We start from the raw sequence: 114099 nt of genomic DNA, 5'->3' as shown, positions 1-114099 counted from the left end.
TTTCAGGAGAACTTCCATTCCCCCTCACTACTTTGAGCTGAATAAAGAGCATGAAATCCACACTCAGAGTATATTTCAATCATCCCTGACCACTGGTCCTGCTAGCTAGGGATCATGGGAGTTGTAGGCCAAAAACATCTGGAGGGCTGAGGTTGAGGAAGCCAGGATTAGGAGGCAAGACCTGGGTGGTGAATCATGCATCTTGTGCAGAGATGCAACGGGCACCTGAGGCTCATAGGAGATTTTATTTTAAAGTTATCCCTCATGGCACATTAAGATTATACTAGTGTATCCAGACACACAGTATGGAAATTACTGAGATAATCTTCTGTTTACGTCCTGCTAATATGGTATATAGCTCTTCTATGCTACAACTTTGCTTTCCCTGAAAATACAGCACCACCTGCTGTCCAGATGTGATTAGTTCACTTTCGCAGTGCCCTGGGTAGGGGACTGATGATCAAATTTATAGAGCACAGTTCTATAAAGACTATATGGGTGTCGCAGTTGAGCCCTGTCTGGACTCAGAAGTGCCAATTCTAATTAGGCCAGCCTGCAGCTAACTCATCAGACAATGAAGAGTTAGGAAAACTGCTTAACAATTATATGCACATGTCACATGCTGAACAAGGTAGTTCATTTAGCAGTTCATTTAGTGCGGCATTTATTTTTTTAAAAGTTACGAAAATAATGAAATATTAACACCCACCTTAAAATACACAAGGAAGCAGTCCAAATAAAACAATGCAGAATGGGCCTTTTCTGTGGTGACCCCTCGCTTGTGGAGTGTTCTCCCCAGGCAAGTTTGTTGGGTGCCTGTTAGTTATCTTTAAGACACCAGGTAAAAACCATTCCTCTTATCTCAGACCTTTGGTGAAATATTGGGAAATTTTTAATGTCCAATGTTTTACGTGCTATAAGCCCCCCAGAGTGGCTGGGGAAACCCAGCCAGATGGGCGGGGTATAAATAATAAAATTATTATTATTATCAATCATTTAAACTTTGGGGGGGGTACCATGGGCGTGGCCAAGAGGGGGGGCAACTGCCCCCCAAATCCTCTAAAGGTACTGAAAGACAAAAAATACTCAATTAACTGTGGTTCTGCCCCTCCCCCAACAAAAGCCTGCCCCCCGTAATGTCCTCTTTTGGGGGGGATTTTTACCTGTGATCTCCCCCCAAAAACAACTTTTTGGGTGATCTATGGGGGTGCAATACTTTTGTCATTACTATGTTATGTATTTTTGTGCTTTTATATTGTAAACCACCCTGTGATCTTCAGATGAAGGGCAGTATAGAAATTTTAATAATAATAATAATAATAATAATAATAGTAATAAACAACTATTCCAAGATGCAGCCACCTTAGGCCACTCCCACATGTGCTCATGTTGTTTGTTGTCTTTTAGTCGTGTCCGACTCTTTGTGACCCCCTGGACCAGAGCACGCCACGTCTTCCACTGCCTCCCGCAGTTTGGTCAAACACATGCTGGTAGCTTCGAGAACACTGTCCCACCATCTCGTCCTCCGTCATCCCCTTCTCCTTGTGCCCTCCATCTTTCCCAACATCAGGGTCTTTTCCAGGGAGTCTTCTCTTCTCATGAGGTGGCCAAAGTCTTGGAGCCTCAGCTTCAGGATCTGTCCTTCCAGTGAGCACTCAGGGCTGATTTCCTTCAGAATGGATAGGTTGGATCTTCTTGCAGTCCATGGGACTCTCAAGAGTCTCCTCCAGTGCCATAATTCAAAAGCATCAATTATTCAGCGATCAGCCTTCTTTATGGTCCAGCTCTCACTTCCATACATCACTACTGGGAAAACCATAGCTTTAACTATAGGGACCTTTGTCGGCAAGGTGATGTCTCTGCTTTTTAAGATGCTGTCTAGGTTTGTCTTTGCTTTTCTCCCAAGAAGCAGGCGTCTTTTAATTTTGTGGCTGATTTGCTTATTTGGAAAGGGCTGGTGCAATTCCTCTCCAGGTACCAAGGCTAAGCTCTGCCGCGCCTGGATGTCGTCTTCCTCCTCCGCCTCGACTTGAAACATCCACCGAAGTCTCTCCATCACTCTTGCACGACCTACCAAGGACCAGCGCACCTTAAAGAGCTGCGCGTGCGCAGCTGGGCGACGGAGGCGATAAGAAGAGACGAACCTATCACGACACGCATGCGCAGCCCTCGGAAGCTCCTTTCTCCCTCGGCCGGGAAAAGACCTCGAGGGGGCGGGGTCCGCAAGCGGGGAGAGCGCATGCGTGGCGAGCTCCGCAAGCTACCCGCGAAGCCCCGCCCCCTTTCACACAAACGCCTCAGAAAAGGCGCCAAAATCTCTTATTTTAAAAAATTTCTGACCGGTTTCCTGAACAGTCTGACTTGTTAGCGTACTCCCTCATACTTATACAGTACCTCTTTTACATTCTTTTCCCGACTCCTCATATTCGCCTCACTTAAAACCCGCCTTTAAAAAAAAAAAACCACCTCAAGTCCGGAAGCGGCAGCCCCCTCAGCGCCGACACGTGTAGGGAAAAGAAACACGCGACGGGAGACTCACACGAGACCCGCTCGCCCTCGAGGGGAGGCGGGTGTTTCCCTTCCGGACTCAGCCATGATAGGAATCTAGGACTTGGGGGAAAGGGCGGGCTTTTTCCCTTCACGGGTTAAGGAAAGGTTGGATGGCCTTAAGGGGTCCCTTCCAAATCAGCGACTCAATAATAATAATGAGGAGAAATAAATGCTGACATTAACCTGCAACGTGGGGTCCACGGTTAATCATGAGCTCCCCAAACCCTCCTCCTTCCACTCCTTTCTATTGAGCCCATAATAATAATAATAATAATAATAATTTCCTTCTCCTCAGGGGCCTTAACAAGCCTCCCAATCTCCCGCAGCTCCTCCTCCTCACGCCACTTCTGTGGTAATTGAACGCAGCCGTCTCCATTTCCTCTCTTAAAGCAGCCTCACTCCGAATCAAGGCTGCCCCCTCCGTGTGCACGTGCCTTGCTGCCCCTTTGCTTCGGACCCGGGCCTCTCTCTCTCTCTCAGTTCGTGTTCGAATTCACTTGGGAAGGTTGGTTGGAAACCGCTTGGAGGTTTTAAAGCAGAAGAGGATTCTTCCCCTGCGATTCCCGCATCGCAGCGGCGGGTTGGGATGGATGACCTTCGGGGGTCCCTCGCAGTTTCTGCCATTCTGATCATACAGCCGGGGAAAGGTCCTCTGGCGCCTTGTGTCCATTCATGGGAAGCGAGGTCTCCCTGGAAGCATTTTTGAACCAGTGCTTTTATTCTAAAAAAGTTTAAATTCTCATTTTGACTCTAGAAAATCACCATTTTATAGCTGGAATCGGGAAAAATGAATGCAGTAAATGGATACAAAGATTCACAAAATGTTTAGGGGGGTGCGCAGGGCGGGATTTAGGCTGGATGAGGCCCTAAGCTACTGAAGGTAATGGGGCCCTTTATATATCCAGCTGTCCTTTGTCAACAAATTGTCGCTGGTTTTTGTGTTGAATATATGCTATATGGTAATTGATGGACCTAGTAGGTATCTAAAGCCATTTGCACATAACTTACTTTTTCTGTCTTTTATTTTGGAAAAATCCAGGTTTTTCCCCCCTTTAATTTTTTGGGGGGGACCCCCAATAGAGTGGGACCCTAGGTTGTTTAGCTTATACGTAAATCTGTCACTGGTATACGTACACCCATAAAAAAAGCACCAAACTGTTGGCTTCTAACCTAATATTGCCATTTCTATGCAGGCGCAGAATTGCCTTCTTTGCAGTTCTTCCCTTAATGGTGATTTGTGGTGGCCAGTATGAATTGTGCTCTGTACCTTTAAAACACATGGCTTCCCCCACAATGAACCTGGGGATCTGTAGATGCAGGAAGCTGACCCTTCCAATTTAGTAAATTGTTCTTTTTTTCATTCGTTCTCGCTCTCTTCCGTGTTTTGCCCTAATCATTTTTGTTCTACTATAGCACAAGAACTTCTGGTACGTACTCTAGTACTTCTCAGAAAAGCATACGGTGTTTTTGTTTTTCTGTTTCATTTCTTCTGCTAAAATAAAAAAAAATCCTTCCAGTAGCACCTTTAAGACCAACTAAGTTAGTTCTTGGTATGAGCTTTCGTGTGCAAGCACACTTCTTCAGATACCTTAGAGAAAGTGTTGCATAGTTTTCTTGCATATTCAGTGGGATACGTGGATTGTAGAGGGTTCTTAATTCTAAGACCCTTGGGTATAATGTCCAGGTTCTTGCATTTAGTTCTGCTGTTCTGGGTTTTTAGTTTTTTCTTTGTGATTCCTAAAAACAAAACACTGAGCCCAAAACTACATCTGTTTTTGTTTGTGTGTGTGTAGGAAGCCAGCCAGAGTGGCTGGGGTATAAATAATAAAATTATTACTTTATTTTGCAGGAATGTCCCAAGCTTCAGCTACAATCTTAGACACTTCACCTGCAAGTTAATCTCTCCGGACTTACTTTTGAGTAGGTGCATATAGGCTTGTTCAGTGCTTCAACTTCCAGGTGAAAATGCTTAGAAATATTGTAGCCTTGGCAAATGGCACACAGTTTATTGATTTACATTCTATAAATCTCACGTTTTATTGTTTTCAAATAGCATAAAAATTGTTTGCCGTCATGCTCTTAAGTAGACCCACTGAATTTAATGGACCTGGGTAACTTTTCTGTTGATTTAAATGGGTCTATTGTGAGTATGCTTTTGTTGGATACCAACCTTGATGTTTCAGAATTTCACATATGTGTTTTTCTGATGTACTGTAGTCATTTTGTTTTGGGTGGTTATTTGTTGCAATTGTTATGAGTTTGAGGCTGCCTGACTCCTCTAACTTCCTGGCTCCAGTGTTAGAATATAATCAAGGCTTGGGGGTGTTAAACTGGGTGCCAGACCCATTCTAACCCCTGGACCCAACAAGTGTTAAAATACAAGCCAGGCTGTAGTCCTGTGTTCAGGTGATGAGCCATTAAGCGAACAAAGGAGAAGGGGGCTGTGTGTCAGATGGCAAATGGGTGGGAGCCCTTCTCCAGCTCTTAGTTAGGACAAAGCTGGAGTTTGATGTGGCCCAGAACTCCAGCTTCAGGCTGGAAAGCCAGAGATGCAGAGCACAATGTTTTATTTCTGCTGAATCCAAGGCTGTGGCTGAGATTTAAAAAAGACTCTTTTGTAATGTTGACGCTCTGGAGCTCAGGTTGTAAATATGTGTAAAGGAACCATATATCACAGCGGCACCATAGTCTCTGCTGTGCCTCATTCCCAAAAGGAAGCCTAAACCCTGGTTTAAGTGCCTGGAACCCCTGGAATCTCTCATCGCTCAGAGATTGAGGTGGCGTGCAACAGTCTTGCATGGAGATTGATACGAAATATGTACAAATGATATTATGTACAGAAGTAGCTAATCAACCTTCTTTGTTTTTGTTATAAAGCTACCTAGCTTTTGTACGCAGCCATTTGTTTAAAACAATTTGCAAGCCTGCAGAGCTTGGAAATCTTAAACAAAAACAGCGTCCCTCCCTTCCAAATCATTCACTGCAGATCAAGGTTGTTGGGGGGTTTTGTTTTGTTTTTGCTTAATAGCTTTGAAAATGATACAAAAATGCCACATTCAGCATTTAATATACCGTATGTTGTTCTGTTTCCCCCCCTTCAGCTCATCAAGTTAAAGAACACAGTCTTGGCAAAATGTTCTACACGCAGCTGCTTATGAATAACCGTGGGCCTTTGGCCAAGATATGGTTGGCTGCTCACTGGGATAAGAAACTCAAAAAATCTCATATATTTGAATGCAATTTAGAGAAGACTATTGAAAATATTCTCTGCCCAAAGGTTTGATCCTCACTGAGATGTCTCATAAAAATCTGCTGTAGAAATGTCCCTAAGGTTTTACCCATCGTTATGGGGCATATGTCACTGCACCCTTTGTTGATTACTAAAATATAAAAAGAACAATAAAAAGGGTAGGAAAACAGTTACTTCTTGGGACACCTCAGAAGGTGAAATTTTCTCGTTACCTGGGAGTTACCTGGTTTGCAGCATTCTAAAGGAGTACATTTCGAATCCCCGCAACGGGGTGAGCTCCCGTTGCTCAGTCCCTGCTCCTGCCAACCTAGCAGTTCGAAAGCACGTCAAAGTGCAAGTAGATAAATAGGTACCGCTCCGGTGGGAAGGTAAACGGCGTTTCCGTGTGCTGTTCTGGTTCTCCAGAAGCGGCTTAGTCATTCTGGCCACATGACCCGGAAGCTGTACGCCGGCTCCCTCAGCTAATAAAGTGAGATGAGTGCCGCAACCCCAGAGTCGTCTGCGACTGGACTTAATGGTCAGGGGTCCCTTTACCTTTTAAAGGAGTACCATCAGCCAGATGCACATTTATTATATTAAGATGTTTGCTCCTCTTTGTAGCAGTCCAAATAGAAGATAGTGCCTTTCACCTGTGGTGAGGTGTGCAAATATTCTTGGACCACATCTTCCTTCATCCCTGAACATTGGCAGTACTTATAGGAGTTGTAGTTCAAAACAACTAGAGGGCATAATGTTGGCATCCTGTTGGCTGCCTCTATCATTCCTATCAACTTGTCACATCTCTTTACTTATTACATCTGTTTACTGTTTTACTGTTGTTGTTTTTTAAATAGCTACAAGACTTATCTAACTAGTTAGTTATTGAGATGCAACAGAAGCTTAAAGTATTTAGGGCTTGTTGAGAAAACGGACAACAAAGAGCAGACATAATAGCAGTTCATAAAATTAAGCATGGTGAGGGAAAAATAAAGATAATTTTTCCTCCTATCCCATGATTCTTGAACCCAGGGGAATCCAATGCTACTGATTGGCAGTGGATTCAGGATAGACAAAAGAAGAGGGTAATCCATATTGCAAAGCATAATTCATTTATCGAAATTATAGCCACAGAATATAATCATGGCCACTAGCTTAAAAAGGTAAAGAGACCCCTGACCATTAGGTCCAGTCGTGGCCGACTCTGGGGTTGCAGCGCTCATCTCGCTTTATCGGCCGAGGGAGCCAGCGTACAGCTTCCGGGTCATGTGGCCAGCATGACTAAGCCGCTTCTGGAGAACCAGATCAGCACACAGAAACGCTGTCTACCTTCCCACTGGAGCGGTACCTATTTATCTACTTGCACTTTGACATGCTTTCGAACTGCTAGGTTGGCAGGAGCAGGGACCGAGCAATGGGAGCTCACCCTTTCATGGGGATTCAAACCGCTGACGTAGGCAAGTCCTAGGCTCTGTGGTTAAACCCACAGCGCCATCCACGTCCCTGGCCACTAGCTTAGATGGCTTTAAAAGTGGGGTGGGGGGAGAGAGTAGTGAAATTCATGGTGGATAGGTCTGTCAGTGACTGAACCAAGGTGGTTCAGAAGCAATATGTCATTGAATACCAGTTTCTGGGGGTCGGGTGGGAGAACTATTCCTCTTCATGTCCTGTTTTATGGGCTTCCCAGAAGCATCTGGGGGACCCCTGTAAGAAGCAAGATGCTGAACTAAATTAACTTTGGTCAGATTCAGCAGGTCTCTTGCGTTCTCATTTATCGTGTTCTTTCCCACAAACATCAGTATTAAATAATGTAAACATTTCTTCCAAGTTTAAACTTGCCCTGCGAACCTCAGGACACCTCTTGTTAGGAGTGGTGCGGATCTACCACAGGAAAACCAAGTACCTCTTGTCCGACTGCAATGAAGCTCTACTTAAAATGCAGTCAGCTTTTCGTCCAGGTATGCTTGCATCCACTGTTCACCTGGGGTTTCTTATACATTACTACATACCGGGGGAGCAGTTAGATTTCTTTGCGTCCTCTAGCAAATATCTTTTTGTGGACTCCCAAAGTAACATGGCTATTCATAGCTGTTCTCTTTCAGAACAAGGAATGGTCTGCAGAACCCATTATCCGTGGGTCTTGCAGTTCAAGTAAGACTAGAGGATTAGAAAGAATTTTAATATTGATGATGCAGGTTACAGTCCCATACTCAGTTACTTGACAGTAAGCCCCATTGAACTGAAAGGGACTTACCTCTGAGTGGACAGGTATAAGATTGTTCTCTAAGTGGCCACTTGTCCACTGAAAACCACTGGAGAGCTTGCTGAAGATTATTGACATGAATAATGGTTAAGTTTCATCCCAGTCTGGTGGTTCCTTGTACGACTGGTGCTTTCAGTGTTCACCTGCATTTTCATATTCAGTAGAATAGGTTGTTCCTCTTATGCTTTTGCTTAATTAATGCTTATCAATCCTTTGCAATCTTGAATAGGAAATGACACACAAATGTGAATGACACTGCCCCAGCTTTGTTTTTAGCATATTTTATGCCCTTGGACATTTACTTGTACCTTTATATCCTGCAGGATACATATATAATAAATACAATTTCAGCATACGACAATTAATCCTGTGCTGTATCTCTCTTTAGGACTTGTTGATCTCCCAGAAGGGAACTCAGAATTGAATTATGATGCCATCACGTTGCCTGAAGTATTTGATGATTTTGACACACAACTCCCTGAGGTGAAGTACGTGCTTTTCAGTTTGCTTATTTTTTGAGGTTTCCTTGGGATGCATCTATGGTTGGCAGTATTTCACATGGATGACTCATCCTCATGTGAGAAAGATGTGGGTCCATGATATCTGTTTCCAAATATCTGTCACTTTGTGCATTTTGCATGATTTATCTGGACAGAAGAATTTACCGTATTTTTCGTTCTATAAGACACACCAGACCACAAGACGCACCTAGTTTTTTGAGGAGGAAAACAAGAAAAAAAATATTCTGGATCTCAGAAGCCAGAACAGCAAGGGGGATCGCTGCGCAGTGAAAGCAGTGACCCCTCTTGCTGTTCTGGCTTCTGGGATAGCCGCGCAGCCTGCATTCGCTCCATAAGACGCACACACATTTCCCCTTACTTTTTAGGAGGGAAAAAGTGAGTCTTATAGAGCAAAAAATACGGTAATTATTTTTTTTAAGTAAGCATGATTATTACTGCCAGAGCAATACACTGCAGCAGTCCAATGTCACTATGTTCATAATATGTGTATTATAGAAACCCCCAGTGGATGAAAATAGTAATAAAAGCAGTGCTGCGTTTACTGAGTGTTTTTTCTCCTGGAGTGCTTTGACAGAAAGTCAGTGTTACGTTTATGATTGCCAGTGTTATGTTTATGATTGCAAATTGTAGTTCATAACAGCTGGAGGGCACTAGGTTGGCAAAGTCTGTGTTAAGGATACAAACAGGGGTGTCTTACCCATAGAGGCTAGTGATGCGGGGCACCGGGGCACCGCCCTCGCCCGCCTCTGCCATACTGCGCTGAAGCAGCGCCGCTCCCGGAGCCTCTGTCTGCCGTGGCCCAAAGCTGCCAGCTGAGCCGGGAGGCACCATGTCCAGCCCCCACCTCTTCCCTGCCGGAGGAGCCGCCCTCCAGCCGCTGCCCCGCCAGCAGCGCCGTCCTCCCTAAAAAAAAGTTGGCAACTCTGGGAAACGGGCTTTGCACCACGGTGCCGGATATGCTTAAGACGGCCCTGCATATGAATAATACAATATATAAAATCTTAGTTCATTGGATGTTAGGAGTTGTAAGCAAAATATGCCCCTGTTATATAACACATACAAGCACACTTTTTCAGTTGAATCCCTTCTTTCCAGATAAAGTCACATTTTTCTCCTCAGTGCCATTGATGTTGCTGAACATTTTACTCTGAACCAGAGCAGAGCTGAGGACATCACTTTGCTGGAAGAGGATTATAGACGGGATCTACTTCTCCATGGTGGTAGTTTTGGTGAGGCGGCTGTTCTTTCTTCAAAAGTCAGAATATGAATGCTCACTTGGTTGGGGCGTAGTACTGATAACGCCAAGGTTGCAGGTTCGATCCCCGTATGGGACAGCTGTATATCCCTGCATTGCAGGGGGTTGGACTAGATGATCCTCAGGGTCCCCTCTGTACAATTCTATGATTCTGTGTTAGGTTCTAATTGGCCCATTTTCAATATAAAGGCCTCATCTAGAATCACCATTGCTGATGACTGAAAATTATGAACTGAGTACCACACCAAAGAATGGATCTGTTTTTTAATCAGGCAGCCTGCATGCCTTTTGCACTAAAGAATTATATCAGCTTAAGCAGGAGGCAAATTTCTGCTTGGCTGATTTTAACCTTTGATATTGATGAAAATCCCACTCAGATGTTGTACACCTTCAGAGAGAAGATGCCACTGTCACTAATGGCAGCATCCCATCCAGAGCAAATAGTGATTTTCATTGGAACCGCAGCACAGGGGAGAATCTTCCTCTGCCTTTACTGTAGTCCTAATTTCACCAGACCCATGCCTGGTACACGGGCATAGCCAGGATTTTTGTTAGCAGGGGCAGGACTTTGTTGGGGGGGGGCAGAACCAATGTGATTTATTGGTCAGTTAAGTATTTCTATTGTTTTACTTGATCTGGGGGGGGGGGCAGCTGCCCCCCTGCCTCCCTCTTGGCAATGCCCATGCCTTGGTATTTTTAAAATGAAAATAGAAAGTCAGATATGTGATTGTGCATTTCACATCTTGTTAGGCCTTCAATGTGTTTAATATATGATGACTGCCAAGGAGTGTGGTGGAGTCTCCTCCTTTGGAGGTCTTTAAGCAGAGGCTTGACAACCATATGTCAGGAGTGCTCTGATGGTGTTTCCTGCTTGGCAGGGGGTTGGACTCAATGGCCCTTGTGGTCTCTTCCAACTCTATGATTCTATGATTCTATGATTCAGTCTTAACTTTCAGAGGTTACATGTAGGTTTAATTCTTTTTTTCTTTTTTTGCATTTGATTGATTTTCAAAACTGTTTTATTTTTTAAAAGACGTTTTAAAGAAAATTATAGTGAAATTAAAGGTCAATATTAACCTTAAAATGTTGCTTTTTATCCATCCTGCTATATGCCATATGTCTTGTGTGTATCTGTATCCGTATTTATATACACTTGAAACCACACACTCACTTGCAGGGGAGAGGGAGAGGGAGAAGTTACCACTAGCCCTTCATATGTCCTTTTTCAGGTGAAGAAATTGAAATGCCGAGGCAGCAAAGCTTTCTCAATGACAGCATATTGGCTAGTTCTGGTGGCCTCTTGACTGATCACAGTTTTTTGAGCTTCACTGAAGACAAAACTGCATTTGCTGAAGATGCCAATTCATTCAAGTATGATGGGTTTGGAGATGAAGGAACTGCAGGCGATATGATTGGTACGTATGAACAAAATCCAATAGGCACAAGTAAGTGGGAGCCTTTCCTGAATTTCCCACCCTGAAAGGAAATTAACGTGACTTAAGCATGAGACACTGTCCAGTCCTGCACTTCAGAAATTATGATCTGACATTTCTACACTACCTCCTAAATATGGGGCAGTTAACAATATAAAGGCAAACCCCACCCCCCCATAAAATTATACATTATAAACAATTTTTAATAATAATAATAATAATAATAATAATAATAATAATAATAATATCTTTATTGTCATTACCCCCTTCGGGGACAACGAAATTACTTGACTGCTCCATAAAAACTCTAATTAATCAATACAGTATAATACAGCAAGGGAGATTAGATGACTTTCAAAGTCCGGGCTTCCCATTCAGGGCCGAGATCGCTCTGGAGAAGAAGCTGTTCTTAAGACGGCTCGTTCTTGTCTTCATCGTCCTGTATCTCCGTCCCGACGGCAAGAGCTCGAAGAGACAGTGACCAGGATGCGATGGATCTTTTACTATGTCCAGTGCCTTCCTATGGCACCTTGTGGCATAAATCTGCTCTAAGGTGGAGAGTGGGCAGCCAACAATGCTCTCTGCTGCCTTAACAACCCTGCACAACCCCATCCTGTCCTGGGTAGTACAGCTTCCGTACCACACACGTAAGCCATAAGTGAGCACGCTCTCAATGGCACAGTGATAGAAGGCAAGCAGCAGTTTCTGCGGAAGATGGTTTTTCCTTAGTATTCTCAAAAAGTACAGTCTCTGCTGCGCCTTCTTCACATACAGGTATGTACTTAGTAAAATACAGAATGGACTTATGATTGTGTGGGTTTAGGGTATAGTGAACACATCTTTGTGTAAGGGGGTGATACCTGCTGCCTTGAATTAGGTAATAGTGAGGCTAGGGTGGGGTGGGGGGTGGCTAATGCCTTGTTTGCCCGCCTTCCCTGCTTTGTTGAAATCTTTTTCCAGGGCAGCTAGTGGTAGATTAGTCTGTAGGAGGAGGAACCATTCTAGCTGGAATAGGAGTTGGTGCCTGGTGTTAGCCTGTTAGCCAGCCAGCCTGCTTGCCTGCCTGCCTTGCTTTCCTGGAATCTTTCTCCCAGATAAGCCCTAACACAGCTGTCTGGTAAATCCCCACACCCATCCCAATGTATAAAGTAATAGTATCTTGTAAACCAATTGTTAAGTTCATTTTTCCTTAAGATGCTGTTCTTGGAGCTGAGCCGAATGACTACGTTCTTACGGACCTCAACATGGAGGAAGAATTTTCTTTACTCCAAGAGCTTCCGACTGATAATACAGCAGGTGAGTTATTTCCAGAGATGGCTCTGTGAGTCCAACAGCAAAAACAACAACGTGGTTGTTGGATGAACAGGTTTTTTGTGGCATCTTCTTCTTTGGCGATCACTTGTAGCTGAGTAAGATTGTCTCCCGTGAATATGGTCTTAACAGTGAGTCCATAAGTGAGTCTGTTATTATGGCATAAGCTCTCATTGACTAGAGTCTTCTTCACCAGATGCATGAAGTGTTGTCATGTGTACATGGATATAGAGGGAGTAAAAACTGTAAAGAGTGAGATGAAATAGAAATGAAATGCAATGCAATAAAATAAAATAAACCAGAGTCTGACAATTTTGTGGAGTACTTGAGAAGCAAAGAGACCATTCACTGTGGCAGTAATGGATGATAACACACCCTATCACTGCTAAGTTAATAAACAGCAGTGGTGGGAGAGGAAATCATGAACTTGATTCAGGCCAAAATGGATAGAATTGCAGTTCTTGATAAGTTCCAATTCAGCAGCCTCTTTTGTAGGCGATGTAAACTTATTTATTTATGCTTATAGACTGCTTTTCAAAGCGTCTTGCAGTAAAAACAATATCCAAAATCACTGCAACATTAAAACACCAGATAATAAAATGTTAACAATTAATTATGAAAATTCATCTGAAAATCACAAGGATCACTTAGAGCAGAAGAGTGTTTCAGGCAAAAGTAGAGTGTTTTGGCCAAACAAGTAGAGTAGCAGACCAATAAAAGAAAGCAAGAACAACAGAAAACTACGCAAGACAGAAAGTCTGGGTAAATACAGTGGTACCTCAGGTAAAAAACTTAATTGGTTCCGGAGGTCCGTTCTTAACCTGAACTGTTCTTAACCTGAAGCACCACTTTAGCTAATGGGGCCTCCCGCTGCCGCTGCTGCATGATTTCTGTTCTCATCCTGAAGCAAAGTTCCTAACCCGAGGTACTATTTCTGGGTTAGCGGAGTCTGTAACCTGAAGCGTCTGTAACCCGAGGTACCTCTGTAAAGCCATCTTTTACATCCTGATGAAAAACCTGTTTTCTGTAGGCAGTATGAATTTGTTCTACATCCTAGATGCTGCTACTGAAAAGGACCTGTTTGCAGTCGCACAGGTTTGAGAAATTGAATTCCATGCAGCAGAATGGTTTCCTGTTAATATCTGTTGCAGCTTTTGTGAATGGTCACTTGGTTTATGTTGTAATATCTGCCTTTAAGCTGCCACAAGCTTCTTTGTTGTTTTAGAAATTAAACTTGTGCAAGTGAAGTCAGAAAGTCCCTCTGGTCCCCTCTTGCCCTGTTTGAGCCAATTGTAAAAGATAATGCAGGAGCATAACATATACCGTATTTTCTGCTCTATAAGACTCACTTTTTCCCTCCTAAAAAGGGGGGGGGGATGTGTGTGCGTCTTATGGAGCGAATGCAGGCTGCGCAGCTATCACAGAAGCCAGAACAGCAAGAGGGATCACTGCTTTCACTGCGCAGCGATCCCTCTTTTTTTTTTAAAGCAATTTATTAGGTTTTACAATAAAGATAAACATAATAAGCAATATAACATTGATCTTAACATATTTTCACATTTTCTTTGGACTTCCTCACATCTCCCGCTCCCACTTTCATCGTTGTAACGTTTTGTCAGCAATTTATCATCTTATTTAAATTCTTATATCCCTTCTATATTTCATAATCTTATAATTCTCAGAAGGAGCTAAGTTTCACAGTCTTACTTATTTTCTTAAAAACTTCTAAATTTAGTGGTGCTCAGTTATTTTGATCTAGCATCTTATTTAGCATTCACTCAAATTACAATACTTTTGTAAATAGTTCTTAAATTTCTTCCAGTCCTCCTCAGTCCTCTCTTCTCCCAGGTCACGGATTCTGCCGGTCATTTCAGCCAGTTCCATATAGTCTATCAGTTGTATCTGCCATTCTTCCAGTGTGGGTAGATCTTGAGTTTTCCAATGTTTTGCGAGAAGTATCCTTGCTGCTGTTGTTGCATACATAAAAAATGTCTGGTCCTTCTTTGCCACCCCTTGGCCGACAATACCCAGAAGGAAAGCCTCTGGTTTCTTAGTGAAGGTATATTTAAATACCTTTTTCAGTTCATTATAAATCATTTCCCAGAACGCCTTCACTTTAGGGCAAGTCCACCAGAGGTGGAAGAACGTTCCCTCACACTCTTTGCATTTCCAACACTTATTATCAGACAGGTGGTAAATTTTGGCAAGTTTGACTGGGGTCATATACCATCTATAAATCATTTTCATTACATTTTCTTTCAGAGCGTTACATGCAGTAAATTTCAATCCATTACTCCACAACCTCTCCCAGTCCTCAAACATGATATTGTGCCCAATGTCCTGTGCCCACCTTATCATAGCCGATTTAACCGTTTCGTCTTGTGTATTCCATTTCAACAGCAAGTTATACATCCTTGAAAGTACCTTAGTCTTTGGTTCTAACAATTCTGTTTCTAATTTCGATTTCTCCACCTGGAACCCTAGTTTCTTATCATTTTTAAAAACTTCTTTAATCTGAGCGTAATGTAACCAATCTCGCACTTTGTCTTTCATTTTCTCCAAACTCTGCAATTTCCAATTGTCTCCATCCTTTTCTAGTATTTCCCAATATTTTGGCCATTTAGCCTCCATATTGGGTCTTTTTCGGGCCTTAGCTTCCAAAGGTGAAAGCCACCTTGGTGTTTTATTTTCCAGCAAGTCTTTATATTTTGTCCAGACATTAAACAATGATTTTCTGACAATATGGTTCTTAAAGGCCTTATTTGCTTTAACCTTGTCATACCATAAATATGCATGCCATCCAAAGGCATTGTTAAACCCTTCCAAATCTAACACATCAGTATCTTCAAGAAGTAGCCAGTCTTTTAGCCAGCAGAACGCTGCGGCTTCATAATACAACTTTAAGTCCGGCAGGGCAAAGCCCCCTCTTTGTTTTGCATCGGTTAAAATCTTAAACTTAATTCTGGGCTTTTTGCCCTGCCAGACAAACTTAGAAATGTCTCTCTGCCACTTCTGGAAGCACTCCGTTTTGTCCAAAACCTGAAGTGTTTGAAATAAAAACAACATCCTTGGCAATACATTCATCTTGATAGCAGCAATTCGGCCTAACAAAGAAAGTTTCAATTTTGACCAACTATCTAAGTCTCTCTTAATTTCTGTCCAGCATTTTTCATAATTGTCCTTAAATAGACTTAGATTTTTTACTGTTATGTTTACCCCTAGGTATTTTACTTTTTTAACCACATTAAGTTCCGTCTCATTCTGAAACCGTTCTGACTCTGTATCAGTCAAATTTTTCCCCAAAACCTTAGTTTTCTGTTTATTTAGTTTGAATCCAGCCACCCGACCAAAGTCATTAATCAGTTGTAATACTCTTTTCGTACTGGGCTCTGGCTTCTGCAAGGTCAAAACCAGGTCATCTGCAAAGGCTTTTAATTTATATTGTTTCTGACCGACCTGAATTCCTTCCACCAACCGATCCCCTCTAATCATGTTCAATAGCACTTCCAGAACCGAAATGAATAACAAAGGGGAAATAGGGCAACCTTGTCGTGTCCCTTTTTCAATTTTAAACTCTTCTGTAACCACATTATTAACTATCAGTTTAGCTTTCTGTTCTGAATATATCGCCTCAATCCCATTCTCAAAACCCCGTCCCACTCCCATCTCTTTTAAATTTCCCATCATAAATTTCCAGGAGATATTGTCAAAGGCCTTCTCCGCGTCTATAAAAATTAAAACTGCTTTTGTATTTATATCTGTTTGCAAAAGTTCCAAAATGTCAATAATGTTCCTTGTATTAGCAAACAGATGTCTACCTGGGAGAAAGCCGGCCTGGTCCTTATGAATTACTTCATTTAAAACTTTTTTAAATCTATTTGCCAAAATGTCTGCAAATATTTTGTAATCCACGTTTAAAAGAGAGATGGGACGGTAGTTCTTAAGTTGTGTCTTTTCAGCTTCCGACTTTGGTATTAATGTGATGAACGCTTCCTTCCAAGACTCCGGTGCCCTCTTCCCCTCCATAATTTCATTGCTGACCTCCATCAAAGGTTGTATCAAATAGTCTTTTAATGTCTTATAGTACTTGGAGGTCAGCCCATCTGGTCCTGGAGACTTGCCAAGTTGCATGTTCTGGATGGCTTGTTCGATCTCCTGTCGTGTTATTTTAGAATTCAGGATTGTCCTATTTTCTTGTGACAATTTAGATAGTCCGTTTTTTGCCAAAAATTGTTTAATCTCATCATCGTCTTGCGGCCCTTGGGTGTATAATTTTTTGAAGTATCTCTGGAAACACTTTCTAATATCCACTGGATTCTGGATGTTTTTTCCATCAACCTCTAAGTTTGTAACAGTATTTAATCTTTGTCTTCTCTTCAACTGCCAAGCTAGCAGTTTTCCACATTTATTCGCCGACTCAAACGTTTTTTGTTTCATTAATTTAACCTTCCATTCAATTTCCTGATTTATCAATTTAGAATATTGTGTTTGATAAAGTTTAATTTCTCTCAGAGTTGGCTGTGACTTCGGATTCACTCTTAATTTCTTCTCTAATTCTTTTATTTTATCCAAGATCTTATCTTTTTTCTCATTTTGTGTTCTTTTCTTTACTGCATTCTGTTGTATCAAGAATCCCCTCATTACAGCTTTGCTTGCGTCCCAGATTATTCTTTTTTCCACCATATTATTCATGTTTATCTCAAAGTAGTCCTTCAAAACTTTTTGGGCCTTCTTGGTAATTTCCTGATCTCTAAACAAATTGTCATTCATCTTCCATCTAAAGGATCCAGTTGGTAATAGTGTCATATCCATCTTTACTGCATTATGGTCGGAGCAGGTTTTTGGGCAGATTTCCACTTTTCTGACCTTAGGTGCCAGGCCTCTAGAAATCCATATTTGGTCGATTCTTGTCCAGGTCAGTTGGGCTTCAGAAAAGAATGTTCCCTCTCTTCCTAGTGGGTTCTTTGTCCTCCAAATGTCAATCAAATCCATATTGTCAGTCATTTCAAAAAAGGTTTTAGGTAGTCTGCCGTCTTTTGTAACATTTTGACTTTGTGACTTGTCCATGTTAGTTGATACGACCCCATTCATATCTCCCATCATTATGATGTTGTTGTAGTCTAGATAGTCCAGCATTGTCTCCTGCAGCTTCTTGTAAAATTCCGATTTCCCTTCATTAGGTGCATAGATTCCTAATATCAGCAGTTTCTCTCCTTGATATTGTATCTCAATAGCCAAAATTCTTCCATGTTCATCTTTAAATAGGAATTTAGGTGACAGGCTCTCTTTTGCATATATCACCACACCTCTCTTCTTAACTTTGTCCGACGATACAAATTCCTGGCCCAATCTTTTATTTATTAACACTTTTCTGTGGAGCCTCGTCACATGTGTTTCTTGTAAACAAATAATGTCCAATTGTTCTTTTTTTAATATATGAAATATTTTCTTCCTTTTTTCCGGAATGTTACAACCATTAATATTCCAGCTCAACAGTTGCAGAGACATCCTGAACTATCTGGTTATTTTTCAAGGGATGGTATCTTGTTCTCAGGATCTTCAGGTTCCACAGGTGCTGGTGTTGGTACTGGCGTTGCCTCAGGCCCAGAAGGTAGTTCAATTCCTTTTTGAAGGTCCTCTCCGTATGTAGACAGGAATTTGTCTCTCTCTTCCGGTGTTCTTACTTTAACCTTTCTCCCTCTAAAGGTAAAAGATATTCCTTGGGGAAATTCCCACCTGAATGGAATTGCGTTGCTCCTTAGTAGTTTAGCAAGTTCAGAATAGGCGGCTCTAAGATCCAGCAGTAGTCTTGGGATATCTTTATAGATTTCAATTCTTCTATCCCAAACCTCCAGTGATTTTACGAAATGTAGGCCCAAGATCTTATCCCTTTCTTCCTTTGATCTCAATGTTATCAAACAGTCTCTGGGCCTCTCCTTCTTTATGAATCTTCCAAGTCTGAAAGCTGACACGATTTTAAAGTCCTTTTCTTCCAAATTCCAGAACTTGGAGAATTCTTTGGTCAAAAACTCAGTTAGATGTCCTTCTTCTGCCTCTTGTAATGATCTAATCCTCAAGTTATTCTCACGATTTCGCAGTTCTATCATGGAGAGATAAATCTGATGTTCCCCGACTTGTTTAGTGAGTGGTCTTACCTCTTGCTCTAAATTTTCTAATTTTTGTCTGGTGTCCTCAGCCAATTTCCGATTTTCTGCTGAGGCCTCCGTTAACTGTCCAATTGCTTGTGCATTCTGTACCACTTGTGTAGTTAATTTATTTAGACATTCTGTATTTTTGTCAATCTTTGCTGATTGCGCATCTACTTTCTTGTCCAAAGCTTCCAATTTTTCAAAAATTTTGTCTAGAACAGAGACAGATACTCCTGAGGCCATATCTTCCAATTGTAGCTGCTCTGCTTCGCCCTCTCCCTCCACTTCTGAGGGCAAAGTAGGTACAGATGATCTACGTGTCTGCGAGGCTGAGGTTAGAGTTGTTAAAGTTGTTTGTTTAGCTCTCCCTCTTTTTCTTGTGCCACTCATTCCAACGTTATCTATCAGTCAAGGTCACACTGAGTTATTCCCATGGGAATGGAAAGGTCCAGAGCAAGCAAACAACAAGGGAATCGAAAGTAAAATGTGCATGTAAAGTCACTGTTTTAATCCAATCCTCTAGAGGGAGCTTAAAATGTCTTTCAGAGTCTAATTTAATGTCCAAGAACCTTCAAATACAAATGTTTAGCAGAGTTTATAAATGGTCACTTTGTTACAGACAGTGCTTATTTATCTCCAAAAAGAGTGTTTCAAATTTGAAAGGTCTCAATACCCTCAGATTGTTTCAAGTTCCAATATACAGTATCCAAATCTGCAGTACTGACAGCTCCCTTAGTGCTCAGGCAGCTCCTGACTCTGGGTTTCACCTTCTAATTTGTAATCCAATAAAAGGAGGAAAGTCAAGTGCAAGTAATAATCCCAAATCTTTAGCTTAAAGTCTTTACTTTAAGATGCAAGTTCAGTAGATGCTTAGATCTGTAAAGCTTAGGATCTCTTTCTTTCAGCCTCCACTCCTCCAGCTGATTGCTTTTTTCAAGTTCAATGGCTGCGGAAGACGGACTTCCTGCTTCCACGTCTCTCCGCTTTCAGCCAAGTTCAAGCCAATTTAGATTTTCCCTTTAAAGTCTCTAATTTCAAGTGACTCAGTCTTTTACTCACAAGTTAGTTGCTTTTCGTCCGAATCCGTAATTTAGCAGGAAAAGGGATCAGCGCTCATCGGCAGCAGCAGCGCGGCTTCGCTCCTCAGGCTGTGAAGCAGCTCTCAGCGCCGCAACCCCCCTCCGCGCTCCGGAGCCCCTTACGGGGTTCCTTTTGCGCTTGGAGGGTCGCTCAAGGCGCCCACCGAGCCTCAAGACCCCAGGCTCTTGCCGCCTGGGGTTTTCCAGAATGGGTCTCCGCTTCGCCGTAGCGGACGACCCGTTGCCTGCGGAGCCTCCTCTCCCGTTCAGAAGAGGACCGCCATTGCCGTTCGCGCCGCCCCCGGAAGTCCCGCAGCGATCCCTCTTGCTGTTCTGGCTTCTGAGATTCAGAATATTTTTTTTACTTGTTTTCCTCCTCCAAAAACTAGGTGCGTCTTGTGGTCTGGTGCGTCTTATAGAGCACAAAATACGGTATATTGAACGCACATTTTAATTAGCACGGTTTCTGCCCTTAAAAAACAACACCACCACTAGTGTAGGTTTTAAATTTCCTTTATAGGGTAAGGCTGCAGTTGTATACACACTTACCTGGGAGTAATTTCCCATTGAATTGTTGATTACATGCAATAAAATACAAGAATGCTATACAGTATGCAAAACATTAAGTGGCAATACATTCCTCAGGCACATGTACAAAAATAACTAATTTAAAAATGGAATCCTTCCGTATAATGTACCATTCAGCCTTTCATTATTTACCATTGTGGAATAATTCTATACTGGTTATGGATTGGTGTTTTGCAGGTGATCCTAAATCTGAGCAGGAAGCAAGAAGTTGCCCAGTTAATGAAACCACCTTGTTGCTCAGTGAGGAAGAAGAATTTGTACTTGAAACACTTGACAATTCAGGTTAGATTGGTCGCATTTTGCTCTTGAATGAAAACATAAAACTTGGGAGTCCTCAATACCACCTCCAATGCCAGCTCTGTCAGCTCAGGCAAGGAGACTTCTGGGCAACTAGGCGGGCAGTAAACTAGCAGAATCCCTAATCTGTCCCGATTACCCAGGAACCCCCACACTAGATCCCCACACAACTGGACAGAGAGCCTGAGAAGAGAGAGATGGGTTTTCTATAGACCACAACAACTGCCCCTCCCTAACCCCATAGTCTGCCCCCAGGTAGGGACAGCTGGGTAAGACCAACTCCAGCCTGCTCTCTCACACACCAAAGTCTTAGTGAAGCAAACCAGATCAGCCTCCTCATCCACAATCAGATCATGGATGAGGAAGATGTTATTCAGAGTTGTCCTGGTATTAAACAGCAGCAGCCGCAGACTAAGGGTTGAGCGATAGGAGAAACACAATTCCCCAGGTTGGGGGGGGGGGCTGGCACACAAAACAGATACTAACTGCCTTTACTGTGTGCCCCTTACCTGGCCTGCCTCACATCCCACACCATCCCTTCTCTTACCCAGAACCACTGAGTTTCCCGCTCTCCCGAGCTCCTCTCCTCCTAGACCAGGGGTCGGCAAGGTTTACCTTGCCTGGGCTGGTTCACTCCAGCAGAGATCCCTCCGTGGGCCGGATCGTGCCCCCCCCCCCACGATTTCCAGCTTCTGTGTCTGTGCAGATGCGATTTTCGGCACCGCAAAAGCAAGTCCCTGCGCCATGCTGCACCGGTTTACTGCAGCATGCAGGGACTCGCCAAGCGGGCAGCTCATGGGCCAGTTAAACGACCCCTGTGGGCTGCTTGTGGCACATGGTCCTTAGGTTGCCGACCCCTGTCCTAGGCCACTGTTTCCCAAAATCCCTTGCTAGCTACAAATGATGGGAGTGGTAGTCGAAAAACAGCTGGAGACCCAAGTTTGGGCAACACCATCTTCTCTCCCTTCCACTCAACAATTAAAATAAACACAAAAACAATTGGGACAAGGCCAGTCCCACAGCAGATGATGTTAAGGGGGGTCGTCTTGCACTTGCTCCGAAGTTACCCCCAAACTAAGGTTGCCATACATGCAGAATTTCCCGGTCATATCCGGAATACTGCTGTGTCTAGCAGTGTCAGGGCAGAAATCAGTAAATGTCCAGGAAAATCCGGATGTATGGCAGTCCATGTCGGCAGTACCGTTTTTCCATTTAAAAAAACTCCAAAATGGCTTTTTATGATTTTGTCAAACAACTTTTCTATCTGGATTTTCTCCATTTGAAATATGGCAACGCTACCCAAAGGCAAAAAACTGATCCTTTGCTACCCTATTCATTGGATTGACTTGCAATATTTCACTTGTGAATGTGCCTTTTATCTAGTTCTCACAAGGAAACAAAGAAGGAAGAAGAAAAGAAAGTTACTTGTTGATTATGTGAATCAGCTAAGCAGAAAAGCTATGCAAAACCAGCTTATGGACTATGAAGACACATTAACTGCATTAGATATTGCACCCCCTACAAGAAGGCTGATGATTTTACAGGACTTGGGGAGTGCGGATAAACTTCTGGGCAGACCTACCCAGACTACAATTAGTGAAGATTTGCAAAAGGTAACAGTTTGTTATTTTAGGGGCTTCCAGACAGCCTATTTGTTGAGTAGTTTTTGTGATTTCTTTGCAGGGAGCTAAGATGATGTTGACTATTTAGTGTGCATTCATTCTGATGTGTTTGTGGGGAGTTTCCTATGCTTTCCAGGATATTTTCCAATCACTTTCCTTCTTGCAAAAAGTCTGATCTTTGGGGGAAGTGTGTTTGTTGCACAAGACCTCCCAGCAACAATCAAGTGTAATTTTGCAACCTGAATTTGGCAATTTGTAATTGAATCCCACCTGAAAATCACAACAGTCTGGAAGAACACCATATATGCTTCTGCATTGTTGCCATATTTGTGTATATATCTTGAAATATTGTGTGTTCAGAACGGCTCCATCCAATATATTTTCACAGACTTTAATGTCTGGGGTATTGCAAAGATCACAAAGCAAGTACGAGATTATCAGAATTATCCATATGTTCTGCAGATCCAATAGTCAGCTATTAAAGCTGCTTCTGTTGCTAAGCATTTAAAAACAACAATAAATACCTACTACAACGATACAAATAAAAATAGCTAAACAAAATGGCAGGACTACAGGTCCTGCCCCACTAAAGGAGGAAATATCGCTCTTCAAATTAAGAGCCAGAAGCTTAGGGAAAAGGGGGGGAAATGGTTCCTAAAACTGGCTAAAGGTAGCACTTGGCATCCATCCCTCTTAGATGTTTGTTAGGTTTCTTTAGTGTGTTCCCAAGTAATCTGATTTGTTCCTGAATTATCTGGTCTTGGAAAGGAAGGTCTCTTGGAAGGTCTGCTAGGTGTACTACAGCTAATGGAGATTTCCCAGGGGAAGAGGTGGCTTAGGGATCAAGTTTGCCTACATCCCAAGGGAATATATTTAATAGTGAGTTAGGCATTTCTAAATATCTACAGAAGCTTTCTTTATCAATGAAAAGGTTAAGCAAGTCAAGAGCTGTCATATTAGTTGTCACTTACTAAGTTTTTGATTCATTAATATGAAAGTCATATTCCAGAATTGCAGAGAAAAAATATATATGAATTCTGTTTTTACAGCTCTTTGCTAAAAGTCTCAGGTATGGAAGAAAAAGGTTGCAAGAGCTTGCAGTTGAAAGAAGCAAAAAACAAGATGTCCAAGGCAAGATTTTAGAATTATGTCTATTTTCAGCTAGTTGTTATAACTCCTCCATCTGTAGTTTTGGGGGGAATGCACCACATTCAGCAAGTGTACCCTAAAGAAGAGCATGCTTAAATTCAGAAGGTGCAGATCTGTGTTTGCACATATTCCAGTAATGGAAAAGTCATTTATCAACTGAGCCATGAAATAGCTGTATGACTGGGCCCTGTCGCTCAGTGGTGGTGTGGTTAGACTGGTGCAGTAGTCAAGAAGTTAAGTGTGATTATCTTATTGCTATTTTGTTGTCAATTCAGAATTGCCAACAGCAGAGATTCCAAAAGCTATGCAAGACACAACTTATCAGTTTGTGTCACAAAGTAGCAGAGAAGAAATGGGAAATAAAGAAATTGTTGAACCTATGGTAAGTACTTTCAGTGTAAAGTCATATTACTGTGCACTTAAGTTTTCCATGGCGCCATGAAAAGCCTGAAACTACTTCCCTTCCATCTAGGGGGTGGGGGAGAGGAGAGAGATTGGGGTCTGTGCTCTACACATCACTTCTTCCCTTTCCCGGAGTAGTCTGGAAAATATTTTAGCCCTCTTAAAGTCTGTCAGCATCATGCAGCTCCACCAGACACTAGGAATCTGGAAGCTCAGCCTTGCTCAATGCACTACTGTCAGACAGCCATACTTTTGTAAGGGTCTTGTCTTGGTTCCTTACTGCTTAACAAAATGAGTTTGGGTAGGTTCCTCTGGGGTTTTTCCTGAAGTCTGAGAAATTAATGATACACCATAACTGGGTGCTTTAGCTGAAATAGCAGTTCATACTATAAAAGAAGTAGTCTTTGGCGATCCCTCGTAGCCGAGTAAGATTGTCTTCCATAAACACGGTTTTAACAATGAGTCCGTAAGTGACTGTGGAGGCCAATTCTAGATCCACACGTCCTTCCACAGTGGGGACATTGGTTTCCCAGTGGGAATTGATCACGGTGTGGATTTGCCAATTGTGCCTTCCTCTTAGCATGTTTCTCCCTTGCGTCCTGAGTTTGAGTGTCTTCAAAGCCCATGACACCTTTGGTAAAGGCTGTTCTCCAGCTGGAGCGCTCGCAGGCAAGTGTTTCCCAGTTGTCGGTGTTTATACTACATTTTTTTAGATTTGCCTTGAGAGTGTCTTTAAACCTCTTTTGTTGACCACCAGCATTCCGCTTTCCATTTTTAAGTTCGGAATAGAGTAGTTGCTTTGGAAGACTATCATCAGGCATCCACACAACATGACCAGTCCAACGAAGTTAATGTTGAAGAACCATTGTAGTGTCATCCTGCACACTATAATTCCATTGGGAGCTTATTTTCCTCTTTTCAGTTTTCTTCTCTTCTCATTCCCTTATTAATGTTTCTTTTTTTGAGTTGTCCTTTTAGGACAGGAAGCCTCCTCATCATCCCAATACCTTAGCCATGCTGTCATATCCATATTCTGATATAAGTGGAGTTTAGTGACAGTCCCCTCTCTGTAAGACTAGCGTCATAGGTACACTTGGCTTAGAATCATAGAATTGTAGAGTTGGAAGGGACCCTGAGGTTCATTGAGTCAACCACAGCAATGCAGGAATATGCAGCTGTCCCATACAGAGATAAAGCCTGCAACCTTGGTGTTTTCAGAACCATGCTCTAACCAGCTGAGCTAGTAAGTGAACTTAGTGGAGCTGACTTCTGAGTCAACATGTGTGAGATTGCAGTGTAAAAAACAGTCTTGGAGTAGAGCAAAGAAAGACTACACATCCAGTTATATTATGGAAAAAACTATGCTTTCAACAGAATTGGGGCCTTGTTCTTAGGTGAAATTCCAATAGATCCAGCTATTTAGCTTCTACATCTCACATTTAGTCCAAAAAAGGAACCATAAAATTCAACACAGAAGCTCTGTCTAGCCTGAAATATTCATCTGCTACTGAGTAATGAACATATGCTCAAAAAGAACATTACTGAGAATTAAATTTTGTTTGCTAAGAGACTGATCACTCCCCCCTCCCAAACTTGTAATATCAGGAAAGTGATGGTGGAGTGCCTGCTGCGTCTGATGGCTCTACCCAAGAGACTTCTGTAAGACTAGAGGTTGAGGGTAAGCAGGTTGCAGTGGAAAAGGTATGTTTTATGATTTGTTCCAAGTTTTATCTGTCACCCAATAAATAAGAATGGTTATGTCTAGTATAACTGGATCCAATGTTATCCACGGACTTTTAGGGTCATTCTTGAGGATATGATTAAGAGCTGCTTTCAGATTTCACATTTGTTGTGATTTTGGCAACTAGCAGCCATGCAGAGGATTTCGCCCCTACCCCGTGCTGTTTTCCCAGTGAAACAAAACAATAACACACCACCATCACAAACACATTTAAAAAGCTGTAGAATATTAACCAGCCCCAGGCCTGCTGCCTAAAAGAATACCCTCCACAAGAAGGCCAATCTTAGCTCCTATCCTGAGATCCTTCAAGGACCAAATTAAAAAACCTGACTCTTCAGAAAGGCTAGTGAGAAGAGTATCGATCTCCAGCAATTTCAGGGCTAGAAGATAAACCTGTAATCCTGGAGAGCTGTCCCAAGTCAGTTTAGAAAATACTGATCTAGATGGACCAGTGGTCTGAGTTTGTGGAAGGCGGATTTCTGTGTGCTTGCTTCTGTTCCTGCTGCTATGTTTTATGAGTTTTCATCTGAAAATGTAATATGGATTATAATTGTATTTGCACTGTTGGTTGTTGGTTGATTTTTGCATGTTTAGTGTCTTTGTTTTTGTTGAAAACTTATTTGGTTTAAGCTGGGGTGGTGGCCAACTTGTGGCCCGACTCCAACTCCCATCAACCCTGCGGTCAATGGTCATGGAAGATGGGAGCTGTAGTCCAACAACATCTTGAGGGCCACAAGTTGGCCACCCTGGTTTAAACCTTTAAGCCTTAAAGAAAAATAGGATAAAAAAAATACTTCAAAAATAAATGTGTAAGTAAAAACTGAGACAGCTTTGTAACTTTAAGTGTACAGTTGTACTGACACTTTTCGGTAGCAGTACTAAGATACTAGTCTAACCATATGACCATGTTTGCAAAATGAACTTGACTGAGTAGTTCCTTGGTAAATTTCTGTGAGACCACAAATGTGCAGCAGAATTCTGGGGAAATCTGTGAATTTTTTCACACTTTTAAGGAGCATAATCATTCATCATTTACCCTTTGAGTGGCTGTTATAAGTCCTTGCGTTGCTTTATAATGTAGGGAAATGAAGACAATGCTCCAGATAATGAAGAAGAAAAAGAAAAGGATAAAAGAGCTGTAGATTTGCTAAATACTTTCCGGGTAAGTTGCTTTTTAAACACATTCAAATATAATGCTGAACCATGGTTTAGTTAGTGCTACATGAATGGGCCTAAGTTCATATGCTGCTTCTTCCTCTCCTCTTCCCAAACAGCTGCTAGGAGTGTTTGAGAAGCTTTTGCTTTCCTTCGGCTTAACCATGACCTGTTATTTTGTCCAAATTTAAAACCGTAGATTAGCACAGTGTTAAGTTTCAACAAGGCCACTTCATAACTCATGGTTCAAAGGTGGCACTTTGCTTTTATAAAACACATTGTAAGTGTTAAGCTAGTTTGGAAGAAACAAGCTGTGGTTAAGAGAAAGCAAAAGCTTCCTGAATCCTTCTGAACGAACAGGTAGTGTCTGAGCCTAGGAAAAGGCTAGGCTAATGTAGCGCTAAACCATGGTTCACAATTACATATTAACATGGCCACAATATTTGCCAACAAGTTAATAAAAAGAATGCCTGCCAAGTCTATGTGAGTTGTTGTGCCCTGATTATAATAAAATAGCTGCACATAAAAATAAATGAAATCAAATGCAAGTATGTCTTTACTATGAGGAAAAATTATCAAAATGTCCCTAAGTCTAAACTCTGTAACTCTTAGAGCAGGCTTCCTCAAACATGGCTACAATTTTGAGACTACAATTCCCATCATCCCTAACCACTGGTCCTGCTAGCTAGGGATCATGGGAGTTGCAGGCCAAAAACATCTGGAGAGCTGAGTTTGAGGAAGCCTGTCTTAGAGGTATATCCTGTATATCAATGGCAATTTGTGGCCTCTTTTTTTGGCTGTGCTGTCTTCTCGATGCACAGAGCCTTACTCTTTCCTGAGAGGTGTATGCAATCTTGAAATAAAAGCCAAGAGAAGCACGCTGTCCAAAATCCCCGTCAGCAACGCCACTGCCACAAGCTAACAAAGCAAAGTTATTGGTGGGGGCAAAGGATGCTTCCTTCCCTTAATGTGGCTCAGCCTCTGTCTCCTGTGAGAGCTGTTTGCAAAGAACTGCAGGCTGTGAACCCGTCGTGAGTCATTCACACATGACTTGGGTGCAAAGCCTATAGCCCCCTTGCATTGTTCCCCTGCAACTGATGTTAAGAGGCATGCTGCCTCTGATTCTAGAGGGACCAATACCCGTCATGACTAGAAGCCATGTGTACCCTTGTCCTCCATTAATTTGTCAACTTCATTCCCCTTTCAACAATATCTTCTTGACCATACCTTGTGATAGTGAATTCAAGTAGCCCTGCGTTTCCTTTGGAACTTCCTTTTGCTTGTCCTAAATCTCCCACCCTCAGCTTCATTGGATGGAAATGCTGTGCTAGATAGGCCTTTGCTCTGTTTTTGCAGGGCTCTTTTGATAGTCCTCTGCTATGGGTAGGCAAACTAAGGCCCGGGGGCCGAATCTGGCCCAATCTCCTTCTCAATCCAGCCCGCGGACAGTCCGGGAATCAGCATGTTTTTACATGAGTAGAATGTGCCCTTTTATTCAAAATGCATCTCTGGGTTATTTGTGGGGCCTGCCTGGTGTTTTTACATGAGTAGAATGTGTGCTTTTATTTAAAATGCATCTCTGGGTTATGTGTGGGGCATAGAAATTAGTTCATTTTCCCCAAAAAAATACAGTGGTACCTCAGGTTATAGACGCTTCAGGTTACAGACTCCACCAACACAGAAATAGTACCTCGGGTTAAGAACTTTGCTTCAGGATGAGAACAGAAATCGTGCTCCGGCAGCACAGCAGCAGCGGGAGGCACCATTAGCTAAAGTGGTCTTCAGGTTAAGAACAGTTTCAGGTTAAGAACGGACCTCCGGAATGAATTAAGTACTTAACCCGAGGTACCACTGTATAGTCCAGCCCCCACAAGGTCTGAGGGACAGTGGACCGGCCTTCTGAAAAGGTTTGCTGACCCCTGTCTATGCTCTGACAAGCAGCGGGCTTGAATGCTTCCTGATGCAGGGCTGGGGAATCTGTTCGACTACAGTTTATTTCATCCCTAATCATTGGCCACTGTGGCTGAAGCTGACAGGAAGTCCAATGACTTCTAGAGAGCTGCAGGTTTCTCAGCGATGACATACAACATAGTGTGTATGTGAGAGTAACATGGGAATAGCCAAGGTGGGGCAGGAAGAGGCAGCTGCCCCTCCCCCAGATCAATAAAAATATAAAATCAAAAATACATTGGTAACTGAGGTTCTGCCCCCCCCCCCAAAGTCCTGGCTATGCCCACGGAGAGTAGTGAATGGTTATGTCTTTATATATGAAGTGAGAAATATGGGGATAAATAGGAAGTAGAAGGGCAATCTGTAAGACCCTTTCACCAAAGCCCGATTCCTTCCATCAACAAACGTTGTGATGAATATAATACTGAATAGTGCAGCATCTATCACACAGCTGCTCACCAATCATTTTCATGTGTAAAACTGAACATCACCTCGTTGGTTTATTCCTTTGTTTTGTTCCCTATGCAGGACATGTACCAGACAGGAGCAAAGTCTTTCAGTTTTCTGGCCCTCTGTAAAAACAAGACAAAGAAAGAAGTTGCAGAGAAATTCTTTAGCTTGCTTGTTCTAAAGAAAGAACGAGCTATTGAGGTGAGCCAGGCTGCTCCCTATGCTGACATTGTGGTGACGGTGGGTCCAAACTTCCATACTCTCTGAAGGGTAGAGTGGTCTCCTTTGGACCATTAGTTGCTATGGTTGAAAACTGTGCTCTGCATTCTATGAAAGTTGTAAAGAGACACCTTACAGCATACCTAGATCTTTGGATTAGACAGTGTCCTCCACTGCATAGATGTGCACATGCACTTAAGAACAAGAGCTAATAGACTATGTGCGGAAATATTATATTGTTAAAAAGAAAAAACACAATGCCTTTGTTTAATTAGCACATCCAGAGTTCAAGCTGTATGTTAGGAGGAACACTGCTCCTGTTGTTGGTTTTAAAAAATGTTAAAGTATAATTTACATAGGCTACCTGTTTTTCTGTTTTCCATATGAAGTAAAAACAGGGTTAGCTATGTTTGATTCTGTATGCAAAACTGGCTGATGGTTAGCTATCAAAATGTGGATATTGGCACGTAGCAATAATGGGAATTCTGTACAGCTGTGGTCTTCTTGACCGACATTTGTATTATTTAACATTTTTAGTTACTGCGCACTGTATGGAACATTGTAATAATTTCATTAAGGCAAACGTGATGCTTGTTCTGTATGTTGCCCTATTTCAGGAACTGGATGCATTTCTGATGTGCACCCAAGTCCCCACAGACACCACACACTGGGTATTTGAGTTTGCACTTCGCAGACGCTTGAAGTATAGTGGCAATGGTGGCTTTGGATTGGTGACACAGGAGTGTTCCAAAAGGAGTGCTACCTGCCTCCTCATCCTACTCCTTGCTTTGCAGTATTGAATCTTGAGTACCATCCAGGGACACCCTTAGGCTGCAGAAAGGGACCCCCGCCCCAGAAAGTGATGAGACAGACCAATTGCTCACTATGGTTTAGCCCCAAAATATGGATGCTGGAACTCTTATAAAATAGTTGTATATATGTATGTGTTCTCCTATATAACCTGTGTCGTTAATAATAATAATAATAAAAAATTTTATTTATATCCCGCCCTCCCCAGCCGAAGCCGGGCTCAGGGCGGCTAACAACAATAAAACAGTACAAAAGTACAGCATAAACAACAGTCTAAAATCATTCGTTATAAAATTAATTAATTCAAGCCGCTGGCAACTATTGAGCCAGAGCTCCGCGAAGATTGCCGAGGGAGGGAGTCAGGCTGTGCCCTGGCCAAAGGCCTGGTGGAACAGCTCTGTCTTGTTAAATACAGTGTTTTGATTTTTTCCCCCTTCTATCTCCTGAAACTTTTGACTCATTAAGTAAATGCATTTTTGAACCTGAAATTGTATAATTTGATGCACTGTGTACCGGGGCGGGAAGCTTAGCAAAAATGTCGTCAAACTTAAACAGTGCCAAGAGCCAAACTAGACTTGATGGCCACACGGTAGTTTGCTTAAACCTTCAGCCAGTTACTCAAACCTTAAACCATACACAAACCAGGGGGACAAGGGGTCTGATTCCTGGTGCAGAAGCAGCATGGAGATGCTAAATCCTTCCTTGTCCACAGCTGATCTGCTTCGTAGTCTGTGTCCACCAACAATTGAAGTGAAATGGTCCTCAAAAAAGCTTGAGGGGGTGGATATAGGGAAATAAGCTGTGGATATATGAGGAGGGTTTTACCCCTCATATTTGTGTCCCTATTAGGAATATTATTTGATATATTATACCTGTTCATGGTTCACTGGCTCTTCATTGGATCTGTCTGTAGCTGTTTGGATTCTTGGCTTTGCAGCGACTTCATTCCAGTTTGGAAAACTCTGCAGCCTTAGAGAGCTGATTTGCCCATGTTGGAGGATTCCGACAGGCCTCTTCTCTCTCTGCCCTCCCCAGTGCCACAGAAGATGCAACTGGAGAGTAGTATGGAACCCAGTCACCCATGGAGGCAAACGTGATTTTTTGGGGGAAGGTTTTAAGCTTACTTTTGGGAACTTTGACATCATTGCTAGTCCCTGTTCTCTAAAAACTGTACACACACAACACACATACACAACCTTCATGTGTGATTTGGACATACAAGTCTTGGCCCATGCAGCTGGTGCAGACACATTGAGTTGTATCAGAAAGCCCCACCACCCCACACAATTGGCGCTGGGGGTTTCCCTAAGCCATGGGTAGGCAAACTAAGGCCTGGGGGCCTGAACTGGCCCAATTGCTTTCTAAATCCGGCCCACAGACAGTCCGGGAATCAGCGTGTTTCTACATGAGTAGAATGTGTCCCTTTTATTTAAAATGCATCTCTGGGTTATTTGTGGGACATAGGTATTCGTTCATATTTTTTTTTCTTCCAAAATATAGTCTGGCCCCCCACAAGGTCTGAGGGACAGTGGACCGGCCCCTTGCTGAAAAGCTTTGCTGACCCCTGCCCTAAGGTTGGTAGGAGTGTAGTGGAGTATGGAGGGAGAAGAGAGAGAAGTTCCACTGCATGAGTAGAAGTTTTTACATTTGCACAATGACTTCAATTAGCTTCAACCCTTCATGTTCGTTTGTTTTGTTTTTAAGAAAGGCAAAGAAACAGCCTGCACATACATACATACATACATGCATGCGTGCATGCACACAGATAGACACACGCACAGGGAGCACAGCTATTACCCACTGCAACAAGGCTCTTACCACTCAGCCCCACCAGTTGCATAGAGATTGGCAGAATATTTGGGACTGACACTCAATAGACTTCTGCTCAGGAATGTGTGAAAACTGTCTGCCATCTCATCATCTAGCTATGGTTTGCTGCTGAAACATCTTGGTGTATGGCTCTTTAGAGACTGCATCTGGCAGGAGGATGTAAGCTTTTCTTCCCATTACTTACCTGGCCACCTTATGTATTGGAACAGATAATAATAATAATAATAATAAATAATAATAAAAACCATAATTATTATTTATACCCCGCCCATCTGGCTAGGTTTCCCCAGCCACTCTGGGAGGCTTCCAACAAAATATTAAAATACAATAACCTGTTAAACATTAACAGCTTCCCTAAACAGGGCTGCCTTCAGATGTCTTCTAAAAGTTTGGTAGTTATTTTTCTCTTTAACATCTGGTGGGAGGGCGTTCCACAGGGAGGGTGCCACTACCGAGAAGGCCCTCTCCTGGTTCCCTGTAACTTGGCTTCTCGCAGTGAGGGAACCGCCAGAAGGCCCTTGGTGCTGGACCTCAGTGTCCGGGCAGAACGATGGGGGTGGAGACGCTCCTTCTACTGAGTCACACCAGTGGCCCATCTAGCTTGATACTGTCTACATCTACTGGCAGTGGATTTCCAAGGTTTCAGACCTCTGAGCTGTCTGTGAAATATCAACTAAAAATATAGGTGGTGATACAGCAGTACCCACTACAAAGGCTTTAGTGAATGTGTGCTGAGCTGGACTAAGTTTGCCTGCCTGATTTTCATGGCTCATGTCAAGAGTAGCACTAAGGGCATCTACATTGCACTTACACTCCTCCTCTGTTCTTCTGAAAAGTCTGAGAAAAGGGAGACAAACCACAGGGAAATGCAGAATGACAATGATTTGTTGACAGCATTGTATAGAAGCCCCTATAAAAAGTGAGTGAATGAAACATGGTAATTGATTCATCCAGACAGGAAGGATCTACAGGGATAATGAGGTTGCAGAATTAGTGCCTTCATTCTTTCTTGGAATGAAGACTTCATTGCTTGCCAGCTATATACAGCACGCAAAAGCATACCTAACAGCCAATTTACATAATCTGAGATGCACTGTAGAATATGGGCTGACTGTTTCAGTTTGTGAAAAAAAATATCGGCTCACAAAGTGTTGAGGGCAAGGCATATTTGGCAAACATTTAGGGTTGTAGGAATTGGACACAAATTTGAAACACATCAGCAAAAATGAGTATGTAGCATACTCAACTTTTTACAAATCAAGCAAACAAAATAATCTCTTGCTTAGGCTCTTCATTAATGCTTTTTACAAATTGTAATTTGCACTTCTGGTAGCTCCAGCCTGGTTTGTTATTGCCCTTATGTCATTTCACTCTGGAAGCAAGAGGGTTCTTCTGTTCTAACAGGTTACTTTTCTATTCACTTCAAGAGTCTTCATGAAATTGCTGGTAAGTATTCCTCAGTCTTGACTGGAACCCAATTTCATATGCCTCTGAGAGTGAACTGTAGTTACTGGGTGAATCGTGAGTGTATGAGGAAAAATGTGGGGGAATTTATGGAAAGCAACCCAAAATTAAATCTTCTGTGTTTCACCCTTTCCCACTAATAGGTAGAGAATGATGATGTTGTATGTGAACAATTGGGTTGCACTTGGTATTTTCCTGGGAGGCTGGTGCTAATAGGATGTGTTGCTGATTTGTGGAGGATGTGTCTGCAGAATGGAGGTAAGAATCATAGAATTGTAGAGTTGGAAGGGACCAGAGAGTCATCTAGTCCAACCCCTCTGCAATGAAGGAAGATGCAGGTGGCCCACATGGGGTTCAAACCCGTAACGGTACGATACGATAATCTTTATTGTCATTGTCCCATACAGAACAACGAAATTGGGGGGGCGGGGCGGAATCTACGTAAGACATTCAAAACCAACAAGCCTGCTATCCCAGCTATCCCCATCTGGTTAGCCCCCTAAAAACTCTGATACCCCATTTTTAAAATACAATATACTCCCATAGAGACTCCTTACACTGCGTTTAAAACCAAAATCGCATTTGGATAGAAACTGTTTCTCAGGCTGCTAGTCCTAGTCTTTATAACCCTGTACCTTCTTCCAGAAGGCAGAAGCTGAAAGAGATCATTTCCGGGGTGCGCACTAACCTTGGCGTTATCAACGCCCCACTCTAACCAGCTGAGCGAAGAGTATAGAAGTCCACAAAATGGACAAGGAAAGTCCAAAAACTTGGATAAGGAACTCTTTTAAGTAGGCAATAGAACTTTTTTTTTCAGCGTTAGAATAGAGCAGGCACGCCCAACAGGTTGATTGCGATCTACTGGTCGATCGCGGGGTGTTCCTGGTTGATCTCTGCCCCCCAAAAAAAGCTCAACAACTCTGGCTCCTTCAATGACAATGGGTTGATCACTGCCAGTTTTTATACTGTGAGTAGATCGTAGTCTCTTGGGAGCTGGACATGCCTGGGATAGAGCAAATGCAGTGGTTAAAATAATTGTGTGTTTGGTAGTATGGTGTAGCTAGGGCTGCCATATGTCCAGATTTTCCTGGACATTCCCGGGATTCCAAAGGTGGAACTGTATACCGCCCTTTACCTGTAGATCCCAGGGCAGTTTTTTTGGGAGGAAATGTGGACTAGAGATAACAACAATAACAACCACACTTGGCTACCATTATTTGAGTGTCCTTTGTCCCCCCCCCCCCCGCCAGTGTGGTAGCAGAGCTGAAAGGCTGCTCAAAGAGATCAGAACAGTGCAGGAGAGGATAGCACAGTATGGGATGCACACAGTGTGAGTGTCATCAGTGTTAGGAGATGAAGACCAGCAGGGGGCTTGCCCGCAAGGGGAAGGAAAATGCCCTTGAACTCTGCAGTAGCTGGAGCAATACAGTAGCATAGAATGAAACACTGGCAGGTTGTACTGCTGGAAACTGCACAAAACGAAAAATAAGCGTGCAGGCTGATTTGTTGCTTTCATAACGCCGTTGCGTTTTGCTCTCTCTCTTGTAGGGTTTCCCATTTGATCCTTAGCTACAAATTATCCTGAGTTCTCACAGTGTGATGCTGGCTCGCTGAAAAACCACAGGCAGCTTCAGGCGGATGTGTTAGGTGATGGTTTTCTGAAAGTGCCGGGTGGGTGGGAGGAGACGGGATACTATTCTGTTGCATCACAAGGGGGTGTCATACACCAGAGAATGAGGATAAACACATTTGAAAAGGGAGGGGGACACCTGGTGGGTTGCAGTTTTGAGCAGAGAAATGGCTGGCAGGCGGAGGAAACATTCACTGCTGCCTCCTCCGCTTCTCTTTTCCAAGTCTCTCCTTCTGCCTACAGCTTTTCTTCCTCCCCAAAAAAGCCATTTAGTTACCATGGAACACTTTTGCATGTAACATGTAGTCTGTCACATCAGTTGGCACCTTTGGGATAATCTTACCTTGTGGGGCTGGAGATAAAAGGAGGAAATGCAACAATAACCTTTACAGAGCAAGGAAATCAGAGAGTCCTCTAGCCTCCCAAAAACTTAGGCTATCGGAAATAAGTTTTTAAAAAAATTATTAACAATTTCAACATAACAAATTATCAAAACAAATCATCTTCATTATTTCCCCCCCTTTTTTCCCTCCCCCCAAGACTTCCCTCAGCTCCTCTCTCTGATTTCTCAACTCATGTTATTCTCTGCATACTGTAAAATTGTATATATCCTTTTATTATCTGTCTACTATATTAACCCTCAATAAATTTGTGTATGTTTATTCAAAACCTGCCAAGGAGTCCAGTTCATTTTGTTGTCTTTTTAAATAATTTGTAAAAAGTTCCCATTCTTCTTTAAAGTCACAGTTGTCCTTATCTCGCAATTTGCATGTTAATTTCGCCAGTTCTGCATAGTTCATCAATTTCTCTTGCCACTGTTCTTTTGTCAGGGTTTCCTCATTCTTCCATCCTTGTGCTATCAAGACTCTTGCCGCTGTTGTCGCATACATAAATAAGTTCTTTATTTTCCTTGGTAGGTCTTGTCCTACAATCCCTAACAAAAATAAGTTTTTAATCCACCACAGGATCCTGCTCCTCTTCCTACTCAGCTAATCTTTTGCAGTTACTAATAAAAATAAAATAGGACTTGCAACAAATTATTGAAGTGCCACTCATGCCCTCTTCCAAGATAAATGCACTATACATCCCAGATGATTTCCCATCCTATCCCAATTTTCCCCAATGTCAGCATTCAGTGTCCACAGTAGACACTGGAGATTATTTTCCCCTCTAAAGATTTTTTTGTAGTACTAAAAAATTGGGGATTCTGCTGATGGTGGTGTTTTGTCCACATAGGAATCCACACTTTGGTAATGGGTTCGTGATTGGTGTATAGGACACATTGTGCTACTAATTGCCAAAGCTGGAGATAATAGCCAAGAAATTAAATAATTGATACCCATAATTTAGTACGTGGGATCCCCCAAGTAGAAATTTGTCTTTTGCTTTACTGCATGCAACACTGAGGACACTGTAGAAATATGGAGTTTTCTTGGACATCACCTTGCCAACAAAGGTCCGTATAGTCAAAGCTATGGTTTTCCCAGTAGTGATGTATGGAAGTGAGAGCTGGACCATCAAGAAGGCTGATCGCCGAAGAATTGACGCTTTTGAATTCTGGTGCTGGAGGAGACTCTTGAGAGTCCCATGGACTGCAAGAAGATCAAACCTCTCCATTCTGAAGGGAATCAGCCCTGAGTGCTCACTGGAAGGACAGATCCTGAAGCTGAGGCTCCAATACTTTGGCCACCTCATGAGAAGAGAAGACTCCCTGGAAAAGACCCTGATGTTGGGAAAGATGGAGGGCGCAAGGAGAAGGGGACAACAGAGGATGAGATGGTGGGACAGTGTTCTCAAAGCTACCAGCATGAGTTTGACCAAACTGCAGGAGGCAGTGGAAGACAGGAGTGCCTGGCGTGGTCTGGTCCACGGAGTCATGAAGAGTCGGACACGACTAAACGACTAAACAACAACAACATCTATCTATCTATCTATCATCTATCTATCATCTATCTATCTATCTATCTATCTATCTATCTATCATCTATCTATCTATCATCTCTACACACACACACACACACACACACACCACATTTCGTTAGTGTGAGATAACAAAACCAGAATCTTAATAACACAAAATAACATCATACTGCATAAAACCACAAATGTGTTCAAATTACAGGATATGCCTGACTGGAAATGAAGCAGTAAGGCTGCCCCCAAACCTTTGCAGGTGCAAAGTGGTATTGCATACAATTGCCCTGCTGGCATCATGTGCACAAATAATCACGGATGCACAATTTTAAAAAGGATCTCTGGAGGGGTCTGAATGCTGGGGGTGGGGTGGGGTCTCTAACTTCTGTTCCACTATAGTTCCTCCAGACAGTAGTACTGTGGTAGAATTGGGGAAGCAACACAGAATAATGAATGGAAGAAAATAAACCCATCACTAATACACCAGTCTTGTGCCAACAACATGCTGCAGAATATTCCCAGTACAAAAGACCAGCCTGGAGAGGCCCTGAGAGAATGCCAGTGATATGGCTATTAAGAGCAGGGGTTGGGTATTGGGCAGCCTTCCCTCTGCCCGGGGTTCACTTCTACTTGGAGAAATGCAAACTTTAGCAAAACACGATTAGCCCACATATCTGACAATAGCATGTAACTACCGTATTTTTTGCTCTATAAGACTCACTTTTCCCCTCCTAAAAAGTAAGGGGAAATGTGTGTGCGTCTTATGGAGCGAATGCAGCTATCCCAAAAGCCAGAACAGCAAGAAGGATCGCTGCTTTCACTGCACAGCGATCCCTCTTGCTGTTCTGGCTTCTGAGATTCAGAATTTATTTTTTTTTCTTGTTTTCCTCCTCCAAAAACTAGGTGCGTCTTGTGGTCTGGTGCATCTTATAGAGCGAAAAATACGGTAATTAATGCCAAAGAATCATCAGGTCTACTGAATTCAGTTTTTGTAGCTACCTGGCCCAGAAATGCATACAATTTTTTTTAAAAAAATTTAAAAATCTGTTACTACTTTTGGGGGCTTGTGGTATTAATTGTGGACTACATAAAAGATTGAAAAATGGTGTGAGGGTCTGAGAGGAGAATGGTGTGTGCTTATTGGTTCCAACGAACAGTATATAAATAATAAAATTATTATTATTGAAGGCAGCCCTGTTCAGGGAAGTTTTTAAAGGCTGATGTTTTACTGTGTTTTTAATATTTTGTTGGGAGCTGCCCAGAGTGGCTGGGGAAACCCAGTCAGATTGGCGGCATATAAATAATAAAATTGCCTACTTAAAGTAACATCCACTGAGTTCAATGGGGCTTACAGCTAGGCAGGTAAGTATAAGATTGCAACCGACCAAATATGTTATCAATGATTAGGCACCATTATCGTCTCAGACCTAATCAAACACATTTTTAAAAAGTACAGTGGTGCCTCGCAAGACGAAAAGAATCCGTTCCAAGAGTCTCTTCGTCTTGCGGGTTTTTTCGTCTTGCGAAGCAAGCCCATTAGAGGTTTAGCGGCTTAGCGCAACAGTATTAGCGGCTTAGCCAGCTTAAAGATCAGCTGATAAGCGGCTTAACGATCAGCTGATAAGCGGCTTAGCATCAGCTGTTAAGCGGCTTAAAGATCAGCTGATAAGCGGCTTAGCAGCAGCTGTTAAGCGGCTTAAAGATCAGCTGATAAGCGGCTTAGCCATCAGCTGATAAGCGGTTTAGCGGCTTGGGGAAAAGGGGGGGGAAGGGAAAAAACCCCGCAGGAACTCGCAAGACATTTTCGTCTTGCGAAGCAAGCACATAGGAAATTCGTTTTGCGAAGCACCTCCAAAACGGAAAACCCTTTCGTCTAGCGGGTTTTCCGTCTTGCGAGGCATTCGTCTTGCGGGGCACCACTGTATCCTTAGCTGTTTTTTCTAATGCTCATTGTGACATGTATTTTCGACAAATACTCAGACAGCTGCAGTATATGCAGTGAGGGAATCATGGCTATAGCCAGGGGGGGCAGCTGCCCCCATCAAGTAAAACAATAGCAATAACTAACTGACCAATCGCAGAAGTTCTGCCCCCCTAACAAAAGTCCTGCCCCCCTCCACAAAAATCCTGGCTATGCCCATGGCGGGACTTCAAACACAATTGTATGCTGTCCTTTTATAAGTGAGTTCATTGTGTTGCTGCATCTTTTCCTTAGCAAATAAAATATAATTGACCTTCTGCCTTATACATATTGCATTATAAATATCACCATCAATTTCATTTACATGGCTCCCTGACTTTCTGGCATAATGGAGCAGCTATTAAATGATAACAAAGCCACATTAACATGTACGTTAAAACCATTTAACAGAGAAAATGAGAAAGGAAGGGTGGGGAAAAGTTATATTCCCCTGCCCTGCCCTGCCCTTGTCTCTCTCTCATATATTGAGAGAGAGAGAGTTGTAGATCACTCTTCATCCCAAAGGATTCCCAGATGGTGTACAAGAGGCAATATATATATATATGTATATATTCTTACTAAATACAATAAAATAGCATTCATTAGCAAATGAGAGGCAGCAATAAACCTAATATAAAAACTGTAGGGCACACTGAGGCAGCCAACCCTTGGGGACATAAATAATAGATCATTTAATTTAAAATTTCCTGAATCCATTTGTTTGAACAATCAAAATATGACAAAATAGCTTGCAGGTTTTAAAGTTCTTTAGAGCACAGGGAAGAATTTTCTCTTTGAAATCTTCAAAGATGTGTCCTGTCAAGAGGCTTTTCTATATGGCTCGACCACCTAATCCTAGCCAGAGTTGACCATGCCTAAACCCATTGATTTCAGTGGCCTTGTGCCAGCCTATCTCTGTATAGGATCTGCTTGCCAGACTTTACAGAAGTTCTGTGCTTTGTGCACTAACTGTGGTTAGTGCAAATACACCAGTGTTCAGAAAAGTGTTTCCAGGAATTGTGAAGGATGGTTTAAAAACCTGTGTGCGCACACGTGTGTTTCTGAGCCCTTATTGGACAAAGCTCCCAGGGCACATGTACACAAGCGTTTAAGGATGTGGTGGTGTCTGTTGTTCGCGATGAGAAACACTGATGATGTTCTGGTGTTGCTGTATGCATTATAGTTGTTGCACAAAGTGTGGTGGCACCACTCTTGTCCAGAAAACCAGAATAGGGTTGCCATTGTTTAAAATTTTGCAAAACAACAACAGCAACAAACCTATGGTTACGTGGAACAACCTCAATAAACACACAAAACGTAACCGGCTGTACTTTTGAATAAATAAGGTATACTATTCATTGTATCAGGGATGCGGGTGGTGCTGTGGGTTAAACCACAGAGCCTAGGACTTGCTGATCAGAAGGCTGGCGGTTCGAATCCCCGCAACGGGGTGAGCTCCCGTTGCTCTGTCCCTGCTCCTGCCAACCTAGCAGTTCGAAAGCATACCAGTGCAAGTAGATAAATAGGTACCACTCCAGCGGGAAGGTAAAAGGCGTTTCCGTGCGCTGCTCTGGTTTGCCAGAAGTGGCTTAGTCATGCTGGCCACATGACCCAGAAGCTGTACGCCGGCTCCCTCGACCAGTAAAGCGAGATGAGCGCCGCAACCCCAGAGTCGTCCGTGACTGGACTTAACGGTCAGGGGTCCCTTTACCTTCATTCATTGTATCAATTTGTAGATTTCAACAGAAGTCTCATAAAGTTCAACGAAAAAAGCAGAAGACCCAGTGGATCAGTTCATTCTCTAGTCAGTTCATGCATAAGGTCCATACACGTATAAGTATCTATTCCACTTGTCTGTTCAAAGAGTCCAATAATCCACATTAAGGGTTGTTACAGTTCCACAGAATCCTTTCACAGAGTCTCATACAGGATAGTAACCCTTCATGTGGATTATTGGACTCTTTGAATAGACAACTTATACATGTATGGACCTTATGCATGAATTGACTAGAGATTGAACTGATCCACTGGGTCTTCTGCTTTTTTCGTTGAACTTTATGAGACTTCCGTTGAAATCTACAAATTGATACAATGAATAGCATACCTTATTTATTCAAAAGTACAGCCGGTTACGTTTTGTGTGTTTATTGCTTTAAATTTGCCTCTGCTATTGTGGCTCTAACAGCAGCCTCTTGACCTGCAGAAATTACACACGTGAAGCTTTTTTAATTTTTCCTGGCATGCAGATGAAGTTATGGAAAAGCACTCTCGCTTGATTGATTGCGCCCAAGAGCAAGACCTGGTGACAATTCTTCCGAGCCAGCCCTGCGCGCCTCCAGCCGGTTTTTCACGATGCTGTCTCTTTAAGGAGGAAGTGCGGAGACAACCGCAAAGTACGCAGCTGCCTGGGCAGATCAGGCGCCCTCCCCTCCCGTCGGCCCCAGCCGGAGAGAACAGCTCAGCCCAGCCGCCTCTCCCACAAGCCCTGCAAGGGAGAGCATCAAGCATGGAAGAAGAAATACGCACAGGTGATGATGCAGGGAGTTGCAGACGTTATCCTTTGGTTGTGGATACTCTTTTATTTATTTTATTTTTGCAAAGGGTAGGGGGCATATTTAGGGTCTGGGAGGAATCTAAGGGCATCTAATCTCCTTGGGACCAAAGATCCAGCTGGAACGCTTGGCTCTTATCTGCTCCCTGTTTTCTATTTTCCTTGGCCGGTGGCAGGTTGCTGATCCAGCCAGCTAGCTGGCTTCCTCATGCAAGTACCGCATTGGGGCTGCGCCCTCATCCAGCCTCCCCTCCCCAAGGTGTCACCAAGAAGAGGTTTGCTTTTGGAAATTACCCCGACTGCCCCACCCCACGACTGAACTGTCTCGGGTAAGTACCACGGAGAGAGAAAAATTTTGCATCCTTCCTGGGAGGGATGGAGTGCGGAGCTGTTGGTTCTTGCAAATGTGCAAGGCATGGGCAGCAAGTCTGTGAATTTAGGGCATTCAGCCGCCACACATGTGCACCTCTTGTGCATGGAAAGGGGTTGAGCATGCCTTCCCCACCCCCACCCCTTTTTTGCTGAAAACTTAAAAATTTGATCCATGAAGATGCTTTGCAAAGAGAGCGGCTGAGCCGGAAGGTGCTTCTCTGTGTCTGTCATTCTCCTCTTTCCCCCTTTTCTCCTCCCCCTCCATTAAGGGCAGGTAGGGAGAGTCTGCTCTGGATCAGACACACCCGTTGGCAAATGCATCTGTTCAGACAGACCCTGGCACCTCTCGCAGCACAGTGTAAATCTATTGTAGTTTTTTTTAAAAAAATAATAAAAATGTTTTCCATCGTCATTGTTGCAGTCTCTTTGAGGTGACAGTGAAACACATGAATTGGGCTGGCCCTGCAGGGTGTGTGGTGCCTTTTTGGTTTCTGTGTCCCCCCCTCCATTCAAGGTCATTGCTAGAACTCCTCCCTCACGAAATCATCCTGTTTCTTTTTGATGGAAGATTTCCCCCCTTAAAAAAAGATAGAATAGCACATGCCTGAAGGTTTTTCTCAGATCCCCAAGCTTCTCCATCTTGAACTAAAAAGAGACTTACCTTTGCAGCCTGGGCCTGTACCAAATCAAGGGCTCTGTACTAGGTAACATGCCTCTCTGCTTCCTCCCCCCCCCTTTTTTTTATTTTGTGGCTCCATAGTGCTAGAATAAGGATGTACTTGTGATCTCTACAAAGCATTATGCATCTTGATTTATGATATCTGATCTCCTGGGATCTCTCCCCCACCCCCATTATTCGGTTTGGAAATGTAATTTCATCTGGCCAGCGTGCTAGCCTTTGTTTCAAAGGCGTATGTCTTCCTTTCTCCCATGTAATGTGGCATTTTTCCTTCTGTAAACAGCAGTTTTCCACTGCCTGTTATCTCTGAGCCACCAGCTCTCCTTGGACCTCCCTTAAGAGGCTAGGTCCTTTAAAACACCCCGGTAATTAATATTGCAGGTGCACAGAGGATTCCCTTCCTACACATCTGCCAAAGAATAAACCCTTCAGCAAATCAGTGTTTTATGATAGCAATAGCAAGGGTGAGTTTTTATATGACAGGAGCACCAAGCTTGAGGCAGCCTAGTAGCCACCTACGGCTAGCCCAGAGGAGCTCGCTTCTTGTTGTTTAGTCGTTTATTCGTGTCCGACTCTTCGTGACCCCCTGGACCAGAGCACGCCAGGCACTCCTGTCTTCTACTGCCTCCCACAGTTTGGTCAAACTCATGCTGGTAGCTTTGAGAACACCATCCAGTCATCTCGTACTCTGTCGTCCCCTTCTCCTTGTGCCCTCCATCTTTCCCAACATCAGGGTCTCACTTTATTTTTTTGGATAGCAAAGACGGGGGTTTGGTTGTCCCATGGCAGGCCACAACACAAACTATTGAGTTGTACTTTGCTTGCAGGGTCTCAAGTTGTCCTAAATCACTGATAAAAAAAATTTTCAAAGAAGGATTGGTGCAGTTGTGCTACATTTAGACGATATGGGAAGTGCTACACTTCCCATATCTTCCTAATCCATTACCCCCAAATCCTGCCTCAGTTTTCACTAGAAGGAGGTGCAGCTGCAGTTATTATTTATTACTGTGTTCCTATCATCTCCTTATTTCAATCATTCTATTTTTTATTTTTTTTGCAATGGCATAAGTTCACAAAATAAATGGAATTTACTAAAGAGACCAGAGCACTTGTCTGACTGCTGTTAGAATTTTGCAGGGAACAAAACTGGATAGCTTGAAAGACACCTGAAATGTTGTAGTTCAGCTCTTATACTGTCCCTCTCTTTTATGATTTGTGAGTTAGCTGCACCAAACAGCTGTGCAAACACGTCCTGAAAGAAGTAACTGAGAAAAAATTCAGCAGAGATGGGGGGGGGGGACCTAAGGCCCAAGATCTGAATGCAGCCCCCCCAGGCCATTCTCTCTGGCCATTGGAAGTATGCCTTTTGCCACCTTCCTCTGTGCCCTCCTCAGTAACGGACTGTGATAATTCAGAGACATTCAACCTTTGTGTGGCTGGTGTGTAGTCTGCTGTGTGAAGGTAAGAGTCATATCTCTTGCTTCATGTGGTTTTGCTTCTTGCCCTGCCCGTCTGTTTCCCCTTCTGTCACAACCTTGGGTCCCAAGGTTGCTTTTGGCCTACAACTCCCATCATCCCTGACCACTTGTCCTGTGAGCTAGGGATCATGGGAGTTGTAGGCCAAAACCATCTGGGGACCCAAGGTTGAGAACCACTGCACTAGATGATGACTATGTTTTGGAGCAGACAGCTTGAAAAATGCTGTATGCCTTCCCATAGCACAGCACACTCTTATACCTCCCCTTATTTGGAAGTCATCAGAGCTGTGCAATATCAGAACAAAACTAATGAAAGGAATGGATTGTCTGGGTTGATGGGTGAAGATGTAGACCTGCATGCATCCAGGGAGCAAATAACTTTCTAAAATGTTCCACAGAGATGGTGGGATGGCAGGATCTTGGCTAGGATGGGAAACACTGCAAGAGCTGTTGTTGTTGTTTAGTCGTTTAGTTGTGTCTGCCTCTTCGTTACCCAATGGACCAGAGCATGCCAGGCACTCCTGTCTTCCACTGCTTCCCGCAGTTTGGTCAAACTCATGCTGGTAGCTTCGAGAACACTGTCCAACCATCTCATCCTCTGTCGTCCCCTTCTCCTTGTGCCCTCCATCTTTCCCAACATCAGGGTCTTTTCCAGGGAGTCTTCTCTTCTCATGAGGTGGCCAAAGTATTGGAGCCTCAGCTTCAGGATCTGTCCTTCCAGTGAGCACTCAGGGCTGATTTCCTTAAGAATGGATAGGTTTGATCTTCTTGCAGTCCATGGGACTCTCAAGAGTCTCCTCCAGCACCAGAATTCAAAAGCATAAATTCTTCGGCGACCAGCCTTCTTGATGGTCCAGTTCTCACTTCCATACGTCACTGTTGGGAAAACCAGAGCTTTAACTATACGGACCTTTGTTGGCAAGGTGATGTCTCTGCTAGGGACGTTGCATGGTTTCCACTCAACCAAGCAAAGTGGAAATTGCATAAAGGTTGGAAACATAAACTCAGTGCTTATCAAGGGAAGAGGGCAAAAGCTGAAGGATTGGAAGGAAGGGGTGGCCTTAAGGGAAGAAAGGGAAGTAGAAAAGCTGTGAGGGGAAGGAAGAGAGCATGGGAAGAGATTGGAGGTGTGTATCACCCATCTACAATGCTGTCACTCCTAGTTGGGGTTCATATATTGCTTTGAAATAACCAACCAGACCTTTGGCATCATCAGATCTTCATAATTGTCACGGTGGGTGGCTCAGAAGTTGTGGCACACTCCGAAACCCCTGTTTCAAGCAAACTCTGGTCCAAAATTCCCTCCAAATAGAAATCTGAGGACACAGTGGTCACATTAGGTGCTTCAGTGATGTCAGCCTTTCTCTTAAAAGGGCCCTGTTGAAAAGTTGGCCCAGAATGGATCTTTCTGAGCTCTCCATTAGCTATGTTGGCTTCTGTTAAGCAGTTTCCTGCCCTCAAATTGTCCAGGGAACTGCTCTTCAGCTGACATCTGTGAATAAGTCTGGTGCACAACAGCTAAGGAAGAAAACAGAAAGCTGGTGTTGGGCCTTCACAGAGGAAAAGCCCAGGCTTGAGCCAGCTTAAATGGGCCATGCTTAAAACCATAGACCTGGATTGCTGTCCTTATTGAAATGTCATAAAGTAAGAACAGGCTATATAAATGTCATTGATCCAATAACAGCTCTCTTACATAGAGTCAGATCATTGATCTATCTAGCTATGTGTTGTCTATTCTGAACAGAAGCGATTCTCCAAAGCTCAGTCCTGGTATCTGACACCCATATTTAACTGGAAATGTCAGGGATTGATTTTGGGACCGCTTTGCATTCACAACATGCTGAACTGGTACGATGTAATTATTCTGAAACTAAATTTCCCTGTTCACTAATTTTTTAAAATAGAACTATAGAATGTCAAGAAATGTCTTGACTTTTGTGCTTAACGATGCCTGTTGTTAAACTATACAATAATGACATTTCATACCTGTACAAAAATACATTTAAAGCTTAAAATACAATAAGATGTTTGTGATTTGTGCATAAATTGTATTGTTTTATATTGATAGTAGATGCATTATCTTTCATATGATAGAATCATAAAATTAGCTTACCTAGTTTAGCTTCTGTTTTAAGATTGGAATTTGGACCTAACGTGTTTTAGGAGATGCCTGAGCAAACTTTTTTTAAAAAGAAGATTTGAGCAGCATCTGAAGAAACCATTTTTCAGTAGATCTGACACCCTGCGTAAGCAGATTACTCTGATACTGGTCATCTCTTACAATAATTAGGATGTTTTTCTTAATCCTAAATCTGTTGCTAGCAGTTCAGGCCCATTGCTCCCTGGTCTGAACTGGTCTGAGCACTGGTGGCATTATAATAGCTTCTGTTATTATCACTCCATGGGTGGGTTCAGGGTGCCATCCTGTGTTTGAACAGCAGCAATTTAGCATCCTTAAACTGAGGGGATCGACCTGTTTTTCCCCAAGCTATTCAGGATATATGTGGGACGCGGGTGGCGCTGTGGTCTAAACCACAGAGCCTAGGGCTTGCTGTTTGGAAGGTCGGCAGTTCGAATCCCCGCGATGGGGTGAGCTCCCGTTGCTCGGTCCCTGCTCCTGCCAACCTAGCAGTTCGAAAGCATGTCAAAGTGCAAGTAGATAAATAGGTACCGCTCCAGCAGGAAGGTAAACGGCGTTTCCGTGCGCTGCTCTGGTTCGCCAGAAGCGGCTTAGTCATGCTGGCCACATGACCCGGAAGCTGTACGCCGGCTCCCTCGGCCAGTAAAGCGAGATGAGCGCCGCAACCCCAGAGTCGGCCATGACTGGACCTAACGGTCAGGGGTCCCTTTACCTTTACCTTATTCAGGATATAGCTGAAGAGCCTATGGGGTGGGTGGAATTTTCCCCTCTCATAATTCTGGACTCTGGGATAATCTAATGCATCATTGGATTACAGAGTTAGAAGGGACCTTGGAGGTTATTTAGTTCAACCCCCTGTCCCATTCAGGATCTGCAATGCAGGGTGCAACTATAGCCACTGAGTCTCTGCTTAAATACCTGAGGTGAATGAGAGACCACGTCTCCCAAGGCAGCCTGTTCCCTGTCAAATAGATTTTGCAGTCGGAAAAAGCCCAAGTCTGCTTCCCAGCAGTTTCCATCCATTGGTTCTGGTTCTGTCCTCTGTGACAACAAAGTTTATCCCATCTTTTGCATGCCCGCCCTTCATATATATGTGAAGATCACTATCTCCTCCGCCCCCATTAACTCTTTGTCAGGCTAAATGTACTTAGTTCTTTCAACTGATCCTCCTACGACTTGGTTTCAAGACCTCTGATTGATGAGACATTTAGGGCCCCTCCAGACAACCTATTTAATTGAGCATTCATCCTGTTTTGCTTGTACATGGTAATATTATCTCTAGCCTTTATTGAGCATTCATTCTGATCTGTTTATGGGCCAGTTATGTGACAATTAGCAATCATTCTGATTCGCTTGCAGGATGTTTACACATCTTCCCTTTAGTCATTCATTCATCCCTCCCACAAGTGCATTACCACAGCACTTTTCAAACTACAAAAGTCATTTTCTAGTGGATTTTTTGCACTAGGGGAAGCAGGGGGACCAGACTCTGAGGTGTTTGGGGTTGTTTTAAGTCTAAAAATGAAGCAAAAGCCTCCAAACTTGACTCCTGGGTTCTCTAGAAGAGAAGAAGGGAGCAGGGAGTGTGAGAGTCTGAGACTCACATGTGAACAAGGCCTGCGTAAAGCTCTAAAAGTTTGGTTTTGCTTGGCTCGGGACTCTCTTTAGTGCAGTATCTACTATTTTGTTTGTTTACTATGCATTTAATCATATTATTATTTACTTATACCCATCCCATCTGACTGGGTTGCCGCAGCCGCTCTGGGCATATTAAAAACAGAAACAAACATTAAACAACTTCCCTAAACAGGGCTTCCTTAAGATGTCTTCTAAAAGTTGTGTTGTTCTTTATCTTCTTGACATCTGATGGGAGGGTGTTCCACAGGGCAGGCGCCACCACCAAGAAGGCCCTCTGCCTGCTTCCCTGTAACCTCATGGTGAGGGAACCACCAGAAGGCCCTCGGTGCTGGACCTCAGAGTCCGGGCTGAAGAGTCCAGGATGGAGCTCCTTCAGGTGGACTGGGCCAAGGCCATTTAAGGCTTTAAAGGTCAGCACTAACACTTTGAATTCTGCTCAGAAATGTAATGGGAGCCAATGAAGATCTTTCAGGACCGGTGTGATATGGTCTCAGCAACTGCTCCCAGTCACCAGTCTAGCCATCGCATTCTGGAGTAATTGTAGTTTCCAAGTCACCTTCAAAGGTAGCCCCATGTAGAGCACATTGCAGTAGTCCAAGCGGGAGATAACCAGAGCATGTATCATCACCCTAGCGAGACAGTGTGCAGGCAGGTAGAGTCTCAGCTAGCGTACTAAATGGAGCTGGTAGACAGCTGCCCTGGACACAGAATTACCTGTGCCTCCATGGACAGCTGTGAGTCCACAATGACTCCCAAGCTGTTTACCTGCTCCTTCATATTTACCCCATTGAGAACCAGGGAGTCCCCCACACCTGCCCGCCCCCTGTCCCCTAGAAACAGTATTTCTGTCTCGTCGGAATTCAACTTCAATCCATTAGCTGCCATCCATCCTCCAACTGTCCTCGCACAGAACATTCACCACCTTCACTGGTTCTGATGTAAAAGAGATGTAGTGCTGTGTAACACCCAGCCCAACCCCACTGATGATTTTTCCCAGCGGCTTCATATTGATGTTAAAAAGCATGGGGGAGAGGACGGAGCCCTGAGGCACCCCACAAGTGAGAGCCCATGGGTCTGAACACTCATCCCTCACCACCACTTTCTGGGCACCTCTTAAGATATAACCAAATTTGCTTGATTGTTCCTGAGATTAAGGAACATCTGTCTTTGGATACTGTTGGCTGCCATTTTGAATCAAGGTCATCCACATCATTTTATCTGTATGCTGCCTTTCCATAGTTGAAACCGTGCCGAAAGGGGAATGAACCTTCCAAAACTGTACTTTAATCACTGATTTCAAAACTGCACTGATTTTTGTTTTGTTTTGTTTATTTCTTAGCATTCCCTAGCAGTGCTGGGCACGAAACTGCTATTATGTTTATAAAGGACAAATTCACTACAGTCTTCTTTCTTGTGAAAATTGTGGCAGCAGTACAGTGGTACCTCGGGTTAAGAACTTAATTCATTCCGGAGGTCCGTTCTTAACCTGAAACTGTTCTTAACCTGAGGCATCACTTTAGCTAATGGGGCCTCCCGCCGCCGCCGTGCGATTTCTGTTCTCACCCTGAAGCAAAGTTCCTAACCCGAGTTACTATTTCTGGGTTAGCAAAGTCTGTAACCTGAAACATCTGTAACCCAAGATACCACTGTACAAGCAAAATGTCCTGCCTTTATGTCTTCTTTCAGAGGCATTAATCCATCAGGTTTTACACTGTCTTCATTCATATATAATCCATCAGTTTGCTTTTGCTGGAACTGCCTTAATATTATCCTGCTGCTTGAACCTTAGAGAACAATGTCGAACAAGAGGTTCTGCTTGTATTCCACACCAGCCCATTCCACCAGTAAAAGCGACAACGTTTCCAGGGCCTTGGACATTTGAGGATTGAGTCTGGGACCTGCAGCGTGCAGCCCTTCCCTGGTTATCTGCTTATTCCTGCCTTTAATTGGGTTTCAGGCAAGAAGGGTCCTGCACCCATAAACACGCTAAGCTGCTCCTCTTTGTTGTCGTCATCATCACTGTTCTGGTGAGGGAAGAACCCGGCTCAGATACAGTCGCCACCCCCAGGCCTGGAAGCTGGGAATTGCTACTCATTGCTTAACTCCCTGCAGGTTCCTTCTGCCAGGGAGAGCTCCACTGCTCCCTGACTCACGCCTCATCAAGCCAGACAGGCCTGCAATGGGAGCATCTGCTCCCAAATTAACGGTGCAGCAGCAGTTCCTCTGGATCCACGTGATTCTGGATGCATCCGCAAAGATTCTCCCACGCTGCCCTTGGCTGCAATGTCGGTGTGCCCTAGCCTACACTTCCCTGCTCGTTCATCCTCCTCTGTTTCAAACCATCCTTGTTCCCCAAATACTGACTTGATTTAGAAACAAAGATTCTGCTATTAATAAATGTGTCTTCAGCTACAGCTGTGTTTCCCATATGGAAGGAATATCAACTTTTAAACAACCTTATTATGTATTTTACTATTTGGATTCGCTGGTCAGAATATCTGAACGGATTTTTTTAACCTGTTATGTACTGAGTTGAATAGGATCCAAAATGCAGCAGTCTGATTGGTCCTAGAACAATAGGATTCAGAATGCAGCAGTCTGATTGGTCCTAGAACAATAGGACCCAGAATGCAGCAGTCCGATTGCTCCACAGGAGCCACCCAATCCAGCTCCAGGTGGAAGTGAATCCGCAACCTGATTGGCCTACAGGAGAATCCCGGAATTAGCCAATCATGTGGGGCCCATTGTGTAAATAATGTATATAACGCAGACGTTCCGGGAGAACTTCCATTCCTCCTCACCACTAGGAGCTGAATAAAGAGCATGCAATCCACTCTGACCTCCGAGTATATTTCAAACCTTTTCTGTGAAATGTGATCCTAAGTGTTTTGATGCAGATGGGAGAAGAAATAAGATGTTTGGTAGGGTGATCATATGTCCTACTTTACAGAGGGCACACTTCTTTTGAAAGGGCTGTTGTCGTCTTCTTCTTCTTCTTCTTCTTCTTCTTCTTCTTTCTTTCATTCTTTCATTCTTTCATTCTTTCATTCTTTCATTCTTTCATTCTTTCATTCTTTCATTCTTTCATTCTTTCATTCTTTCATTTTATATACCGCCCTTTATCAGAAGATTCCAGGATGATGGCAACATCCAACTGGAAGATAAATAACTATAAGACTGGGGAGAGGGGAGCTTGAAGTTGCCCACCCACAGTTATCAGCACCTGGAGAGGAGACTGAGCAGGCATACAGGTCACCTTGTCAGTCTACCTAGAGATATTTAAACAGATGCATTTCTGTTTAAACAATAGTAATTGTTTTAAAACGTGCGTCTAGACATACTCGTTAGGAAATGCCAATCTTTTCCCTCTTTTGCCTTATTTTTGGCCGTGAGTGGCCAACATTCAGATCATATAACTGCTTGATCTCTGCACCTCTGATTATTCTCCCCCCCCCCCCCCAAAAAAATATACACCTCTCAGATTTTGAACCTGGCAGTGTTTTTTTGTGCAATCGTCTCAGTGTGCCTTAGCCAAACCAAGCAACCAAGTCGTCTCCAACTGGAGACTCTGCATGTTACTTTAAGTCTTAGCCCAAAGTCTGTAAGGGCACTATTCATTCTGTGCCTGCATCTCCCCTCCCTACAGCCCCACTGCTGCAGAATGCAGTCATAATCCTGCATATGAGAATGTGCGAGAGAGAAAGGAGAGCTAAGAAACTGCTGAGAGACAGGTGGGAAGGCATTGCAGTTATACTGTTATGTACTGAAGTTCTCACCCTGGGCCAGCAGGGGGATACTGTAGATAGTTATAAATAAGGGATCGAAAGTGACGTTCAGTGATTGGATAGTTACAGAAAGTGGTTACTGTTGTGTTGTACTGGAGCCTCTATATAAGCAGGCTGACTGAACCCTTCAGTTCAGTTCTGTTCTGGCCTGTGAATAAACAAGAGCTGTTTGAAGAATCGCTGTGTCGTCTGATATGTTCACCCACAACTTATCATATACCGGTCCATTCTGCCATGGTGTCTGAACTCTTTTTTAAAAAAAATAGTTTTTATTAAGTTTCATAGAAATATAACACATACTACGACAAAAAAGAAAGAAACAAAGTCACAAATATAAACCAAAAAGAAAATAGGAAAAAGAAAAAAGAAAAAGAAAGAAAGAAAAAATACATGTCAACAAACACCTAGACAATACAAATTAATTGGTTATTTAAACTTCTAACATCATAAACATGTTTTGGACTTCCTCTGAGCCTCCCATCTGAATTTCCTTGTATTTAAATGTAGCAGTTTTCTAATATCATTATTAAAACACAGTATTCAAATTAAAATAAAATTTCTTAACTTTTCTTAAGGTTCTAAATCTCAATTATTTAACTATTAATTTCATCCTAGGCCTATTTAGTACTTTCAAGTAATTTCTAATTTTTAATGTTGCGGTATTTATTCAAATAGTCTTTAAATTTCTTCCACTCTTCTTGATATTCCTCTTCTTTCTGGTCGCAGATTCTTCCAGTAAGGTCAGCCAACTCCATATAGTCCATCATTTTCACCTGCCATTCTTCCTCAGTTGGTAGTTCTTGTGTTTTCCATTTCTTGGCTATAAGAATTCGAGCAGCAGTTGTGGCATACAAAAATAACTTTACATCTTGCTTGGGTAATTCAGAACCTATTATTCCAAGGAGAAAGGCCTCTGGTTTCTTAATAAATGTATATTTCATCATTTTTTTTAATTCATTATAAATCTTTTCCCAGAAGTCTCTCACATGGTGTCTGAACTCTTAAGCTGAGTCTTTGGACTGGGAAAGGGCAATGTTAGAAACAATATGAAGTTAATATCTTGACAAATCAGGGATGAAGCCATAGATGCCTGCAATATGTGATGTTGCAAACATCAGACTCCAAAGAGCTTCTATACCTTTAAGGATTGCATGGAATGGAGAATTCTGCCAGGTGTAGCTTGGGAGCAGTGTCTCAGCTGTGTTCTGCGCAATTAACTTTTGCTGCAGAGAAATCTTCAATGGATGCCCTTTGGTCAGAATTTCCTATTAGCTCCCATCCACAATTTCCCCCTCTTTCTCATTTAATGCAATCTCCTGAGAATTAAAGCCTGTGTGTTTAGATTTCCCCATGGTCCATTGTGAGCTGTCTTCTGCTTCAAGGCATGGATTACGGTCTCATTCTGAAATATATTCGTTTTCAAAAATGCCGGTGAGTGTGTTGGCCACTTCACAGTATCTAAAATCCCTCTTGTGTAAAGCGGGACTTAGTCTGGAACTGGAACTCAGGCCAGTCAGACAAGTTCACCAAAGGCTGGACCATTCTACTTCAAATGTATGTATTAAGAGAACCTGGCAAGCAATTTCCCCAAAGGCTCCCAGGCAGAATGCAAGGGACTGAACTTTGGACCTTCAGCATGTGACCCCTCTGTCTTTAGCCACCCACCCTGCTTCTGAAGACAAGGAAGGGTCTGCAGCCATGCGCATGCACACAGCTATCTCTCCTTGTTAAGTTGTGGGTGAACTTATCAGACGACACAGCGATTCTTCAAACAGCTCTTGTTTATTCGCAGGCCAGAACAGAACTGAAGGGTTCAGCAAACCTGCTTATATAGAGCTCAACTACAAAGCAACAGTAACAACTTTCTGTAACTGTCCAATCACTGAACGTCACTTTCAATTCCTTATTTGCATATGTGGACCTGAGTGAAAACTATCTACAGTATCCCCCTGCTGGCCCAGGGTGAGAACTTCAGTACTCCTTGTAGTCATCATTGGGAGGAAGGTAAAATTCCAATACCCCCAGCATCCCCAGGCCTGGAAGCGGTACATTGCCAGAAATTGCATAACTTCCTGCAAATTCTCATCATGACTGAAACAGAGGCTGAACTCTGATTCCCAAGGTGTCTTCTGCATTCTGTCTACCAAACCATGCTACGCTCTCTTTCTGTTCCACCTCTCTCAGCTCCCTTTTGTTTTAATATTGCAAAGTACACCATGAATTGATATACGACACAGATATATGATATTTTGTAGCGGTGCACACCAACTGCATGATTCTGTTCAGACTCAGACTAGCCACTTTGTTGTTGTTGAGTCGTTTAGTCGTGTCCAACTCTTCATGACCCAATGGACCAGAGCACGCCAGGCACTCCTGTCTTCCACTGCCTCCCACAGTTTGGTCAAACTCATGCTGGTAGCTTCGGGAACACTGTCCAACCATCTCGTCCTCTGTCGTCCCCTTCTCCTTGCGCACTCCATCTTTCCCAACATCAGGGTCTTTTCCAGGGAGTCTTCTCTTCTCATGAGGTGGCCAAAGTCTTGGAGCCTCAGCTTCAGGATCTGTCCTTCCAGTGAGCACTCAGGGCTGATTTCCTTAAGAATGGATAGGTTTGATCTTCTTGCAGTCCATGGGACTCTCAAGAGTCTCCTCCAGCACCAGTATTCAAAAGCATCAATTCTTCAGCGATCAGCCTTCTTTATGGTCCAGCTCTCACTTCCAGACCCTTCCATACTAGCCACTAGCTCAATTTATATCAGACCGAGTTGTAGACTGCCCAGTTGTAGGCAGCTCAGGGTTCCAGCTCTGTTTTGTGGCATTGCCCCCTTTGAACAGAAGTAAATACAATTGGCATGCATAGTAACCCCACAAAGAGGATAAAGTCTGTTAAATTACAGGCATAAAGGTCTGCAGGCTTTTGTGCCAGCCACCTCTAAAATGCTTTCTCCCCCAAAAAGGGAACCTCTCTCTTTATTTTTATTTGGGGGTGGAATTGGATGAAATTTTCAGGTGACGTCATCCCTTCTGAAGGCATGAATCATGCCAAATTTCAGAAGGATAGCCAGAGTGGATTTCTCACAATGGAAGCGGTTCCCATTTTATAGTGGCAATCACTTAATCTCCTCGTGTGGTTTCTGGGCAGCTGGTCTGAGAAACTGAGATACAACAAGGGTGTCCATGGGCAAGCAAACTGCAGACAAACATGTCCAGGGGCTTTTGTGTTAGCCACCTTTAAAATTGCTTTTGCAGTGGAAAGAATGAAGTGATTTGCTTTCTGGCTAAAGCAATTCTGCATCACAGAGATCCTCTTTTGCCTCTGACCAATCCAAATCACTCCAAGGTGTCTCCTGTCACCTCTGGATTCAGGATTTGTCTGAGTCCACTGCATACTCCTAAGCATTTCATGCTGAATATGCTTATTAATGGTGTGATGTGGCTTTTGGTCAGTTTAATAAAATGTAGGCATTGGCCTTGTGTCAAAACCCACTAGTTGGAATCCTTGAATTTATTAAGGTAATTGATACAGAACTGCCAGTTCAACACATCTAAGCTTTGCTTCATGGGAAAAGGGAGGGGAGAGTAGGTAGAAATGTCTAAGACAAGTACGTAGCAAGCCAAAGGCAATAAAGCAAACTTCAGTACAACAGCATTTGCCTGTAAGGCAAAGGGACCCCTGACTATTAGGCCCAGTCGCGACCGACTCTGGGGTTGAGGCGCTCATCTCGCTTTATTGGCCGAGGGAGCCAGCGTACAGCTTCCGGGTCATGTAGCCAGCATGACTAAGCCGCTTCTGGCAAACCAGAGCAGCGCACGGAAACACCGTTTACCTTCCCCCCGGAGCGGTACCTATTTATCTACTTGCACTTTGACGTGCTTTTGAACTGCTAGGTGGGCAGGAGCAGGGACCAAGCAACAGGAGCTCACCCCGTCGCAGGGATTCGATCCGCCAACCTTCTGATCGGCAAGTCCTAGGCTCTGTGGTTTAACCCACAGTGCCACCCGCATTTGCCTGACCTACAGTTAAAATCTTTGCTTGCTTACTCTCTTGATATAGGCTCTGAGGGTGAGAAAGGAGAGGGCCTTTTCAGTTGTAGCGCCTCACTTGTAGAACGTCCTCCCTAGGGAAGGCTGCCAGTGACGTTCACTGACATTTTTTCAGTGTCAAGAAAAAGCTTACCTCTTATTACAAGCCTTTGATGGACTATGATGGTGTTGTCTGCTGTTAATGTGCTGCCAGAACTGTCTACGGCTTCCCATGATGATGGGGAAAAGCAGGGTTTTGTGTGTATTTTTTAGTATTACATGCATTTTCATTTGAAAGATTTTATGTAAATGTGTTTATATTATACTGTGTTTTCATTTACGCTCTAAATACATTGCCAGTCACTTGAAGACCTTCTGGGTAACGATTGACTAACAAGTTGAACTGCTGAGTTCAGTCATACTTGGTCCCAAGCAAGTGTGAATAAGGCTGCAGTGTCAGCAATTAAAATAAAGATCTTGCTTCCATTAATGTAAATGTCACTTAAGCACACTTTCTAGGGCTGCTAAGCACGACACTCTTCGTCTGCTTCTTTTGCTTGGGATGAATTGGTTGTTTAGCATGCAGATAAGTCCAAGAATCCCTGCGACGGGGTGAGCTCCCATTGCTCGGTCCCAGCTTCTGCCAACCTAGCAGTTCGAAAGCACGTCAAAAGTGCAAGTAGATAAATAGGTACCACTCCGGTGGGAAGGTAAACGGCGTTTCCGTGCGCTGCTCTGGTTCTCCAGAAGCAGCTTCGTCATGCTGGCCACATGACCCGGAAGCTGTATGCCGGCTTCCTCGGCCAGTAAAGCGAGATGAGCGCCTCAACCCCAGAGTCGGCCACGACTGGACCTAATGGTCAGCTAAACTGGTTCCCTGCTGCTGCTACTGCTGCTGCTGATGATGATGATGATGATGACTTTATCTTCTTCTTCTTCTTTGGTGATCATTCGTAGCCAAGTAAGATTGTCTTCCATAAACACGGTTTTAACAATGAGTCCGTAAGTGACTGTGGAGGCCAATTCTGGATCCACACATCCTTCCACAGTGGGGACATTGGTTTCCAGGTGGGAGTTGATCACGGTGTGGATTTGCCAAGCATGCCTTCCTCTTAGCACGTTTCTCCCTTGTGTCCTGAGTTCAAGTGTCTTCAAAGGCCATGACACCTTTGGTAAAGGCTGTTCTCCAACTGGAGCGCTCGCAGGCCAGTGTTTCCCAGTTGTCAGTGCTTATACTACATTTTTTTAGATTTGCCTTGAGACAGTCTTTCAACCTCTTTTGTTGACCACCAGCATTACGCTTTCCATTTTTAAGTTCGGAATAGAGTAGTTGCTTTGGAAGACGATCATCAGGCATCTGCACAACATGACCAGTCCAACGAAGTTGACGTTGAAGAATCGTTGCTTCAACACTGGTGATCTTTGCTTCTTCCAGTACTCTGGCATTAGTTTGCCTGTCTTCCCAAGTGATGTGTAAAAAAATTTGGAGACACCGTTGATGGAATCTTTCAAGGAGTTGGAGATGGCGTTTATAAGTGGTCCATTTTTCAGAAGGATATAGTAAGGTTGGTAGTACAATAGCTTTGTAAACAAGCATTTTGGTTTCCCTGCAAATGTTGCAGTCCTCAAACACTCTGTGCTTCATTTGGGAGAAAGCTGCACTCGCAGAGCTCAGGCGATGCTGGATTTTGGCATCAATGTTGGCCCTTGTGCACCAAAGTCCTTTCCACAAAGGACTTTATATACTAATAGTAATACACTGACATTACCAGTCCCTATACAGTGGTACCTCGGGTTAAGTACTTAATTCGTTCCGGAGGTCTGTTCTTAACCTGAAACTGTTCTTAACCTGAAGCACCACTTTAGCTAATGGGGCCTCCTGCTGCTGCTGTGCCGCCAGAGCAAGATTTCTGTTCTTATCCTAAAGCAAAGTTCTTAACCTGAAGCACTATTTCTGGGTTAGCAGAGTCTGTAACCTGAAGTGTATGTAACCTGAAGTGTATGTAACCCGAGGTACCACTGTCTCCAGAAACATCCTTTCTCTAACTCCACCACCTTTCACTGTCCATAAGTCTCCTGCCCCCTTTCCTCTCTTTCTGCCGCCTTCCTTTCCTTGGAACTGCCTCACATAGTCCACCTTCATGCTCAGATATGTAGTTTTTATTATGTTGCATTTATGTTTTTATTTGCAAGCTAGTACAAAAATGCTTTGAGGCATGGTTGAAATACATTTCCTGCTGTTTTCAGCTTTCATCTGAGCTGGAAACAGCTGGCCATTTTCTGGGGGGTTGAACATACTTTTTTGTCCCTTTATAACATACAGTTTCCATTGGGGTAGCCACGTTAATACGTTGCAGAGAAAAGAAAGAGTCCTGTGGCTGACTATGCTATTGTGACCTGAGCTTCCGTGGGCTAGAACTATCTCCATACAGCTGAAGAAGTTGGTTGTATTCCATGAAAGCTGCTGCCACAATAAAAATTGTTAGTTTTTAGGGTGCCACAAGTCTCTTTGTTATAAAATCAACTTAAAAGGAACACTCGTCCCATAGTGATAGCTGGCGTTTTCTTCCTGTAGCACCATGGTTACAAAAAGATATCTTTTTCAGAGCATCCACAAAAACATCTGATAAGACTTCAATGTGAAACTGATTAATTGAAATATCAGGTTTCTGCTCAATTGACTGTTTTAGTCCAGCCCTGTGTCATTTTGCACGGGAATTTCACTGCTGAGAAAGCATTTAGTACAATGAAACTGGTGTCCGAAGGGTGGGGGGGAAACGGTGGGGGACTGCAAGGGGGAAAGGGCATGCGTGTGACAAGTTAATCCCCCAACCCCTCCTGCCACTTCATTGGCCGTCACCCACTCCTGACTTTATTCAGCTAACACATCCCATCAGCATAAGGATTTTTGCTTGCACAATGGGGCTTCCTCCCATCTCTCCTCCGCCCCCCATGTTCCAGAGGATTCATTGAACTCTTAGAACAGATGTAGGGGATGCACGGGGGGGGGGGGGAGGAGAGGGGGTAGTTTCATGGCGCAAAAAGAAATCCTTGCACTGATGAAATGAGTCATTTAATGTTACTTTGGACACAACCTTTTGGACACACAAAGTAGAAGCAGCAGCTTTCAAACTGAAATGCTTCTGCTGAAAATTGACATTCAGCTGTTAACATGTGCCACATCACTCACTGTGGACCATAACACATAATATTTTTCAGGCACTGGCAGTAGGAGCAGGCATGCATTCTGTAAAGGGACCCCTGACCGTTAGATCCAGTCGTGGACAACTCTGGGGTTGCGGCGCTCATCTCGCTTTATTGGCCGAGGGAGCCGGCGTACAGCTTCCGGATCATGTGGCCAGCATGACTAAGCCGCTTCTGGCAAACCAGAGCAGTGCACAGAAATGCCGTTTACCTTCCCACTGGAGCGGTACCTATTTATCTACTTGCACTTTGACGTGCTTTCGAACTGCTAGGTTGGCAGGAGCAGGGACCAAGCAACGGGAGCTCACTCCGTCGCGGGGATTCGAACCGCCGACCTTCTGATCAACAAGTCCTAGGCTCTGTGGTTTAACCCACAGCGCCACCCGCGTCCCATATGCATTCTGTAACTTGTGCTTAATGCAAGCATGCCTCTTTAGACACCTTGATGGCCCAATGCCAGTCCCGCTGTAAATTGTCACTTGGTTTTAAACTGTTTCTTAAATAATAGAATTCCTTGCTACCCTTCCCCCATTCCTTATTTTCACTGTCCTATAAATAGATAAACACTTCATTGCCCTAAGGTTGCAGTCTGAGCATACCGCAATGTTGGGTGTTTCTTAAATGTGATGGGTTGTGAATAAATGCTTCCTGTCTGCCCATAGCCCAGCCAGCACTCGCTGTGGCAGATAATTATTCATTGTTGAACCCAAAGCTGAGCATCAGCTGAGGAGCATGGCGGCTGGAGTTTGGGTTTTTGTCCTGTCCACGGCAGCATCCAGTGATCTCCTAAGCCCTGCCCCTGTTGCCATGACAACTCTTTGCATGGGTTGAAACAATCAGGGATGCCTCATCACAGTTCTGTGTAGTGCTAGGAAGCTGGGGGGGGGGGTGTGCTGGGGGTCAGGGAAGGAGATCAAGGATGTGCTTGTGCACCAAATCTGCAGCTCGGGTGGTTGTGCTGAGCAAACGACTTATGGAAAGATTCTTGCATTTGCTCATTGAATTTTTGCTAAGAAGCTTCTCATGTTTGGAAAATGTTATGTCTGAACCAGCTCAGTGACATGCCAGGAATCCCCTGTACTTTTGAAGTGAGAGATGAACCCAGGGCTTCCAAAAATACATACTGAATTATTTGATTGTAATCTAAGGAATAGTGGGGCTTCCTAACTTTCCAGAAATCTGAAATTAAAAGGATTCAGCAGAATCTGTGAATTGCATCCTCTATGCATTGGGAAGATCTTAAAGTACCCGGATTTGAAACCAGTGTCATTCCCATGTGGTCTTCTGTAATCGTGCATTCATGCCACTAGCATAGCAGCATATTCTCAGGGTTGCCATCAAAGTGTGGCATTGCAACTTAGTGCAAAATCTTAACATTTTTTAATTTCTATTTTTGACACGTTTCTGGTCCTTAAGTCTGGAAAGCAGATTTGAAAATGCGCTCACGGTGCCTTGTGATATCACAAAAGTTGTGCTGAGGAGCAGAGGAAGTCTGAACAGGGAATCCACTGGCCAGCAGCTGCCTCTTAAATGCCCTTCTGCATAATAGAGAAGGAAAATAAGTTATGCAAAATATGTAAAGTGTGTGTTGATTTTTAGGCACAGGATTGTGATAAAGTTTTTCAGTGGCTTTTCTAGATTGGCGGTTGTGGTAATAAATAACAGTCAGCCAACACTGTCATCCTCTGTGCCTTCAGTTCTGCAAATCCTGAAATTACTTTTTCCCTCCTTCCTTGCAGCTGCAGTGTTGATGGCTTCACACTGCTGAGTCACTCACTGCTCTGCCAGAGATCTCTTATAATTCCCCTGCCTTTCATAGCAGTCAAAATGCTTGGAGTGTCATTAGCAGTTTATTCTCTCCACCCCTTTTCCTCACTCCCACATTTGTCCATTTTTATTTCCCTAGGCAGAATTAGTGATACGTTTGCGTCTGGTAGATCAGTGCAGGCTCAAAATGCTGGAACAGAGAAGGGCTTTTGAACTTCTTAAATTCTTATTATCAGGCAAGTGGCAGAGGAAAGCCTGTATGTTGCAGACCTCTAGCCTCAGGGTCTGGAGGCCAGAAACGATTCTCACATACATACATACCCACAACTGTGTCCCAAATCACTGCCAAATTAACCTTCTCCCATAGTATTTAATGGGAGCCGTTGAGAACTGAGCCCAGTTTTGCATGGCCTGACCTGGATTCACTTCCTTTGCCATCTTAGAGCAGGGATAGTCAATTGGTTCTCTCCAGCCATTGCTGAACTACAACTTCCATCACCCATGACCACTGGCTGTGCCATCTGGGGCGCATGGGAATGGAGGTTCAGCGACATCTGGATAGCATCATACTGGCTACACACAGGAGCCAGTCAGGCGCAGAGAAAAAATGGCAAGGACAGAGAAGGAAAGGGGACAGAGCTCACTCTCTGGTGAACCGGGTTCAATTCCCTGCTCTTCCACATGCAGCTGCTGGGTGACCTTGGGCTAGTCACACTTCTCTGAAGTCTCTCAGCCTCACTCGCCTCACAGAGTATTTGTTGTGGGGGAGGAAGGGAAAGGAGATTGTGAGCCGCTTTGAGACTCCTTCGGGTAGTGATAAAGTGGGATATCAAATCCAAACTCCTCCTCCTCTTCTTCTCTTCTTCTTCTTCTTCTTCTTCTTCTTCTTCTTCTTCTTCTTCTTCTCTCTTATGCCTTCACCTGAGCCAGACCATTGGTCCGCCTAGTTCACGAGTAGGCGAACTAAGGCCCGGGGGCCAGATCCGGCCCAGTCGCCTTCTAAATCCGGCCTGCGGACGGTCCAGGAATCAGCGTGTTTTTACACAACTAGAATGTGTGCTTTCATTTAAAACGCATCTCTGGGTTCTTTGTGGGGCATAGGAATTCGTTCATTCCTCCCCTCCCCCCCCCCAAAAAAAAATATAGTCGGGCGCCCCACAAGGTCTGAGGGAGAGTGGGCCAGCCCCCTGCTGAAAAAGTTTGCTAATCCCTGGCCTAGTTAGTAGCTCATTACTCGGGCAGGAACTCTCCATGGTCCTAGGAAGAGATTATGAAATGTACAGCCCTAGGTCTATGTGATGTGATCTGTGGGGGCTCCCCATTTGTGGAATGCTCTCCCCCAAGTAGGCCCGCCTTCATTACATATCTTTAGGCACTAGGCAAAAAACATTCCTCTGCTCCCAGGCCTTTGGCTAATTAAACAATTTATGGCCTTTTAAACTGTGGGCGGGGTGTTGTTTGTTAATATGATATGTATTTTTTGTGTTCACGTATTGTAAACTGACCTGTGATCCTCAAATGAAGGGTGGTATGGAAACTTAATAAATAGAATAAATGAATATTCTGCAGTGTGTCTGCTCTTAAGAGACACCCATGAATTCAGCATTTGAACATACCGGTTTGCTTTGCAGAGGGAAGTATGTAGGTGTTTTTACGTCGGAGCTGCCCTGCCCCTCTTCCTCTGCGCAGTTCCTTCGTCATTGCTTTAACCTTGACATGACAATTTCATGTTCCAAGTTTTCTGTGGCTTCGTTCCCCAATCCTCCCACACCATTCGTCACCATGGAGAACCGAACTCTTCCAGAAGCCTTTATTCTTTTCTTGCTACTTTTTAAAAGGAGCAATTAGTAGGTTGGAAGGACTATTTTTTGTTGGCGGGGGAGTTCTGCCTCCCCCACTCCTCTAGAACTCTTGTCTGAGCAGTGAATTCAGGGTGATGCCCCACATATATGTTCATTGCTTCAGAATGGCCAAATGGGTTCAGCTGTGTATCTTGGATAGAATCATAGAATCATAGAATCATAGAGTTGGAAGAGACCACAAGGGCCATCGAGTCCAACCCCCTGCCAAGCAGGAAACACCATCAGAGCACTCCTGACATATGGTTGTCAAGCCTCTGCTTAAAGACCTCCAAAGAAGGAGACTCCACCACACTCCTTGGCAGCAAATTCCACTGTCGAACAGCTCTTACTGTCAGGAAGTTCTTCCTAATGTTTAGGTGGAATCTTCTTTCTTGTAGTTTGGATCCATTGCTCCGTGTCCGCTTCTCTGGAGCAGCAGAAAACAACCTTTCTCCCTCCTCTATGTGACATCCTTTTATATATTTGAACATGGCTATCATATCACCCCTTAACCTCCTCTTCTCCAGGCTAAACATGCCCAGCTCTCTTAGCTGTTCCTCATAAGGCATTGTTTCCAGGCCTTTGACCATTTTGGTTGCCCTCCTCTGGACACGTTCCAGTTTGTCAGTGTCCTTCTTGAACTGTGGTGCCCAGAACTGGACACAGTACTCCAGGTGAGGTCTGACCAGAGCAGAATACAGTGGCACTATTACTTCCCTTGATCTAGATGCTATACTCCTATTGATGCAGCCCAGAATTGCATTGGCTTTTTTAGCTACCGCGTCACAATGTTGGCTCATGTCAAGTTTGTGGTCAACCAAGACTCCTAGATCCTTTTCACATGTACTGCTCTCAAGCCAGGTGTCCCCCATCTTGTATTTGTGCCTCTCATTTTTTTTGCCCAAGTGCAATACTTTACATTTCTCCCTGTTAAAATTCATCTTGTTTGTTTTGGCCCAGTTCTCTAATCTGTCAAGGTCGTTTTGAAGTGTGATCCTGTCCTCTGGGGTGTTAGCCACCCCTCCCAATTTGGTGTCATCTGCAAATTTGATCAGGATGCCCTTGAGTCCATCATCCAAGTCGTTGATAAAGATGTTGAATAAGACCGGGCCCAACACAGAAACCTGTGGCACCCCACTAGTCACTCTTCTCCAGGATGAAGAGGAACCATTGATGAGCACCCTTTGGCTTCGGTCAGTCAGCCAGTTACAAATCCACTGAGTGGTAGCATAGTCAAGACCACATTTTACCAGCTTCTTTACAAGAATATCATGAGGCACCTTGTCAAATGCCTTGCTGAAATCAAGGTAGGCTACATCCACTGCGTTCCCTTCATCTACCAGGCTTGTAATTCTGTCAAAAAACGAGATCAGGTTAGTCTGACATGACTTATTTTTCAAAAATCCATGCTGACTATTGGTGATCACAGCATTCCTTTCTAGGTGCTCAGACTGTTTGCTTAATGATCTGCTCCAGAATCTTCCCTGGTATTGATGTCAGACTGACTGGGCGGTAATTATTTGGGTCCTCTCTTTCCCCCTTTTTGAAAATAGGGACAACATTTGCCCTCCTCCAGTCTGCCGGGACTTCGCCTGTTCTCCAGGAATTCTCAAAGATGACTGCCAGTGGTTCTGAGATCACATCTGCCAGTTCTTTTAATACTCTTGGATGCAGTTCATCTGGCCCTGGAGACTTGAATACATCTAAACTAGCCAAGTATTCTTGTACTATCTCCTTAGTTATTCTGGGCTGTGTTTCCTCTGCTGAATCATTTGCTCCAAATTCTTCAGGTCGGGCATTGTTTTCTTTATCGGAGAAGACTGAGGCAAAGAAGGCATTGAGGAGTTCAGCCCTTTCTGTGTCCCCTGTTTGCATTTCACCATCTTCTCCTCTGAGTGACCCCACTGTTTCTTTGTTCTTCCTTTTGCTACGGAAATACCCATAAAAGCCTTTTTTGTTGCTTTTAACCTCTCTAGCAAGCCTGAGTTCATTCTGTGCTTTAGCTTTTCTGACTTTGTGTCTACACGTGCTGGCTATTTGTTTGAATTCCTCTTTGGTGGTTTCCCCCCTTTTCCATTTTTTGTACACATCCTTTTTTAATCTTAACTCAGTTAAAAGTTCTTTAGATAGCCACCCTGGCTTCTTTAGGCACCTTCCATGTTTCTGTCTCATTGGTATTGCCTGACGTTGTGCTTTTAGTATCTCCCTCTTAACAAACTCCCAGCCATCATGAACTCCCTTTCCTTTTAGTATTACTGTCCATGGGATCTCACCCAGCACTTCCCTAAGTTTTATGAAGTCAGCTTTCTTAAAGTCAAGAAATTGAGTCCTAGTATGCTTGGCTGCTCCTTTCCGCTGTATAGTAAACTTCAGAAGAGCATGATCACTCGCGCCTAATGATCCTTCCACTTCTACCCCACTAACCAGGTCATCAACATTGGTTAGGACCAGATCTAAAATGGCTGTTCCTCTTGTTGCTTCTCCCACTTTCTGGATAGCATTGCACCAAGAAGAAGAAGAGTTTGGATTTGATATTCCGCCTTTCACTCCCTTTAAGGAGTCTCATAGCGGCTAACATTCTCCTTTCCCTTCCTCCCCCACAACAAACACTCTGTGAGGTGAGGGGGGCTGAGAAACTTCAAAGAAGTGTGACTGGCCCAAGGTCACCCAGCAGCTGCAGGTGGAGGAGCGGAGACGCGAACCCGGTTCCCCAGATTACGGGACTACTGCTCCTAACCACTACACCACACTGCCCAAAAAGTTGGCTTTGGGTGATATGCCAAGGTCTTTCTGCAGTAATCATATTGTTATGAGTTTAGGGGAGAGGAAATAGGATGTGTGCGATACCTGTCCAACCCATGAATCCAGCAATTAAAATATAATTAAAATATAAGCCAGGCTAGCTTCTTGTGTGGAGGTGACCATCTGGGTGATGTGCCACTAAGAGACGAAAGGAAAGGGGGCTCTATGTGAGACAACAGATGGATCTCTCTCAACTCAGAGATACTGTAGTTAGAAGGACAAAGCCTGAGTTTAGAGTTGAAAGTGGCAGCGGTTTGTCCCAGCTCCTGCCAACCTAATAAAGGTCCACATTTAACATTATTCTTTTTTTTTAAAAAAAATTCCTTAAATAGCAGCCATGGGGTATGATCAGGGCTGAGCCTGTAGTGAAAAGGGAGGATTTGTAGTTTGGCTCTGTATATAAGAATTTGTTCATGCAAACAACTTTCTTGATGTTACAGTGATGAACAAGTATGTGTGGAATGATGCTTAGCTGCAGGTCTCGCAGGTACCCTAAACCAGTGTATAAGCCTTTAAATGTGCTTTGTAAAGCTGCCTTCTGGCTGTGTCCTCAGACAACTCCAAAAGTGATGTTGGTTCGGTGTATTTTTATTTATTTATTTAAGTATTTATAGACTATGCTTCCATAAAAATACAGCGTGGCAGTATGCAGCCCATAAAGTTGCAATAAGGTCAATAAAAAACATCAATAAAACGTTCATAAAAGCATCAGTAAAAACAAAAAGAGATCCTAGTTTGTAAAATCAGACTCACGTGGCAAATGGCTGTCTGAATTAACAATAGGTTTTAGGGCACAGCTTTTGTCCATTCCCAAGAGCCACCAGAGAGGCTAAAGTGCAAAAACGTTCTTGTAGCCTAGTCCTATAAATGTTTGCTTAGACGAAGGGTCCATCAAGTTTAGGGGAGCTTTCTCCTGAGTAACTGCACCTAGCACGAAAGCTTTGGGGTTGCTTGTGGGATCAGCCTGTTTTATGTCTATACTGTTTCACAAGCACAGCCCCTGCTGTTTTCTGCTTCCCAGCCCCTCTAAGCTTTTGTCTAGCCAAAATGCCCTCCCTAAATTCCTTTCCTTTGCCACTCTCTGGTGCAGCCAGGGTGATGGGTTTTTCCCGGCTCAGTGCTGCAGTCAGCAGGCTTTGCTTAGGCTGCGTCTCTTCCCTCACGGCATGCAAGCAAGCCGGGTGATGACTAATCGTGGCGCATTAGCAAAAACCCCTGCAGCTTTGCATCTTGGGGAGGAAGACTCCATCGATTGGGGAGCTTTTATCCAGAAAGGCAGCCTGTGTTGCACACAGCTGGAGACTCCCGCCCCCCAGCATCTCCCCACTTCCCTTCCTCTCGGGAGTGAAGGGATAAAACACAGATTTCAAAGTTTAGTGGAACCCACTGTCTAACTCCCCCTTTGTGAAACTCAGGACAGTTTCTTCTGAAGATTTGTGGTGTCTTTGTGTAAAATCAAAACTGGTTGTTTACAGAATAAAAGAGTTCTTGGGACCTAAATGATTAAGGCCCAAAATATCTTAAAAGACAACAATATGTTAAGACAAACACCATCCTGTGTGTTAAGATCAGCAAAGATGTTCAGGTGGTAGTGGCGTGTAAGAGGACATTCTCTGCAGCAGCCCCACAAGTGTGGGGTTCTCTTCCTAAAGAGGTGCATCTGATGTCCTCGTTGTAGGGCTATTCCTGTATGCTGACGACCTAACTCTTTACCCATCCTTTGATGGCTGAGTTACATATTTTAGAGATTACCTTTATTCTCTGCTTCTAAATTGTATTTCAGGTGTTGTGTTATACGTTACCTTTATCTGCTCTTCAGTTGTAGCATCTCGGAGCTGTTCTAACCTGCCCTGGGATCTTATGGTGAAGAGTGGATAACATATCCTACAAATAAATAAACAAACACAGTTCAGGGACACATTCCAACCAGGCAAAGGTGCTCAATGAAAGCCTGGAGCAGGGCCAGTGACCTGTGGAAGAGACAGGACCGAAGGAAAATCCCAGGGGCCAGATAGAGATCTGGAGGGCCGCATTTGACTCTTGAGAAGTAGTGGACCATTAGAAGAGCAGCCTGGATCAGGCCAGATGACCATCTAGTCCAGCATCCTATAATAATGATGATAATAATAATAATAATAATAATAATAATAATAATAATAATAATTTATTATTTATACCCCACCCATCTGGCTGGGCTTCGCCAGCCACTCTAGGCGGCTTCCAACAAAATATTAAAATACAGTAATACATCAAACATTAAAAGCTTCCCTAAACAGGGTTGCCTTCAGATGTCTTCTAAAAGTTTGGTAGTTGTTGTTCTTTGACATCTGGTGGGAGGGCGTTCCACAGGGCGGGCGCCACTACTGAGAAGGCCCTCTGCCTGGTTCCCTGTAGCTTTGCTTCTCACAATGAGGGAACTGCCAGAAGGCCCTCGGAGCTGGAACTCAGTGTCCGGACAGAACGATGGGGCTGGAGATGCTCCTTCAGGTATACAGGACCGAGGCCGTTCAGGGCTTTAAAGGTCAGCACCAACACTTTGAATTGTGCTTGGAAATGTACTGGGAGCCAATGTATGTGGTCTCGGCGACCACCCCCAGTCACCAGTCTAGCTGCCGCATTCTGGATTAGTTGTAGTTTCCGGGTCACCTTCAAAGGTAGCCTCACATAGAGTGCATTGCAGTAGTCCAAGCGAGAGATAACCAGAGCATGCACCACTCTGTTGAGACAGTCTGCGGGCTGGACCCAAGCACAAGAGCCTTCTCCCCACTTCTGATTCCCAGCACCTGGTATTCAGAAGCACACTGCCTCTAACTGTGTAGGAAAGAGCATAGCCACTGATAGACTTAGCCTCCCTGAATTTGCCCAGTCCTCTTTTAAAGCTATCTAAGTTGATGGTCATTACTGCGTCCAGCAGGAGCCAGTTCCACAGGTTAACTCTGCAGCACTGCATGTAGAAGTACTTGCTCCTGTGCCAATTGTAGAAACTTGGCGCAAAGCTGCAGAGGCATCCTGGGGCAATTTGCCTGCCACATGGTTCCATTTCCTCTGCTCCCTTTCGCCCCTTCTCCTTGCTCATTCTCATCCCTGAGCGCAATTCAGAATTATCATCTGATTGTTCATTGATTTGTTAATGGCCGTGACAATTGTTCCCTGTCTCTCTGAATAGGGCTGGGAGGAGATTTCGGTGTATCCATTTTGTATGTGGAATTTGTCATTCTCCAAAAGATGACCAGCTGCTATAAGCCAAAGTCTAGTTCAGGCCCAAAAACAGGACCAGGCTGGAGAGAGGGAGATGAGTTTTATGGGGCTGTGGGGATGAAGGCCAGCCAGCTGGGACAAAAGAAAGCATTTTTTAAAAATCTGTTCCTTTTTAAGATGTATAAACCGTGCTTTCGTCCACATATGGATTCCAGGGTGGCCTACATAAAAATAGAAATATCCCTACATAGAAATATTTCACATTCCTGAACAGGAAGATGAAATCCATCAGCCCTAAATAAAAGGGGGGAGTCATGTTCTGATCCTGCCATACATACCCCATTGTTAGAAGGACCTTGTTATCCATTGTGTTCACACCACACCTTGTCCTTTATGGACTCACCCAAGGAACAAGTTAGGAGCCCATCTTTGAAGGAGGCTGTGCCTGCAGGAAGAACTGTGAGGAAAGAGACTCCATCTGGCAAGGCCTCCTTCCTCCTGCCTTGCTCCACCCTCTAGTCTCTGCTTCTCAATTTGTATTTTATTATTTCATGTACTGTGGCTTGCCGTTGTTTTACAGATTATAGTTTAGAAATTATTTATTGTAACTGTTAAGGGTGAATTTCTGTAACTTTTATATGCTGTTATTATTTCATACTACTCTAATGATTGTTGAATGCTACTTTTTGATGTAGATTGCTTGTTTTAAAGTTTTGTATTATTATCACATTTTTGTATTGCATTAGATTGTTATAAGATGTACATTTTTTGTTTCTTCAGCTTGTAAACCGCCTTGAGTATTGTAAGATAGAAAGACGGTATACAATTTTTTTAAAAAAATGTTGATGCAATATTAAATCCAAATATTGAAAATAATGAATTATTGAATATTAAACCAGAGGCTGTACAAGCACCTGAAACAAGTCTCTGCAAATAAAAGCATCTTACCAAATAGGAAAAGCTTTATGGTTTGAAATCTAGGCATCCCCAAATGCACCTTGCTATAACCCATGTTTGTGCTAACCCCAAAATCCTTTCCCTCCCCCTTTTTATATCTCTCGCTCTTTCCCCAGCTGGAGTGACAGCCAACGTCACCGCCAAGACCTGCGGTTCCATGGCTATGTCCCTGCCAGGAAGCAGAAGACCCTCAACGGGATCCCGGAGGTGAATATCACGAACCCTTCCTCTCTACATGGCGGAATGGGACTTCCGGCAGCATCCCTGCTGGTTCACAGCAAAGGAACCGTTCTCACCCCCCACCCCCAGCCTTGCCCATGCTGCTTTCCTAGAGCGAAGAGAGAGCCTGGGTGCTCTCCAGAGATATGGAAGGAGCCTCTTCTCCTTCCATGTGCTTCGCAAATGTACAGGATTATGAATGCCGCACAGTGCCTTGTGGGGACTGCAGAGCTGCTAGGAAGGAGGGACAGGTTGTTTCTTGTGGCTGCCGTAATCCAAAATTGCATGCCTGTTGACCACACCTTGGCACAACATTTGCATGCCTCCTCGCCTGTTGTGCATGTGTGAACCGCTCCATCACAATAACTGGACCTGGAATCCCACACTTCAGTTCTGGGTAGCCAAAGGCAGTCTTTGGGGCGACTGCTTCCTCAGCAGCAGGGGGGTGGTCTGTTGGCCCTGGCGGCTTGCCCTTTGCTGCGTTTCTTCCTGTCCCTTAGTGTGTTTTCATACATCTGAGGTCCCTGCCATTCCCATTTGCGAAGGCACCTCCTGAGAACAGGGCTGCCGGGCTCTTCGATAGGCTCTGCTCCTGCGCCTTTAAGGCAAGCCTGTGCAGCTTGCGGTGAGCCAAGCCAAGCGCAGCTCTCCTGTCACGCTCAGTGACCTGTCAGGTCCTGCCAGCCACAAGAGCAACGCTTGTTTTTGTTTGAAAATGCCAGCCCTGTCCGGGGAGAGCAGAGCAATGCTGAGGTGTTGTCAGACGCCTGAGTTCCTGGGTTCTTTCTCAGGAACGGAAGCATGTGTGTTAATATGGATGGGAGTGAGGAGAGGCTGTGCCGACCATTTTCACTTGCTGAAAAGGACTAGGAATTGTCCACCCCTGGGCAAGATGCCATGGATCTAAAGTACAAGGAGACAGGTTTAGGCGAAACGTGCTAGCAAGCTGCCTGTGGTGCTGTGGAATGTCAAAACAGAGACATGTCAAGCACTTTCAAGAAGGACACTGACAAACTGGAAGGTGTCCAGAGGAGGGCAACCAAAATGGTCAAAGGCCTGGAAACGATGCCTTATGAGGAACGGCTAAGGGAGCTGGGCATGTTTAGCCTGGAGAAGAGGAGGTTAAGGGGTGATATGATAGCCATGTTCAAATATATAAAAGGATGTCACATAGAGGAGGGAGAAAGGTTGTTTTCTGCTGCTCCAGAGAAGCGGACACGCAGCAATGGATCCAAACTACAAGAAAGAAGATTCCACCTAAACATTAGGAAGAACTTCCTGACAGTAAGAGCTGTTTGACAGTGGAATTTGCTGCCAAGGAGTGTGGTGGAGTCTCCTTCTTTGGAGGTCTTTAAGCAGAGGCTTGACAACCATATGTCAGGAGTGCTCTGATGGTGTTTCCTGCTTGGCAGGGGGTTGGACTCGATGGCCCTTGTGGTCTCTCCCAACTCTATGATTCTATGATTCTATGACTTAGTACCTAGTGCACTCAGATAGGAGTGTCCTTTCCAACCCTTTGATTATATGACTCCTTATCATAGTTTAAATTTTTATTTACAGTGTTTCTATACAGTGGACGCTCGGGTTGCGAACGTGATCTGTGCCGGATGCACGTTCGCAACCCGCAGCGACACATCTGTGCTTCTGCGCATGTGCAAAGTTCGATTTAGCGCTTCTGTGCATGTGCGACCTCCGAAACCCGGAAGTAACCTGTTCCGGTACTTCCGGGTTTCGGAGCGTCCGTAACCTGAAAAAACGCAGCCTGAAGTGTCTGTAACCTGAGGTATGACTGTACTATCCATGAGCAATAAGTTCCCTGGGCAGATTACAACTTTAAAGATGTAGAATCATGAGATTGTAGATTTGGAAGGGGTCCCAGGGGTCATCTGGCCTAACCCCCTGCAATGCACGAATAGATGTACAGGTGCAGATGTAGAAATACAGCACGAGGGCAAAGTCAAAAGCAAATTAAGACAACATTATTATATATACAATGGAATCTCGGTTATCGAACGTAATCCGTTCTGAAAGTCCATTCGACTTCCGAAATGTTCGGAAACCGAGGACCAAAGGTCTGTCAGTAAGTTCAATGGGGAAAATTGAGAAACGCACCTCGGAAGCCGTTCAACTTCTGAGGTGCATTCGAAAACAGAAGCATTCCCTTCCGAAACGTTTGGCAGCCGAGACATTCAAAAACCAAGGTTTGACTGTGTGTGTATAGTCAATTAATACATGTTCCCTTGCAAGCATCTCTCCTACCTTTTCCTATCCATCTATCTAGAATGTTGCTTAAAGGTCTCTGCCGCCTCTCGTCACCCCAAAGGCAGCCTGGACCTAAGGATGATACTGTATTTTTCCGTGTATAAGACTAGGTTTTTTTCCTTTTAAAAATGTCAGAAATTGGGGGGCGTCTTATACACGGATAGTGCCAAGGGTGGGTTGGCAATTGGTGAGTCCCCCAAAATAGGTGGCGTCTTATACATGGAGGCGTCTTATAGACGGAAAAATACGGTACTTTCCAGCACTTCCCCTCTAGTGCTTATGACCAGATGCTTTTTCCTGGGCTCTGAGTTCCATGAAAGTGACGGGGTGCTCCTGCTGGGGGCTTGCAGCCTTTGCTATTGCTTCACTAACCTGTTTGCAGAGAGAGCTTTTGCCACGTTCCATTTTGAACCCCGCCTGTTTGTTCTTGTCGTTTGTTTTGTTCTGTTCTGTCCTGTTTTGTTTTTTTCTTCTTCCTGTATTCGTGTTTTCCTTTGGTGGTGTTTTTTTTCTTTCTTTGTTTTAAGCCGTGAGTTTTACGGAAGGAGTGGCTTTGCCTCGTTCTTTAAGTCTGCAACGGCCCCTGCCACTCCGACTGAGAAACAGCCTCTTCTTCCTGCCTCCAGGCGTCCCTCTCCGCCAGTGAGCATGCGGGACACATATGGCACCTCCTCGCTCAGCAGCAGCAGCAACTCCGGCTCCTGTAAGGGCAGCGACAGCAGCCCCACCCCAAGGTAACCCTTGGCTCCTGGAAGGGCAGCAGCAGCACACACACACACACACACACACACACACACACACACACCACAAGCATCCAACATAAGAGAGAGAATTGCCTTGCCAACCCAGCAGTGGCCTGCTAAATATTATTATTATTATTATTATTATTATTATACCCTGCCCATTGGCTGGGTTTCCCCAGCCACTCTGGGTGGCTTCCAACAAATTATTAAAAGACAGTAATGCATCAAACATTAAAAGCTTCCCTAAACAGGACTGCCTTCAGATGTCTTCTAAAAGTCTGGTAGTTATATTTCTCTTTGACATCTGGTGGGAGGGTGTTCCACAGGGCGGGTGCCACCACCAAGAAGGCCCTCTGCCTGGTTCCCTGTAACTTGGCTTCTCGCAGTGAGGGAACCGCCAGAAGCCCCCTGGCGCTGGACCTCAGTGTCTGGGCTGAATGATGGGGGTGGAGATGCTCCTTCAGGTATACTGAACTGAGGCCATTTAGGGCTTTAAAGGTCAGCACCAATACTTTGATTTGCACTCGGAAACGTACTGGGAGCCAGTGTAGGTCTTTCAAGACCGGTGTTATGTGGTCTTGGCAGCCGCCCCCAGTCACCAGTCTAGCTGCCGCATTCTGGATTAGTTGTAGTTTCCGGGTCACCTTCAAAGGTAGCCCCACATAGAGCGCATTGCAGTAGTCCAAGTGAGAGATAACCAGAGCATGCACCACTCTGATGAGACAGTCCACGGGCAGGTAGGGTCTCAGCCTGTCTACCAGATGGAGCTGGTAGACAGCCGCCCTGGACACAGAATTGACCTGCGCCTCCATGGACAGCTGTGAGTCCAAAATGACTCCCAGGCTGCACACCTGGTCCTTCTGGGGCACAGTTACCCCATTCAGGACCAGGGAGTCCCCCACACCTACCCACTCCCTGTCCCCCCAAAACAGTACTTCTGTTTTTAATAATAATAATAATTTTTTATTTATACCCCACCCTTCCCGGTTCAGAAAACCAGGCTCAGGGCGGCTAACAACAAATTTAAAACACTTAATTGTGATACAACAAAAAACAGCATAAAATACAGTATAAAAGCATGAATAACAATAAATTCAAAGTTCTAAAATCAATTTAGTGGAAAATCCACGCAATAAACATTAGATGATCACCAGGCCTAGCTGGCTAAATTAGTCCTCTTTGGACCAGAAAGGAGGGCAGGGGAGAATTAGCCTCTAGGATAGCTGCAAGCTGAGCAAGATAGAGACATCATTGTTGCACATTAGTCCACAGCACCTGGTAGTCCGGGAGTATACCGCCTCTGAATATGGAGGGTTCTGCTCAGCTTGGTCTTTGCCAACCTGGCAGCCTCCACATGTTTTGAACTACAACTCCCATCAGCCTAGGCTGATGGGAGTTGTAGTCCCAAAGGATGATCAAGGGTCTGGAAACCAAGCCGTATGACGAATGGTTGAAGGATCTGGATATGCCTAGCCTGGAAAAGAGGAGAGATGTGATGGCCATCTCCAAACACCTGTGAAGGTCTGTCACGTGGAAGCTGGAGCAAGCATGTTTTCTCCCGCTCTGGAGGGTAGGACTCCAACCAATGGATTCAAGTTGCAAGAAAGGAGATTCTGACTCAACATCAGGAAGGTAGATAGATAAGATAAAACTTCATTCGCATTAGCCAATGGCCATAGCAACAGTAAAACATTACAGTATATGCAGAAAAGGAAATTTGATATAAAAGCGCAATTTAAAGTCCTGAATCAGCAGACAGTTAGTGGCCCTTATTCTGATTGCCCCTGCTATGAACCTAGCAACCTTTGCTGTTATCTGCTCATTTTGATCTGATAGAAGGAAGCACATTGCGGCAGTGGTTGAGTGCCCTGGGATGGTTAGTACGAGTGGGGTGATGATCTTTTTCCTCAGGTCTTTGTAGAGAGTACAGGACAGGAGGACGTGTGCCGCGGTTTCAGTGCTGCCATCTCCACAGGGGCAAAGACGTTTCTCAGGCGGGATCTTTTGGAATCGACCCTCAAGTACCGCAGATGGCAAAAACATCCAGTCTTGCAAGTGTAGAAGCACGTCTGCATTTTGGGATAATAGGTTTGTGCAGATATGGGGCCAGAGAATCAAAATGGAGAGGTGGAAAATGAACATACCAAGGGCAGAATTTCCTTAGAGTAGCCAGGTTTTTCTGAAACATCAAGAAGAACTTTCTGGCAGTAAGAGCTGTTCAACAGTGGAATGGAGTCCTTCAGAAGGTTCATTGGAGGTTTTCAAGCAGAGGTTGTATTGCAGGGGGTTGGACTAGATGGCCCTTGGGGTCCCTTCCAACTGTGATTCCATGAAAACATTTGAAGGGCACCCTTCTGGCAAAGGCTAATTTAGCCGTTCTGGCTAATAGGTAAAGGTAAAGGTACCCCTGCCCGTTCGGGCCAGTCTTGCCAGACTCTAGGGTTGTGCGCTCATCTCACTCTAGAGGCCGAGAGCCAGCGCTGTCCGCAGACATTTCCGGGTCACGTGGCCAGCGTGACAAGCTGCATCTGGCGAGCCAGCGCAGCACACGGAAAGCCGTTTACCTTCCCACTGGTAAGCGGTCCCTATTTATCTACTTGCACCCGGGGGTGCTTTCGAACTGCTAGGTGGGCAGGCGCTGGGACCGAACGACGGGAGCGCACCCCGCCGCGGGGATTCGAACCGCCGACCATACGATCGGCAAGTCCTAGGCGCTGAGGTTTTACCCACAGCGCCACCCGCGTCCCTGTGGCTAATAGCCATCACCTAACCTCAAGATGTCCAATATAACTGGGGAAATGTAATTGATTAGTCCAATCCTAACCTGGCACCAGTGATCCAGGTGGGCTGCTAAATAATGGCAGATTTAACTCCTAATGCAGGTTAACTAAGGCTGTTCTGCAGCACAGAAGAGTGGCTAGGAAGCAACTGGAGGGTAGTCTGCCTGTACTCTTTTATTGCGTGCTTATGAGTGGAAGGAACTACCATATTTTTCGCTCTATAAGACGCACCAGACCACAAGATGCACCTAGTTTTTGGAGGAGGAAAACAAGGAAGAAAAAAAAATTCTCAGAAGCCAGAACAGCAAGAGGGATCGCTATGCAGTGAAAGCAGCAATCCCTCTTGCTGTTCTGGCTTCTGGGATAGGTGCACAGCCTGCATTCACTCCATAAGACGCACACACATTTCCCCTTACTTTTTAGGAGGGAAAAAGTGAGTCTTATAGAGCAAAAAATACGGTACATGTCTAACTATATTTGTAAGCAACTGTGAATATGAATTCAGCTGCTGATAATAAGGCTGGACCTGTGAATGAACCCCAAATAAATAAATAAACCCCATAAAAAGGGGTTGGATTCTGTCTTTAAAAGTAGCTGTTTCAAAAGAGCAGTACTGCAGTATGTGCAGACTAATTCTGAACTCAGTTGAAATGAGGGCAGTTACACACTGCTAAAACTGGGGCATAACGTATGTCCCTTGATACAGGGTTTCAGAAGTGATCAAATTCACCATTAGTGTGGAAGGGCAAGAAAGTTGCCAACAGATTTCATAGATAGATAGATAGATAGATAGATAGATAGATAGATAGATATCGCAATTGCCCTTATGCACCTGTCCTTTGCATACAACCTATGTATTGACCTGGGATTAAAATATAAATAAATACGGATTGTATTTCAGGAACCTTAAAAATTAAGTCCAATGTTGCAATAGTAAAAAGGAAAGGAAAGGAAAGGAAAAGGATCCATTCAACAGAAACTTTGTGAAGGTCACCAGTTATTGCAGCTGCAAATGGAATAGTGCTCTAAGGATGTACTTTCACGTTATACATTTTTGGCAGTGTCCTGTCCTTAGCTCCTGCTTCTCCCATCTATAACATTCAGCCCAGCCTACCTGACGTCATGATGATGTGTGTCCTCCCTGCCATCACATTCCCTGCTCCGCATCATTGGCAGGACCAGGGAGCCACGCATAAGCATATATATCGTATTTTTAGCTCTGTAGGACGCACTTTTCCCCCTCCAAAAATTAAGGGGAAATGTGTGTGTGTCTTATGGAGCGAATGCAGGCTCCTTGGCTTCAGCGATAGCAACGCAAAGCCTCCAAAGCGCAGAGGGACTGCTCCCTCTGCGCTCCGGAGGCTTCGCGTTGCTTTCGCTGAAGCCAGGAGAGTCTATCCCTGAAGCCTGGAGAGTGAGAGGGGTCGGTGCGCACTGACCCCTCTCGTTTTCCAGGCTTCAGCGAAAAGAACCTGAACCCTGCGGCTTCGGGTTCCTTTTGCTGAAACCAGGAGAGCAAGACTCTCCTGGCTTCAGCAGAGAGGGAGAGCTGCGCAGCGCCCCTTCAGCGAAGCGGGAGGAGAAATGGAAGGGGCTCCATTTCTCCTGCCACTTCACTGAAGGGGTGCTGAGCAGAGAGGGGGAGAATATTTTTTTTCTTGTTCTCCCCCTCTAAAACAAGGTGCGTCCTATGGTCGGGTGCATCCTATAGAGCGAAAAATACGTTATATGTTTTTATAAGCCTGCAATCTTTGTAACATATATTTCCACTGCAAGTTCGTAACATTGGACTTGATCCCATTTAATAATAATAATAATAACCTATAATATTGAATCAGATTCAGTAGTACTGGGGCCATCCTTCTTGGGAGTCCGGGCCTCATTCCCAGTACAGTTCTGAAAGGCTAAACTCTCATCTTACCAAAAGGGTCCTCTGCTGCCATTACGTTTGAAGGCAATCCTTTTGAGCTCTCTGGGAAGGAAGGAGGAGGTGTGAACTGGCACAGAGATGGACCAAATTAAGGAAGATAGGCCAGGTCCCAGATTCCTAACTCTACACTCAGGATTACACATAGACTTCTCCAGGTTTTGTAGTGGGAAGAGGATGGCAAAGACTTGTGCTGCTTTCCTAATTTCTCTTTCTTTATCAATGTAGACACTGAGCATTTAGGAAGCAAGTATAAATGTGGACAGGAAATCTAGAGACAGCATCAGTCCCGCACTCCAATGTTCTTGAAAGCTGCCGATCAGCCGGGAAACTTTTAGCCACCTGTTCAAACCAGGCTTAAACTCATCCTCTGCCCTTTCACTGGCTGTATTCAAAACTGCCAGGACACTGCCAGGCAGGCAAGACACTGGCTTCAACCCTGACAGTAGCAGATAGATGAGGTCCACATTCCAACATCCCTATTAAGCAAGCCCTTTTGAATAATTAAGGGATGCGGGTGGCGCTGTGGGTTAAACCACAGAGCCTAGGACTTGCCCATCAGAAGGTCGGCGGTTTGAATCCCCACAACGGGGTGAGCTCCTGTTGCTCAGTCCCAGCTCCTGCCAACCTAGCAGTTCGAAAGCACGTCAACATGCAAGTAGATAAATAGGTACCACTCCGGCGAGAAGGGAAACGGCATTTCCGTGCGCTGCTCTGGTTCGCCAGAGGCGGCTTAGTCATGCTGGCCACATGACCCAGAAGCTGGACCAATAAAGCGAGATGAGCACCGCAACCCCAGAGTCGGCCACGACTGGACCTAATGGTCAGGGGTCCCTTTACCTTTACCTTTGAATAATTAAGCTGCACAAAACCCAACTTAATTATTTACTTTAGACATTTCTAACCTGCCCTGGGGAGAAAATTTCTTTGAAAGGTGGAGGTAGAAATGTCTAAAATAAACCAATTAAAATGTAGGCTTTTGTACAGCTTGACAGCTAAGTACTCATCATGGAATCAATATACACGTAATAAAGCAATCATACAATTCAAAAACCAACAGTAGACTAATGCAGGTTACTGTTAAAAAATCAAGGATATAAAACATCATGGTTAAAATGCCAGGGCAAGGTGGGGAGAGAGAGGAAACAGACACACTTCTCTGGGCAAAACATTTTAACACTGGAAAAAAGAAACTTCCCCTCATTGACACTGATAGGATCAGGGCCCCTGCCACTGCCTAAGCTCTGGGGAGCTGTTTTTTTGTGGGGGTTTTCTACAGCAGAATATTACTGTACAACAAATTTATTTTTAACTTATTTTAGCTATGTATTTATGATCCCCCATTACTCCCCAAAGGCCGAAAGCTAACCAAGATCAGTGGTTATGGATAAATACAGAAAGGGTGCTGGGTACTGCAAAGTACTAGGGTTTGGCAAATCGACACAATGCCAAGGGTCTTGCAAGCGTAAAGAAGCGTCTTTCGTCTTAAATGTCTGTCTGATTTCCCCCTCTGCTGCTCTTCTCTGTTTCTTCATTTGCTACAGTCATTAGTCTGCTATATCTCCACATTACTCCATCCTGGGCAAGAGGCAGCGCTAAAGCATCCTTTGCACAGGGTCATTGCTCTCCTCTGTTCTTGCTTGGCTTTGGAAGAGAAATCTGGAGAAAGGAGCAGAAAAATCTGAGCTCGAAACGTGCGCAGCTACCGTATTATTCGCTCCATAAGATGCACTTTTTCCCTCTTAAAATCTAAGGGGAAATGTCTGTGCGTCTTATGGAGTGAATGTGTGGTCCCTGGGGCTGGGGGGGGGGGGACCCAGGCTTCCCCTGCCAGCCCCGACCTGTTCTTTGGGGCTGGCGGTGGGGGAAAACGCTTCTGGAGTTAGCCCGTGAAGCCTCCACAGGGCAGCGGGGAGCCTTCATCCCGCTGCCCTGGGGAGGCTTCGCGCGGCTATCCCTGGCTTTTGCGGGAGGTGGGGGAAGGGACAGAGCGAGGCTCTCTCACTTCCCCCACCTCCTGCAAAAGCCCCCCCAAAAAGTAGGTGCGCCTTATGGTCAGGTGTGCCTTATGGAGCGAAAAATACGGTAACTTAGCAGTGTCAACATAGGCAGCACTGTCCTGAGTTTCTGAAGCTTAAAAGGTGAACCCCAAGGTGCTTGCAGTCTAATTTTCAGCCGTGGGAGAGAGAACAAGAGAGTGAGTGTGAGAAAGTGAGGAGATGCAATCATGTGCTCTGAACCTTCCACGGACCAGGAAGGGAAATCTCCCTTTGGACCCTGGGCAGTTCCAAGGCACTGATGAACTTTCCTGTCTTTTCAGGCGCCCAGTCAAGTACCTGCTGTGCAGCGACAACCATGGGATCAAGCCCCCGACCCCCGAGCAGTACCTCACCCCCCTCCAGCAGAAGGAGGTCTGCATTCGACACCTCAGGGCCAGGCTGAAAGACACGCACGAGAGGCTGCAGGACAGGTCGGTATTTGGGGGCTCTTGCATCTGGCGTGGAGGAATTTGAGGCTCGGCATTCCCCTGAACATACTAGGCCAGGCAAGCAGCAGTCAGCCTTGCGGGCTGCTCAGAACTGCACTAGGTGGAACTTTTCAGGCACTAATGATAATAAGACTATAATAGCTGGCTTCATGGGAACGACGCACCTTCCTGAGATTTGCTGTGGAAGTGGCTCCTTGCCAGTGCTGAAGATTCAGCTGCAAATTTAGCCAGCTTCATGCGCTTCACCTCAGGCAGCAAACCCTAACCCTTACTCACAGGTAAGTGTGCATAGGATTGCTGCCTAAGAGAAGCAGATAAAGGTAACTTTGCTGAATGTGTACAGTCTACTCACAGAATTTAACTTTCACTCTATATCAGGGGTAGTCAACCTTTTTATACCTATCGCCCACTAATGCATCTTTCTTGATGGTACAATTTCCTTACCGCCCACCAGGGCTCGATGGAAAGAGGACTCAGCTTGTGCAGTAGAATAGAATAGAATAGAATAGAATAGAATAGAATAGAATAGAATAGAATAGAATAGAATTTATTATTTATACTCCACCCATCTGGCTGGGTTTCCCCGGCCACTCTGGGCGGCTTCCAACAAAGTATTAAAATACAGTAGTCTGTTAAACATTAAAAGCTTCCCTAAAGAGGGCTGCCTTCAGATGTCTTCTAAAAGTCTGGTAGTTGTTGTTCTCTTTGATATCTGGTGGGAAGGCGTTCCACAGGGCGGGTGCAACCACTGAGAAGGCCCTCTGCCTGGTTCCCTGTAGCCTCACTTCTCGCAATGAGGGAACCGCCAGAAGGCCCTCGGCGCTGGACCTCAGTGTCCAGGCAGAACGATGGGGGTGAAGACGCACCTTCAGGCATACTGGGCCAAGGCCATTTACAGCTTGAAAGGTCAGCACCAACACTTTGAATTGTGCTTGGAAACATACTGGGAGCCAATGTAGGTCTTTCAAGACTGGTGTTATGTGGTCTCGGCTGCTGCTCCCAGTCACCAGTCTAGCTGCCGCATTCTGGATTAATTGCAGTTTCCGGGTCACCTGCAAAGGTAGCCCCACATAGAGTGCATTGCAGTAGTCGAAACGGGAGATAACCAGAGCATGCACCACTCTGGCGAGACAGTCTGTTGCAGAGCTAGCAAGGGCAGTGACCGTCTGCTTGTCCGTCTGCTACAGGGATGCAGAGATTGACGACCTGAAGACGCAGCTCTCCAGGATGCAGGAGGACTGGATCGAGGAGGAGTGCCACCGCGTGGAGGCCCAGCTGGCGCTGAAGGAGGCCCGGAAGGAGATCAAGCAGCTGAAGCAAGTCATCGACACCGTCAAGAACAACCTGATGGAGAAAGACAAAGGGCTCCAAAAGTACTTTGTGGACATCAACATTCAGAACAAGAAGCTGGAGACCCTGCTGCACTGCATGGAGGTCGCCCAGGACGGGACGGTCAAAGAAGAGGGGGCTGCCGAGTCCGCGGGGGGCTCTCCGGCCCGCTCCCTCACCCGCAGCTCCACCTACACCAAGCTGAGCGACCAAGGAGCCGCCGACAGGAACCTGGGCGGCTCCCAGATCTCAGTGGAAGAAGCGGCCTGTGACAGCGGCTTTGTGGCTGCGGACGACTCCTTGAGCCGGACAGACTTGCTGGACCAGAGCAGCCTCCTGTCTTCAGGGGTGGAGTGCGGCACAGACGACACCTCCCTGCAGACCAACTTCACCCTGGGGTCCCGGGTGCCCACCAGCTCCACGTACGAGAAGCTGATGGGGTCTCAGCACAGCGTTGAGGCCGCGGTTCAGGCCAGCTGCATGCAGGAGCAAGCCATACAGACGGACTTTGTGCAGTATCAGCCAGATCTTGATACCATCCTAGAGAAGGTGATGAAATCCCAGGCTTGCAGCCTGGCCAGCCCCACCTCCGTGTGGGTGTCTGAAATGGAGGAGGCGGCCGAGCCGCGGAGCTTGGAGATCCAGGGCCAGAGCCTTCCTGGGGGGGCCACGGACATGGCAGCTGCTGATCCCAGCTCAGCAGTGTCGATCAGCGCAGTAGAGGAGGGAGAGAACGCTACTGAGCAAGCAGCTTCGCCAAGCCCAGTGGCCAACAGCCCAACCGTGCGCCAGCCTTCTAGCGCCAGCCAGTCGGTGAGCGTCGTGTGCGCCCCAGAAGAAGAAGAAGAAGAAGCTGAACCAGGCCAGGAGCTCGTAGCAGCAGCAGCGGCGGAGCCTCAAACTTACTGGAGCCGCCACTTCATCGTGGATCTCCTGGCTGTGGTGGTGCCGGCAGTGCCTACGGTCGCCTGGCTGTGCCGCTCGCAGAGGAGGCAGGGCCAGCCCATCTACAACATTAGCTCGCTCCTGCGGGGCTGCTGCACGGTCGCCCTGCACTCCATCCGCAAGATCAGCTGCCGCTCCGTCACCAACACCAGCAGCTCCTGCTCCCAGCCATGACCTCCTTCCCCGTTGCGCCGCACACATGCTTCGTCCAGAGAGAGCCAGTTCATGGAAACGACCATAATTTAGCTGACCACTGATTGTACATTTCATCCACGCACTGAGACTTTTTATTTATTTATTTATTGGGGGGGGGGCACCTGGGTGACAGTTCTGACCTGCTGCATCTCGATTTATACAAATGACTTGGGGGAGTTAGCGTTGCCCCTCTTTCTGCAACCCTGGAGGAATTGCAAGGAGCTGGGATTGGGCAGCCGGCCTCCCTGCTGAAGGACCCTCGCGCCATAGGTGCTGTAGCTTGCGGAAGTTGTCCTGTCATTCCACTTCAGGGAAGTTACGAGACTTTTTCCTGATCTCTCTCCTTTCCACAGTAGGCTCTTTCTGGCCATTTTTGCGATCTGCTAGAAAAGCTCCCCGACAACTTGTTTCTTTCTCTTCTGCTTTTTCTACGGCTACTCTAGAAACCACCAGTGTCCCTAATCCTCACTAGGCCACCACCTGTAACCCACTTTTGCTCGCGTTCCCTCACTTACAGGATTTTGCAGCAGTAACAACAGATCCTGCCTGAGCCTTTTGCCGGCTCCCGATGGGAAGAGAAGGGGCACATCACAGTTGCCATGCAGTGACAAGATGTATTCTCACCCACTGCCAGGTTGACTCAGAAGTGAGGAGGGAGTGGATTTCATAGCAATCGATCACCTGCTTTGCATGCAGAAGGCTCAAAATTCATTCCCCAGCACCTCCAGGTGGGACTGGGAGAGACCTCTGCCAGTCAGTGTAGGCAGCACTGGCCTAGATGGACCAGTTATCTGGCTCCATGTGAGATAGCTTCATATGGTCCATGGACCCAGAGACATCGCTTTCCTCCCTTCATCCAGTGACAGGCAAAGGGACCGTCTTGGTTCTTTCATGGGGCACCAAAAAATAAAGCAGAGCCCTTTCCTCCATCTAATGACACAACGCCCATCACCTTCCTGACAGTTTAAAATGGCACGTTCCTTCCTTTGAAATGGGTTACCATTTCCCCAGTCTTACTAAAGGAGTCGGCGCTTGCATTTTCAAGCTCAGTTCACAGTTTGTGTTTCTTCTTCTTCCCAAACAAAAAAAGGGACTTTACCAATTTATAATCCCGCATTCCAACCCTCTCCTGTCGCCCTTTCTGTGACATTGATGCCAGTCATTTTGGCACCTTAAGTATGTCCCCTTCCAATCCACTAGGGGCAGTAGCAGGGCTACTCTTCAGTAGTAGCTTCTGCAGGCAGAGAGGCCAGCGCACATGTGCTGTGCATGCGCCCTGGCACTGGTTGAATACAGTGGTACCTTGGTTTGCATACGTTTTGGATTACAAACATGTCAAACCCAGAAGTGCATGTCCCGGTTTGCAACCTTTTTTTGGATTACAACCCATTTTTTTTTGGATTACGAACAAATTTTTTTGTAGGTCCCATTGGCGAAAGCGCACCTTAGGTTACAACCTGTTTTGGTTTACAAACGGATCTCCGGAATGGATTATGGTTGTAAACCAAGGTACCACTGTACTGGGAGTCTCCTGTTTGTTCTTAATGTTTTCATTACTGCCTGCCTTAGGCGCAAGTCAATGGACATGATCATGGGGGGGGAGGGGTAAGAGACCCTGGATAAATCACTGCTGGTCAGGATAGATAATGCCATGTTGGGTGGCCCAGCGGTCCGAATAAGGAAACTGCCCAATGCTATCCCATGTCCCTGTGGCTTCATTCTGCTCTGCTCTTTTCCCTGCCCCCACTTGCCAGACAGTGATGCCCAATAAATAGTCTGTTATGCCGGATGCGGGTGGCGCTGTGGGTTAAACCACAGAGCCTAGGACTTGCCGATCAGAAGGTTGGCGGTTCAAATCCCCGCGACGGGGTGAGCTCCCGTTGCTCGGTCCCTGCTCCTGCCCACCTAGCAGTTCGAAAGCACATCAAAGTGCAAGTAGATAAATAGGTACCGCTCTGGTGGGAAGGTAAACAGCATTTCCGTGCGCTGCTCTGGTTCGCCAGAAGCGGCTTAGTCATGCTGGCCACATGACCCGGAAACTACGCTGGCTCCCTTGGCCAGTAAAGCGAGATGAGCGCCGCAACCCGAGTCGGCCATGACTGGACCTAATGGTCTGGGGTCCCTTTACCTTTTATGCTGGAGTCATGCAATACAACTCCCTTCCCAACTCAATTTTCTTCCTATTCACCCGCTTCCTTCAGATTCCGTGCCCAAGAATCCCCTAAGAACAGCAGAACCTTTCATCTGGATGTTCCTTTAGCAAACTTCACAAAGAGTCGATCCAAACCAGTATTCTTTAGCCCAGTAGTTTTCAGTCTTTTCACACCCAGGACCCAAACATTTCCCATTATTATTTTTTTACCATAGTGCAACTGCTGCTGTTGTGACCCATCATAGATCAAGCCGTGGCCCAGAAGTCAGTCCCAACCCACCCGTTGAAAAACCAGTGCTTTAACCAACCTCAAACAAATGATGCCCCTCACACCACTAAGATGTGTTGTGCCCCCTTTTCTCTCAAATTCCAGCAACCTGTTTCATGAGCCCACAACTTCTCATTCCTGCCACTGGTGTTCCAATCACCCCCTATGCTTTTTCAAAGCAACCGCTAAGGAACAATGCACACAGACACATTCTTGCTGCTTTTTTTGTCCCATTAGTGACGACTCTCCGCACTCTGAGGAGCAACCAGTAGGAAGAGTGTTCACGTGGGATGGAATGAATGAATGCCTAGATGTCTGATTGTTTTAAGACTCGACATATATTTCCTCTAGGTGGTGTAGGAGCTCCAGGGATGACACACTGTGTAGTACTTACAAACAGGGATTTTTATTGTTAGGATTTAAGACTCAGGCTTGTCTTCAAGTCGTGCCCTCTGCTTTGGGTTTCCTTTTCCTTAATCCCCAGAGTTGGTTGTGGCTACTCAGGGGGAAGGGAAAGGCACTTTGCACTTTCTCAGAGACACTTCATTCGTTCACATTTCCCAGGGCTAACGCTTGGGGAGCTTTGTCTCACGTCAAGCCCTGATCACTAGCACCTAATGCCCCCAGATGGTACTCTACCACGTTCAAAAGTTTGGTTCTCTGATCTGGAAGGCAAGAACTAAACAGGCCGGGCCGGGGAAGCAGACATTTAAAATTTGAGCCTGGGTTCACTTTTGCCTATTTACCCCCAAAGCGTTGCAGAATTACGGAGAGAAAATCCCGCCCTTCTGCCTCCCTCCCCCCCACCTGAGAATGTTAACAGAACGTAGTGGATCACGAATGTTGTGCGAAAACTTCACTTTTGACGACCGCGTTATTGTCACTTCTCCCCATCACGTTCATGACGAGACTTTTCGAACTCTCTTTGGCTCTGACTCCCCCAGCTGGGAACTGAATTTTACGTCGCCCACTTCTTGGAAGCGGCTTCTGGGAAGGGCGGCTGCTGGCCGAGATGCAGAAGAGCCAGATAATATACCTCGCGTAGAGCAACTGGCCGCCCCCCTCGCTCGGGGCAGTAATTAAGGAGTCCTTAATTCGGTTTCTGTCTTGCTTTGCACTATGTTCACTTTTGGCAAACTTGAACCCTACCATGCAAAGGTTATCGGCTGACAGCATCAGGCAGTTGGTTTCCTGTCCGCTAACCAACTCTCCGCAGTGCTGTTGGAAAAGCCCATTTTTCGGAACTGAAGAGGTGAAGGAAGCCGGGATACTGTTCTCCTACCTGGTTGCTTCTTCCATAATTTGTATGAGCTTTGAGAGAAGAAATATAAGCCACAGGTGGCTCAATGGGTCCTTCTGCCTTATTTGAGTTTAAGCTTATGGGTGTTTGGGCGATGCTGTTGGGGGGAACTGGGGTATCTGTCTCTGAATGCCTCTCTCTGCTGCACTTCCAGTCCCAGTTCTGGATTACTGGGATGCCACTGGGTGGGCTGGTTTAAAGGAGTCGATGCGAGCAGAGGCCAGGGGAAGTATTTAGTGAAAAGACTGAGCTCCCTTCTCCTCCTTGCATGGAGACTTTCCCCTTCAGTGCTTGAGGGTCAGTTTCATACAGCCTTAAATTCTATGACTGCTATTTACTCTGTATTAGCAAAACGTCTGTCGTCAGGATAGGTGGGAGGGAGGGCTTGTATATTGCAGATCTCTTTGGGGAGGGCACTCCCGTACAAGATCCCTAATTGGGGGGTGGGGGGACGACAGGTAAGTTTCGCCCTCCCTACAAAGCATCCCTCAAATGCAATGTGATATGTTTCCTTGTAGGAGTGAGCGACAACCATTTATTCATCTGAGAGAAAGAAAGTACTGGGTGCATTCATTGGCGATGGAGCTTAAGATGTTCCTAGTGACCACCAGGCACTAACGAAAGCCTGCCCTGGCTTGCATGGCCCCTTCCTGTGTTTTTGTTTTTCAGTCCTACTAGAATATCCAAGAATCATAGAAGTACAGAGCTGGAAAAGGGAGCCCAGAACTCATCTAAGGAAGTTTTCAATGTTTGAGGTTTTATTGTATTTTCAATATTTTGCTGGGAGCCGCCCAGACTGATTGTGGCAATGCACTCAGACGGGTGGCATAATAATAATAATAATAATAATAATAATAATAATAATAATAATTTATACCCCATCCTCTCCGGCCAGAGCCGGGCTCCGGGCGGCTAACACCAGTAAAATTACAGTAAAAACATAGTAGGGAGGAAAAAAACCAATTTAAAATACAGGTTTAAATGCAATTTAAATAAATTAATTTAAAATTACTACTGTTATTATCATTAAAGCATAAGATGATGGGGAGAAATAAAAATGTGAATGGACAAAAGAAAACTTAAATTTTCCTTCAGGCTTTTAGGCAGAGGCTGGGTGGCCGTCTGTGAGGGATTCTTTAACTGAGATTCCTGCATTGCAGGGAGTTGAACTACATGGCCCTTGGGTTCCCTGCCAGCTCTACAGTTCTATGATTCTATTTTTTAAAAAATGGCCTGTCCATTTCTTGAAACCGTCCATCCTACAATTGATCAAGTTGCCACAAGCCGTTGCAAGGCCGCAGGGCTGGGCAGGGGGGGAAACAGCCAAGCAAACATCGCTGCAAGCTTGGCTGTCCCAGCAATGCTGGGTCTCCGGGTGAGGAGATGAAGGCAATGGCAAGAGCCCTCAGCAGGCCCTGCGGCTCCTTGCTCTCGGGGCACGGCTTCCCTTCCCCCTGGCATGTTCCCTCTGGGTCCAGTCTGGGCAACTGCCCACGGGGGGACAAAAGGCAGGTGGAGAAAATGGCCGCGTCTTATCCCTCGTCAGGGCTTGTGTGCTCAGAGAGGGCAGATGAACAGGAAAGGAGAAGGAGGGCTGTGAAGCTCAAAGGGTAGATGTGGGCCTCAGCGGATGCTCAACAATGCCAATTGCCAATGCCAGCCCTATGGCACAGAGAGAGCCTCAGCTATGGAAGCAACTCGTAGGAAAAAAGGCAGCCACGGAACTGAGAAATTGCACAAAACAAATGAAATGCTGTGAAAATCCCTAAAACGAGAAGTAATCGACTAGAAATATTATCTTGTGGAAATCAACTAGAAATATTATTAATATTATAAACATTATAAATATTATAAACTAGAAATGTTATTAAAATGTGGAAATCAACTAGAAATATTATCTTGTGGACATCAAATCAGTCTTTAACATCAGCAGTAACATCTGGACCATGGGAGCGTTTCAGCCCTGTTCTTGAGTTTGTTCAAAACCTAAAACAGCTTATCTTGTATTCCTTTCTTTGAATTTGTGCCATTTAGCTTTTTAAGCCATTTTGTAAAAGCAGCACCGGAATTTTCATAGTTGAGTCTTCAACCCCTTATTATTGTGCTTGGCCTTCTTCAAGTTGGGCTTTGTTTAAAACTTGCTATTTAGGTTTTCAAACCTTTTCTGAAAATTCAGTATTAGAAACTGTACTTTTGAGTCTTCAATCCTTTATTACTGCGTTTTGCTTTATGTAGGTTGAGCTAGGATTATAATACATCAGAATTTTTGAGGTTCTACCCTTGTTTGGTCATTTAAAGTTTATATATTTCTATTTCCTTCTGAGGAAACTGAATAGTTCTGTGAAACGAGGTTTGTAGCCGGCATCCCGTTAAGGCTTTGTTCTATTAGGTTTTCCCTTAAGTTTTTTTATTTTTATTACTTAGTTGATTTCCGCAAGATAATATTTCTAGTCGATTACTTCTCGTTTCAGGGATTTTCACGGTATTTCATGTGTTTTGTGTAATTGAAGTAGCTAGAGCTGGCCTTATGTTTGGATTTAATGGGGGCTCTGTTGCTTGCAGAGCCAATGCTAGTGAACACATGGTCCCGTCCCACCCCGCTTGGTGCCAGTGTCAACAGTTTGCACCCCAGGTCTTCAGCCGCCCTGACCACAAGGCTCGCATTTGTGACCGGGGTGCCTTCACGGGCCGCTCGGCCGACCTGTGCTTCTTTCCCCTTCAGGCTCACGATGTAGCAGCAAGGGCAAACAGGTTGGGCGTGCCGTGTGTCGCAAGCCCAGGCCCAGAGTTTCACAAGCCTCCTGAAGCCAGTTGCGCAGTGGCAGCCACAGCATCTGTGCCTGCGCTTGTGGCAAACAAACAGCCCATGTGATTCGGCTGCCGCAAGGATTTGAAAGAGTCGAGGGTAGATTGAATACCGCAGATTCCGGCATACTAGGTGACTGGGCGTATAAGACAACCTCCCAAATTGGCAATGCTAATTTGGGGTTTCGTCTTATAATCCCAGCCTTATACGCTGGGCAGGAGGAAGCTGCCCAGCGCAACGCAGAGCCCGCCACCCACTGCTGCCTCGGAGGTGGTACCCGGCGTATAAGACGACCCCCCAACTTTTTAACCTCTTTTCCGGGGTTAAAAAGTCGTCTTAGACGCCGGAATCGACGGTAACCCTCGGTTTGCTTGGGTTACAGAAAGGGGCAAGGGTTAGGGAAAACATAGAAGGCAGATTTTCCAGATGAGCTAGCCAGTGGGAGGTAGGTTTTGCCTCTGTTTTAACTGTAACGTGAAGTATTTGGGTAGGGAAGGAGAGCGCAAAAGAGTGGATTTTGGTGAAAGGGTGGCAAACATGGCTGGTGGTGCGCTACGAGGAAAGCCACCCGTGTGATGTACTTGTGGATATGTGTACACATCTGTTAGACTATCCAAAGCTCTGCCGAGAAATAAATGTATGACTATATTTGAAAGAGAAGAAGAAAAAAAATCTATATAATATATTTTTAAATACAGAACTTAAAAGCTGTATACTCTACTTGGGTTTTGATTTCCACTGTCCTGTAACCTTTGTCTGTTTGGTGGCTGTAATAAAATGTCGTTTCAGTCTCCAAAGGCGTCTTGCTTTCCATGATTGGTCGAGGCTGAAACTGGGAGGGGGAGAAGGAGGCAGACTTTGCTTCCACACTGGCATACTCTGGACAGGGGCAGCAGAACCAAACCAAGGGCCAAGTTGCCCCATGAGCATAACTGTCAACCGTCCCTTATTTGGCGGGAAACTCCCTTATCCCAGCGCCATTTCCCGCTGCTGTCCCGGATGATGTCCGTTAAATTTCTCAGGTTTCATGCTTGCCCGGCTCGGGAGGGAAGCAGCGGCTGGGGGTCCTCCGCCTCGAGAGAGTGCGTGCACGAGCTGCCACGTCTCCGTCTCTCCCTTTTCCCCCTCAGAGGCGCGTTGTGGGGAGACAGGTGGCGGCGCACGGGCAGGCAGCCCCTCTCTTGCGAGACTTCCGCCGCGATGCCAGGGGAAGCCGGAGGCGGCAGTGGCGGCGGCTGAGGCGGCCTGAGGGAGGAGGAAGAGGAGGGGATGGGGAGGGACGCAGAAGGGCGGTGCTTCAGTGGCTGTAGCGGCGCCGCAACCGCCTCATGCCGGGCTCGCAGGCGGCGTGGGCAAGAGTCTCCCTCCCTCCCTCTCTCTCGGGCAGGGAAGGGTCAATGGAACTCCTTGCGCCAGGATGACGGCAGCCCCGACGTGCTGCTTAGCATACCCTCCAACCAGTGCAGCATCTTAATGTTGTGATTTCCCCCTCTGCATCCCTTTCATAACTCTTTTTTTATAAATCATTTGTCCATCCATAGTTCAAATTTTTACTACAAGTTTTCTGTCAATCCTACCAATGTACGTAACTCTTTAAAATAGCTTTTCAAATAAATTATAAACTTTCCCCATTCTTTATTAAAGAGGTCCTCTTCCTGGTTTCTAATTCTGCCTGTAAGCTTTGCCTACTTGACGTCGTTCATCAGTTTTGTCTGCCCCTCTTCTTTGGTGGGAGTTGTAGACCCTTAGGATCATCTAGTCGAACCCCCTGCAAAACACAGTCAGTCGCAGCCAAAGCAGCCTGGCTCCATCAGTGCCGGATTTCTGTATAAGCTAAGCAAAATCCCTTATTTTGGCTGCTGGTACCTTATTTTCGAGGCTGCTGGTCCCTTATTTTCAAATCTGTAAGTTGACAGCTATGCCCATGAGCAACTATCATTGCTCAATATCCTGCAGCAAACATGCAACAAAAAGCACAGGGGCACTTGGAGGTAGCAAACCCTCCTTCTGTACACAGCCAAGACTCAAAGGATGGGTGGAAGCTCAGACTGCAATCCACCGGTGGACCACTGGCCAGCTACCAGCCTGCTAACTCCTAGGATTCATCCAAAGTATGTTAGCTTGGGTGAACTGTGGGCTCTGGTTGTGCCAGACACTGCCTAGATTGATTTTAATCTTCAGATTGCCTGTTCATGGAGTGTTCATCCCAGCAGGCTTGGCCCAAGCTTACACAGAAGTTTGACCACATCCAGCCTTTATTTGTTCTGCTTTGATTGCAGAGAAGCTGTACAACAACAAGCATTCATCCTGGTTTGCTTGCAGGGTGTGGATACATCTTCCCACTGATCATTCATTCATCTCGTGCTGTTTTCAGTGCATTGCCCCATCGCTCTGTTAATCGCAACCAGTCCTGTCTTAAGTGCATTTATTGCATTTATATCCCTGCTCTCTTTCCAACATGGCATTCAAAGCAGGCACTCTTTCATTCTGGCACCGATCGAGGTGGCCCTGCAATCATGTCCAATGTGCTTAAACAAGAGCGCACCGTTGGCATCACTTAACACAGGCTAGTGTTTCCCTAAAAGAGTCAGGCTGTTTGCTTTGTAAATTTGTAACACACTGCTGGACCACAGTGGTTCTGGTGTTAAAGCTATGCAAGCCTGAGGCTGGCTATTCTGCTAAATAGAAAGGCACCCAGGTCTGATTTGGTTGTCTGAATAGGCAGCAGAAGGGCAGGTTGAGTTTCTTCGGTTTACATTTAAGCTATGAAGATCAGAGAATTGGCTGCTTCACTTCCTCATGGAGGTAAGAATCACCCAGGAATGCAATAAACTCCACTATGTCCCCATCAAATCTCTGGAGACCTCACAGTCCTTAAAGAATAACTGAAAGCTTCAAGGAATTGATTTATCTTTCTGCACCTCTTGATTATTCTCCAGTGAGACTGAAAGGGTTCTGGAGGAGTCATCTGTGGTGTATTTCATCCCGGAAGAGAGAGACGGTGGAAGGAGGGGAAGTCTTGAGCAATTTTAAACATCATGAACTGAACGGTCCATGGAAGATTTCGCCAGCCCACTTGAAAGCCTTAGGAGACAGAAGGAACAGGAATCAGCCCGGGTGTTGCAAGAGCCCTTTAAAAGAGGTCAAAATACTCTCTGCAAAATTCAGCTGTACAGCTAAGGCCACAAAAGTTTTTTCCTCCTCTCCCACCTGAGTAATACTAGAAGTTAAAGTCACTTAGTTAAATTGACTAGCGATGGGAAAGCCAGAAGGAAGTATTCTTTTTCATAACTCATTATTAGATTGCATTGCTTCCTGCCACTGATATGGTGCCTGCCATGACCTTAAAGGTAAAGGGACCCCTGACCGTTAGATCCAGTCGTGGCCGACTCTGGGGTTGTGGCGCTCATCTCGCTTTATTAGCCGAGGAAGCCTGCGTACATCTTCCGGGTCCTGTGGCCAGCATGACTAAGCCGCTTCTGGCGAACCAGAGCAGCGCACGGAAACGCCGTTTACCTTCCTGCCAGAGCGGTACCTATTTATCTACTTGCACTTTGACGTGCTTTCGAACTGCTAGGTGGGCAGGAGCAGGGACCGAGCAACGGGAGCTCACCCCGTCACGGGGATTCGAACCGCCGACCTTCTGATCGGCAAGCCCCACAGTGCCACCCGTGTCCCTAGCCATTAGGTGACTCTTAAAAGAAGAACAGACAAATTCATGGTGGCTGGGCCCTTCAGCCATTCTATATAAATGTAGCCTCCAGGTTCAGAGGCAATCTGTCTCAGAATGCCATTTGCTAAGGGTCAAAAATGGATGAGTGTTGCCTTCATGCCCTGCTTCTGGACTTTCCAAAGGCCTCTGGCTGACTGCTGTTGGGAACAGGATGCTGGACTACACTGACCCTTGATCTGGGCTCTCCTTGCGTTCTTACATATATGTTCAAGGTGGACAACAGAGACTGGGAGCTTATGTGACTGGTCTAGCACAGGGCTGGGGGAATATGTGGCCCCCTGGAGGTTGCTGGACTCCAACTCACATCAAATCCCAGCCATGGTGGCCAACATTCAGAGATGATGGAAGCTTGGACTCCAACAAGGTCCCGGAACATTCAGAGCAGATAAAGTAATTCTTCATCCGGTGCATGATTAGACTATGGAACTCCCACCCACAGGAGGTAGCCACCTATTTAGATGTCTTTAAAAGAGGATTGGCCAAATTCATGGAGGGGGAGAGGGCTATTGGTTGCTGCTAGCCATTATGGCTCGGCTCAGACTCCACAGAGGCAGCAACGCTTCTGAATGCCAGTGGCTGGAAAACCACAGGAAGAGAGAGATGCTCTTGTACCCATGTCCTGCTTCCTAGTTTCCCAAAGGTATTGGGTTGGCCACTGTGAGAACAGGATCCTGGACTTGATGGGTCTGGTCCAGCAAACCCTTCTGATGTTCTCAAGATCTAAAGCCACAAGTTCTTCATCTCTGTGGCAGCGAGTTCCCAGCTGGGGTGAGCTACGGATTGGGTGGCCATTTCTCAGCTCGCTCACTTGGCCGTTCTGCCCACCACCACCACCCAACTCCAGGCCACTCACTTTTTGACCATGTGTTCGTAGATCACGGCAGGGACAATGGTCAGAGTGATGATGTTGCCGGCGTTGGTGAGGACCTCTGTGATCTCCTTGTCCTTGAGAAGGAAGAGTTCAAGAAGAAGGTTGCTCAAAGATGGAATAACAGGTTTGGAATTGCCCAAGAAAGATGTTAGACTGTTTTTGTATGCCACAACTGCAGCTAGAATTTTGTTAGCTAAGAATTGGAAAACACAAGAAGTCCCAACAGTGGAGGAATGGCAGATGAAGATGATGGACTTTTCGGAGCTAGCCGACCTGACTGGAAGAGTCCGCAATCAGGAGGAGTACCACCAGGAGGAATGGAGGAAATTCAAAGACTACTTAGTTAAGTGCCGTATTTTTCGCTCTATAACACGCACCCGACCATAACACGCACGTAGTTTTTTGAGGAGGAAACTCCATAGGCATGCCACCCATAGGCATTCCCTCCATAACACGCACAGACATTTCCCCTTACTTTCTAGGAGGAAAAAAGTGAGTGTTATGGTGCAAAAAATACGGTATGTTAAGATAACTTAATTGGGAAAAACTTGCAAATACCAGATAGGCTTGGGATTTAAATATGTAATGTTAGAGAATAACATGTTTAAAGTTAAAATGAAAAGAAAGAAAGATGTTAAGTGATTAAGTTAATTTTATGGGAAAATTTGGAAAACTGTTACAATGATATACACTGAAATCCAGCCAGGGGGATTTGTGGAAGTCACTTAACAATGTTACTAAGATTTGATTAAGTACAATTAAGATGTGTTTGTTTGTTTAAATAAATTTGGAAAATCAATTTTTAAAAATTGAAAAAGCAAAGATGGGGCGAGCTGCCACTTTACTGAATTGCACAAGGGAGCCCCCCCCCTTCCTGTACCCATTTTAAAATGACATTTTTTCTTGTGCCACCCTGTTGTCTGAGGCCCCTGACAGCTGCCTGGGGGAAAGAGAGCAAAGCCAGGAGATCCCAACATTATTTGAAGGAGGATCTTGAATTGGAAAGTTGGAAAGGATCACAAGGGTCATCTAGTCCAACCCCCTGCAATGCAGGAATCTTTTTTGCCCAAAGTGGGGCTCAAACCCACAACCCTGAGAGTCAGAGTCTCACGCTCTACCCACTGAGCTATCCGTGCTTGTCCCCCCCTTTTACCTTTCTCCCCTCATATCCCAGTATGTTCTGTCCTGTGCCACCCAAACTCCACTAAGCCTTGCCCATCCAGAATGTTCCCAAGTCCTTTAAATCTGGGGTGGGGGACAGGATCTAGCTGGTGGACCAGATTCCCATCTCTCTCTCTCCCCATGATCTCCCAGAGGCCACTTTTGACAAGCAAGCAGGCTCAACCTGCCCACCTGTCAATCACCTGATGTCACCATGAGGTCGGGTGACCCAACATCAAAGGGAAGAATTGGCAGTACACCCCACATCAGAGCTTTGCAAACTGTGTGTTGTGACATGTTAGTGTGTCAGCAGCAGTGTGTAGCTATACCGCACAAACTCTCCCTGCACTTTTCCTGGGGCTGGAAAGGGGTTAGTTTAACCTCCAGTTTGATAGTAAAACTGAATGACTGTGTCATGAAATGATGCAAAACTGAATTACTGTGTCGCAAAATGATGCATGTCTCAAAAGTGCGCCACCAACGTGAAAAGTTTGGAAAGCTCTGCTCTAAGTGTGGCTCGGGTGTGGAAAGCTTTGTGAGGCAAACTCGAACCCGTGCCAGAGATTTCCTTTGCTTACCCTAAATGGACCCCCTCTTTCTCACTGCCCCACATGCCTGGACACCCCCCAGAAAAGAACCACCGTATTTTTCGCGCTATAAGACGCACCAGACCACAAGACGCACCTAGTTTTTGGAGGAGGAAAACAAGAAAAAAAATATTCTGAATCTCAGAAGCCAGAACAGCAAGAGGGATCACTGCACAGTGAAAGCAGCAATCCCTCTTGCTTTCGGGCTTCTGGGATAGCTGCGCAGCCTGCATTCGCTCCACAAGACGCACACACATTTCCTCTTACTTTTTAGGAGGGGGAAAGTGAGTCCTATAGAGCAAAAAATATGGTATTTTATGCCAGCCAACACTTTCTCCCTGCTCTTGAAATCTCTCCACCAAACCCTCCTCTAACCCATCCGTTCCAAACAAAACCAGGCAGAAGGTGTGGACTTGTATAGGTGCCCAAAGAATGCTAGATGCTGCACATAACAGAGGACTTGCAAATAAACGTAATAATATAAACGCAGTCACAGTAGAGCACAGAGAGGAATGGGCACGGCTACATCTGGATTTGGGGACTGGGTGCAGAAGACAGCTTGGATTTTTTGATTGAGCTGTTTTGGTTTTTTAAGAGCAAGTTTCCAGCTTTTAAGGATTTGAGCGCAGCCCGAAATTTGCGTGGCTCCACAGAGCTCTCCGCCAGCATCCTTTGCTCCACTGCCCCTTTCACACAAGAGTCCTTACCCTCAGGCCAATGACATTCTGCCCGTTCACCTCACAGATGTAATGGTTGATGAGGAGCCCGTTCCGAGCCGCAGAGCTGCCTTTGGCAAGCGAGTTGACTTGCCCTTTCTTGACGATGAAGCCCACGTGGCCCATGCTGTCCTTGTGCATTGTCACTGTGCGCTGGAAAGGCCTACCGAGCAAAGATTATAATGTTAAAGTATTGTAATAGCGTATCACATCATTAATAATAATAATAATAATAATAATAATAATAATAATTTATTATTTATACCCCGCCCATTTGGCTGAGTTTCCCTAGCCACTCTGGGCGGCTCCTAATCAAGTGTTAAAAACAATACAGCGTTAAATATTAAAAACTCCCCTATACAGGGCTGCCTTTAGATGTCTTTTAAAGAGAAGAGAGTTGCTTATTTCCTTGACATCTGGTGGGAGGGCGTTCCACAGGGCGGGCGCCACTACTGAGAAGGCCCTCTGCCTGGTTCCCTGTAACCTCACTTCTCGCAATGAGGGAACCGCCAGAAGGCCCTCGGAGCTGGACCTCAGTGTCCGGGCAGAATGATGGGGGTGGAGATGCTCCTTCAGGTATACTGGACCGAGTCCGTTTAGGGCTTTAAAGGTCAGTACCAACACTTTGAATTGTGCTCAGAAATGTACTGGGAGCCAATGTAGGTCTTTCAAGACTGGTGTTATGTTGTCCCGGTGGCCTCTCCCAGTCACCAGTCTAGCTGCCGCATTCTGGATTAATTGCAGTTTCCGGGTCACCTTCAAAGGTAGCCCCACGTAGAGCGCATTGCAGTAGTCCAAGCGGGAGATAACTAGAGCATGCACCACTCTGGCGAGATGGTCCGCAGGCAGGTAGGGTTTCAGCCTGCGTACCAGGTAGAGCTGGTAAACAGCTGCCCTGGACACAGAATTGACCTGCGCCTCCATGGACAGCTGAGAGTCCAGAATGCCTTCCAGGCTGCGCACCTGGTCCTTCAGGGGCACAGTTACCCCATTCAGGACCAGGGAGTCCTCCACACCTGCCTGCCCCCTGTCCCCCAAGAGCAGTACTTCTGTCTTGTCAGGATTCAACCTCAATCTGTTAGCCGCCATCCATCCTCCAAGTGCCTCCAGACACTCAACAAAGGACCTTACCGCCTTCACAATTATCATTTTACTCTTTGTATCCCACCTTTCTGATTGAGTTGCCGGGAAAAAGAGCATACAACGTTCTTAGCCATTTCCAGTCTCCAAAAAACCAGGCCTTTGAGCCTGGAAGCCATTAGCATATGGCTGGGTGTTATTTTCAACCCCTTTCCTATATTTTTAGATATACTGTATTTTTCCATCTATAAGACACCCCCTATTTTTGGGAACTCCAAATCAAGAAAATGGGGAGGATAGCCCAGAGTTGTTGATTGCCGAAAACCACTTGCCATTGACAATTGCACATGTCGCTGAAGACATGCGGCCCTATTGCAGTAGCGGCAGCCCATCACCTGCAGCCCTTCTCACAGCCACCAATCACCCGCAATATCGCCACTGAGAATCTCCCGCTTGCCACTGCGACCCATCGCCCAACCCACCTCTGCACTACCCATGTATAAGGTAAAGGTAAAGGGACCCCTGACCATTAGGTCCAGTCATGGCCAACACTGGGGTTGAGGCGCTCATCTCGCTTTCTTGGCCAAGGGAGCCGGCTTACAACTTCTGGGTCATGTGGCCAGCATGACTAAGCCGCTTCTGGCGAACCAGAGCAGCACACGGAAATGCCGTTTACCTTCCCGCCGGAGCGGTACCTATTTATCTACTTGCACTCTGACGTGCTTTCAAACTGCTAGGTTGGCAGGAGCAGGGACCGAGCAACGGGAGATCACCCCATCGCGGGGATTCAAACCGCTGACCTTCTGATTGGCAAGTCCTTGGCTCTGTGGTTTAACCCACAGCGCCACCCGCGTCCCTACCCATGTATAAGACAAGAGATAATTTTAAAGCTAATTTTTTAATTAAAAACCCTCATCTTATGGATAGAACAGTATGGCATTCCTGAAAAGGCAAGCAGAGCAGAAGCCCCTGCAACTTGCATTTTATGAGCATCCTTAATATTAAAGGCAGTTCTAGGGGCTTAGGAAATGCAGCTCTTCAGGGTCATACAATGACTCAGATAACCGGGGCCACTTCCTGTTCCTCACCTGTCCCGGACCACCATGACGATTTTCTCCGGAGAGGCTTTCTTCAGCGCCCGCTTAGCCTTGTCCGTGTTCCAGCCTGCGCAATCCTTCCCATCGATCTGCAGGATCTGATCTCCAAAGCGCAGACCCACCAGAGAAGCCGGGGAGTTGGCCTTGACCAGCTGCACAAACAAGCCCTGCAGAAGACATTGGGCTGGTGAAAACCGACATACTTGATTTCTAAAACGAGACCAGCAAGGAAAGAGCCACGTCCGCCTAGAGCCCAGAGGCAGGCGTCCCTGGGCAGCAGGTGAGATGGGATTTCAAGGAAGCCAGTCCCACACCTCTCAGAAGGGGAGGGAGTTGATGGCCTGGGCACCCAACAGCTGGGCTGATTGGCATCATAAACATGGACCACTTATAAACGCCATCTCCAACTCCTCGAAAGATTCCATCAACCGTGTCTCCAAAAAAAATTACACATCACTTGGGAAGACAGGCGAACGAATACCAGTGTACTGGAAGAAGCAAAGATCATCAGTGTTGAAGCAATGATTCTTCAACATCAACTTCATTGGACTGGTCATGTTGTGTGGATGCCTGATGATTGTCTTCCAAAGCAACTACTCTATTCCGAACTTAAAAAGGGAAAGTGTAATGCTGATGGTCAACAAAAGAGGTTTAAAGACTGTCTCAAGGCAGTCTTGGCCACCTCATGAGAAGAGAAGACTCCCTGGAAAAGACCCTGATGTTGGGAAAGATGGAGGGCGCAAGGAGAAGGGGACAACAGAGGACAAGATGGTGGGACAGTGTTCTCGAAGCTACAAGCATGAGTTTGACCAAACTGCAGGAGGCAGTGGAAGACAGGAGTGCCTGGCGTGCTCTGGTCCAGGGGGTCACGAAGAGGCAGACACGACTAAACGACTAAACAACAACAAAGAACGCTGACCCAGACACGGCGACTGTAAAAACCGCAAGGCTGGATTAGATGGGCCTTTGGCTTCATCCAGTAGCACTCTCTGGCTCTTCCTGCCTCGGAAAGTCCTAACCTCAGAACTCACCTTATCAATGTTCCTCAGCTTCAGTCCCGTCTTCCCGCGCTCGTCCTTGCAGAGGTGAACCTCCCGCAAGCCGGGCTTGATCTCCGCCCGACGAATCCCCAGGTCGCTTCCCGTCACGGGGGCAACCACCAAGCCCGATGCGGTGGGCGCTGAGGTCACAGCCTGCCAAAGAACCCAAGTTGTGGAACAGTCAATTTTATTTTCACCCACGCACACACTGGATAATGCGGCTGGTTCATTCTCCACATTATGTTTTGAGACTACAATTCCCATCATCCCTGACCACTGGTCCTGCTAGCTAGGGATCATGGGAGTTGTAGGCCAAAAAAACATCTGGAGGGCCGAAGTTGAGGAAGCCTGTCCTATGTGGTAGGGACATTCCTGATAAAGTTTCCTGAAGTCCAGGGCTATCCTGAAATCTCCAGGTTGGCCTGCCTGCCTCCTGGTGGCAGGCAGAGGGCTTGAATATCCATTCAATGTGTGAAGCCTGCAAGCTTTAGCTCGGGCGTCTATCCTCCTCCCATCTCCCAATTAACCTCCATCTCCAAGGCTCAGCAGTGGGAGGTAGCACAGAAGGAGAATCACCAAAGGTCACTTCTAGGTCACTGAAATCTCAGGGTCTGCAATGCTCCTGACCTGGCTATCCTAGTTCCAGAACAGCCTTTCACTGGGTCACTGTACAAATTTGCATTCCTAGAAAAGCAGCATGGCTCAGTGGTTAGAGCACCCGCTTTGCATGCAGAAAGGCCCTTGTTTAATTCCCAGCATCTCCCCATAGGGTTGGGGATCTCTGAAAACCTGGAGAGCTGCTGCCAGTCCGGGTAGACAATACTGAGCTAAGTGGACCAGCGGTCCAGACTCAGCAGAAGGCAGCTTTCTATCTTCCTCCGACTGACTCAGCAAGATAATGTCATGGTGGGAAATCAAGGAACCACCAGGATCTGAGGCCACCGTTAAAGGTCACCCAATGAGTTTCAGGTCGGAGAAGAGATTTGAACTCAGGTTTCCCTGGTCCTAGGCCAACACTCTAACCACTATGCAACACTGCTATGATTCCCATTCATTGCTCCACTCACTTTTGACTCTGTTCCCACCCACCCTTGGCATGTGGCCCTGGCAAGGTTACACAGAGGGGGATGTGGCCCTTTGGTGGAGAAGGTTCTCCACCCCAGAGTTAGTGTGGAGTATGGTGGTTATAGGGTTAACCTCCAGTGGTGTCCTGTATCTGGGAGGAGCTACCACGTGAAGCTGTGCGTCACAGTTCTTTGTCTGTGAGTTACTGTATTTTTCGCACTATAAGACGCACCAGACCAGAAGACGCACCTAGTTTTTGGAGGAGGAAAACAAGAAAAAAAATATTCTGAATCTCAGAAGCCAGAACAGCAAGAGGGATCGCTGCGCAGTGAAACCAGCGATCCCTCTTGCTGTTCTGGCTTCTGTGATAGCTGCGCAGCCTGCATTCGCTCCATAAGACGCTCACACATTTCCCCGTACTTTTTAGGAGGGAAAAAGTGAGCCTTATAGAGCAAAAAATACGGTACTTTCAGTTTAGGCTGAGACGCTGAGATACACAGAGCGTGTCTTTTGTGCTCCGGCACTGAGAGAATGTCTCCAAGTTGTGATGGTTTTTGTGGACTGATTTATGGCTGTAAATAAACGCTTTTAGAGATACAGTGGTGCCTCGCAAGACGAAATTAATCCGTTCCGCGAGTCTCTTCGTCTTGCGGTTTTTTCATCTTGCGAAGCACGGCTATTAGCGGCTTAGCGGCTATTAACGGCTTAGTGGCCATTAACGGCTTAGCGGCTTTAAGAAAAAGGAAACAAACTCGCAAGACGTTTCGTCTTGCGAAGCAAGCCCATAGGGAAATTCGTCTTGCGGAACGACTCAAAAAACGGAAAACTCTTTCGTCTAGCAAGTTTTTCGTCTTGCGAGGCATTCGTCTTGCGGGGCACCACTGTAGAAGAAACAGTCTCTGGACTTTTTACTTCTTCTTCTCACACGGAAGGCAACCGCTGCGACTCTGCACCTCTGCCTAGGTCGTTTTCCACAGAGTTTGGCCCAGGGGAAACGCGCTGGACGGCAGATTTATCCAAGAGTTAGAGATAGGCAGGTCCTGGCAGAATGCTCCTGCACACAGGGATTCTGCAAATGCAACCGACAAATGAAAAGCTGTTGCAGATGACCCTCAGAAATGCTTACGTTTCCGCCTGCCGGGGCAAGTCCCAGATTCTTTTGGACCTCCTCACTGGAGAGAGAGAGGCCCATGTAATCATTTAAGTCCGTGAGGTTCGGGTACAAGACTGGCAGGGCTGGAAAGGAAAGGAAAGAAAGAGGGAGAAGTGAATTCAGAGCGTGAGCTGCACAATAATGCACTCTGCGCGTTATCTCGTGCGTCAGCTGCGGAGAATGCAAAACAAAACACAAAAATCAAGTCTCTAGATCTCACGATGTGTTTGCACATGTTGACAATAAGGGCTAGCCCTCCGTCTAATCACCGCCTCCTGTGGGAGTGAGGTCCATAGTTCGATTCTGTGCTGTGTGAGTTTCTTTTATCAGATCTGAATCTTCCAACGTTCAGCTCCCATGAATTCTAGCGTTATGAGAGAGGAAGGAAAGCTTTCCTCTCTCTCCCCTTTCTCCATGCCCTGCATGATTTTGTAAACCTATCATGTCTCCTCTTCCTCGCCTTTTCTGCAAGCTAAAAACTCCCAGACGCTGTAACTGTTCTTCTTAGAGGTCCATCCCGTTTTCTGAACCTCCTCCAACTCTACAATCTCTCTCTACATAATAATAATAATATTTTTTTATTTATATCCCGCCCTTCCCGGTTCAAAAACCGGGCTTAGGGCAGCTAACAACAAATTTAAAACAATTATAAAAGCAGCATAAAATACAGTATAAAAACATGAATAATAATAAAAATAAAAAATCAATTAGATAATCCCCAGGGCTAGCTGGCTGAATTGGTCCTACTTGGGCCAGAGGAGAATTAGCTGTGGGGTCTCAGAGCGGGTGATCTTCATAAAAGGGGAAGAAAAGGGAAATAAAAGATCAGGCTGAATTCAAATTAAAGGCCAGGTGGAATAGCTCTGTCTTCCAGGCCTGATGCAAGGAGGTTAAATTCTGCAGGGCCCTGGTCTCATGGGACAGAGCATTCCACCAGGTCGGAGCCATCACTGAAAAGACCCTGGCCCTGGTGGAGGATAGTCTGACTTCCTTAGGGACCTCTAAACTATGGTTATTCATGGACCTTAAGGTCCTCTGCGGGGCAGACCAGGAGAGGCGGTCCCGTAGATATGAGGACCCTAAGCCACAAAGCTACATGACATCTCGGCACTGTTGAAGCTTGCATTGCGAGCCTCTGGTACCACACTGAAGGCTTTTTGTCACCTCTAGATTGTGTTACCTGCTGGCTTGGGCGGCTCGGCCTTCTCTGCGGGAGAAGCTGGAGGAGCTGATGGCACAACGAGGGCAGGGAGCGGAGCAGGGATGGAGGCTGGCGCCTTGGGGGCTGCGTCTGCCTGGGCCTGCGGAGGCAAGAAGGGCAAGTGATTAGGTTGGCATCTCCAGGGTCTTCTCCTCCCCACCGGACCCCAAAGATCCTGCTTTCCAGGAGGAGCGATTTGAACCAGGACTGAGCCGATGCATGAAGGTCCCGTGTGCATGCTGTTTATATGCTTCCATAAAGGAATCCTTTCCTAGGAAACACCTTGAAGCAATTGGCCAATTAAAGACACAAGCAATTAAGAACAATCTCGTTTATAGGAACAACAATATCAAGATCTGCATTTAAAAGGCTTGTTGGAAAGGGAAGGTCTTTAGTGGGTGGCAAAAAGGCGTGAGTGAATTTTATTATTATGGTCACAGACCAGTTCCGGCTCACTTACAATATCAGGAAAATCATAAAACACAACAGGGATACATTGAATTGCAATGGGTATAACAGAGACAATTCAGATATAGCGGCAGTTAAATATATATATATATTAAATCTTGATCATTAAAATATAACCTAAAATGGTCATTTAAAACCTTACTCATTTTGGTAGTACAGCTTGTTCCCTGAGTTTTATGGCAATTGCACAGAATTTGGCCACCCTTGGCGTGATCTCTAGATCCTTGTCCTCTACCAGGAGTTTTAGACATTGAAGTTCGGACCCATTTGGAGATTTTTGTATAACGGGAGCAGTGGCGTAGCGTGGGGGGTGCAGGGTGGGCCGGCCGCACCGGGCGCAACATCTGGGGGTTAGGGTTAGGGGGCGCAAATCCACGGGTTAGGGGGCGCAAATTACTTGCCTTGCCCTGGGTGCTGACAACCCATGCTATGCCACTGAACAGGAGTGATGAATACCAACGGTATATCTCCGTAGAAACGGCAGCGTAACAAGGCATGAGAGACAGTTTCTACCTCCATCAAGCCGCAGGGGCAGACTCGTTCCATGTATGGTTTACCCTCGAATCTGTCCTGCAATAAGGCAGATGTGGCGAAAAGGCAACAGAAGTGATGTCCGCCTGGTGTGTTTGTTTGTTTGTTTGCTTGTTTTGTTTGTTATGCCGCCCTTCATCCAGGGATCTCAGGGTAGTTTACAGCATAGAAATGCAAAATCAAAACACAAAACACATAATAAAAACAAAAAATGAAAGGAAGGGCAACAGGAAGCCCAAGGGAAGGACCGACTGGTCTCTCACCTTCAGAACGTGGTCCACTTTCATGTCCTCGAGAGATGGGTACAACGTCGCCATGTTTGCTGCTTCTTTCTGGGGGGTGAAGCACACAGAGGAAGATGCCAAGGTGAGGCTACAGCTCTGGGTTCCTGAATACGCAGGAGAACATCAGTGTTTCCTCAATGTTCTACTTTTGGGGAGGTACTGTCACTTTGTGGGGGGAACAGTCACTGATTTTTTAATTTAAAAAACACAGTGGACGCTTGGGTTGCGAACGTGATCCGTGTGGGATGCGCGTTCGCAACCCGCAGCACTCGCAACCTGCGCCTGCGCATGCGCGGGTTGCGATTCTGCGCTTCTGCGCATGCGCAAAGCACAATTTTGCGCTTCTGCGCATGCGCGGCCGCTGAAACCCAGAAGTAACCCGTTCCGGTACTTCCAGGTTTCAGCGGTCCGCAACCTGAAAAAACACAACCTGAAGCAGTTGTAACCCGAGGTATGACTGTATATTAATTGAGTAGCCATATGCAATCAGATTTGAATAAATCCACACCTGCTAGTTTGACCCTCAGGTTTTAAAAAGAACTTGGATACACACACAAGGATTAAAAGCAAACCAACCACTGCCATTCTATGAATCAAGATAATTATCATTATAAAATTTATCGCCAGCCCTTCACCCAAAGGTACCCGGTGACACTTGTCACTGGCTAGAAGTTCCTTTAACAGATTCATCTAATTGTCTTAACAGATTAATGCGGCAGCTATTTTCTAAAAAACGGTTGGGAACTACGCAATGCAGTTGCTCAATCACTTGAAAAAGATTGTCCCATGACGATGACTTGATAGGTGTTATCGTGCCCGGCTAATTGATGCCATGGGAGGCAGGATCACAGGTTACTTGCATCACACACAGGAGTGATCACCAGATCATAAAAAGTTAGTCATAGGAAAATGCAGGATCTTCCAGGACAATGCAATGATTGCATTTCGCCACTTGGCATGTGTGCCACAGGGGTGGGCGGTTTTAAAATTAGATCTTGGAAGAACTTGATTTGCAGCCTGGCAGTTCTCCACGGGTGGCACCAGCACTGCCCCTCCAGCCAGCAGGATGCCATCACTGCAACAACCAGGGCAAAGAGGGAATATCCAGTGCCGGATTTACGTATAAGCTAAACAAGCGATAACTTAGGGCCCCACTCTCTTGGGGGTCCCCCCAAAAATATACTTCTTCTTAATTGTATTTCATTATTAATATACTGGGACGCGGGTGGCGCTGTGGGTTAAACCACAGAGCCTAGGGCTTGCCGATCAGAAGGTCGGCGGTTCGAATCCCCGTGACGGTGTGAGCTCCCGTTACTCGGTCCCTGCTCCTGCCTACCTAGCAGTTCGAAAGCACGTCAAAGTGCAAGTAGATAAATAGGTACCGCTCCAGCGGGAAGGTAAACTATGAGGATTACCATGACCTCTGACCCCAGTTTACATAGCACTCTGCTTCCCAACCACATAGCTCTTTTCTTCTGATTTGTGATAAAGTTTTCTCGTTTTCTTAAGTACAAGAATTGCTTTGGGATTTTGTTTTTACACCTTTCTGTCTCTCTTTTGTAATTGTTATATATTGGAAATCAATAAAACTACATTTATTAAAGAAGAAGAATTGCATTCTTGAAGGAATCCTACAACTCGAGTAGCCCAATATTCTGTGTTTTTAAAAATAAAAAATTGAGCCTTTATTCTGAGAACAAACTTACAAAAAAAAAAAAGATCGCTTAATGTTAAACCAAATGTAGTAAAACTATCATCAGGTTTCAAAATGTTCAATAATAATGCTTTAAGAATACAATGTAAACAAATTTATCGCATCTGCAATAATTCCAAATATCTTCTGTTGTCGTACATAGTCTTGCAGATTAATATTCCAACACATTATAAAAATGGAACACTTTAAAATCAATGTGTATTCAAGGCTCATCCTACTCAGAGTTGAAAAAAATGGTGATGGGTAACTTAGGTTTATTAATATCAGTGGGTCTACTCTGATACACAAATATGTCGACTCTCATATCAACACCCAATCCACTTAGAGCAGATTCTTCCTTTCTTAATTCATTTCTTAATTACTGCCAAGATGAGAACCATTTCCATATCTTCCTGCGTAAACTCCTTGATCTTACATAACAAAATGTCACGAAAGGGTTTTAAGACAGTAGTGTCAAACCCCTCTTTTGTCCTCAAGAATCCTCCTCCAAAATAACTTTAAGAGATTCACTAAATATGGTCAGGACATCAGCAGCCACCTTGCAGGCTTGCAAAATCAGCTTCTAACAGAAGTTCGTAAAAGTTGAACATCCTGGGACTGCGAGGAGAAAGTCCCTGGTGAGGGAGTCCAGGAGAACACAAAATGCTGGAAAGAGAGCGCTTATCAACTAACTGGCGGCTAATTAACAGCAACCACAAGCAGCGTCCGGAGCAGGGAATCAGTGGCTCTCCCAACTCCAGCAAAATCTGGAGAGCAGCAAGGAAAACCACCCTCTTTGCAAATTCAGGGTGGCAGATGCAGAGCAGCTTTAGAAGTCTTTCCAACCAGCTGTCTGGGTTTTACAATCCAAGGTGGGAGCATAGATTTTATCCAAATAGATGCCTTCGCTCTCCCTTCCCCCTTCCACACACAAAACAGATCGGCGCTCTTACCTGTCGGCTGCCTCTGGCAAGAATTCTGCTCTTGGCTTGCACACTCCTAGCCTGCCTTGGACTTTATAACAAGGGCCAGGGCTCGGCCTGGGCTGGGCGGGGGCATCAGCTGACTAGGAAGCGAAACTCAGGAAGAGAACCAGGTCAGTGCACCTGGATGACGTCAGGGGTGGAGGTGGCTCAGATTAGAGAAGCACTGGTTCTGCCGTGTGTTGCAATGAAGCAGAGGAACGTCAGGTGACAGACTTCAGCCAGCCGGCCCAGTGCAAGTGGAATTTGCAGCAGTGTGGGGTGGAACTCTGAGCAGGAGCAGCTGGCCAGCCAGACCCTCTTCCAGGAAACTCCATTCTGTCCTCCTTATCCCCCCCCCCCAAAGGTCAACCTGCAGCTGAATATGTTCAATCCACAGCTAGTGCCCAACGTCTTGCTCTGCTTTCCTTTGTTTTGTTTTTTCAAAAAAAATTATTCATTTTTTAACACAAATAAAGAACACAAACAGAAAAACAATAAAAACAAATTCTTGTCTTATCCTTATTTTCCTAAACATTGTTAGGGGGGCTTCCCCAAGTCCGACCTCTCTGATGGTCTCTGCCTGCAGGAGGGAGAAGGGACTGGTGCGGCCAGTCAGTCCCTTCCGCAGCTCCTGTGGGCTTTTGCAGGAGGTGGGGTTATTGCCATAGTCGCGCGCAGCCTCTCCCGGCTGGAGAGGTTGCGCGCGGCCGTGACAGAAGGCAAGACAGCGAGCAGGATGCATCCCACTTGCTGTCTTTGCTCTTTGGGGCTGGGGGGGGGGGACCCGGGCTTCCCCGGCAGCCCCAAGACGCTCGCGGAGCAGCGGAAGGCTGCACGCCTTTCCGCTGCTCCCCAACCTGCTCTTTGGGGCTGGCGGTGGGCTTCCCCCCGCCAGCCCCAAAGAGCAGGTTGAAAGGAACCCGAAGCCTCCGGAGCGCAGCGAGAACTCCCGCCGCGCTCCGGAGGCTTCGGGTTGCCTTCACTGAAGCCTGGAGAGCGAGAGGGGTCGGTGCGCACAGACCCTTCTCGCTCTCCAGGCTTCCAAGGTAGCCGCCTGAAGGCGACTGAATGCACCTTGAATGGCACCTTGTTTTAGAGGGGGAGAACAAGGGGGGGAGGAATTCTCTGCACAGCGCCTCCTGCCGCTTCCCTGAAGGGGTGCTGGGCAGAGAGGGGGAGATTTTTTATTTCTTGTTCTCCCCCTCTAAAACAAGGTGCGTCCTATGGGCGGGTGCGTCTTATAGAGCGGAAAGAACGGTATTTAAAAGCCTCTGCAGCTCCCGTTTTTTTCCAATGGGGTCTGTGCAGTAGAACTTCCTGACGGACTGTCCCCCTGCTACTTTAAGATCAAAATTGAGCGTGGAGACTTCATACCTGTTGGGTTCTTTTTCCATCTCTGCTGTTGACTCACAGCATGGACAACGGGTCACAATCTCCCTCTGTGAAATGGGCACAAGACCTTCAAAGAGTGCAAGATGTTCATGTAATGAATAGCACAGGATCCCAAGGACACCTCAGTCATGGCAACGCAGTGAAGCATGGAGAGTTGTCACCGGAAATGGATGTGATAACAGCAGGTTAGTTAAGGACTATGGCATCTGACTTCGCCATTTGTCTCCAGGGCTGACCTGTCTACTAGGCAGCGCTGCAGGTAATTATACTTTAGACAGCTTCCTTGATTTATCAGCTGCCCAATCTGCTGAAGGGTGTACGGGTTGCCCTTGCAACTTCAAGCATGGAGAGGTATGGCCTCTGATGAGCAGAATCTGTGACACATTCGCTCGCAAGAACTTCCGGATCGCCTTGCTGAGTGAGGCCAGGTTATCTCTCGCTTGGACTACTGCAATGCGCTCTATGTGGGGCTACCTTTGAAGGTGACCCGGAAACTACAACTAATCCAGAATGCGGCAGCTAGACTGGTGACTGGGAGCAGCAGCCGAGACCACATAACACCAGTCTTGAAAGACCTACACTGACTCCCAGTATGTTTCCAAGCACAATCCAAAGTGTTGGTGCTGACCTTTAAAGCCCTAAACGGCCGCAGTCCAGTGTATCTGAAGGAGCATCTCCACCCCCATCGTTCTCGTTCTGCCCGGACACTGAGGTCCAGCGCCGAGGGCATTCTGGCGGTTCCCTCATTGCAAGAAGCAAAGCAACAGGGAACCAGGCAGAGGGCCTTCTTGGTGGTGGCGGCGCCCGCCCTGTGGAACGCCCTCCCACCAGATGTCAAAGAGATAAACAACTACCAGACTTTTAGAAGACATTTGAAGGCAGCCCTGTTTAGGGAAGCTTTTAATGTTTACTAGGTTATTGTATTTTAGTGTTCTGTTGGAAGCTGCCCAGAGTGGCTGGGGAAACCCAGGCAGATGGGTGGGATATAAATAAATTATTATTAATTATTATTATTATTATTAATCCAGCAGGTTGCTAGACAATGAGCAAAATCAAGTAGTATGTTTTCTTGGACTGTGTCATTTCAGGCTGAGCAAGGGGGACAGATGAGCTTGGGTGTTCCCCTGCCTCAAGAATTTCCCAGCACACAGAAAACCAGAAAGACACAGCTAAAGGAGCAGCCTTGTCTTTCCATCAAAAGCTTGTCCCACTTTGGGGACATGGTGGATTGCCCCAATGCAGCTATTCCCTGACTCTGGAATTTTATTTTAAAATGAGGCAGGGAAATATCCTGCAACTCATCCTAAAGGATGTTACACCTGCCTGCAGGCAGCCAGGCACCCTGCAAAAGGGGCTTTGTGGCTCAGTGGTAGGATGGTTCCAGGTTCAGGTTTGGGCAACTCCAGTTTAAAAAAGAATCAAGTGATAGGAAATGCCTTTCTCTGCATGAAACCTGCTGCTCATCAGGGTAAACCACCCATGGACTATTTTATTAAATTGGCATACTGCCTTTCATCTGAGTATCATAGGCTTCTTCTGTAGCCCTGATGCCACAATCCAGATGGAAGAGGGTCAGGGGAACTCTAGGTTTGCAGAAGGACAAAGAAAAAGTTTCTGAAAAACTACCTGATGGCAGCCACTCCACCAGGCCACCTCAGTGTGGTGTAGTGGTTAAGAGCAGTAGACTCCCAATCTGGGGAACCGGGTTCGCGTCTCCGCTCCTCCACATGCAGCTGCTGGGTGACCTTGGGCCAGTCACACTTCTTTGAAGTCTCTCAGCCCCACTCACCCCACAGAGTGTTTGTTGTGGGGGAGGAAGGGAAAGGAGATATGTTAGCCGCTTTGAGACTCCTTAAAGGGAGTTAAAGGCGGGATATCAAATCCAAACTCTTCTTCTTCTTCTTCTTCTTCTTCTTCAAGAGGAGAGATAGGAAACAGAAGGGTCATCCCATCCGGTTTTTGCTGGAGACACAGCTCCATCAAGCACCTCCTTGCCCCTGAGCTGTGCCAGCTGGTCATTATAGAAGCAACTGTTTAGAAACTGGTGCCTGAGTTTTTGCTTTTCCTCTTCCCTCCCTGTCCCTTTTGCCTTGATTGCTGTGGTTTTTTAAAAATATTATCATTGTAAGCCTGCAGGCAGGGACGCGGGTGGCGCTGTGGGTTAAACCACTGAACCTAGGACTTGAGGATCAGAAGGTCGGCGGTTCGAATCCCCACGATGGAGTGAGCTCCCATTGCTCGGTCCCTGCTCCTGCCAACCTAGCAGTTCAAAAGCACGTCAAAGTGCAAGTAGATAAATAGATACCACTCCAGCAGGAAGGTAAACGGCGTTTCCGTGCGCTGCTCTGGTTCGCCAGAAGTGGCTTAGTCATGCTGGCCACATGACCCGGAAGCTGTACGCCGGCTCCCTCGGCCAGTAAAGCGAGATGAGAGCCACAACCCCAGAGTCAGCCACGACTGGACCTAATGGTCAGGGGTCCCTTTACCTTTACCTTTTACTTTGCACCACCCGAACCGAAGTTCACGAAAGCTGACGCCTGAATAAAAGCCTTTGTTTTTAAGGTGCCACAAGACTTTGTTGTTTTTGCTGCAGGAGACAAGCCCTCTGGAAATGGAAACTGTCTGTAATGGAACCCAAGGGAGGAGGAGGAGGAGCAGCAACAACCATCACAACTCAGGAACGCTATTTGCAAACTCCGACTGTGTCAACCCTTTCCTCGTCTCTCCGCTTTGTGCCACCAGGGGGCACTCCTGCTGTGGATGTTGGGCTCGCCCTCAGAATTTCCACCAGCTGTGAAGGCATCAGACTACAGTTCCCATCAGCACCCTGCTCCTCCAGGTGTTTTCCAACCAGAACTCCCAACAGTCCCAGCCAGCTTGCCAATGGGCATTGTAGTCCGTCAGCATCTGAAGGGCACCAGGCGAAATTGACTTAGAAGATTCGGAACCAAAAAGAAGCAAAGTTCGAAAAGGACTGGAGTAAATTTGTTGAGTATATACGGAATAATTGTAGGAATTTAAAAACTGTAGCAGGGTTAATGTAAATCTTGTGATGTGGATGGAGTGTAAATAAGAAACTCTAAGAGAGGATTTTGGATGCGAAAACCGATGAAGGGATGGAAGGAAGTCCGGGCGCGATAAGGCGCATGGTAGATAAGACGACACACAAATGTTGAATGTAAGAGTGTTCATTTTATTTGTTTATGTTATAGAAAAGCAATAAAAAGTTTTTTTAAAAAAATGAAGGGCACCAGGTCGCCGAAATCCAGCCTAAGCCTATCTTAGCTGGATTTAGCTCACAATTAACATTTTAGTCAAATGTTATACAGGTGAAACTCAAAAAATTAGAATATCGTGGAAAAGTTCATTTATTTCAGTAATTCAACTTAAAAGGTGAAACTAATATATGAGATAGACTCATGACATGCAAAGCGAGTATGTCAAGCCTTTATTTGTTATATTTGTGATGATTATGGCATGCAGCTGATGAAACCCCCAAATTAACCATCTCAGAAAATTAGAATATTAAATGAAATCAGAAAAACAAGGACTGCAAATAGAGCAATATTGGGCCTCTGAGAAGTAGAAGCATGCATATGTACTCAGTTTGGGCCCCTTTTGCATCAATTACTGCCTCAATGCGGTGTGGGGCATGGATGCTATCAGCCTGTCGCACTGCTGGGGTGTTACGGAGGACCAGGATTCTTCAATAGCAGCCTTCAGCTCTTCTGCATTGCTCAGTCTCTTTTAAGTTGAATTACTGAAATAAATGAACTTTTCCACGATATTCTAATTTTTTGAGTTTCACCTGTATATTTGTGCTGGGGGGACAATTTCTGATAGGAGTTTTTATTGAAATTTTTCGACGTGCCATCCAACGAAAACCAAACTAATCTAAATAAAAAATTAGTTTTCTCCCATCCTGGGAGGTCTTCCCTTCCCTGCCTCAAATGCAGGGTCAGTGTTGGGGAGGGGATATTTTTGGGATGTGAGAGGATCTTTTAATTTTTGAATATTTGTTTTCTTTTAAATCTATGGTTAGCCGTCTTTATTTGAATGCCCCATTACAGGGAGAACTCTGGGAAGTTTGGAATAAATCCTATGTCCCTGGGATGGAGGTGGCAGGTTGCAAGAAATGTAGACAAGTCTTTCCATAACTTTGCATAACCTTCTCCTAAGCACGAAATGACCCCTTTTCTGCCAGGAAGAGAACATGGTGAACTAGGAAGGAACCTGAGGAATTTCCAACCTTGCTGGAGCCCAGAAGGTTTGAACCCTACAGGTGTTGCCTGGGAGACAGTGGTTGTCCCAAGGCAAGCTTCCTGCCCGAATGGGAGGTTCGAACTCTGGTCTTCCAGAGTCCTAGTCTGACACTCTCAGGTCCTGCTGGCCAGAGGCATCAGGGTGGTTTCTGAGAGAGACACAGGATGCACACAGACCTTTGGTGTGATCCAGAGAAGAAGCGGATTCTTATATTGAATTGGAGAACCTCTCTAGGACCTCTTGGATAAAAAAATGAGGAACAAGGGGAGATGCCTGGATTACGGTAATTACTGAGAAAACATCAGCTAGTAGAGGAAGAATGAGACGTCATTCGGGATTAAACATTGGATTAAAGTAGAACATTGGACACTTGCAGTTACAACTGACAGGTGGATAGTTGGAAGTAATAATAATAATAATTTATTATTTGTACCCCGCCCATCCGGCTGGGTTTCCCCAGCCACTCTGGGCAGCTTCCAACAAAATATTAAAATACAGTAATGCATCAAACATTAAAAACTTCCCTAAACACTTCTATTTATATCTCTCCTCTTTTGCTTTATTCTGTTATATTAATTTCGTTGCTTTTACCTATCTTTTTATTTCTCTTTCTCTGTTCTTTTATTATCTTCTTTTACTTTGTGTTCTTCTGGCTTTTCCCGCTTCTCTTTCTTCTTTCTCTCTTCTCTTTTATTATTTTCCATTTTGAAGAGTTTGCTTTTCATTGTATTGCAAAAAGTCTTAATAAAACTTCATACAGAAAAGCAACAGGACACTGGCCACGACAAATCAGTTATTAATTATTATAAAACCACCCCAAAGCCCCACAGTGGGTTACAGCAATTAAAGCACAATATTAACACCCAAATATAATGTATTGCACTATAAAACAGCTCAAGGCAAAATGGCAGAAATAAGGTGTAAAAATATAAACCTCCAGGTTCAAAAGCCACAGTAAAGAGGTGCCTCTTCAGCATTTGCCGCTGTGGGGCGTTCCAAAATTTAGGAGCCACCACAGAGAAGGCCATTTCCCAGGCTATCAGACCGCTCCATCAAGCTTCTGAAGGCTGTGAAATGAACAATATGCCTTCCACCCACCTATCTTGGCCCCTGAAAGGACCTGTAGCTCTCCGTGTCTCAGGACTTGATACGATTTGTACAGTGGGTTGTGCTAACTGTCCTCAACCCTCCTGAAACTATGATTCCCAGGGTTCCTGAAGGACAGTCTCCACCCCCATCGTTCAGCCCAGACACTGAGGTCCAGCTCCAAGGGCCTTCTGGTGGTTCCCTCGCTGCGAGAAGCCAAGTTACAGGGAACCAGGCAGAGGGCCTTCTCGGTGGTGGCGCCCTCCCTGAAATGCCCTCCCATCAGATGCCAAGGAAATAAACAAGTATACAACCTTTAGAAGACATCTGAAGGCAGCCCTGTAAAGGGAGGTTTTTAATGTTTGACGTTTTATTCTCTTTTTAATATTCTGTTGGAAGCTGCCCAGAGTGGCTGGGGAAGCCCAATAAGATGGGCAGGGTATATGTAATAAATTATTATATTATTATTCCTTGGGAGGAGCCAGGAGCAGGCTTATCCGGCAGAGCAAGCGGACAAGGCAGCTGCTAGATTGGCTCCATGCCACCCGAGCTCATGCGCAATTAGATGAGTGAATGATTTACCTGATGAAAACCAGACTAATCTTCTCACACAACTTAGCCCGTCTTCCAGGGCACTACAAAGCAGGCGCATAAATGCCAAGCAAATCCGCGTGGCCTCCAGAGCTTTGTACACGCAGAAGAATTTAGTATCGAACCATTTGGAAGCGCCGACTGCTCTTTGCAATGGGTGCCTTTTGTTCAGTTAAGCTCTTGGCAGCGAGGGCATCCCAAGTCCTCAGGTGAACTTGCTTTTTTAGCCCCAAGACCACAAAGCAGCTGGGGCAGCCCAGATTCCTCAGAGGGTGATGGAGAGAAGGATGAATGAATCCAGCCCG

The 114099-nt window shown here is 45.5% G+C and overlaps 3 protein-coding genes across 10 annotated transcripts; 2 read left to right on the top strand and 1 right to left on the bottom strand.

Annotated features, from left to right (window-relative positions):
• Positions 1–1850: 1850 nt before the first annotated feature.
• On the top strand, positions 1851–30327 carry RAD21L1 (RAD21 cohesin complex component like 1). Of its 5 annotated transcripts, none has more exons than XM_081011260.1 (15): positions 1851–2363; positions 4400–4470; positions 5652–5827; positions 7605–7734; positions 8428–8527; positions 9680–9789; positions 11045–11230; positions 12443–12544; positions 20553–20657; positions 22056–22285; positions 23344–23425; positions 23719–23825; positions 25451–25546; positions 26668–26748; positions 29220–30327. In XM_081011260.1, the coding sequence occupies exons 3-15, from the start codon at positions 5684–5686 to the stop codon at positions 29406–29408; spliced, it is 1662 nt and encodes a 553-aa protein (XP_080867386.1). In that variant the 5' UTR covers positions 1851–2363; positions 4400–4470; positions 5652–5683; the 3' UTR covers positions 29409–30327. The 5 variants fall into 5 exon arrangements, with proteins under 5 accessions (XP_080867386.1, XP_080867383.1, XP_080867384.1 ...); XM_081011257.1 differs by having other exon boundaries at positions 4400–4509; XM_081011258.1 differs by having other exon boundaries at positions 1851–2566.
• An 11033-nt stretch (positions 30328–41360) lies between these two features.
• On the top strand, positions 41361–86611 carry SNPH (syntaphilin). 3 transcript variants are annotated; one of them, XM_081011253.1, is made up of 6 exons: positions 41361–41496; positions 41696–41848; positions 69520–69610; positions 72412–72618; positions 79655–79804; positions 81010–86611. In XM_081011253.1, the coding sequence occupies exons 3-6, from the start codon at positions 69561–69563 to the stop codon at positions 82268–82270; spliced, it is 1668 nt and encodes a 555-aa protein (XP_080867379.1). In that variant the 5' UTR covers positions 41361–41496; positions 41696–41848; positions 69520–69560; the 3' UTR covers positions 82271–86611. The 3 variants fall into 3 exon arrangements, with proteins under 3 accessions (XP_080867379.1, XP_080867380.1, XP_080867381.1); XM_081011254.1 differs by having other exon boundaries at positions 41362–41496; positions 72511–72618; XM_081011255.1 differs by lacking the exon at positions 72412–72618 and having other exon boundaries at positions 41363–41496.
• A 2854-nt stretch (positions 86612–89465) lies between these two features.
• On the bottom strand, positions 89466–106796 carry SDCBP2 (syndecan binding protein 2). Of its 2 annotated transcripts, none has more exons than XM_081011518.1 (9): positions 106451–106796; positions 103784–103852; positions 102501–102621; positions 101294–101403; positions 99094–99255; positions 98054–98229; positions 95877–96048; positions 93404–93495; positions 89466–91901 (listed from the first exon to the last, which is right to left on the bottom strand). In XM_081011518.1, the coding sequence occupies exons 2-9, from the start codon at positions 103835–103837 to the stop codon at positions 91847–91849; spliced, it is 942 nt and encodes a 313-aa protein (XP_080867644.1). In that variant the 5' UTR covers positions 103838–103852; positions 106451–106796; the 3' UTR covers positions 89466–91846. The 2 variants fall into 2 exon arrangements, with proteins under 2 accessions (XP_080867644.1, XP_080867645.1); XM_081011519.1 differs by having other exon boundaries at positions 103784–103908; positions 106451–106512.
• Between the last annotated feature and the right edge of the window lie 7303 nt (positions 106797–114099).

The sequence above is a fragment of the Podarcis pityusensis genome (genome assembly GCF_964106645.2).
Source record: "Podarcis pityusensis genome assembly, chromosome: 6".
Lineage (NCBI taxonomy): Eukaryota > Metazoa > Chordata > Lepidosauria > Squamata > Lacertidae > Podarcis > Podarcis pityusensis.
The sequence above is the reverse complement of the archived record's forward strand: the minus strand, read 5'-3'. Positions and strand labels throughout refer to the sequence as shown.

Bases quoted from the DNA above. Each gene is read 5' to 3' on its own strand.
- RAD21L1 (XM_081011260.1), top strand. From the start codon at position 5,684: ATGTTCTACACGCAGCTGCTTATGAATAACCGTGGGCCTTTGGCCAAG. The intron at 22,286-23,343 runs GTAACAGTTTGT...CTGTTTTTACAG, and splicing joins TTAGTGAAGATTTGCAAAAG to CTCTTTGCTAAAAGTCTCAG. The intron at 25,547-26,667 runs GTATGTTTTATG...TTTATAATGTAG, and splicing joins AGCAGGTTGCAGTGGAAAAG to GGAAATGAAGACAATGCTCC.
- SNPH (XM_081011253.1), top strand. From the start codon at position 69,561: ATGGCTATGTCCCTGCCAGGAAGCAGAAGACCCTCAACGGGATCCCGG. The intron at 72,619-79,654 runs GTAACCCTTGGC...CTGTCTTTTCAG, and splicing joins GACAGCAGCCCCACCCCAAG to GCGCCCAGTCAAGTACCTGC. The intron at 79,805-81,009 runs GTCGGTATTTGG...CGTCTGCTACAG, and splicing joins CACGAGAGGCTGCAGGACAG to GGATGCAGAGATTGACGACC.
- SDCBP2 (XM_081011518.1), bottom strand. From the start codon at position 103,837: ATGGCGACGTTGTACCCATCTCTCGAGGACATGAAAGTGGACCACGTT. The intron at 99,256-101,293 runs GTAAGCATTTCT...GTTCTTTGGCAG, and splicing joins TTGCCCCGGCAGGCGGAAAC to GCTGTGACCTCAGCGCCCAC. The intron at 98,230-99,093 runs GTGAGTTCTGAG...TGTCTTCTGCAG, and splicing joins AGCTGAGGAACATTGATAAG to GGCTTGTTTGTGCAGCTGGT.